The sequence below is a fragment of the Nothobranchius furzeri genome, chromosome 6 (assembly GCF_043380555.1).
Source record: "Nothobranchius furzeri strain GRZ-AD chromosome 6, NfurGRZ-RIMD1, whole genome shotgun sequence".
NCBI lineage: Eukaryota > Metazoa > Chordata > Actinopteri > Cyprinodontiformes > Nothobranchiidae > Nothobranchius > Nothobranchius furzeri.
This window is the reverse complement of record NC_091746.1, coordinates 51,261,611-51,403,794: the sequence shown is the minus strand read 5'-3', so window position 1 is coordinate 51,403,794 and position 142,184 is coordinate 51,261,611. Positions and strand designations below refer to the sequence as shown.

The 142,184-nt window shown below is 41.4% G+C and overlaps 9 protein-coding genes and 1 long non-coding RNA gene across 15 annotated transcripts; 8 read left to right on the top strand and 2 right to left on the bottom strand.

The window, feature by feature from the left end:
- Positions 1-7,156: 7,156 nt before the first annotated feature.
- On the top strand, positions 7,157-9,252 carry aplnrb (apelin receptor b). Its single transcript, XM_015941228.3, has one exon. It carries the CDS (start codon positions 7,273-7,275, stop codon positions 8,341-8,343), a length of 1,071 nt encoding a protein of 356 aa, XP_015796714.3. The 5' UTR covers positions 7,157-7,272; the 3' UTR covers positions 8,344-9,252.
- Positions 9,253-17,231: 7,979 nt separating this feature from the next.
- On the top strand, positions 17,232-19,518 carry nfkbil1 (nuclear factor of kappa light polypeptide gene enhancer in B-cells inhibitor-like 1). Its single transcript, XM_015941215.3, has 4 exons — positions 17,232-17,584; positions 17,668-17,780; positions 18,550-18,661; positions 18,752-19,518. The coding sequence occupies exons 1-4, from the start codon at positions 17,311-17,313 to the stop codon at positions 19,330-19,332; spliced, it is 1,080 nt and encodes a 359-aa protein (XP_015796701.3). The 5' UTR covers positions 17,232-17,310; the 3' UTR covers positions 19,333-19,518.
- A 1,099-nt stretch (positions 19,519-20,617) lies between these two features.
- On the top strand, positions 20,618-42,603 carry atp6v0a2a (ATPase H+ transporting V0 subunit a2a). 2 transcript variants are annotated; one of them, XM_015941208.3, is made up of 20 exons: positions 20,618-21,239; positions 21,555-21,633; positions 21,747-21,844; positions 25,425-25,562; positions 26,084-26,160; positions 26,248-26,374; positions 26,464-26,546; positions 26,628-26,721; positions 26,789-27,001; positions 34,904-35,054; positions 35,150-35,289; positions 35,362-35,519; positions 35,618-35,708; positions 35,788-35,906; positions 39,202-39,412; positions 39,489-39,608; positions 39,686-39,802; positions 39,894-40,011; positions 40,095-40,266; positions 41,650-42,603. In XM_015941208.3, exons 1-20 carry the CDS (start codon positions 21,129-21,131, stop codon positions 41,750-41,752), a joined length of 2,520 nt encoding a protein of 839 aa, XP_015796694.3. In that variant the 5' UTR covers positions 20,618-21,128; the 3' UTR covers positions 41,753-42,603. The 2 variants fall into 2 exon arrangements, with proteins under 2 accessions (XP_015796694.3, XP_015796688.3); XM_015941202.3 differs by having other exon boundaries at positions 26,063-26,160.
- On the bottom strand, positions 27,966-29,055 carry LOC139070323 (uncharacterized). The gene is made up of 2 exons (XR_011520867.1): positions 28,481-29,055; positions 27,966-28,040 (listed from the first exon to the last, which is right to left on the bottom strand). It is a non-coding gene; the product is annotated as an uncharacterized lncRNA (long non-coding RNA).
- A 16,911-nt stretch (positions 42,604-59,514) lies between the features above and the next one.
- Positions 59,515-89,198, top strand: osbp2a (oxysterol binding protein 2a). Of its 2 annotated transcripts, XM_070552305.1 has the most exons (14): positions 59,515-59,896; positions 62,653-62,861; positions 66,749-66,999; positions 67,142-67,310; positions 72,263-72,383; positions 73,874-73,937; positions 74,064-74,201; positions 74,290-74,535; positions 74,620-74,740; positions 74,828-74,931; positions 78,361-78,456; positions 78,549-78,733; positions 78,823-79,043; positions 79,132-89,198. In XM_070552305.1, the coding sequence occupies exons 1-14, from the start codon at positions 59,739-59,741 to the stop codon at positions 79,272-79,274; spliced, it is 2,226 nt and encodes a 741-aa protein (XP_070408406.1). In that variant the 5' UTR covers positions 59,515-59,738; the 3' UTR covers positions 79,275-89,198. The 2 variants fall into 2 exon arrangements, with proteins under 2 accessions (XP_070408406.1, XP_070408405.1); XM_070552304.1 differs by lacking the exon at positions 59,515-59,896 and having other exon boundaries at positions 62,208-62,861.
- Positions 79,157-97,458, top strand: slc35e4 (solute carrier family 35 member E4). Of its 2 annotated transcripts, XM_054744282.2 has the most exons (4): positions 79,157-79,280; positions 89,428-89,567; positions 90,479-91,089; positions 95,053-97,458. In XM_054744282.2, the coding sequence occupies exons 2-4, from the start codon at positions 89,476-89,478 to the stop codon at positions 95,568-95,570; spliced, it is 1,221 nt and encodes a 406-aa protein (XP_054600257.1). In that variant the 5' UTR covers positions 79,157-79,280; positions 89,428-89,475; the 3' UTR covers positions 95,571-97,458. The 2 variants fall into 2 exon arrangements, with proteins under 2 accessions (XP_054600257.1, XP_015796668.1); XM_015941182.3 differs by lacking the exons at positions 79,157-79,280; positions 89,428-89,567 and adding an exon at positions 89,628-89,821.
- A 1,827-nt stretch (positions 97,459-99,285) lies between these two features.
- smtna (smoothelin a) lies at positions 99,286-103,758 on the top strand. Its single transcript, XM_054744278.2, has 9 exons — positions 99,286-99,406; positions 99,780-99,859; positions 100,004-100,079; positions 100,151-100,267; positions 100,333-100,384; positions 101,322-101,436; positions 101,528-101,679; positions 101,762-101,901; positions 103,554-103,758. The coding sequence occupies exons 1-9, from the start codon at positions 99,397-99,399 to the stop codon at positions 103,730-103,732; spliced, it is 921 nt and encodes a 306-aa protein (XP_054600253.2). The 5' UTR covers positions 99,286-99,396; the 3' UTR covers positions 103,733-103,758.
- LOC107372949 (inositol polyphosphate 5-phosphatase K) lies at positions 103,749-118,603 on the top strand. 2 transcript variants are annotated; one of them, XM_015941144.3, is made up of 13 exons: positions 103,749-103,887; positions 104,477-105,043; positions 109,782-109,889; positions 110,130-110,238; positions 110,322-110,438; positions 110,748-110,923; positions 111,696-111,807; positions 111,947-112,056; positions 112,129-112,339; positions 112,421-112,558; positions 112,629-112,694; positions 112,792-112,896; positions 117,891-118,603. In XM_015941144.3, exons 2-13 carry the CDS (start codon positions 104,490-104,492, stop codon positions 118,377-118,379), a joined length of 2,295 nt encoding a protein of 764 aa, XP_015796630.3. In that variant the 5' UTR covers positions 103,749-103,887; positions 104,477-104,489; the 3' UTR covers positions 118,380-118,603. The 2 variants fall into 2 exon arrangements, with proteins under 2 accessions (XP_015796630.3, XP_054600252.2); XM_054744277.2 differs by lacking the exon at positions 103,749-103,887 and having other exon boundaries at positions 104,239-105,043.
- Positions 118,604-119,852: 1,249 nt separating this feature from the next.
- On the top strand, positions 119,853-126,784 carry mat2aa (methionine adenosyltransferase 2Aa). The gene is made up of 9 exons (XM_015941119.3): positions 119,853-120,277; positions 121,385-121,462; positions 121,970-122,092; positions 123,683-123,795; positions 123,868-124,011; positions 124,153-124,371; positions 124,459-124,641; positions 124,763-124,896; positions 125,152-126,784. Exons 1-9 carry the CDS (start codon positions 120,184-120,186, stop codon positions 125,252-125,254), a joined length of 1,191 nt encoding a protein of 396 aa, XP_015796605.1. The 5' UTR covers positions 119,853-120,183; the 3' UTR covers positions 125,255-126,784.
- A 261-nt stretch (positions 126,785-127,045) lies between these two features.
- On the bottom strand, positions 127,046-131,540 carry LOC107372931 (prosaposin). Of its 2 annotated transcripts, none has more exons than XM_015941136.3 (10): positions 131,387-131,540; positions 131,241-131,296; positions 130,751-130,825; positions 129,455-129,577; positions 129,265-129,363; positions 129,082-129,162; positions 128,830-129,013; positions 127,535-127,593; positions 127,392-127,457; positions 127,046-127,300 (listed from the first exon to the last, which is right to left on the bottom strand). In XM_015941136.3, the coding sequence occupies exons 1-9, from the start codon at positions 131,442-131,444 to the stop codon at positions 127,401-127,403; spliced, it is 792 nt and encodes a 263-aa protein (XP_015796622.3). In that variant the 5' UTR covers positions 131,445-131,540; the 3' UTR covers positions 127,046-127,300; positions 127,392-127,400. The 2 variants fall into 2 exon arrangements, with proteins under 2 accessions (XP_015796622.3, XP_015796614.3); XM_015941128.3 differs by having other exon boundaries at positions 131,241-131,314; positions 131,387-131,471.
- Between the last annotated feature and the right edge of the window lie 10,644 nt (positions 131,541-142,184).

The window sequence follows — 142,184 nt, the reverse complement described above, 5'->3', positions numbered from 1 at the left end:
CAAAATGAAAACTTGGAGTGGCCTGGTCAAATTCCTGACCTGAATCCTATTGAGATTTATAATTTGAATTGCTTTTATTTTTGATTCATTCAATATATTTACCTTCAACTGAACCATGTTCAGCGCTTTGGGCTTCCTGACAGGGTTGCGGAAGGCGCTTTATAAATAAAGCTTTGATTGATTGATTGATTGATTGATTGAGATGCTATGGCATAACCTTAAAAAGGTGGTTCATGCTAGTAAACCCTCAAATAAAGCTGAATTACAACAATTCTGCAAAGATGAGTGGGCCAAAATTCCTCCACAGCCCTGTAAAAGACTCGTAGCAAATTATCGCAAATGCTTGATTGCAGTAATTGCTGCCAAGGGAGGCCCAACCAGTTATTAGGTTCAGGGGGCAGTTACTTTTTCACACAGGGCAATGTAGGTTTGGATTTTGTTCTCTCCCTAAATAATAAAAACCATCATTTTAAAACTGCATTTTGTGTTTACCGTATTTTCCGGACTATAAGCCGCTATATTTTCCCACGCTTTGAACCATGCGGCTTATAATGAGGTGTGGCTTTAGTCAACTGGAAAGGATGGATGCTGGAAGAAGGAATGGTTAAAGGAGTGCTACGGAAAGCGCCCAGGACGATGTTTTTCACAGTAAAACGGCGCTGCTTGTTTTCCCAGCTTCACCCCGGAATGATGACAGCAACACAGAGGCCGACACGGACATCGCCACAGAAAAGTATGTGACGAAGCTCTTCTGAGGCTGTTCAACTCTGACACTGAAGAAGATGACTTCAGTGCTGGGACGTAATTTTGGGGGGGGACGGGTGGGACATGTCCCCCCCACTTTTTCAAAAGGCAGTTTTGGTCCCCTGCACTTTTTTCCGTCCAAAAACAATGTTACGCTCCATTAAATGGATTTGGTTGAGCACTAGGACCGAAACGGAAACCGGTTTACTATTAGACCCGCCCAAAAGCTAATCTATTGGCTCTGGTGATACTTGCTAACGTATTATTGGCTGTTGCTGCTGTCACTCAAGTTGGAAACAGTCCGAACGTGCTCACGTTGTTTTGCTAGTTTGGAGCCGCTAGGGAACACCGGTACTGAGTCACATCGTCAACTAGACGCTGTGTAATATCAGCTCAGCTCAGCTTCCATTACATAACATTTGAACAACTGTTCATTTGTGAGTCTTTGGTAGTTAGGCACAGCCAGGAGGCAGCATGTCAAGAAAACGAAAAGTGGATAAGAGACTTCTTTCAAAGTCAAAACGTAAGTTGGAACATGTGACACCCCTGCATTAAGCTCAGACTCACCTCCTCCTTCACAAACATACTCAAAACTAACTTTTACAAACTCATCTCCTCCACATAACTGACTCCCCAGACACAATTTATTCGTATTATTATAATTATTGTTTTATTATTATTACTATTATCATCATAATTATTATTACTAGTAGTAGTAGAAGTGTAACTTCAAAACTTTTATCATTTAACTTTATTGTAAACTTATCTATTGCAATGTATATGTTCACATTAAAAAGCTCTGAAAAATGAACAGTATCATCGTCAACAGATTTTTTTAAGCTTAATGTCAAAGATGTACACTTTTCATTAGATTTATCTTATTTTTTCCATTTATTTTTTGTGTGTTGAAATGCAACAACTGTTTAAACACTTTTAAGGGAAAAACATATTTAATATGTTTTTATACACTCAAATGTTAGGGTGATGATCATGTGTAAAACATTAGTTCAGCATGTCCTCTAACACAGCAAATGAACAAACGGCCAGATCTCAGGAGGGACCGTTTATGTATAAATAATTTTTATACTTTTGACTAGGCCTGGGAAAGTAACAAATTTTGCTGGACGATATTTTGTCCAACAAATTGTTGATGATAAACGATATTGTCAACATTATCTAGACCAAAATAACCACTAATATAATGTTAATATATCATAATAATGCAAGTACACCCTTTAAAATGCAACAAATAAACCTTCATTTAACATTGAAATGTCCAGAACCAGAACTTCTAATTGAATAAAAATAACAAACAAAAATTGAATAAAAAAGGAATCTCACTCCCTGTTAGAAAATGTTGCACCAAAAACAATAAAAAAGACCCAAAACAATAAATACAATGGCCTATCCATTGTCAACAGCCAAAACTGCACTTCAATAATGATAATAAATAAAAATAATAATAGAGTTGTACATTTTTAAACTTTGATATATATATATATATATATATATATATATATATATATATATATATATATATATATATATATATATATATATATATATATATATATATATGAGGATGGAAAAATTATTGAGATGGGCACGTGACGTGTCAAGGGGTCTTTACATAACACCCCCCACCCCAAATCCGCACAAGCCTGCTGTGTCCCCCCCACTTCTGAAATCAAAATTTCGTCCCTGCTTCAGTGGTTTCAGTGTGCAGGAGGATGATTAATAAACTAATCAATAACTTTTCTGTTTCGTTTGATACTGATCAGTTCAGTTACGTTCAGTTAAACTACGTTTTCAATTCAGTAGATATCTGCGGCTTTTAGCCCAGTGCAGCTTATATTTAGGTGTGCTCTATAGTCCGGAAATTACGGTACTTGTGTTATATTTGACTAACGGTTAAATGTGTTTGATGATCAAAAACATTTTGTGTGACAAACATGCAAAAGAATAAGAAATCAGGAAGGGGGCAAATAGTTTTTCACACCACTGTATAATCAGGTGAGCAGTTTCTTATGTATTTTCTAAGAAACATAAAATCATTTTTGATTTCTCGTTTGTTGAACCGGCGCATCTGAAAATGTTGTTCATGCTTTTATTACAGTTCACAAATGTCCAGGATTTTAAAGGTGTGGAACAGTCATTTAATAAACACATTTGCAGTGGTTTCTAGCTTCAGTCGGCAGGTTTTGGAGTTTTATTTCCTGATATTTGGACATCTTGCCTCGGGTTGAATAACAACAGCAGGACTCTACCACTGACTTGCAACGCTGATGTTTTATCTCCACAAATTACACAAGCCTGGAGGAGTTCGGTCATGTGGTGGTGTGGCTAATGCTAACTGTAGCCCAGTGTTTTACCAAGTTATGGTGAATTCCTACACTCTTCTGTCATTTAATGCACAATGCCTAAGTCATCAATCAATCAATCAATCAAAGCTTTATTTATAAAGCATGTGAAGTTAATCACATGATCAAAGGCCTGCACTGGCTTCCTCCCTGCAGACATGTGGAGGAAAGCCAAGTGACAGAGCTGTTGCAGACACCGACAACTGTGTGCTGGAGCCTTGTAGGGTCATCATACACCATACAGAAGCTGGAATTGGCCAGGTGACCCGTTAAGGGTTTAAGGATGGCGAGCTAACGACTGGCCAGGGGCCAGAAGACTTCTCCTTCATCTTCCTACTGGTCTAGTAGGAAGTTGTCTCAGACAACGTTCTGTCCACCCCCAACTCCTTAATCAATTCTTGGATTCACACACCTCCCTTTTCAGTACTCTTTGACAAAGCACTTGGATAATTTTCATGGACAATCGGATCACATCCTGGACAATTAATTCGGTGTGAATCCATTGGGTCTTCAAGTCCTGCAAAGGAGTGTTGACTATTCAGGGGATCAGACCGAAGTCAGAGTGTTCCTCTAGAACTTTCAATAGAACTAGAAATTTCAAAGCGCACTTTAACTTATTTATCAGTGCTGAAGCAGTGGAACCTGTTAATTTGTGTTTGTTTATTTTATTTATAATATTCAATATATTGTCTTTACAAACTATTTCAATGTGTTGTGTATTCTTTTATTATTGACAACCATCTCCAGCAGTTGTTCCTGGGTTCTGATAAAGTCAGTATACAATAGCCATACTTCATTTAACTTAATTCATTAGCGCTTCCAAAGTGTTACATAACGATTAGCTTCTACTAGCCATGACATTCTCTGCTGTTTCCTGGATGCCAAACCAACAACAGCCTTCCCCGTCGTGAGTCAAGACGGGTGAGTCCATGAATGTTAAGTGACAGTGTGACGTAGATCTGTCAGGATTTTATAATCCAAGAGTTTTATCATCTATTTTTTATCAGAAGCTAATGCTGGAGATTATTTTCTAGTGCTGCCACGATTGGTCAATTCATCAGAACGACACTGACAAACAAAATAGTCAAATATAAATTTAATATTCAATGTTTATTCTATGAGCATTTTTTCCATTTTTTTTATTCCTGTTTTGTTTTTCTTTTTTTTCTTCATCATGGCAAGTCGGCAACGTAGCTCAGTGGTTTTGAAGTGTTTCATAAAGAAAAAAGAGAACCACGTGAGTGCAAAATCTGCAAGGTGAAACTCCTTTCACGGGAGCACATCAATGATGCATGAGCACCTTAAATGGAAGCACGTCCTGGCGGAGATGAAGAGTCGCCTCTGTAAACAAATTACCTCTCGCTAGCTGCTAGCATCAACAGAGAGTTACTTGTATTCATAGCTGTAGCAACAACAGTGGTGATGGCGACTGCCTTTAGAACACGTATGTATGTCATGTATTTGCTCTAATGTTACAAACACTAATGATTTATTTTATCTCGCTATGTTACAGTGTTTAAAAAAGCTTTAAATGAACCTTTGTGATATATACTGGACAATTCATTTCCGTAGGCTCCAATAACACATTTTTGAGGGGAAATGGGAGGTGGCCACCACCGCCATTTTGACCGTGTCACAGATTCTGTCAAGCCCAGACATTTTCACAAAAGGGAATAGGAGTGGAGCTGAGGGTGGGGCTGTAAGGCTGGGATCAACAGACAACACCCGATCGAACTAGCTACAAGCTAACCTGAAGCTAACCCCAAGCTAACGCGGAGGTGGGAGCTAAGCTAATGGAGGTAGCAACCTAGCTACAACCGGAGTTAACTGTGCACAACACCAGAGCTTCTGACTCAGAGATATGCCGGGCTGACCGCTGGGTAAAACCGGGTGGAAAACAGAGGTCTCCCGAGAACTCCACAAGCCGGCAGCCGCACAGCAGACAAGCGCCACTGCGATCTGAGATGCGCAGGGCTGCCGCTGGGGAGAACCGGGTGGAAAGGTTTCCATCCCAGAGCTCCACAAGCCGGCAGCCCGCGCAGCAGACAGGAGCCGCGGCGATCAGAGATGCGCCGAGCTGCGGGGAGGGGAGAACCGGGTGGAAAACAGAGGTCTCCCGAGAGCTCCACAAGCCGATAGTCGGAACCCAGCTCCACCAACATGTTATATTTCAACCCATTTTCTAAAGTGCAGCATTATGTTAAATGCACTGGGTTTTACCCTATTACATTTAAATTTCATGGCTAAACTCTACATGTTAAGATCTAAGCTCAGCTCAGCAGTGACCTAAAATACATAAATATAATTTTACTTACCGAAAAAAATTAAGTGGAGACTCCTTGGACGCTCTATTAGTGCAATTAATGCCACAGCAAGTCATTTTGTCCACAATTGCACAAAAAATATTCAAAAAAGAACGCACAAACGCTACAACTAATGGTCTAAGTTGAGAGACTGAAAATGACGGAACAGTTTTCAGGCGAGGCCAAGGTTCAGACTGAGGCCTTTCCACAGAGTGGACACGTGGGTCTGATGCTCATTAATTATACAGAATTTTAGGCTTTAATACACTTAAACAGAAGAGTGACAACCCCCCACCCCCACCCCACCCCCCACCCCCAAGTTGTCATGAGTGTAAACCAGATAATTTAAACCAAAAACATGTTTCGCTACCAGGCTGTAAACATGTTTATTTCTGCTGTGAAATTGGTCATTTTTAACATGGAAGTCAATGAGGTTTTGCTCGCTTCTGACACCAGCCCCCAGCGGATGAGAGTGGAACTGCAATTTATTTCACTTCCGCATTGGCCTCAATTTCTGTCCCGCATTGTGGGGGCTTGAAATGAACACATTTGTTACAAAGCTAAAAATGACTAATGAAGCTGGACACATTTGTGAGCACGTAATTTTTGTGTACAATTTATTGTTACAGAGGTAATTAAAAGTTGTCTGATAAGCTATCATCTTGTGTTTATTATTAGATGGCACAATACCGATCACACTTCAGACTAGAAGCTAATGATGGGTTTATTAGAGCATCCTGCTGCAATAAGCTATACTTGTATGTATGAATCAGAATCAGAATCAGAAAAGGTTTATTGCCATTGTTAGTGAACAAACGATTCACAAACTAGGAACTTGCTTCGGTACTAACGTGCTACATATGACATGAATAATATAATTAAAAAATAGAATAGAGTAGAATAAAGTAGAATAAAATATAATAAACTAGCATAAAACTTTGCTATAAAAAATGGCCGATAACGTAACGTTGTGTCGAGTACAGAAGACCAGCATGGTTGTGTGTTTATAAGCTGTTCACAAGTCTAACGGCAGATGGAAAGAAGCTGTTCTTATGGCGAGAGGTTCTGGTCCGGATGGACCGTAACCTCCTGCCCGAGGGAAGCGGCTCAAAAAGTCCTATTAATTGACTAATTGTCAACAAAACTGGTGATTAGTCGACTATTAAAATAGTTGTTTGTGGCAGCCCTTCTATTTTCATGTTCAGTCTGCATTAACTGTTTTTTTTTTTTATTATTTTTGCGGTATTTATTGTTTGATTAAAAAAATATTTCAAATTGTTCTATCCATCTTCTTAAATTAATGTGAGAGTTTTATTTATATTTAAAATAACTTCTTTATTTTGTTTATTGTTATAGTTTGTGCAAGAGGCTTATGTATTTTACTTTATTTTAGTGGAGTTTGGGTTAGGGTCACATTTGTATGCATGAGTTGTAATAGAAATATAACTTCCGTAAAATTGTGTTTCCACTTGTCTCAACATGTATGGAGAAAACAAAAAAGGGCAACAGTTTTCTGTTATTTTAGCTCCAAAAGCAGGACAAATATCCTGAATTTGTGTGTGTGTGTGTGTGTGTGTGTGTGTGTGTGTGTGTGTGTGTGTGTGTGTGTGTGTGTGTGTGTGTGTGTGTGTGTGTGTGTGTGTGTGTGTGTGTGTGTGTGTGTGTGTGTGTGTGTGGCACTGACAGGGGGAGGGCAGTGGGAGGAGAGGAGAGTTGTCGTGGGAGGGTGTAAGTCTGGTATATAAGTGTGTGCAGATTTCACACAAAGCAGACTCGTGAGTGTGTGCTCTCTGCTCCAGTGGAACTGTCGGCCTCTAACAAACACACTCGTTCCTCTTCAGACTTAGGTGAAGAGAAGACGAAGAATGGAATCCACCGAGAGTTTTTATGAGTACTACGACTCTGAGGAGACGGAGAACTCCACCATGTGTGACTACTCAGAATGGATGCCATCGTACTATATCATCCCGGTGCTCTACATGCTCATATTCATCCTGGGCCTCTCTGGAAATGGGGTGGTCATCTTCACCGTGTGGAGGACTCAAGGCAAGCGACGAGCTGCTGACGTCTACATTGGTAACCTTGCCCTGGCCGACCTCACCTTCGTGGTCACCTTGCCTCTGTGGGCCGTCTACACAGCCATGGGCTACCACTGGCCTTTCGGAGTGGCCCTGTGTAAAATCAGCAGCTACGTGGTGCTTCTCAACATGTACGCCAGTGTCTTCTGCCTCACCTGCATGAGCTTTGACCGGTACCTGGCCATCGTCCACTCTCTGTCCAGCTCCCAGTTGCGAACCCGTGGCAACATTCAAGCCTCACTGACGACCATCTGGCTGCTCTCTGGTCTGCTAGCTGCTCCGACTCTCATTTTCCGCTCTACCAAATTTGACTCAGAAACCAACCGTACGTCCTGTGCCATGGACTTCAGCTTGGTGGTGTCGACCAAGCCAGAGGAGAACCTGTGGATCGCCGGTCTCAGCATCTCCTCCTCAGCTCTTGGGTTTCTGCTTCCCTTCTTGGCAATGATGGTCTGCTACTGCTTCATTGGCTGCACCATCAACCACCACTTCAACACCCTACGTAAAGAAGACCAGCGCAAAAGGAGGCTGCTGAAGATCATCACCACCCTCGTGGTGGTGTTTGCTGTCTGCTGGTTTCCTTTCCACATAGTAAAGAGTGCCGACGCCCTGTCCTACCTGGATCTGTTCCCCACCACCTGTGACTTCCTGCGCTTCCTGCTGCTGGCTCATCCCTACGCCACCTGCTTGGCCTACATCAACAGCTGCCTCAACCCCTTCCTCTATGCCTTCTTTGACCTGCGCTTCAGATCCCAGTGTCTGTACCTCCTCAATGTGAAGAAGATCCTGCACACCAGCCCCCCCAGCTCCCTGTCCTCGCAGAAGACGGAGGCTCAGTCTTTGGCTACGAAGGTGTGACTATGCAGCTGGGGGCCCAGAGGCACGCTGGGGAGGAGGTGGGTGAAAGATACAGAGCAGGATAGGTAGAATGAAACTTTGAAGAACTGGGATGCCTTCTTAGCAGATCAGTTTCAGGGGTCACCTCTGACACCGCCTACCCCTACTCCGTCAACAGCTCTGATCCTGATCTGAATAGGACTGATGGTTTTGAGGGGTTGAACCACTCCAAAACTCCTGCCTCATTCTGAGTGACACAGGGGTGAAACTAAACAAGACAACGTGCAGAAAACTGTGTTTTTATTTGTTTTTTTGTGTAAAAAAACTGATCATTGAATGTCTCCTGGTCCTCCGGAGGACTTAATGACGAGCACTGAACACAGGGCTCCTCAGACCACCAAAATGGTGTGAGTTCCTTGTGTGTTTGCCTTTTCTGTTTTTGTTTTCATGAGCGAACTCTCAAGGTGTCATTTCTACCACAGACCTCACTGCTCTGCCGATCAGACCACAATATCTGCACCACAGCTGGCAGCATTACGTCCCTGTGTGTGCGTGTGTGTGTAGGAAGGGTTTACCAGTTGGCGGGAGGTGTTGGAGTAAGATAAGACTCTAAACTACAAGTGTGTGTGTGTAGGGGGGTGGGGGGATAAAGGTGGTGTCAGACAGGCAGACAGACAGATGGCAGCTGACAAATGTTTTCAGGATGTGAAAGGTCCAAATAAAAGTTTGCTATTTCAACTGTATATGTGTGAAGGATTGAGGTGTGTGTGTGTGTGTGTGTGTGTGTGTGTGTGTGTGTGTGTGTGTGTGCGCGCGTGTGTGTCTGAATTTATTCCTGACAAGAACATAAACTCATTTTGTAAATAGAAACATGTTATTTTGATTTCATGTAAATGACTTTTTTATTAAAAAGGTGCTTTGACCCAAAAATCCTCTCTGGTGTCACTCTGTTCCCTCCGACAGCTTGTTACGACTTACTGGAATGTATTTTCTCCTGTCCGGTGAATATGCTTCTTCCTGTTGGGGCATTGCTGAGAGGAGGCCGTCTCCCTCCTATTGTGCTTGGCAGGGCTGAAATCAAAGCACATGTCAGCAGGAAATGCACGTTGGACTTCTGTTTCCCTCCTTTCCAAACAATTCACTCCCACAAACAATCAGCAGGGACACAAGTTTCTAAAACGGATCACACTCGGGTTTTTTGGCTTTCTTCCAAAAATGTGAAAATCCTAAAGGGTTTATTATCACAATTAATACTCCAATGTTGTCATTCAGTTGATGTTTTAACCCCAAAACTTCATATGTGTTTAACATTTAGAAGTTTTTTTAGCCCTAAAGTTAAATAATCCAACCAAATTTGACTGTAATAGGCTTTTTTACAGGATGTTATCAGTAACAGCAGGAGGACAGAGGGACAGGACTAATCCTTTGCTTGGTGATTTGTAGTGGGCGTCAACTTATTGTCCCTTTGTAATACCCCTAATGGACTGTGGCTTTGTCTAAATCATTTAAATGAGCACTTCTGAGCAACGTCTGTGTAAATACAACCCTTAGGAATTCTGCAGCGAGGTAAACCTCAAACGGGCCCATCATATCAGACAAATGAAAACATCTTTGTTGTCTGAAAAGAAAATTTCAGCAGCTGCAGCTCTTCTGACTGATCCTACCTTAAATAGGTTTGTTCTACATTATAAATATGGATAGCATTAACGTTTACTACAAAAAGCCCGACAATGAAAGTAGGCTGGCAAGTAAAATGATTTTCTTTTGTCATGCATTTCCCATTTTTCTCATTTTTACAGGATGACTTGTCACCCTCCACCTGTCACCGTCACAAACCGAGCCTGCTGTGAAAAACAATCTGGACAGATTATTTTCAAGGCTTTTCATGTTTTATGAAGCTGATACGACAGCGTTACCCAGATTTCACGGCAGAAACTGCACAAAGTGCAGCAGGAGAAAGGTGATTCATGCCCTTTGATGGAGCGCCGAGTGTTTATCCAAGCAGACTATTTGGACATGATCACACAAATGGTTTTATTTCTCCTGTAATTACTGGCTGTAGAAAATTAGGCATGCTCACTGTGAGAACAGGTGGGCCACATGGAAGCCATGGAAGAGATTAAAACTCAGTTTCATTCTGTAAAAAAAAAAAGTGAAACAAATACAAAATTAGACAAGCACTAACTGTCATTGTACTTCTGTGTCAGCCAAAAAATAAAAGTCCACCATGTTTATGGTGTGAAAAACAGGATTTAGTCCTGGAAACATCTGCACGAAAGCTGCAGCTAATGAGACGGCAGCAATGTGGTCTTCTGACTGAGGGGCAAAAAAGGCTCCATTAAATAAACCACAAGCTCTTACCACTAATTATGTCTGTAATTATCCAGTAGACACCTCATTTAAATCATAAAACACATTTGATTTATTCTAGCAGCATAAAACAAATTTTATTGGAGCTGAATATTTATACCAAATCAACAATTCTTCAGAAGGAATACAATTACAAATGAGAAGGAACCTAATTATTACGATTACTCATAGAATGTACATTTGCAGAGCAGGCATGTCCAAAGGGCGACCCGGGGGCCATTTACGGCCATCGGTGTGATTTCTTGCAGGCCCCACTTTCATTTCTAGAATGATGAATTTTGTCTCTAAAGTAGGCTGTTTCTGTTGGTCGACACTTTTGAAAGAACGGATAAAGCTCGAAACGCGCAGATTCTTCCTGATATAAGAGGTGAGTCTCCTTATTGTTTTGGTATTTTTGGTAGTTTTGGTAGTTTTGGTTGTTTTGGCGTTGACATCATCCTAGCATGCAACATTCTGTGACTCTTAAAAAACAGTAAAAACGCTGAAAAACGCTCGCAGTGAAGGGCTTTTCTGATCAGGACAAAGCTGGCAGTGAATGAGTTAAAGAACTCTCCCGTAACACCAACCTGCTCCACAAAACTTTCTAGTGAAGTTTTTGGTCAGCAGAGGACTGCAGAGTGGTGTCAAGTATGAAACAGGTCACGTTTCTAACTCAGTAATCACTGAGATCACTGTTAAAGCTCTAGTTTAAAGTTTAAAATATATCCCTATTGTTACATTAACATTTGAACTAAAATGTCTATTTTTTACCTATTTGAAGAGATTTTTTTAGACCATGTAATTTTAGCATTTTTACGTTAAAAATGCACATTTTTGTGGCCCAAAAGGACTTTTGACTTGAAGATTTTGCTTTTGTCTTAAAAGGTTTGGACACCCTTCCTTATAGACATGCAGAACTAATAATCCCACAAAATGCACAGCTCTGCTTTGTAAAATATTTTGGAAATAGATCTTTGACTAACATCAGTTTTCCCAGAACTCATGATCCTCCTACCACAATAATCATGAAAAATGAAGTTGATGACCGCAGTAATGTTTATAAAGAACATTGAACAGTTATAGCATGCTTGAGATTGGAGGTGTTTAAAGACAGCATAAATCCACTTTGTTAGTTAAAGTTAAAGCCCCATTAGTCGTCATCACACGCTGATAAAATTACATCTCTGCTTTTGACCATCCCTGCTGAGAGCAGTGCACTGCAGCTGTGGCTGCGCTCTGGGACTATTTGGTGGTTTGACCCACCAATCCAAGCACTTAAAGCTGAGTGTCAAGCAGGGAGGCATTGGGTCCCATTTTTAGGTCTTTTTTAGGACTGTGGATTTGAACTCGCTATCTCCCAGTCTCAGGGTAGACACATCACTAGGTCACTGAGAAGGTGTACTTGGCTACACTATGACTAGCTGTTAGCCTATCAATCTAGTCAGGACTGATCCTTGTTTCTTCAAACAGGTTGTTCAGAAAGTTGCAGGCAAATAATGTTACAAATTAAATGCTTCCTCTAATCCTTCAAATGTTAATTCACATCTTTTGGGGGGTTTGTGATAAAGTTATAAACAATTCATTTTTCACCTGGTTGTGGGTAGCTCCGTGAATGACCTCAGTCTGAAAACACAGAGATTGGTTCTGATAGGTTCAGAATCCCTGTCAAAGTTTAAAATAATATTTACAAGCCTTCACATGAGCTACATTTTCTAAATTACAGTTTTTTCAGCATGGCAGAAATCTTCAAATCTATCTATGTTGATAACATTTCCACAGAAACTCATTTCAAAGGCCTAAAGAGTCTCCAGATTGTGGCTCAGCAAAGTGTATGGTTCTGAATTTGCTTTGAGAATGTACTTTTATTACATGTTTGTTAATAAAAGCCCAATACGGGGTGTCCAAACCAAAGTTAAAAGTCCTAGAGGGCCACAAAAATGTGTTATTTTTTTATGCAAAAATTATTTTACGGTACTTTAATTTACATTCACTGATCACTTTATTGGGTGCACCTGTCCAACTGCTCGTTAACGCAAATTACAAATCAGCCAATCACATGGTGGCAACTTTATGCATTTAGGCATGTTGACATGGTCAAGACGATCCGCTCAATTTGAAACCGAGCTTCAGAATGGTGATTTAAGTGACTTGGAACATGGCATGGTTGTTGGTGCCAGACAGACTGGTCTGACTATTTCAAACGCTGCTGATCTTCTGGGATTGTCACGCACAACCATCTCTAGGGTTTACAGAAAATGGTCTGAAAATGGGAAAACATCCAGTGAGCGGCAGTCCAGAGGTTAGAGGAGAATGGCCAGACTGGTTTGAGCTGAAAGAAAGGCAACAGCTCAAATAACCACTCGTTACAACCAATATGCGGAAAAGCATCTCTGAACGCACAGCACGTCGACCCTTGAGGCAGAGGGGCTACAGCAGCAGAAGATCACACTGGGTGCCACTCCTGTCAGCTAAGAACAGGAAACTGAGGCTATAGTTTGCACAGGCTCACCAAAATTGGACAATATAGGTTGGAAATATGTTGCCTGGTCCGACGAGTCTCAATTTCTGCTGCAGCATTCTTGTTAATATAAATAAGCTCGTGAAAATGCCCATACCACTTTTTAGCTTCAGTCTAAATGAATGGCCTGTATTTTTTATATAGCATGTTCTAGAGTGCTGGAACCCCCCAAGGCACTTTACAACACAATCAGTCATTCACCCATTGACACACACATTCACACCCTGATGGTGATGAGCTACTATCAAGGATGCAAAACGTTTTCATTATCCTAAACATTCACCATCTTATAAGAGCGTGCAACAATGAGCCCCAGTGGTTGTGTTGTTTCAGATCAAGCTTGCAGCCAGGCCCACTTTATGTTAGAAACACATGTCCTACTGTCAGAAATCTCAACCCAATAAACCAGGTCATGCAGAAAATAGACAAAGGAAGCATGCACATTTTTCTTCTCCAACATAAACAATAGAGGCTGAGGCGCTCAGCCAGCAGACCGGACCTTAAAGCCTGGCTCGACCCTGACAGGGAAGGATGAGATGCTGACCCCTGAAGAGTCTTGGAGGACCCTCAGCTTCCTGCCACACGGGAGAACACCTCCCTGCACCAACCCCGGAGGACGACTGGTCTCATGGACTGGAAGGGAGCCAGGAAGGGAAGGAGGAGGGTGGTCAAGATAGTGGTTCCTGGCTGGAGTATCCTGTCTTTCAGAGGCATTGGCCTGCTTTTACGGCCTTGTGCATGAGTCCTGCCATACAGGTGTAAACAGTAAAAAATAGATATTTTAGTATAAAATCAATACTTTGTAACAAGCACCTGAAATGACTAATCAGAGGGCATGCCTCTCCTCATGCCTCTCCCTGTAGATGGCTGACCCTTTCAAAAGCGTTTATACAGCAGAATCATCGTTAGTGGAAACACGTCGTTTCCGACAGAGCGGAAGAGCCCAAGCTTTGGGTGTCTCCGGAGCTTAGGCTGGAGAAGATCATCCTCTTCAATGGACACAGAGACTCCCTTCATTCTCTCCTCTATCCTCTCTTTTGTGCATCTTTCCCTCCCTCGAGCCTAAATGGGGGCCCTGTCATCTGAAACAAGTCTGAACTAGTGTAGAGGTTCAGCTGCGTCAAATCCAGCTTCACAGGTAATGTGCATCAGCACGACGAAAAAATGTACACCAGAGCAACACCCAGAGACGCTGTTTATCTGGTTTTCATTTATTAAATTAATAAATGATGTTTAACTGAATCACTTTCAACGTGGGATGAGTTCTTCTGTATTTAAGGACCACGTATTTAGGGTAGCATCACCGTACAGATGTCTGAACTGCTTGTGTTTCAGGGGTGTAAATCTGTTTGCACAAACACACTTGTGTTTGCACAGTTGCATTGTAGAGACTTGACTTCTCTTGAGGACGTAGAGTCTATTTTCTTTCTGTCAATCATCAAACTGCAAATGAAAATAAAGTAAGACAAGAGCTTTTGGTGGACGTGGTTGAAGTTCTGTTAAAACATGCTTTAGGTCATATGCTTTAAAAAAACACCTTTGCATTATCAACTTACAAAAGAATCCCATTGCATCCCTCGGGTCTCAAATTTAGCACAGTCACATGCAAAAGATTAGATCAATCTATAAATATTCAAAGAAATACAATGGGACCTGCTGTGCAAACGGTTTGACATTTACATACCAGGGTTTATATGTTCTGTGACTGCGGGTTATAAAGGTATTCTGCTTTTTTTTTACAATAAAGAATTTCAAAGACCAAGTTCACTGAGAAACCATTTATACTTGTTATTTTTTTAAATATGATCGATCACTTTGAGTTTCACACGTGAACACAGTCTTTTACTTTTTTCTCCTGCATTAGCCGCCAGTAGCAAATAGACAGGGAACTGCTCTGGTTAGAAAAGCCGGTCAATTCTATGTTTCATTGAAAATCTTGGCTTGCGACGGGGAAGGCTGTTGTTGATTTAACCTCCAGGAGAGAGCAGAGCACATGTCAGCTAGTAGAAGCTAACTGTTAGCATTAGCAACTCCACAACATGGCAGAACTCCTTCAAGCGTGTTATTTGTGGAGATAAAGCAATAACATTTCAGAGCAAATGGAGTCAGTGGTAGAGTTGTGTTGCTGTTATCCAATAGAGAAGAGTTGTCTGAATATCAGGAAATAAGAAAATACTCTAAACCTCCAAAACTTGCTGTCTGCTGCTCACATCTACTATGACTATATTCTAGTTCCTGAAACAGGAGCACAAAAGTGTCCCTTTTCACCACAGAAATAGACTCCCAAAGCATTCAATACTACTAGAGACCATTTTAGATGTATTCCAAAATAATAAAGAAAAAAGAAAAAAGTGACCTCTGTTTTTAAGTTTTGCTTATGTGACTTTTCTTATTGATCCAAAATTAGGCTAATTCTATGAAGTTGCTTCTTATGCACCTGAATTTGATGGGGCCTTCAGCCTCTGTCTCTGTTCTTCGTTTATTATGTTATGATGTGGAAATATCATGTGATGTTTTGTAACACAAGTCCCCAGAACAAAAAGACCAGCACAGCAAATCAAAAGTTTTCATTAAAGAGCAAGTCACCCCCAAATAAACTTTTTTTTGCTGATAAACAAAAAAAAAAAGTATAATTATTGGCTAAGAGGTACCCTAGAACGTTAGCTGGTACCATATGATGTCACAATGTCATTGTGAGCCTGTGTGTATTTGTTAGTGGCTACACACGCACACAGGCTCACGACAGCATTGTGACATCATAATGTACCAGTTTACATCATCGCATACCTCTTAGCCAATAGCGGTGGCAGATTTAAATTCAAATACAGTGCAGAGTTTTTACCTGACAATGGCACAACACTGCCAGTTTTAGCAGAATATTTAAATTTTGACTAAGATGCGCTGAAGTGCCAAAATAGTGACTACACGTGTCTGCAGCACGATTAGACACGCATTTACTATATAGTTTATCAGAAAAAAAAGTTGAATTTGGGGGTGACTTGCTCTTCAAGGCAGACCTGCTCAAATTCTTCTATTGTTCCAAATCGTGTGCAAAATCTTGTATTATGAACAAAATAAACCTAGAATATCTTTATTTTTATAAACATATCAGTAATTATTTTATCTAATTTCTCAAAGCTCCTGGTAGATGCTTTTAAAGAATCTGTGGCTGCTTATGGTTGAAGCAGGATATTAAAAGTCGGAAAGTGTATAAATTATTTAAAACTCCATCACTTGTACCAACTTTCTTGTTATTTAAGGTCTAATCCAAAATGTTATCTAAAGTCTAGTTTTCAGATCCTCCTTGGGATTTTAAATGTGTGTTCTGGTGTCATTGAGAGAATAAGAAAAAAAAAGATCTCCCTGTTATTTTAAATAAAGGTCCTTTGTTCAGTTGTCAAGGATACAGTAAGACCCCATCGGTCACTACAGCAGCTGTTACAGTTGTTTCAGTAGATTTAGTCATAACATCATCAGAATGAGGTCATGGACATTAAATAAAGCATAAACAGTGAACGGAATCATGCAACTTATTTCTATCAAAGTGTCTTTGTACTAAATGAAGGGAAGAGTTTTGGGGGTTGTTTTTCAGCAACTTTTGTTATGTTTCATACATGCAGAGATACACAGGTGACCCTTTTAAACTATGTTTCCTGAACAGGTGCTATGAAAATGTTCTTTTTTTTAAACGGAAATATGTTTTTTTAGGTTTAATGTGGAATTTGTGTCCTAAAATATAATATAATATGGGGCATCTAAAAAGCAAATACGATTAACCACTCAAAAAACTTTTTTAAAGCAGAAATACAAATCTGAAGAAAACACCTGCATCTAATTGAAATGGGAGGCTACAGTAGATTTTTGCTGCAATCGTTAGAATAGGAGTTTGTGACCATGTTAACTTTTAGGCCGAACAATAAATTATTATTTTTTTGCTTGACAATAAACTAAAAACTACAGGCAACAGCTACATCTTGTGGTTTTGTCGGAACCGTTCTGTCTCCGGAACGTTTGTGTAGGAACCTTTCCGAAACCGAGAGTCGGAGCTATTAAACAGACGGAGCAACGGCCGAGGCCCGACGTAAATTTCTAGATACATATTCTGTTTGTTTGGACACAACATGACTTCCCACCGACATGCCCGGGTGTGGAGGTACGTGGAGGAAGGGAGCTGTTTGAAACTGAAGTCGTATCTGCGGAAGCACCCGGACCTGGACGTGAACTTCTCCCGGGGAAAGAGGCAGAGGAGCCCGCTGCAGTTAGCCTGCTCACTAGAAGACGACGCTATCCTGCGGCTGCTGCTCAAACACGGAGCCGATGTTCTCCAGAGGGATCGGAGAGGAGACACGGCGCTTCATGTCGCTGCCAACAGGGCCCTGAAACACGGGAAAACAGGTGAGAGAGACAAAAGGGGGTTCGATTTATAAAGGTCACGGTGTGTTTCATGTTGGTTTTAACTTCTTTGTTTTTATTCCTAGTTTATGATGACTTGGTCATACCTCTCAAAAAGTCATGTCCCGAAGCTTTAAACGCTCAGAACCGAGCAGGAGTCACACCTCAAGACCTGCTGAAATGGATGAAACATTCGGAGGTAAACAACGACTTAATAAAACTAATTATATCCAGTCCAAAACTCATTTTCATGGGGAAAAGACGTATTTAAACCTAAAACACTCAACAAAATATGTTTCCTTTATGCATCTTCTGTTTGTATCCCATTTATTTATAGGAACGCAGTTATTAAAATTCATGAAGAGGCAGCTGTAAAATAGGACCCCAACAGGAAAAATTCCCCCACAACAAGATAACACTTAATACTGAGAATAAAATATATACAGTGAATATAAGGATTAAAGCAAGAGAAATATAGTTTAAAAAATGTGTTTTTTTTTTTTTTTTTTTTTACAGAAAAGAAACCTGGACATTGTCTAAAGAGCAAGTCACCCCCAAATCAACTTTTTTTCTGATAAACTAGATAAATGCATGTCTACTTGCTCTTTAAATCACCCGTGGTTCTGGAAACCCGAACGACTCTTTTGGAACTTCCACAATGGCTTTTCATAACTTCGGCTAGAAACAGTAAAACTCTGACTGTTGTTTTGAAATATAAATGTAATGAAATATACAGGTTTATGCAGTTTTTTTGTTTTGTTTTTCTTTTCATAATGGTATTAAACTTTCACAACAGGCAAATACAAAATTACCTGCAATAGTTATAATCTATCATTTTCCGCAATTATCAACATCCCACTGTAAAATAAAATGGATGGAAACTTGTCCATATAAAGTTTCAGTTCTCTTGAGTAGATTTTGGTTTTCCTGCACCTTGATGTTTCCATGTGTTCTGGTATCTTTCTCAGATTTCAGACAACACGGGCCGCAGACTGGAGGCTGACACTGAGAAGGAGTGGCTGGAGAAGCTGTTTGGGGAATGCGAGGATGAATTTTCTGAAACCTTCGGGGTATATGATGGTAAAATCAGAATCGTTATTGCAATAGTAAAGTTTGACTGATGCTTTCTATTTTTATTCCTAATGTTGTTGCATTTTTTCCCCCACACAGCTGATGATTATCTACCTGTTGATGAAGAAGACGGAGACTTTGGGGACTGGGCCGATCGCATCAGAAGGGAATATTTTGACAAAAAACACTCTGAAGCTCAAAGACTGGCAAGTTCATCTTCTAAGGGGAAAAAAGAGAAAAAGAAGGAACAAGCAGAGGAAAGCCACAAGAAGCTGCATGAAAGGCTGCAGCGGGAGCATGAGGAGTATTTGGCTCGAGCTGCACGTAAAGAGGAAGAGACTCGGCTGGGAAAGAAGCTTCGATATGACGAAAAGTGTGCTGCTACATTTAATGGTTCCTCCACATCAGACAGCACAAAGCTGCGCTACAGCGACATCCCCTGGCCGTCTCCAAGAGGCACGGTCCATGAGATGGTGGATGTGATGCTGCATGGCGTGAACCGGAAAGATGTGGCGGCGTTACGTAAAGCGATCCGGAAACAGCAAACGCTGTGGCATCCGGATAAATTCGCTCAGCGATGCGAAGCTCGATTAGAGGAGAATGAAAAACGGAAGATTCTGGATACAGTAACAGCTCTGTCACAGGAACTCAACAGACTGGCTCAGAGTTTCAGGACTTAAAAATCACTCAATGTTCTTCATTGGGCATGTGGACATATGTTTATCATATTTATTGACAGCCTAGATTTCTGTTTTCATTTGAATTTTAGACAGCTGTAGTTTCCTTTACAAGGAGGCTCGTGCTAAATAAATTAAGAAAAGCTGCTTCAAATGCATAAATGCAATAAATTATCAATTGGAACAATTCTTGAGATCTGATATCTGCATCATATTTTTGTTTTTGTCCTTCCCTCCCCTTTTTTGTTACCCTTAAAAATAGTCACCTATAGGTAGTGTGTGTAAAGATTTATTTAAGGAAATAAATTTCACTTTACTGGAATTGATTTACAAATTTGGATCTAACTGTAGTGAGTTATTTTTATCAAGCACCCACTGGAAACTTGGCGCTTTTTCTTTGTGAATTTATAAAGCAGACAAGACATGAAATGTCTTCAAAAATAAATTAAACTTGGTTTGAAGAGAAAGAAGTCCAGCTGCCATGTTTTAATCCATCTGGGATTACTACAGATTAACCTTTACTAGTATTCGGTCTGGTTGACCTTTTCTTGGAGTTAATATTATGTGGTCAATAATTTATAGCTGTTCATCTGATTGCCTTATTTATTAAAGTATTTTCTAAATCTTGAAAGAAATTGCTATCATCAGAAAATATTTTTGCTACATGTAGTGCATGTTTATCTTATTACTATTCAAGAATTGCAACCATTTAAAAAAACAAGTTCTACTGGAATATAAATTAAAACATTATAAACTGGAGAAAAAACCCAACTGTCTGCCAGTTTTCACCAATGGAACGGTTCAACACGGGTTGCCAAGTCTTTAGCCAAATTCCCCTTTTGAAAACTCATTGGTTCATAATTTTAAACAAAACAAAGAAATATTAAAACGACTTGTCAGCACCCCAGAATTTTTCCTGTTGAAAACGGGCTTGACTAAATTTTTGATCTGTTACAAATTTAGTACAAGTGGAATTTTTGCTAATCGTTTTTTATTGTCTACTTTATTCATTTGAGTTTGATTTGTTTTACCACCTCTACGTTTTGTTCGGATTCATCACAGGCTCAAATGAAAACACTGGATCACTTAAATACTGATAAAGGGTGAGTTCATGTCAAATAAAGCAAATTTCTGAAAAGGTTTGTTCTTAATAATTTATAGTCAGATTGAATGTATATTTATCTACAAGCTAACGCCTCTGCGCTCTTAAATCAAGAAAAGTGTTTGTTTTTTCTAAGGATGGGGCATTATCTGGCAACCAGGGGACACAATCTGTGTCAATTGCGACTAAAGGCCGTAGTAGCCTAAATCTGACTGGGGCTTTATTTTTAACACGCGACCCAGACGTAGCTTAACGTAACGGGTTGATCATTCGTTTTTCTGTTAGCTTGTTGCTCGTTTCTTGCCGGTTATGCTAGCATTAGATGTAGCGCTAATGACAGGTGTATCAAGGTAAAAATAAATAAAGAGAGAAGAAACGGGACGGCGCCTTTCTCATTGGTCGTAAAATAAGATGCTTTAGAGACGCTTCTGTCTTTGTTAGGAATTAGCTTTTTCCTCGCAGACACTCGGGTGGCTTCGAGGGGGAGCGAACCGGACCGTAAACATGAAGATAATTCTGAGAACCGTCATTATTTATAGACAGTAATTAACCCACGGGGCAAGTTTATTGGGGATTTCTCTTTTGTCGTTTTCGTTGGGGTTTGTCATGTGTTTTAGTTTGTAGTAGACAGCACAGAGACCGCGACATCAGGAGGCGATAGAGATTATCAGCGGAGGAGAGCTGGGTGCAGATAAAGATGGTGTTCCGGAGTGAGGAGATGTGCTTGGTGCAGCTGTTCCTGCAGTCCGGCTCGGAGTATGACTGCATCAGTGAGCTCGGGGAGCTGGGGCTGGTCGAGTTCCGAGATGTAAGTAGAGATACACACACACAATGATGCAGGCAGATATTAAAATAAATAACTATCACCATTTAAAAAGTATTCAATTATCTATCTATCTATCTATCTATCTATCTATCTATCTATCTATCTATCTATCTATCTATCTATCAATCAATCACACTTCTGCTTGTAGGACAAAAGTAGTGCAATAAAGACCTTTTATCCCATCATGAGTATAAGAGTAACTTTCAGATATGAGAACTTCTCAGAGAGGTTGTTCATTCTGGCTGCATGTGTGTATTTACTGCAGCCACCTGACTTGTGATGCTCCTCTGGTTTCAGCTCAACCCCAGTGTCAGCTCATTCCAGCGGCGCTTCGCCAGCGAAATCAAGAGATGCGACGAGATGGAGAGGATTCTGGGTAAAGAGCAGCATCTCGCCCACCTGGGATGAGGGTGCCGCCTTAGCATCTCACACATGTCACAGTTATCTGTTTAGTAAGCAGTGTTTTTGATTCCTGTTTCTTGTGGACAGGCTACCTTCTCAGAGAGATCCAAAAGGCTAAAATAGCCATTCCAGGAGAGGATGATGGTCCACTCGCTCCTCCACCCAGACAAGTGCTGGAGATCATGGTAAATGCTCAGAAAAACACATTTCATTTGCTTGTTTTGCTGTATTTAAAGAGCAAATTGCAGGTTAAATTTTTTCTATTTCATATAAAATGCTGTCCAAAAATACTATTTTAAAAGCTTATTGTGGATATTTGGTTTTAAAATGCATAACAGCAGAGTTTTTCTAGTAGAACGTGGCCTTTCTCAGCAAAGCTTTTTTCTAAATGTGAACTCTGACGTAACCAGAAGCTCGCTGCCTCAGCTCAGTGTGGAGAGTGGCTAGTTTTAGGGTAGAGAGGTCATGTGATCCAGTCAATGTGTGTGTTTACTAGTGTTGGACTGTGTTCATGTTGATAAACTATAGTGTGTGAAGGCTGTACCAACTCCAGCCTGTCTGGACATCGAGTCCACGGGTTTCCAGGCAAGAGAAACAACGCCTCTATCTCCGTGTCTGAGGGCGTTTTGTGCAGCTGAAAAGACGGACTTCTGTAGCCCACATCTGTCGGTACCGGGTCAGGGAGGTCTGCGCTGGGCTCCAGAGACCTGTGGCAGGGTTTAAAAAATTTAATGCGGATTTCTGGAACTCCGATCACCGTCAGAACTAGGCCACAACCGACCACCAGAAGAGACATGCAGCTCAGCTGGTTTCCGGGTCAGAACTGGATCAGAACCGCCGTCTGGACTACCAGGAGAGGATGCGCGGCTTATAAAAATACCAGCTCGACTGTCTCACTCGTGTTTGGGTCCAATTCAGCTCACAGAAGCCCGCATGAGCTCCAGAACCAGATCACAGGCATCTCTCTCTCTCTCAGCTCAGCGGACCAGCCGAGCAAGCTTTCTGGGTCGGAACCAGATCAGAACCACCGTGGACCTTTGGGGAAGGATCGTGTGCAGCTTTTAAAAATATCAGCTCAACTGGCTTGCTGATGTCTGGGTGGGATCCAGCTCACAGAAGCCCACATGAGCTCCAGAACCCGATGACGGGCGTCTCTCTCCCTAAGCTAAACTACGATACATGAACGGATATTGGCGAGTATGAGACTGCTGACAGGCGCTCATTAGTATTAATATTATATTAACTGACTGATACTATTTTAATTGTCTGGTACACGATAGTAATCTGTACAATATTGTGATGTTCGCACACGAGTTTAAGCTAACATGGTTAACTCACCAGACACCTGCTTCTCCTCCTTAATCTCTCTACTTTGGCCGATGGTTTCTCCCTCTGGTTTGTTTCTGCTCTCTGGGGCGAGCAGCAAACTCATAACTTTATAGTTTTGGTCCATCATGAGTATAACTGTAAACATTTAAAGTTTCCTCCGTGTCAGAGCCGGCATTATTTAAGCTAACAGGACTCCCTCAGATGAATGACGTCACTTGGTTTGGCCAAAAAAAAAACTTTCTCACAAAAATGACTCTAAAAGCCTAAATAATTTATGTTTGTGTAAAAAAAATTGTTTTAACCGAGTTTCTATTATGTTTCTCTAAACATTGGCTCATGGGAGTCTCTAACCTGGAATCTGCTCTTTAACGCCTGTCCTATTCTTTCCTAACAAACAGCTATTCTTGTTTTAAGATTACAAAATATCAACAAACTGAGGATTTACTTTATTTATTTTCCTTCTGCTGAAATTCAACCAAACGTTTATATTGTTGGTCAATTTTACAATGTTTGTTTTTAATTCCCCAGCATCAAACAGGGTCAATGTCTGAACTATTCACTGTTTCAGCACAGCAGCAGAGAATAAACCCACTCTGAAACATAAATATTGGAAGAAAAACACCAGAATCACTATTATAGATAAACAATTTTCATTGGAAGAGCTTTCGAACACTGGTTTGGATTTAAATCTAAAAATTTCCAGATTTTGACTTAAAGTTCTCTCAAGTTGTGAAATACCTTTTGAGTGTAAACAAACCACCTATATTAGAGGACGACCGATCTAGGTTTTCCTTTACCAGTACCGATATCTAGACGTTTTCCTCCTCATTTTCATGCTGAAATGTTACTGATAACATCAGTTGATGCATAAACTTTCTGAAGCTGAATCAGTTCTTGAACTCTAAATGTAACCAACTTTTAAACCTTAACTTTGTGCGCTGCTCAGTGTTTAAGTCAGACACCTAAATAAAGTTAATTTAGAGTATTTATTATGCAGATGGTCTAAGTGAACGTAAAATATATATTTAGATAAAATTCTGCAACAGCACTGAGCTGCCCAAGCATGTACCTGACTTTAAAGAGCAAGTCACCCCCCTACATGAAACTTACTCCACTCCCACTTCATGTTTGAAAAATGCAACAAATGCTGTTGCCTGGCAGACCAAGAGGGAAGAGCCGCTAACAATCACACACACACACACAGGCTCACAACAGCATTGTGACATCATAATGTACCAGCTAACGTCATTGTGTACCTCTTAGCCAATAGCGATGGCAGATTTAAATTCAAATGTAGTTCAGAGTTTTTACCTGACAACAGCACAACACTGACAGTTTTAGGCAGAATATTAAAATTTTAACAAAGATTCACTAAGGTGCCACATTATTGACTACACGTGTCTACAGCCCGATTAGACACTCATCTAGATAGTTTATCGACAAAAAAAGGTTGATTTTGGGGTGAGAGCAAGTCACCCCCTTTCAGATTCTTACTCAACTCCCACTTCCTGTTTGAAAGATGCAACAAATGCTGTTGCCAAGCAGACCGAGAGGGTGGAGCTGCTAAAAAATGCACACACACACACACACACACACAGACTCACAACAACATTTTGACATCATAATGTACCAGCTAACGTTCTAGGGTACCTCTTAGCCAATAGCGATGGCAGATTTAAATTCAATTGCAGTGCAGAGTTTTTACTTGACATCGGTGCAACACTGACCGTTTTAGGCAGAAAAGTAAAATTTGAACTAAAATGCTACACGTTTCTGCAGCACAATTGGGGGTGACTTGCTCTTTGAATCAGCTTTACTAAGGACAAATTTTGGCCAATGTATAAACAAAGGTAAACATCGGTATACCCCAATTGATAAACCGTTTAATGAAAAAGCTTTTAAATACTGGTTTGGGTTTAAATCTGAAGTTTTTCAGATTTTGACTTGAAATTTCCTCTAATTGTGAATTACCTTTACAATGTAAACAGACACCTTCTTTTGTAGGCAGCGCACAGATGAGACTGTAGAGAATGTAATATTCTGAGTTATTACTAGGATCATTTGATTACAAATTTCAAACCTTGATTATTTTTCTTATTTATATTATTAGCAGGGAATCCCCAACGTGTGCATGGCTGAACAGCTTGGGAGTATTTTATTTATTTTTCTGAAGTCCAAACGTGATTAAAACCTAACATTAAATAAATATCAGCCTGTTCCATCTGGCTGATGGTAATCAACAATCCAAATATAATTTATTCTGTTATAAAGGAGCCAAGTTCCTTTTTTCAGGATTTTGCTTATTCCCTTCAAATCGTTGCTTTATTGTCTTCACATTTAGAGTCTGAACTGTTACTTCAGACCACCGGTTTACTCCAGTTGTTGTGTTGTAGCTCCATAATTCAGAATGAAGCTGGTGTTGTCTCTGGTGTCCAGGAGCAGCTTCAGAGGCTGGAGATGGAGCTCTGTGAAGTGGCCAAGAACAAGGAGAAGCTCCAGCGGAACCTCCGGGAGCTGACCGAATACACTCACATGCTGAAGATCACACGCACCTTCATACACAGCCGCTCCAGAGTGAGTATCGTTCCATTTTACCTGCTCGTCTCATTCCATCAGATATAATTTTCGCTAGGGATGCGCAATATATCGGCATCAATATCGGTCCGATAAATAAAACTGGACCAATATTAACAACTGATACTTTTTCCATCTTGTCTACATTTGTTTATCTATTTCAGAGGGTGAGGGGGGTGGTGTGTGTTTGTTTAGCCATGTGACAATTATTGTAATCATATCAGAAGCCTAAATGTGTGTGTTGTGTGTACATAACAATGTAAATTCAGCTTTAAAAGTTTTCATTCCATACAAAATCTGCTGATTTTAGAAGCATTAATGTCTGTATCGGCCATAACAGTGATATTAATATCAGATATTGGTATCGGCCCAAAAATTTTATATCTGTGCATCACTGATCCCCACACCTTCAGGTTGATTTTCTTTTGTTTGTTACGTACTTGGACTGGGACTAGCACAGTCCTAATGTAAAAGGTTAACATGTTCCTTTTTCTAACTAGCATGAGGCTCTTGGTCCTCAGTATGAAGAGTTCCCCACCGTGGAGACTGGCTCGGTGACGGGATGCACCGGGATGCAGAGACTCGGAGCGAAGCTGGGGTGAGCTGCAGTATCAGTCACAAGATTGGAAGTCATCTTCTGGTCAGAAAACTCACCCTAATCAAGTTTCTCCTCTCCTGGGTGCAGCTTTATTTCTGGGCTCATCCAGCGGGTGAAGGTGGAGGCCTTTGAGCGGATGCTGTGGCGAGTGTGTAAAGGTTACACCATCCTCAGCTACACAGAAGTGGACGAAAGCCTGGCCGACCTCGACACCGTGAGCTGAATTGTTCAAAGGCTGTTTTGTGACTTTTTATTGCTGCTTTGAGTTCTTTAGTGACGTGTTCCTGAACTGCGTGATTTCAGGGGGAAATAGGCAAAAGTGTTGTGTTTCTCATCTCTTTCTGGGGAGATCAGATCAGACAGAAAGTTCAGAAAATCTGCGACTGGTGAGAGCGATTCTGTTTCTTGACTTTAACCTGTTATTTTCTCGCACACTTTCCTTTGTTACCGGCTTTTGTCTTTTCCAGTTACCACTGCCACTTGTATCCGCACCCTGAGAATGACGATGAGCGAGCAGATGTGTTGGACAGTTTAAGAATACGGATCCAAGACCTCAACAATGTAGGACAGGATGCCTCTGAAGCCCACAGCATGCTCTCATGATCTCAGTAACTCTTGTCTTCTGCAGGTGCTTCATCGCACCGAGGACTACCTGAGGCAAGTCCTGCAGAAAGCTGCTGAGTCAGCATACTCCTGGGTTGTGCAGGTGAAGAAGATGAAGGCTATCTATCACATCCTCAATCTGTGCAGCTTCGATGTGACCAACAAGTGTCTGATCGCAGAGGTGTGGTGTCCCGTCAGTGACTTAACAAACCTAAGAGGGGCGCTGGAGGAAGGTTCGGTGAGTACGATGTGACAAGGGTTAAATCTGTTTGTTTTTTATTTTAACAACCTGATGAACTTTAAGGTGGGGATACAAGATTATTGTTCATAGTAACTCAAATACTGAAGTTATTTGAAGTGGGCACGCCCTTGTGCGGGAGAAAAAAGCCCGTTGGTTTTGATGTTTCACCACCGGCTCAGTAATGGCATGTTGAAGAATGAGTTCAGATCTGAAGTTATTTAGTAAAACAAGAAGTCACACAGTAGCAAAAGGATTGAGTTGGCTGTTGATCAGTAACTCCCTCATTTGGTGAAGTTGTCTTCAGTGGCGGCTGGTGAAAAATATTTTTGGTGGGGCGGTGCTATTTTTTTTTAAAACAGACTTGTGCTTTCTGAGCTTTGTGAACAACTTCACTATTTCCTGAATTAAGCACAGCTCTTTTATTTCCTGTCTTACATCATTGGACAAACTGATTAATCCAGGTGTCTGACTTTTGGCACGCTGCCTTGCAGACCAAGGTTGAAAAATACTGCATTAAATTGCACATAAAATAACACGACCATAAATGGTAAATAGGCAATGCAAGAGGCAAGTAACAAAAACATTTTGTTTAATTTCAACATTTGAGTGAACACCAAAAATTATGAGCAGGTCACTGTTACAGTAATGGTAGTAAACACCACTTAGACAAAATGCCAGAAATTTACACTGTTAAATATTTCTGGAGTGTTGTGCCAAGGTCAACTTTATACAAAGATCAAGTGGATGCATTTGTGTGTGTGTGTGTGATACCTCAATTGTACAGAAATTTTGCCCTTCTGTCCTTCTGAGTGGCAAAGCTCTCGATGAGCTTTTTATTGAAGTCAGGAATGTTTGTGACAAGCTTTTTTTTCCATGGAGAGCATGGCAAGAGCATTCAGCCCATCCTGTGTCATGGTGTTCCTCAAGGAAAGTCTTAATCCTCTTTAAAGTAGAAAAGCACCTTTCTGATTCGGCTGTGGTCATGGGTGTGGTGACAAGAATCTTCTTTTGCATGGCTCAGGATGGTGTGAAAAACCTGTCATATGATAAATAAAAAACAACAGATAAGTACATAGGAAACACTTTCATAGGAAATAATGTCATCAGTATCCTCTTACAAATGTCATATTTCCCAGTTTTTGGGACAATAAAACATTTCTGATTCTCAATCAGATGTTTTTACATTTGAGGTAAAAACATCTAATTGAGAATCAGAAATGTTTAATTGTCCCAAAAGCTGGGAAATTTGTTTGCTGCAGCAGAAGTGTAACAAGTAAAATGGAATCAGATTGATGTATGTACAAAATTACATGAAATACACATTTACGTGATTAAATATGTATAATAGGTATGTGTGTTGAAATTAGTTTTTACAGTTATTGCACATTAAACATGTTATTAAACAAATGTCCCGGTTTGTGGGACAACCAAGGATTTCTGATTGTCTTGTTCACAGAAATGTAATGTACAGCTTACCTCTGCACCCAGCTGCTGTTGTTCCCTGCATGGCAACGTTAGCTCTGCTGCCTAGCATGGCTAGCTTCACCATGTTGTTGTCCATGTGTGCCCGGGATGACTCGTGTTTCTTCACCTTCTCAGAAAAATGTTTCATGTCTGTAACTCCTGACTCATCCATGCCTTATCTGTCCCAGCCGTTTTGAATAACAAATACGGAAAGCAAAATAACGCATTAGCGTGATTGCATCCAGCTAGCCAAGCCTTCCTGGTGTACCAATTTTGGGAGAAGCGTCGTGTGTACAGTTTACCTCTCTCCTTCTCCTGCTGGCTTATCTTTACGTCGGGCTGATCTGGTCCAAGCTCTTTGACATTAAGTTTTTCCACCATAGTTCTCCTCTCGAACGGATACTGGAGAGGAGATCGAACTGAATTCAGTGGCTGCTGAGATCCGGTATCCATGCTGGTTGTAGTCACTGGCGGCGTCCATGTTACATCTGCGTCACGACCAAAAACGACTCTGCCGAGTTCTACCGAACACCAACGAATCCTTTGGCGGTAGCTCCATCGCCCATCATGCTTCTGAAACATTCTGAAACAACGTCGACGCTGATTGGATACATTCCCATTCCTACCCTTTGATATTCTTGTCAGCAATTGGACAGCTGGTCTCGTCCTGTTTGGGCGATTGAAAAACAGCACACAGCCTCCACCGCTCGGCAGAGACCAATATAGATATATATATATATATATATATATGATTTATTTTTGTTACGAAACACACAATTAACTTAGAATATGTGATTATTGTTAATTTTATTATTATTTTTTTAAAATAAAAATTAAAAACACGGAAAAACTGGGAGGGTGGCGCCCTATCGCCCTCTACTGGCCAGCCGCCACTGGTTGTCTTACTGTTTCTGACAGTCATCTGGTGTCCTTGTTGGGCTGCTTCAAGTAGCAGCAAGGCTGTCTGACTGAAAGTTAAAAGGTAGATAAAAGGGGTGTAACGGTACGCTAAACTCTTATTCGGTTCGGTGTTTTGAAGGGCTCAGTTCGATGAATTTTGGTTTATTATTATTATATTTATTTATTTATTTAATATCTGAAGCAGTTCCTATAGTGAGCAGAACCAGGAATCATCACAGGCTGCTAATCTAGCATGATGTATTTAATTATTTCACAGGTTATTTGCGCCACAGACGCCATACATAGATGCCCCGTGGACTGGCGCTGTCCATTGGAGATGCCGTCGTGGCCGACCACCATTTTACATTGATTAGCCCCCAGTGTATTCATTTCTACTGAGGAAGGTGCTTACCCAACTAAACACATTTTATCAAGCTTTTTCCCAAAATTAAACACAAGGTACGGCATGATAATGAAAGTATAAATAGAATTAAATAAAAATAAATATTAAAAATAAAATCCCATCAGGTAGACTAGAAAAGTCACTACTAATCCCATGTGATCTGTTTTCAATTGTACCCTGGTTGTTGTAACCGTAGGCTGCACGGAAACGGACATAGTTGCTCACTCTATGGACTTTGGAGAGTGAGGAGACCCATCCAACATGGCGGCAACGCTGTTACACTCTCCAGCGCCCAATGGGGCGTCTACGTATTCATGTCTATGATTTGCGCAGCTCACTCTCATAGAGACGAGTGTTGTGTTTGACGTGTTTTTATTTCTTACAAACTCACCTCACACCGACCAGAGTTTCTTCTTTAAAACTCGTATTGAATTACGAGCTTCCTCCACGCCGTATTTTTCGTTGTAAGATGAAAAATTTACATCAGTTGTCACAGCGGAAACTTCAGCAGACATGTTTGTTTACATGTTTGCCGCTGCGTGCCTGCACACTGTGAGAGAAGGGAGGGAGAGGCGACACGATGCTCCGTTCAGAGTCTCTACAGACTCCAAAGTAGCAGCAACAGTCAACTGGTTTGATCCGCTCTGAAAGATGTTGATCAAAATCTGAAGATCACATTTTTTTAATGGAGACCGGGCGCGTGCAGCCATCATGCATCTTTCAATACAGCGTCCATGCGAAAACTCGCCGAGGAACTTTTATCCGCTGCACTCAAGTCACGCAAATGTGTGAAAAATTCATTATTTTACAGAAAAAATTAACAGAAATGGTACGCAGGTGGACGAACCGAACTGCCCGAACCGAAATGGTTCAAGTAACCCCCGTGAATCGTTACACCCCTTGTAGAAAATCGTGCCATACCACTTTATTTGTAGCGTGCTTTTAACACGGCATTACAACCGACCAAAGAGCTGCACATAATTAAACAGAACAGGCAGAAATAGACAGGTATGTCATAAAAACAGTTAAAGAACAACACGATGGAGCCACAAGATACTAATCCACAGTTTAAAAATTGAACAACCACAGTGGAAAGGATGATGACTTCATGTTTAATGGTTTAGGAGTTGAAGGCCAGGGAGATGTGGTGTGTTTTAAAGCATGATTTAAAAACTGCAATAGAGGGCTTGTCCAACCTGGAGAGGTGGTGATTTCCAAAGTTTTGGGGCACAGAGAGCAAAATCCTTTTCCCCGCAGGTCTTCAAACGTGCCTTAGAGAGGATGAGGAGGAGCTGATCGGCAGACCTAAGAACACAAGGAGGGTGGTAGAAATTGTGGAGTTTGCTCAGATAGGGAGGGATCTGACTGTTCAGCGACTTGAATGCAAGAAGCAGTCACCCGAACACAACCTGCCACAACAAAATAAAAGCTATGTTATACTAATGGAAGGCCTGTGGTGTTCATTCTTTAACAGTACCAGTTTATTAAAATTTTTGGGGTATTTGAGATTTTCTGGTTTTTCTTATTCATGCAACAGGAAAAAAGTCTTTAGATTAATAATCTAATTAGTCATTAGAATAGTCAACTGTTTAACAAATTAATCACCAGAAACGAATAATCGTTTACTCCGAGAACTACGTACAAGCAGGAGTTGGAGTAGCCTAGCCAGGGTGTAATAAAGGCGTGAATCACCGATTCTAGAAGACGGACACTTGGGATGGGCTTTAATTTAGACATTCTCCTAAGGTGGTAGAAGCGGGACTTTACTGTGCTATTGACCTGAGCATCCATCCTCAGAACCAGGTCCGTTTCTAATCCAAGGCTGGTAACTGTAGAGGTTACATTAGGAGAAGGAGAGTGGAGGTCAGGTGGCTGGGTTGCTCTGTTATTGTCTGGGATAAAAACAATGACCTCTGCTTTAGAACCATTCAGCTAGAGGACGTTTTCTGCCAGAAAAATCAGAACAGGATTATATTCAGTCAGAACTGCATGTCAGGTGGTTGATTGCTTCTAAACATTCCCCTGTTTGAGGTTTCTGAGTCATCAGTATGATCTGCCCTTGAAACGGTAACATGTCACCAACAATGTGGTTACAGAGTAACAAGAGTTTGTTCTTCAGAGTTTCAGAAATATGGACTTGATTGGGTGGCTGTGGTTTAGGGGAGGGACTGGATGGAGCTGGCTCAACCTGGTTCAATCCCAGCCATCGACATGCAGTCCGGTCCATAAATATTGGGACATCGACACAATGCTAACATTTTTGGCTCTATACACCACCACAATGGATATCAAATAAAACGAACAAGATGTGCTTTAACTGCAGACTGTCAGCTTTTACTTGAGGGTATTTACATCCAAATCAGGTGAACGGTGTAGGAATTACAACAGTTTGCATATGTGCCTCCCACTTGTTAAGGGACCAAAAGTAATGGGACAACTGGCTTCTCAGCTGTTCCATGGCCAGGTGTGTGTTATTCCCTCATTATCCCAATTACAATGAGCAGATAAAAGGTCCAGAGTTCATTTCAAGTGTGCTATATGCATTTGGAATCTGTTGCTGTCAACTGTCAAGATGAGATCCAAAGAGCTGTCACTATCAGTGAAGCAAGCCATCATTAGGCTGAAAAAACAAAAGAAACCTATCGGAGAGACAGCAAAAACATTAGGCATGACCAAAACAAGAGTTTGGAACATTCTCAAAAAGAAGGAACGCACCGGTGAGCTCAGCAACACCAAAAGACCTGAAAGACCATGGAAAACAACTGTGGTGGATGACCGAAGAATCCTTTCCCTGGTGAAGAAAACACCCTTCAGAACAGCTGGCTAGATCAAGAACACTCTCCAGGAGGTGTATCTGTGTCGAAGCCAACAATCAAGAGAATAATCCACCAGTGTGAATACAGAGGGTTCACCACAAGATGTAAACCATTGGTGAGCCCCAAAAACAGGAAGGCCAGATTAGAGTTTGCCAAACAACATCTAAAAAAGCCTTCACAGTTCTGGAACAACATCCTACGGACAGATGAGACCAAGATCAACTTGTACCAGAGTGATGGGAAGAGAAGAGTATGGAGACGGAAAGGAACTGCTCATGATCCTGAGCATACCACCTCATCAGTGAAGCATGGTGCTGGAAGTGTCATGGCGTGGGCATGTATGGCTGCCAGTGGAACTGGTTCTGTTGTATTTATTGATGATGTGACTGCTAACAAAAGCAGCACGATGAATTCTGAAGTGTTTTGGGCAATATTATCTGCTCATATTCAGCCAAATGCCTCAGAACTCATTGGACGGTGCTTCGCAGTGCAGATGGACAATGACCCAAAGCATACTGCAAAAGCAACCAAAGAGTTGTTGAAGGGAAAGAAGTGGACTGTTTTGCAATGGCCAAGTCAGTCACCTGACCTGAATCCGATTGAGCATGCATTTCACTTGCTGAAGACAAAACTGAAGGGAAAATGCCCCAAGAACAAGCAGGGACTGAAGACTGTTGCAGTAGAGGCCTGGCAGAGCATCACCAGGGATGAAACCCAACGTCTGGTGATGTCTGTGTGTTCCAAACTTCAGGCTGTAATTGACTGCAAAGGATTTGCAACCAAGTATTGAAATGTATAAGTTTGATTTATGGTTCTTATTCTGTCCCATTACTTTTGGTCCCTTAACAAGTGGGAGGCACATATGCAAACTGTTGTAATTCCTACACTGTCCACCTGATTTGGATGTACATACCCTCAAATAAAAGCTGACAGTCTGCAGTTAAAGCACATCTTGTTTGTTTCATTTGATATCCATTGTGGTGGTGTATAGAGCCAAAAATGTTAGCATTGTGTCGATGTCCCAATATTTATGGATCTGATTGTATAATCCCAGCTTCCCCACCGTAGAAAAGGTGTAGTTTTTTCTTAAAGGGGGTTTATTATATCCAGCTCCCCTTTTGCATCCTTTTTGTGTTGGGATCTTGTGTAAAGAGCTTCACAAACATGTTTTATAGACCAGAGAACATATGTCCCCTTTAACGAAGCCTTCTAGATGAAACAAACAGTGTTGCCAACTCAGCGACTTTGTCGCTGTTCCTAACGACTTTTTGACCCCCTCAACAACACTTTTTCCAAAAAGCGCCTAGCGACAAACCTAGAGACATTTCTCAGGACACTTTGCTACTTTCTGTAGAAGTTTCTGGTAGATATTCCCTACAGATTAGCAACAAAGAAACCATTTGCACTCTGAACCGTTCTTCCGGGAGTAAGGAAGGAGAACGATAATCTGCACATGTGCACGAGAACTGACTAATCATAAACTGTTTTCAGCTGGGCGAAGACAAAGGCACAGCTGCAGAGCTGGAGACCCCCGACTTACGTCTGCTGCTGCTGCAGGCTCACACTTCTACTAGAGACGGCGCAGGCGTCAACCTGCCATCTCTGGTTCTGCAGCCGTCAGACACTTTGGTTTTTCCTGCAGTTGGCAAATAAAGTCAACGGGAGTTTCAACTACCGTCCCGTTTACACGCGCAGCTCTGTAACACATCTGAATTTCCTTTAGTGACACAGGGATGGTTATACCATGAGACACCCGCTCCCTTTTGCTCGGTGCACCGTTATTATCACGATGGAGAGAATACACAACAGAGAAGTTGAGAAACTATGAGGTGTAAAAAAAACCCCAGCTTTTTAGGAAAATGTCACATTAACACATAAAATAGTTTTTTATTTTATTTTCCTCCCTTTTAGTCCTAAAAAGACCAACATGTTTTTAAAATCTTCAATGAGAGAGAGGGAGAGAGAGAGAGAGTCATTTATTTTTGTCAAGGTAGTGAAAAGTAAAAAGTCTTTTGGTCTTGTGTGCTGAAGCCCTTGTTGTGTTGGACAAAACCTCGGTGGTTGTGAGGTTTTTTATTGGGTAAGAGTCTGGAAGAGGGGTTACTGATGATGGTGACTTCCTTGGACCACTAATGTGGGAATATGAACTTGCAATATGTTGTCTCCATGTAAATAAATGGGCTTCTCTACAAGATTTATTTATCTGATTTAGTATGTTTGTTAACGGTACTTCAGTATCTTAGCTGGAGTTACTGCCTGCTCATTTTCTCATATTTCATCTCTCTCACCGTTTTTCATATTGTTCTTTTCAATCAGAGAAAAGGAGACGCTACTGTTCCTTCCTTTGTGAACCGTATCCCCAGCAGCGATACACCACCAACACTTTTAAGAACTAACAAGTTCACAAGTGGGTTTCAGAGCATCGTGGAGGCTTACGGGGTGGGGGACTATCGCGAGGTGAGCCCAGGTGAGTACCGCGTTTTCTGAGGGACAGTGAAGTATCCCTCGTTTGTGTTTCAGAATATCAGAATAAACACGTTTGTTTTGTTTTGTTACTTTCAGCTCCCTACACCATCATCACTTTCCCCTTCCTGTTTGCTGTCATGTTTGGAGACCTCGGCCACGGGACGGTAATGAGCCTCTTTGCCCTGTGGATGGTGCTGATGGAGAAGAAGCAGAAGAAGAAGCGCTCCGGTAACGAGGTGGGTGCGTTGCCGTCTGTAAGGTAGAATCAGATTATTGTGAGTCTGAACTGACATTGGTGTTTATCTCAGATTTGGGCGACGTTTTTTAGCGGGCGTTACATCATACTGATGATGGGGCTGTTTTCTATCTACACTGGACTCATTTATAATGACTGTTTCTCCAAGTCTTTAAACATATTTGGCTCTGGATGGAGTATTAAGCCAATGTTTGCAAATCAGCACTGGACGTGAGTATCAGCGCCGACGTCAACATTCCCTGCAGCATCTTAGTAGATCCATCCAGTTCTGTAATGTTTGTGGGTTTTTTTTTTTTTTTACCCTGCAGGAACAAAACAGTCCAAAGCAACTCTTTACTTACGTTGGACCCTAACGTGAGCGGAGTCTTCAGCGGTCCGTACCCGTTTGGCATCGATCCTGTAAGTAAAGCAGCTCCTACACAACAGCCGTTACGGTCTCGGATCCTTTTTAATAAAATGCTTTTAAACATTTCATCAGATTTGGAACATGGCTGTGAATCGACTGTCCTTCCTCAACTCATACAAGATGAAGATGTCCGTTATCATCGGTGTGATCCACATGAGCTTTGGAGTGGTGCTAAGTGTCTTCAACCATTTGTGAGTGTCCTTTGAAGAGCTGTCAGTTGTGTTTTTACGCAAATGTTTCAACTTTTATTTTTTTGCAATTGCAAAAAATAGAAAATTGAATAAAAATAGAAATGTAAAATTCCAAAAGACATAATTTATGTCTCTAAAGAAAGCAGCTAACTGTCTACAGACTAAAAAAAAGAAAAGTTGCTTCAATAACATCTGAGCAAATCAAAAATATTCCTCTTAAAGACAGAAAATTCCACTGAAGAAAAATCCCATCTGGAAAACTCCCAAGATGATTTAAATATGTAAGGAAACCCGTAAATACTCTAGAGTGCATGTCGGTGTATGAATGTTAAAGTCTCTGGGTTTGTCCTGTGTGCATCAGACGTGACTGCTCCTCCAATGTGTGCACAAAGTTTTTGAGTTCCTGGTTTAAAAACCTTCATTAGGTTAATCAGATGCTAAACGGGCCGTAGCCGGGATCTGCTGAATGACCCAATGACCTTGATTAAAAATTCTTGTTTTTGTTCTTCAAAGCATTAATTTAAACCCAAGAAGTCAAAACAAACACAGAAAATGTATAAACAAAACAAAATGTGTCGTGTTTTCTGCTCTTTGGTTTGAAATTCTGTAATTTAGTTGGACATTCAAGTTTAGATAAGGGTAACGTTTTCTAAACATAACGTTATCGTATATATATATATCAGTAACAGGGATGTGTATTTTTGAAATTCTGGCGATACGATACATATCACAATACAGGGGAAGCGATACGATGTATTGTGATACATTCAGTCAGACGTCACAAGCAATTTTTTTTACTAAATTTATTGTAAGAATGTTCAATAAACAGTCCAAACTGATACGTAACATGTTTAACATGAGGTATCTGAACCATGATGGAGGGATTTACATTTCAATGGTGGAAACAAAACCCGTTGCACACTGCTGCCAACTAGCGGGTGGCACAAAACGAAAAGAAAATACACAAATGTTTGCATGTAAATTCTTTCAAGAATTAGATACACGGCTTTTGAATATCGATGTAATAATCGCAGGAAAAATATCACGATATATTGCCATATCGATATTTCCGATACACGGCTTTTGAATATCGATATAATATTGCTGGAAAAAATATCGTGATATATTGCCATATCGATATTTTCTTACATCCCTAATCAGTAATGTTCATTTTATTATCTTTTTCTCCACTCAGCTTAACGATGTTATGCTGCATTTACTGTGTGTGTCGTTGTTCTGAGAAAACGTCCTACTTTGGCAAAACGTCCTACCCGTAGGAGAATTTTACGGTGTTTTACATGACACAAACCCTATCCCTCACCCTAACCCTAACCAAAGAAAAAAAGTACTAATACTTACTACGTATATATTTTCCTGCAAATATGACAGCGGAGTAGCATTCCCCTTTTGTGTTGTGCGCATGCGCACACATGCTCAGTAACAACGGGTAGGACGGTTTACCGGGTAGGAGAAATTCTCAGAACACCGTTGCTTGTTCACATACATGAGAGACACGAGCGTTCCTTTTACTGATGTTTAATGCGGTCTTGAATCTTCTTAATCTTTACACCACATGAACACCGTAGAACACTTTGGCCTGCTAGTAGACAAACCGGTAGACTTAAAAACACTTAACCTTCTTCTCAAATGTTCTTAATTGGCCCAAATTGTTCGTGCACATCAATAAAATCTCCGAAGCTACGAGAGACAGGAAGTGACGTCACAGCGTTCTTAAACACACCTTATCAAAATAAACCAATTCAAAATTACTCAAATATCAAAAATTATTAATTCTGTGCACCTGTAAATGCTACGAAATGTATTGAAAACATGAAAAATAATACTTTAAATAAACATGTTAAATAAACTTCCTAGGGCAGGGGTGTCAAACATGCGGCCCGCGGGCCGGATCCGGCCCGCAAACGGGTTAAATCCGGCCCGCGAGATGGTTGTGTAAACTTTATTTTCATACTTTACAATGTAGAGTGAAAATAAACGTATCATTGTGAGCAAGTTTTCTCTGTAATGATTATAAATAAAACAAAGCTGCGCTCAAGGCTCACACAAGAACTTGAATCACATCCTGAAGTTGGCTTCCACACAGGATGTGACTTCTGATATTGATGTGCTGGTGAAAGCTAAAAGATGTAAAGTAAAATGAGTCAAATATACTTTAAGTGCCGCATGAAACTGATCTAGCCATGTGATCTGTAAGCTCTTTGAATCACTAAGGAATGTTTTTTTTTTATTGATTTTTTTATTTCTTTCAAATTTTCAAGTACACTTCAGGTGCTGTACTTGTACTATTTTGGATACACTGTCCTCAGGCTCCAGCCTTGTTTTATATTGATTGTATTAAAACAAAGAAAACAATCTGAAGTTGTTTTTAATTTACTGGTCCGGCCCACTTGGGACTAGATATCCCTCGATGTGGGTCCTGAGCTAAAATGAGTTTGACACCCCTGTTCTAGGGCATTAACAAAATCACAGTGCCATCTTGTGGTGAAACTTTGAACAAAAAAGTAGCTTAAACTGCATTTACACTGTGACTTGAAATTAAGAGATCATAGCTCCTTTTGCTTTGCTTTTAAGTCTGTTATGCCACATTTCAACTAGGAAATATCCAAATTACCGAACTCTTTCAAACCTGGGTCAGCCTGATGCATGACTTACAATGAGACGAAACCTCAAGAAATAAAACCGCCATCAATCCAGGATTACACTAAAAAAGGAAAGTTTAAGTTTTTGGTTTTAATCTCATGTCTGACTTGGGTTACCTGCCTATGCTGCAGCATATTGTCAGACTGGGTAACGTAGCTCATCCAATAGTAACTTGCTGGAAAGTTCATTTGAGTGCTTGCTGTTTGTATCAATCTGATGTCAAGAACCACAAATGCTGCAGAGACCAGAGGGAAATCTGAGTTGAGTCACTACAGGAAAAACAAATATATTATAGAAGAAGAGAAGTAGAGCCAAGTGCTTTGGATCCTTGTATTCTGTTGTAAACTAAGCACAACTACCACAGAAAATCATGGAAAAGGAAGCTTTCAGTTAAATAAATGGATGACTTCTATGAGATCTGAGAATTTTGATAATGAATACATTTCTGTATGGTAGCAGCTGCTCCTGTATGCACCACACTAAGTAACAATCTGTTTCCTTCTGCCTGGGCCAATTTCACTTCTAGTACCTTCATTATTTATTTATTGCTCTTAAAATTTGTCACCATATTGATCTTTTGAGCCTCACGAGATCCGATCGATATTTCTCTACATTGCTATCTTTCTCCTTTCAGGCACTTCCAGCAAAAGTTTAGTGTCTACCTGGTATTTCTTCCTGAGCTGCTATTCCTGCTCTGTCTCTTTGGCTACCTGGTCTTTATGATTGTCTACAAGTGGCTTGTGTTCAGTGCACGTGAGTCCAGCCAGGCTCCCAGCATCCTCATCCACTTCATCAACATGTTTGTCATGCAAGGAAATGATATAACGCCTCTGTACCCTGGACAGGTTTGTACTGACACCTTCTAATCATCATGGTTGTTGTAAAAACACAAGTTCAGCCTGGTTCCTTTGGCTTCCACAGACTGGGCTGCAGATATTCCTGCTTGTTGTCGCCATGGTGTCCGTCCCCATGCTGCTGCTGGGAAAACCGCTGTACCTGCATTGGCTGTATCGTGGAGGCAAAGCCCTGCGTCGACGCAGAGTGAGTGCTGAATGGAAGGGGTTGCATTTTTTACTTTGTTTCTCAGTATCAAATTGCGTTTTTGTCTCTTGTCCCAGGGTTATGAGAGGGTGAGGCGTGTAAGTGAGGATGATGGCTCCATCACATCCACCTGTGACGACGATGAAGAGGAGGGAGTTGATGGACTGACCATCAGAGAAGCTCCTCCCAAACAGGTCAGGGAACAGAGACGAGCTGAAATGTGTTGATGCTGTTTTACACATCAGTGTCCTTATATCTTCTTTTCCCTTTGGTCTGTGTTTTTAGTTTGACTTTGCTGATGTGCTCCTGCACCAGGCCATCCACACCATTGAGTTCTGTCTGGGCTGCATTTCCAACACTGCGTCCTACCTTCGTCTCTGGGCTCTCAGCTTGGCTCACGCTCGTAAGGGCTGCTACCGCTGTGCCCTTTTTACTTTCTCTGACGTCTAAAGTAACTCATGTCTGTATCGCTTCTTGCTTTTTTAGAGTTGTCCGAGGTGCTGTGGGCCATGGTGATGCGTCTGGGTCTCAGGATCACCACAAAGGTTGGGGTGGTGTTTTTGGTTCCTGTGTTCGGTCTGTTTGCCACACTCACCGTATCAATCCTTCTGGTTATGGAAGGCCTGTCAGCATTCCTCCATGCTCTCCGACTTCACTGGTGAGGCTTTATGCTGTTTCATTTCAGCCTGACACATGTGGATGCTTACAGATGATCCTTTTCAAAACAGCGTAGAACAGATACTGTAATGTGGCACTAATCTGAAATAGAAAATTTTGTATCATCATGTGAAACTGAAAACTAATTGATGGGAACAGAAGCCTTATTTAGGAAGAAGAAACATTTTTTCAAAGATGTGCAACATAATTCCCAAAATTAAACATGAAGCCAACTAAATGTGACACAAAAAAGAAGAAACAATCTTTTCTATAGCACCTCTCAAAATAAAAATCATGAGGCGCTTCACAAAAACAAAAAATTTAAAATATAAAAAAATAATTTAGAAAATTATTAAAAATATGTTTAAAATAAGGAAAAATAGACAATTGTGATTCAAAAAAACATAGAGAGAGAGTTCATAGGAAAGAGGATCAGTGGATCCTGAGGAAAGTGGAATAGGTGGGGAGAGCAGAATAAGGAGAGAGTGGTGAAGAAGGTCATACAAAAGCCAGCTTGAACTGGTGTTTTCAGCTGCTTTTTAAAGGAGACCACTGAGTCCACTGATCTTCAGGCTCAAGGGGAGAGAGAGTTCCAGAATCTGGGGACCACAGCAGCAAATGATCTGTCACCATTGGTCATTTAGAAGTAACAATGGCACCAATCAAACCTGGGCTACCTGCAAGCAACTAAAAATATTCAGGGACAATCACAGTAAAATGTAAAAATGTTGCATAAGTAAAATACCAATAAATGAGAGGGTGTCAGAGCTGAGATGAAGCAAAGCTAAATTTAGATACAAAACAGACACTGAGGAGCTCAACAACTGAACAAAGGGAGGCACAGAGACACTAAACCATTTCAAGGACATGCAGGATGGCTTGAAATCAGTGCAGGACAATACAACATGACGCAATGAGTACGAACAGAAAAACCACTAAAACGGAGACATGAGGCAACAGCAAATAAAATGAATAATGGTATTTTAATAGAACAGTTTCAGAATGGTTGAATATATTGGCGCATGAACTGTTTATTAGAGCAAAAGACACTCTGATTCGCCTTGAAAAATGTGAGCAATACTGCAGAAAAATCGTTCATAGCAACATCATAAACATGGGTTTACCACTACTTACACTGTTGTAGTATTGAAACAATTCCACCACTAACAATATTTCATTTCCCTAATTAATTGTTGGCTGGCATAACAGTGTGTGTTTGGTTTCTGTTGGTCTAGTCAAATTTTAGTATTAAATTATTGCTAATTTTGTTAATAATTTAATGATAAAAATCCTCAAAAAATAGTTTTAAATGCATAAAATAAATTGGGGGCTTGTCCGGGATGCCCCTTCTATATTTGTCCTAACTTTTACTGTTTGATCTCAGGGTGGAATTCCAGAACAAATTCTACCACGGAACTGGTGTGAAATTTCTGCCCTTCGATTTCTCCCACCTGCCTTCTGTTTTTGAGCAGGACGGTTTGCTTTGAACCCTCAAAGGTGGTGGATGCTGGGAGACAGACATTACAAACAGGAAAGAGTGGGAACGATTCACTCTGTGACAACAACAACAACAAACCCTCAAGACTCTGAACTGAAACTCATTCTTGTAGCAGTGTTATTTCACCTTGGTGGTTTTTAATGTTCTCGGACGAGCTGACTGCCTTACTGCTGTACCCAGCAAATCCCTGAAGGTTCAGAGATTCAATGATGTTTCTTCTGTTTTATTTTCTTTTATTTTTAATGAGATTTAGTTCAGCTCTTCATGTCACAACAGTTGGGTGAATGCATTTTTCTTTTTCATTTACATTGTGCTGCATTAACAGGTTTTGTAAGCTTTACAACATGGTATTTAAACAGTTTTACAGTGCAGTGTGAATCATGTTAAAAGCATAAAAAGCATCCTGATGTAGTGCCATGCAGATTTATTTATGATAATATTATAGGGATGCCTTTGTTTGTTTTTAACTCCTATGTGATGAAAGAAAAGCTGCAAACATCAAAGTTTCAAGACAAAATATATCTAAACCCTTTTTGAGGCATTTTTTCATGACGCACTTTGCAGAAATGATTGTACTATATAGTTTTCTCAAATTACTGTGATGATGCCAAATTATTATCATATACACTGTTTGCTTAATTTATTATTTTACACATTCCCTGAAAGTTATTGACATAAAAAATTTACATTTTCTAGAAAAGAGAAAAAAAAATTCTTGGACTATACAGCTTATTGCATTTGTTTTTCATTATTCATGGTATTTATCTAAATCAATGTCTGTAAAGTAATATTTTACAGTTCTGTGTCAAATAAATGTTTGAGAAAGTCAAGCAAAAGTAAGCTCATTGGGGTGTTTATTTTTTCAGTAATGCTGGAGCTTGTTTTAAGTTTTACTGCAGTTTTCCACTTTGGTCTTGTTTTTCGAGAATTTTCTCATTTATTTTAAAAGATAAGATTGGGGAAAATAGTAAATTGTTTTAACCTTATCTTGGGTGTCAAATTATTACAACTCATATTAGAAAAAGGTGTGTTTTTAAAATGAACAGTCAACAGAAGTCGACCACTAGACTAATAATATTTTTGTCAGCTCTGTCTCATTCACATGGAGGGGGCGGGGCTTTAAATGTCTACTGCATCAGCCATTATAGAGGGGACGTTTTGGTTTAGTGTTCCAACTTGTTTATATTTCTGGCTTCAGTTATCCTACATGTTGATTTATTACTCAAGAGTTTGGTTTAATAAGTGTTGCAAATAATCCAAATAGAAAAAATGTTTCTTTCACTGTGTTTAACACATCTGCTCACACACTTAGGGGGATCCGGATCCTAACATTTAGAGAAGATGTCGGTGTTTAAAGGATATCTGCTTATCAAATGATGGGCTTAGTCCATCGCTGAAGCCTGAACACATTTGAATGCACCTTTGTTTTTGAACACAGCACTACAAACCTGCTTTTGAGCCAGAGTCTAAACTGAATAAAGTGGTAAAGACTAAGAGAGCTATTTCCTCATGAAATTAATATGTCATGAGGTATGTTACCGTGGCTACTTGAAGAAGGGAAACTACAATCTCGGACTCACAGCAAGAAAAAGTCAATAAGTTTGAGTGAAATCATTAACTCTAAAATGTAAACTAACCAGAGAAATTGTGAATACTGACTAGACCTGACTAAATCTTCTTAAATCTGACGTCCAGTATAATAATGCTAAAATGTCTGCTCAAGTTTGTGTAAGTCAGGGAATTTAGGAAAACTGCAAGAAGAAGCTTTTTTTTCTTTTTTAAAGTTACATTTTCATTTACAGAAATGCTCATATTCTGCTCTTATTTCACAAGTAGAGTCCCTCAGGGATCCTTTTGGAGTCCACTGCTTTTCAGTCTGTGTCATCTTTGAAGTCAATTTTATAAGAGACAGTTGGTGTCTGTTGTGTGTAACAGACTTATGCCATAGAAAGCCCAGATGAGCCATTTGAGATGAAGATCTCAGAACTCATTACCTCAAAGACCCAAAATATATCACATCATATCTTCCTAAGATCTATTTATCTTTAACTCTTTATAGGGCCAACTTCTATTTTCAGACACTTCCACTCTCATTGTGATGTCGGTGTGCCTTTTCACGAACTCTGAGAATTATGGGATTTCACACAGCCAATTCGAGTTCAAGCTAGTCACGGTTTGCGCCATGGCACCGTTCCACCAATCAGCATGGGGCAATGACGCACCATATATTGTGTCTGCAGAACCAGTAAACTGCTCAATTTCATCTTGTGTTTACAGTCAGATCTCTTAAAGTAACAATGCTAGGTCTATGAAACATCTTTTTAGGTAAAATCTATTGTTTTTTTTTTTCATATAACCTTCATAATCATGGTAACAGTAATAATAATTATAATATTGTATATATTTAGCAGTTTTAAACTAAGATTTATATGGAAAATTGAGGACAGTAAGGTGCCAGTAAATCTAAACATCAGGGATGATGATGAAGAGGAGGAAGATGACATTGAGGCAGATCTTTAATTATAACAGTCTAAATATTCTAATAATCTATGAGATCAGAAATGATATTAATTTTTCAATAACTTTTCAAAAATATTCTATATGATTAAAAAATAATGTTGACCAAAAATATAAATGCAACACTTTTGTTTTTGCTCCCATTTATCATGAGGTGAACTCAGACCCATGACTCTCAAATATTGTTCTGAATTTTGTCTATGTGTGTGTTAGTGAGCACTTTTCCTTTACCAAGATAATCCATCCCACCTCACAGGTGTGGCATATCAAGGGGCTGGTTAGACATCAAATAATGTACAGGTGTGCCATGGACTGCCCACTATGAAATGTTCACAGTTTTGCTTTATGGGGGGTGGTGGGGCAGAAAACCAGTCAGTATCTGGTGTAGCCACCATTTGCCTCATGCAGGGCAACACATATCCGTCGCATAGAGTTGATCAGGTTGTTGATTGTGGCCTATGACTGTTGGTCCACTCCTCTTCAATAGCTGTGTGAAGTTGCTGAATATTGGCAGGAACTAGAACATACTGTCGTATAGGCCAATCCAGAACATCCCAAACATGCTCAATGGGTGACATGTCTGGGATGTTTTCCAGGAATTGTGTACAGACCCTTGCAATGTGGGGCCGTGCATTATCATGCTGCAACATGAGGTGATGGTCGTGGATGAATGGCACAACAATGGGCTTCAGGATCTTGTCATGGTACCTCTGTGCATTCAAAATGCCATCAATAAAACGTACCTGTGTTCGTCGTCCATAACATACGCATGCTCACACAAGTACCCCACCACCACCATGGGCCACTCGTTCCACAATATTGACATCAGCAAACCACTCACCCACATGATGCCACACACGCAGTCTGCCATTTGCCCTAAACGGTGTAAACTGGGACTCATCTGTGAACAGAACACCTCTCCAACGTGCCAAACTCCATTGAATGTGAGTGTTTGCATACTCATGTCTGTTACAATGTCAGACCACAGTCAGGTCCAGACCCTGATGAGGGCAACAAACATGCAGACGAGCTTCCCTGAGACAGTTTATGCAGAAATTCTCTGGTTATGCAAACCGATTGTTGCTGCAGCTGTCCGGGTGGCTGGTCTCAGGTGATCCTGGAGATGAACATGCTGGATGTGAAGGTCCTGGGTTGGTGTCTTCACACGTGGTCTGTGGTTGTAAGGCTGGTTGGATGTACTGCCAAAATCTCTGAAACGCCTTTGAAGATGGCTTATGGTAGTGAAATTAACATTAATTTCATGGGCAACAGCTCTGGTAGACATTCCTGCAGTCAACATGCCAAATGCACGCTCCCTCAAAGGTTGCTGTTTCATCAAACTGCACGTGTCAGGGTGGCCTTTTATTGTGGGCAGTCTAAGGCACACCCGTACATTATTCATGCTGTCTAATCAGCCCCTTCATACGCCACACCTGTGAAGTGGCATGCATTAGCTTGGTAAAGGAAAAGTGCTCACTAACACACACGTAGACTGATTTCAGAACAATATTTGAGAGTCATGGGCGTTTTGTGCATGTAGAAAAAGTTTCAGATGTTTGAGTTCAGCTCATGAAAAATGGGGGCAAAAACAGAAGTGTTGCATTTATATTTTTGTTCAGTGTAACTTGTTCTTGTTTTTTATTTTGGAATTTCTCTTACCAGAACAGGGCCAACGTCCATATTTGATCACTTCATTTTCACTGATTTTCTACATGATAATAAATATTTTTCTAAATTGTAACAGAAATGCACTATTGTTTTACACCATAATAATTTTAAACAACCTTAATGAGTGCCTTATAACAGGTTAACCTTGATTTAAAACCTTGAGTTAAAGCAAATGTGCTGGTACGGGCTGTAAATGGTCTGCAGTTCAGAAGTCTAGACTATGTCATGGCTGCTTTAGATCCTGTTAGTGGAATATTATATACAATGAAATAAAGCCTGATAATTAACATACATGTCATAAGCTGACCTACTCACTCTGAGAATAACAACCCAAATTTTTCACCTGATTCCCAATTATTAACTGTTCTCCCCAGTAATTGTTACCTTTCACTTGTCATCTGAGAAGATTTCTAGACTGATAAAATCAGTTTACGTGGAGAAAGCTTCTTAGCCAGATTTCTTCAAAAAATGGTTTCTTTTGTTCACAGAATGACTGAAAACGTTCACCGATAATTATCATTTGGGTCAGTGTTTTACTTCTGAGTAATCACTTGGCCCCAATGGATGCATCAAGTTAAGAAACAGGAACAAGAAACCTGTTTGAGTTGCACATTCAAATTAAACTCTAGTTGACATTGTCACTGGCCTCACACATGTAAAGTATCAACAGTGTTTTTTGTAGATGTGTTTTTCTTCCAGTTGTTTGATCAAAATAGACCATGAAGACAGGTCAGGAGGTTGCTGAGACATTCAACTGCATTCAGACCTGTGTGTGTGTGTGTGTGTGTGTGTGTGTGTGTGTGTGTGTGTGCGTGCGTGCGTGCGTGCGTGCGTGCGTGCGTGCATGCGTGTGTGTGTGTGTGTGTGTGTGTGTGTGTTGCATAGACAAAAATGGAGCTCAATAAGCAAAGCAGGGTTTCAAAAAAGACAAAGTGAGGGAGGCTGGGTGGCTCTGCAGGTTTAGTGCAGCACTGTGATTGGTCAGTGGAGTATGTCTACTGAGGTACATCAGCAACACCTGAACAAGAACTTCAGAGCTTCTTCTAGTCTGCTGCCAAAGGTGAGTACTAATGTAATCTGGGTTAATGGATTTTTGCACAGATTGGACAAATGTAACAGCATGCTTATAAAATCAGTTTCCTTTTGCCTTCCTTTTAAAACTGCAATTAAACTACGGTACATTAAACATTTAATAATCAGAAGAAGTTGGAATTCAAAACAACAAATGTGATGTTGCTATTTGACATTATTTAAAAGAGTGTGTGTAAGCACAAATGCATAAGCATGCCTGACTGATCATACGTCTGTGTGTGAAAATTGATATTGTACTTGCTTTACCATCACTATAAATAATGAACTATTTTATTCTACAGATGTGACATATTTCATTAAAATGAGCCTGGTTAACGATTCTTATCTGACTGCAGGTTCAAGCAGTGAAACAGTAGAAACACGATGAGGAACATCTGGGTCTTTGTCTTTGTGCTGCTCATCCTTCCTCCTGTTTGTGGGCAGCAATCAGGCCTCAGATTTGTACAATTGACATATTATAGCATGATTGGAACTTGGGAAGAAGCCCAATCATTCTGCAGGAGCAGAAACACGGATTTGGTCACGATTAGAAGTGATTTAGAAAATCAAATAGATTTTGGTTTTGATTATTGGATTGGATTGTACCGAGACAATGTAACCGTACCATGGAAGTGGTCCAGAGGAAATGAGACAGCAACCTTTTTTAACTGGGCTCGTTATGGTAAGAATAACTTTCAGCAGCTTATTTTTAACAGTTTATTATTTGTTGTACCCATTCAGACATTTGTTCTTTCAATTTTACAATTTGGTCATAGCCTAGAAATCTAGACGGACAGTAGCCAAAGCAAATGATTTTGCTCCACATGTCGGTCTAGCCACACTCCATATAGTCTCAGTAGGCCAGACCAGTTTTGTGTTTCGCCAATCACGACGCTCTATTGGTTTGTTAGGCCAATCACAGCGCTCTATTGTTTGGTGGGCCAATCACGATGCTCTATCGATTTGTTAGGCCAATCACAGCGCTCTTTCTTTGGTGGGCAGGATGATGCGACGGAGTAGAACAACCAAGATGGCGGCGGCTCGTTTGGCATTGTTTTGGCATCAACATTGGACGATTTAGAATTGGGCTCTTCTCTGAGTCAAGAACAGTTAGAGGTACTTCAGTCTCTATTTAAAAGACAGGATGTATTTGCATCTTCTTTGACAGTGTACAGCGGACTATCCCATTGTGTGACATCCGTAGCATTGAATATGTCACTCTGTTTGTTGTTCAGTAGCATGCAGAGACGGTTAGAAAGACAACCGTAGATCCTGCCCAACTGAGTTCTGTCTATAGGTCATGACCAGACTTTAAATTCACATGTATAAGTTGGCTTGCCAGACTAAGTTGGTGATTTTTTAAAGCAAATAAACATTTGTGAAAGTAGAGCTTTTTACACGACTCCTTTCACATGATTAGTGTAAGGCTGGTTGACCATTTAGCAAAACATTAATTGCTCGATGAGAAATATGTGTTAACTAATTTAATGATTACAAATAGTCTAGCTAGTCTGTTAGACACATCTTCTATAGTGAAAAATAAGTGTTTGAAAAAGTCAATGATACATGTATTTACTGTATTTATTGAATATTTTATTGCAGTGCTGTCACATTCTGGTCCTCAAAAGTCACTATCATGTATGGTTTAGATGCTTTTTTCATTCAGCACAGCTGATTTGATTCAATGGGTAATTAACAGGCTTCTGCGGAACTTAAGGGCAAACTTAAAGAGCAAGTCACCCCCTACCAGAGTGTTACTCAACTCCCACTTCCAGTTTGAAAAATGCTACAAATACTGTTGCCTAGCAGACAGAGAGGGCGGAGCCGCTAACATACACACACACACATAGGCTCACAATGACAATGTGACATCATATGGTACCAGCTAAAGTTCTAGGGTACCTCTTAGCCAATAGAGATGGCAGATTTAAATTCAACTGCAGTGCAGAGTTTTTACCTGACAGCGGAGCAACACTGACAGTTTTAGGCGGAAAATGATCATTTTAACTAAAATGCACTAAAGGGCTAAACTATTGACTACACGTGCCTGCAGCACGATTAGACACGCATTTATATAGTTTATCAGAAAAAAAATAGTTGATTTGGGGGTGACTTGCTCTTTAACTCATTCACTGCCAGCCGTTTCCTGGTCAGTAAAGGCCTTCGCTGCCAGCGTTTCTCGCCGTTTTTACTGTTATTTTAAGAGTCGCAGAACGTTGTGCGCTAGGACTATGTCAAGGCCAAAACAACCAAAACAAAGAGGAGACTCACCTCTTACATCAGGAAGAATCTGCGCTTTTTCAGGATTATCCGTTCTTTCATAATCCATTGTCGAATTGTGATCGGCAGACGCTTTTCCGGATCGCGCCTCAGTTTTTTTATAGGAACGGCCCAAAACGATCTCCTAACACATGGATTTTCTGCTTCCTGATCATGTGAGGTGTGACGTATACGGAGGAGGATCGGCTTCAGAACTGAGATGTTTGTTCTCTCGGCACGGGGGCTCGTTCCGATGCCCAAACAGTAAGAAAAATGCAAATGACGACTTTAGTCGTCATTGGCAGTGAACGGTTGGATTTAAAATGGCGACTTTAGTCATCAATGGCAGTGAATGAGTTAAAGGTAGAACCCTGAAAAACAATTTTTATTATTTTAATGATTTAAATCAGTCATTCTTGAGTTCAATTAGCAAGGTGACAATGACAGTTTTATACAGAATAAGCTTTTTTTCTGTGAAATATTGGGATTTAATCTGATTATCCATAATCTTCTTTCTGTTTCAGAACCTCAAGATGATGAACACTGTGGCCTTAGGTGGATCCAAACTAGATTTTGGCTGAATGATTCATGTGGGAAGAAACATTATTTTTTGTGTTCTGATGAGAGCCTGGTTCTGGTGAAAGAGAATAAGACATGGGAGGAGGCTTTAGAATACTGCAGGTCGCTGGAGGTTGTAAACTCATTGAATCCAACCTACGACCTGGTCACCCTGACCTCTGCAGATGATCACAACTACGCAAGAGATAGAGCACAACAGGCTACCACTGATGAGGTTGGCTATGGTTCTATCCTGTCTTTGAGTTGCTAAACTTCTCTGACTTCTGATTTTACTTGCATCTCTCTGCTAAATTTTGTTAGGTGTGGACGGGCCTACGTTACCTGGGTGATGATTGGTTCTGGGTGAGTGGAGAAGCGGTATCATACCAGAACATTCCCAAGTGCCCAGCTGTGAGTTGTGGCGTTCTGGAGAAGAAAAACCAATTATTGTTTGGGATACGAGACTGCAACCAGAGAAGAAACTTCTTCTGTTCCAAGAACTAATAGTGGCATTTAAATGTATTTATTGCACACTGTTGAAAGGTGATACGGGTTTTGCTAGCTTGCGTGTGTGCTCACCGGAAAAATAGTTTGTGAATCATCAAGTTATCATTAAATGTACATATATAACTCATTAGCTAGTTTTATAGAAACCCAGATTAAGTTTGATGGTAAGGAGATGGGAGTTATCCAGGTAATCTGAGCTGAATTACCATTAACTGTTATAGTTTTAAGCAAAATACCACTAGATGGATTTTAATGGGATCCTAGAATAAAAAATACATTTACCTTGTTGATTATAAGCAGCTTGAGGTGTCTAATGTAGCATGTGTAACGTCACGAAATGGCCTGAGTTTCAGATTCCACGTGTCAAATGCACAGGGAGGTCAACTTTCCCTGGCTTTGCCACGTTTTGCTGTATTTTCCCTTGACAGGAGTCTGGAGTCTGCACTCAGCACTTTAATCAGATGACTTCATTAGCTGAGCGCAGCTTCATCAGAAAATAAAGATGAACAGTGGCATTCTTTTCCCAAGGTTCTTTACAGGAGAACTCCTTTTAATATGAACTCTTTATTCCCAGAAGGAAAGGAGATTTCATAATTTAAAGTAATCATTTTAATTCAAAATAATCATTGAGGAAAGAAGATTTTATGATTAAAAATAATTACATATTGCCATGTATAATTAAGCAATGAAATGTCCATGAATCTGTATTGAATGATGATTTAGTATGTTTACTAGATGAGGTCATCACCATCTGCTCACACACCAGACAAGAAGTAAGGTTAAAATTAAGAACGCATGACACATAAATAACCTTGTCCATGACTCAGAGACTCTGCATCTCAGAGCATGCGTTTCTGCGATTCTTGGTAACTTTCATAATAGATAACACCAGGATATATAAACCAGCCACTCGGCTTTCTCGTCGGTCGGAGAGGAAGCTGGAGACTGGCCATCTCTTAGCAGATCTTCAACCCAGAAAGGATTTTGACATGCTGTCAAAACCTTAAAGCTTTTTGCACCTGCGAAGCTGAGGACAACAAGATAGTTTTTCCTGCAGTACAAAGCTGACGCAAAACTCCTTCAGAGTTGTTTTTGAGGCACGTGGTTTTCAGTCAACCTGGAGTAATCCTGGACTGACCTGGTCGTACTAGAAGTTGGTCTACGGACTTCTGTACTCGGGGTCTCAGACCCCTCCTGACATCTCGGATCTGCAAGGGCATCTCCACTTGGGTACGTAGAACACAGTGAGATAGCGTCTGTATGCAGTTCTATAAGAAACAACTTAGCTTATATGCAAACCAAATTCTCTTTTATCTAAAACGCACCTCTCTGAAGATACGGAGATTCTGATTCACCATCTCATATTCACACAATAGGTTCAGACACCATTTTAGCTCCATCCACTCACAGTAGATAACAGTTAAACCATCTGTCAAGTCTTAATTGTTTGTCAAATAAATTCTTATCTTATTTGCAAATCTGACTGGTTCTTGAATCATAAACTAAGTGTTTACAGTCCCTGAATGCAAGGGCGGAAATCCCATTTCAATTTTGGGAGGGACAATAAACAGTAAAACTTCAGAGAGTAATTTTTGGGGGGACATGAAAAAAAATGCTCTCTTCATACAACACTCAGGGTCTCCCTTACATAGGTGTAGCTGTGGTGGGCCGCTACAGCTGAAATCCCACCGCCACGCCTACAAGATCCCAAGTTTTTTTTATTTATTAATTTTTTGTGCTGTTTCCCGAAGAAGCAGCGGGAACTACTATGTTGTCGCTTGTGATCACAGCCGGCAGGCAGCAAGGAGGAGCAGGCAGGGCAAGGTGATGTTACAGCATAAGTTACTGAGTCTGTGAAGGTTCTCAGTCATCCAGGTCATTGTAGCCTCATGAGCTTTGAAAGAAAAGCGTCTGGACTTCTTTGAGTTGCTTGAAGACGTTTCACCTCTCATCCGAGAGGCTTCTTCAGTTCTAAGGTCAAATGGTGGAGAGTCCCAGATTTAAACCCCGTGGGAGTGTCGTCCCCCCCCCCCCCCCCCCCCCCGAAGAGGGAACAAAAGACCCCCTGATGATCTTCTACATAAACACATTAAGGGTGGGTGTGGGTCCTATTCAGCCAGAGTTTCGGGTGAGCTCATTGTGAAACCTGGCCCTACCCTATCATGTGAATTCCTGAGGTCAGATGGCCCAGGATATGCGTGGGCGTTGAGGCATCTGGGAAGGGATCTCAAAACTGGATTATAGATGGCAGACAGTTGGTGTCGTAAACCACCGACTCTGTTCAAAGATGGTTGCTCACAGTGGACATAAATGGCTTCCTTTACTCCTCTTTCAAACCATCTGTCCTCTCTGTCCAAAATGTGAACGTTGGCATCCTTGAAAGAGTGACCTTTGTCCTTTAGATGCAAATGAACTGCTGAGTCCTGTCCCGTGGAGGTGGCTCTTCTATGTTGTGCTATGCGCTTGCGAAGTGGCTGTTTGGTTTCTCCGATGTAGAGGTCTGGGCATTCCTCGCCGCACTGTACAGCATACACCACATTGTTCAGTTTGTGTTTAGGAGTTTTGTCTTTTGGGTGAACCAGTTTCTGTCTGAGTGTGTTGCTGGGTCTGAAGTACACTGGTATGTTGTGTTTGGAGAAAACCCTCCTGAGTTTCTCTGATACACCGGCTACATAGGGGATGACAAGGTTGTTGCGTCTGTCTTTCTTTTCCTCCCTCACTGGTGTCTGGTCTTCTTTTCTGTGCATCATTGCTGACTTTATAAACGCCCAATTAGGATAGCAACATGTTTTAAGTGATTCCTTTATATGTGTGTGTTCCTTCTTTTTCCCTTCTGACTTAGAGGGAACATGTTCATGCTGGACAGCTGATTTTATCATAGGGGACTTTGGCCATAATGTTTTATTATTGATTGTGTAATAAAGTGTGTCTTTTCATAAGTCGTTGCCTACTGGTGGTGTTTTCGGGTTCTGACTGGAGGGCAAGATATTCTGCCCATGCGCCCATTGAAACTTACATTACACTGGTGTCAGAAGTGGGATCTAGCAATCCAGAATGTCAGAACCTGAAAATAATACACCTCCTTCGTTGAGATAAGCTGTAAATTAGCCCGAGAGCGCAGCGGCTCGGCCGATTTTTATGCCGGAGACCTTTTCCGGTGTTGGCCGTGAATGGGCAAACTGGGCTGAACAATTTGAAATGGCAGCCGATGTAAACAATTGGGATGAGCCCCTTAAGTTGAAGTTTATGTGTCTTCTTTTGTCTGACAAGGCTCGAGAGGTTTATAATGGCTTGTCGGGAAGTGTTAAAGCTAATTATGCCATGTTGAAAGAGCAAATGGGGAGGTGTTTGGATCCGTGTGACAGCGCTGATTGGAATAGAGCTGTTTTCTCCGCTCGACGCAGATGGCATAGTGAGAGTGTTCGTGAATTTGGGATGGCAGTACGCCAGTCAGCTGTTAAGACTTATCCAACAGCGGATCCCAACACACAAGACCTGTTGGCTAAAGATCAGTTTATAGCTCGTGGGGAATGGGGACATGAGAGTAAGTTTACGGAGTGCTAAGCCTGTGTCACTTGAAGCAGCCATCAACCTGGCGGTGGAGCTTGAGCTCATTAGGGGTTTGGAGACCAGCTCAGTATCTAACGCAAGAGTGAGAGAAAACTGAGAAAGATGTTGATAATTAAAGCATTACTTTGCTAATGGGGGTGGTTGAGAGCTTGAGACAGGAGATGAAATCCCTCCAGAATGTGGTGCACACACTGTCTGCACCTGCTGCATCTGGTCCCCACCATGATGCTCAGAACACAAACTTACAGCCTAGTCAAGAATATTCCCGGAAAAAAGGAAATGGGAGGTTGGGAGGCTGCTGGGAGTGCGGTTGTAACCGGCATACACGTCGGGACTGTCCTTATGTTCAAGGAAACTAGAGGGGGCGCGTACAGTGGGTCAAATGCCCGCCCCCCTCTCCGTTGTTGAGACCCCTATAAGAAGAGGAAATTCTGGGTATTTGAAAGCCAGGATAGGTGGGTGTGAATGCCAGGTTTTAATAGATACAGGAGCTTCCCGCTCTGTGATTTTGCGAAAGCTGTGGTTATCCTTCACTCGAGGGGTGTGTGAATTAACTCCATATGAGGGTAATGTTACAGCTGCGAATGGGAGAGGAATGTGTATTTTGGGATGTTGGCAAACAACGTGTCAGCTGGGCCCCCTGGCTTTCGTGGTGGAATTTTTGGTATCAGGCATCCCCTCGGATGAAGTATTGTTGGGATTTGATTTTCTGTCCAAACATGGCATGGTGGTTGATCTGGGCACCAAAACGTGTAAGATCATGGGCAGAGTGTTCCCACTGCTTGACTTGGAACCTTTTTTAAGTCCACAGGTTGTAGTGGTGCAAACAGATACCGTAGTCCCGCCACGGAGCGAAGCTATAATATCGGGACAAATTAAGGACAGCTGGGGAGATTATGCCCAGGGGTTGCTGGAGCCGTCTGATCACCTTTCTAAGCGCTGTGACTTGCTTGTGGCGAGAGTTATTTGCAAGGTTGACCAGGGCCAACTCCCAGTGTGAGTGATAAATGTGAGTGACGACCCACTAATGTTGAAAGGCGGTATGAGTGTGGGCACGCTTTTCACTGATGTTGAGGTGGAAGACAAGCGGACAGATCGTGTGAAGGAGGATCAAGGCTTTCAGCTTTGGACAGTGGAATCGTTGATGACCCAGTTTAGAGTCAGTGAGAGAGGATTTGCCCCTGCAGAAGTCGCAGCAGTCCGACAGTTGCTCCTACAAAATCTGTCTCTATTCAGTCGAGGGGATACAGATTTGGGAAGAACACAGATTATCTCGCATGAAATCGACACCGGAGAGGCTGCACCCATAAAAATGCACTCCCGAAGGATTCCACTTCATCTACAACAGGAAGTGACAGATAATTTGAAAGACATGTTGGCAAATGACATTATTCGCCCCTCATGTAGTCCGTGGGCTGCCCCTGTGGTTCTGGTTAAAAAGAAAGGGGGCGGATATAGATTTTGTGTGGACTACAGGAAACTGAATGATGTCACTAGAAAAGATGCTTATCCTCTTCCCCGAATTGATGATGCTTTGGATGGCTTGGTGCATGCCCAATGGTTTTCAACCTTGGACTTGGCTAGTGGTTATTGGCAGGTGGAAGTAGACCCTAGGGACCGGCATAAGACTGCTTATATCACTCGCCAGGGACTATTTGAATTTAATGTGCTAAGTTTTGGGTTGTGTAATGCCCCTGGTACATTTCAGCGCCTGATGGACCTGATTTGGGCTGATTTGCATTGGACTGTTTGTTTAGTTTACCTGGATGACATTATCGTGTTCGGGCGTGATTTTCAGGAGCATCTAGCGCATCTGGGCACGGTCTTGGAGAAGTTGAGGCAGTCTAATCTAAAAGTAAAGCCTTCTAAATGTGACCTTTTTTCTACGCAGGTCCATTATCTAGGTCATGTGATTTCCGCAGAAGGCGTTATGCCAGATCCAGCTAAAATAGAGGCAGTAAGAGAGTGGCCCATCCCAACTAATCAGATGGAGGTCCAGAGTTTTTTGGGCCTGGTGTCTTATTATAGACGGTTCGTGAAAGGTTTTGCGGACATTGCTCGTCCATTGCATCGATTACAAGAAAGAGGAAAACACTTTCGGTGGGGTGAAGATTGTCAGGAGGCCTTCGAGAAACTTAAAGCCTGTTTGATAACTGCTCCTGTACTGACCTACCCCGACCCCAAGAAATCTTTTATCTTAGATACAGACGCTAGTGAGGTGGGGATTGGGGCTGTGCTATCACAGGTAGAAGGGGAAACAGAGCAGGTTGTAGCATATGCTAGTAGCGCTCTAACAATGCAGGAACGCAAATATGCCATGACAAAGAAAGAGCTCTTGAGTCTGGTCACTTTTACTAAGCACTTTAAACATTATTTATTGGGCAAAGAATTTGTGTTAAGGACAGACCACAACTCTCTACGATGGCTGCATAACTTCCAGGGTTTGGAGGGACAACTGGCTAGATGGGTAGAACAGCTGGCCAATTTCCAATACAAAATCATTCATCGGCCAGGTAGACTGCATAGTAACGCGGATGCCCTTTCCAGACTGCCAAGTTGGAAACCAGAAAACTTACCAGCCGGAGAGGGAGCGCAGCCCTTGGAAGTTGAGTTGAGGATGTGCTCCCTACAAGAGGGAGGATCAGGGTCCAGCCGGACTTTGGAGATGGATGAACTCAGCCAGGCGCAGCTAGATGATCCAGTGCTGAAGCGAATCAGGGATGCCAAACAGGGTGTAGAGCATGTAGGCCCTGATGACCCAGAACTAAAACAGTTTGCACCTGTGTGGGACCAACTCGAAATTCGGGGTTCCCAGTTGGTGTGTGTAGCACCAGCAAATTCTGATGCTGCGCAGGTGGTCCAGGTTGTTTTGCCCCGGGCTCTGGTGCCAGGGGTCCTGAAGCAGTTACATAATGCCCCCACTGGAGGCCATCTGGGGGTTCAAAAACTGCAAGGCAAGATAAAAGACCATTTCTATTGGCCCGAATGGTTTAAGGACGTAAGGGCTTGGGTTCGTGAGTGTGCAGACTGTGGCTCGGTTAAAATGTATGGAGGAACACCGCGTGCACCTTTGGAGCAGTCACTGACCTCTAGGCCATTTGAGCGCATTGCTGTGGATATTTTGGGTCCGCTTCCTGAAACCAGACTGAGAAACAAATACATCATGGTAGTGGGTGACTACTTCTCTAAATGGACAGAAGCCTTCCCACTCCCTAATCAAGCGGCTAAAACAATCGCAAGGGTGCTGACCGAGGAATGGGTGTGTCGGTTTGGGGTACCGCGGAGCCTCCATTCTGACCAGGGGAGGAATTTCGAGTCAAAACTATTTCGAGAGCTATGTGGACTTTTGCAGATTCACAAAACGAGGACAACCCCTATCATCCTCAGTCAGACGGATTAGTGGAGAGGTTTAATCGAACGTTGCTGACTATGTTGACCTTCTTTGTGGAGGACAATCAGCTTAACTGGGATGCCTTGCTGCCATATGTAATGTTGGCTTATAGAAGTAGCGTTCATGCTAGCACATCTGTCACACCTTATAAGGTTCTGTTCGGGCGGGAGATCGTACTGCCTGTTGATGTTATGTTGGACCTGGACAAGGGAGAACTCTTTGCCTCAGTAGACGAGTATGTGACGAGTTTGCAGGAAACTTTGACTACGGTGGTAGAGGCGGTGAAACGCCATCAGTACAGAGCTGCGGCGCAACAAAAGAGGGCCTATGATTGTAGGGCCATCTGCCAGTTCTACTCGGAAGGTGAATTGGTGTGGGTCCGAAATAAGCGGGGGGGGGGGGGGGGGGGGGGGGGTTGTTTCCCAAGCTGCAGAGATGATATAAAGGACTGTTTAGGGTTCTTGAGCGGGTGACAGATGTGCTATACAGGCTGGTACCCGTTGAGGAGGGCCCTGAGAGTGTGGTCCACTTTAACCGACTTAAGCCATGCACTTCTCTTTCAACAGTTGCAGCACCGCTGGTTGTGGGGTCCCAAGAGAGAGCAGGACAGAGGCTGCGTCAGCGGGATGCCACCTGGGAAGATACCAGCAGGGTTCATCGATGGTCTGCAGAGACAAGCAGATCTGGTGACGCAAGTGACCCGGCCCCATCACATGGAGGAGCTGCTCGAGGGGGTGCTGTTGCTGGAGGACCGGAAGGATGTCTCCTTCGGGAGGTCAATGGACATGGAGCTGCGGAACAACGGGTGGTTCATCAGCCGGATGCCACCAACCGGCAACCAGATTCCACCTGGGAGGACTCCAGCAGCAGTGCTCAACGGTTTTCAGAGACGAGAGGCTCCAGTGATTCAAGCAACCCTACCCCATTATATGGAGTGGCCGCTCGAGGGGGTGCGGTTGGAAGAGGATCGGGAGGCCGTATCCCTGGCACGGTCGAGGGACCTGGAGTTGTGGAGCAACGCGTGGTTCGTCAGAGGAGGCCCCCTGCTTGGTATAAGGATTATCATGTGGAAGTCTAGGACTTGAGGTCGAGTCCTTCAGGACAAAGAGGGGGAGAGTGTGATGGACAGAAGACGGAAGCTGCCGGGCTCTGAGGGTGTGGTGATTGGACACCGGCTGGTCCTCGTTACGGATAACGAGGCCGGGGAGGATAAAAGGGTGACAGGTCTACCGAGATGTGTGGTGGTCGACCTGTCATTGTGGCATTGGACTTTGGGGGGTGGGGTCGTTCGCAGTCGTTTAGGGCTGCCGGCGACGATGACAGTTGAATAGGCGTACAATGTTCCAGCGCTAGGAGGGAAGGCTTGTCACCTTCTTTAGGTAGCGAGGGCTGGGAATAGTGGATGCCAAGACCATGCCGATATCTGCTGCCACAGACTCTGGCAGTGGAACTTACATTGTGGATTTACCCGCCATCCTCGCTAGCTGCACCCCGGGGCGTTGGACGGCGTTGGAGGCTCAGACCCATCGTCTGGGACAGCTAAGTACCGCTGCTTGTTTTATTCATACTGGACAGCTGGTTTTATCATAGGGGACTTTGGCCATAATGTTTTATTATTGATTGTGTAATAAAGTGTGTCTTTTCATAAGTCGTTGGCTACTGGTGGTGTTTTCGGGTTCTGACTGGAGGGCAAGATATTCTGCCCATGCGCCCATTGAAACTTACATTACATAACTGTTAACTGATAAGAAAACGTGTAAATATGTGAAAGGAAATGACAAAACTCTGTAATTTCAGCTCATACGTGGAAACTTGGGACGGTTAAGAAAAAGCATGGTCTTATTTAGCCCGTTCTGATGTACTAAGGCTCAAAACTGTACAAATAAGTATCGAAACAAACATTAATTTGTTCATTCGTTCATTTAGTTGTTGTAAGCTTTTCGCGTGCATTTTGTCCAGATAGGTTGTGACATTCAATACATTAGACAAAAAGTAATAAAGTGGAATTTATTTAAATCTTTTGCACCATTTTAAAAGGTAAACACGCACAGACCCGCGCGCTCACACTCAGCTTCATCCATATGCTAAAATCCTGTGATGAGGACGTCATCGTGACCCCCCCCCCCCCCCCCCCCCCACACACACACACACACACACACCCACCCCCCACGTAAACAGGGGCTTATCTTTAAAAAATAAGCTGCATTTGTGCATCTTCTGGCTGTGACGTTGCACAGCAGACCTTTATATTGAAACAGCACCGTGTGCATTTTAATAGGCTTCTCTCAGACACACACAAGCTGCAAGCTAACGGAGCTGCGGAGGGGAGTACAGTACAGTGAGTGCAGTGGTCTGCCTCATCCAGCTAACGTTACAGCTGTTCCCAACTCCGCCACATCCCGCTGGAGGGGCATTAACATTTAAAACGGGACAAATGAACGAGCTGGTGAAGAGTTTACCGTCTCCGACTCTTCCCGGGCTACACCTCCCGTGTCTGGACGCCCATAAAGGCTGGCTCTTTAAATGGACCAACTACCTGAAGGGCTACCAGCGGCGGTGGTTCGTCCTCAGCAACGGCCTGCTGTCCTACTACAGGATAACCACCGCGACCCGACACACAACTCACGAGTTACAGCCATGTTTATTCGGTTAAAATAAAGTTTAGAGTAAAGTAAACACCATTTCTCTTTTCCTAGCAGGGTTGTGCTGCAGCGGGAATGAGGATATTTATTTAGAATGACGTGGGATGAAACTTTAAGTCTTTTCAGATCGGTGAGTCCCAAACATGGGGGGTTCTAGAATCATAACTGTGGGGGCCGATGCCCCAACAGTTTTGTCAACGGAAGAAGCATCAAATCATACAGAAACGCGTAAATAAATCAATGGACTTCTGAGTTAGATTTATGTTGTTCAGACATTAAAGCAAGACCATAAATGACAAGTATTGACATTTTCCCCACATTTGACTTGACAAAAATTAAAGATGGGAAGTTTAAGAAATAAAAAAATGATAAATAGAAATATGATTAGTAAAATGATGCAGGTGCTGTCTAGATGAAAAAAGAAATGCATCGCAAACCCAGTGGTTAATAACTATGTGTTTGCAAATTTAATGACAATAAAGAGTCTAGCTAGTCTGTTAAAGACATCTTCCATAGTGAAAAATAAGTGTTTGAAATAGTCAATGATACATGTATTTACTGTATTTATTGAATATTCCATTGCCGTGCTGTCACATTTTTTCAACTTTAAGGGCAAACTTAAAGGTGGAACCATGTAACCCAATTTTTGAATTATTATTTCTGATTAAAATCAGTCACTCTTGGGTTTTTCATGCAGGCTGAACATCAAAATTGTCTTCTACATGTATCACCTGCATTAGCTTCTGATTGAAAATAGATGGTGAAACTCTAGGATTAAAAAAGCCTGACAAAGCTATGTCACACTGTCATTTAACATTCATGGGCTCACCCATCTTGGCTCCCGACAAGGAAAGCAGTTGTTGTTTTTTTCCTCCAGTAAACAGCAGAAAACGTCTCGACTAGTAGAAGTTAACTGTTAGCATTAGCAACTACAACACACAGCAGAACTTCTCGATGCTTGCGTTATTTGTAGAGACAAAACATCAACGTTGCAGAGCAAACAGTGGTAAAGTCACGTTGCTGTTAGCCAAATCAAGGTGAAATGTTCAAATATCAGGAAACAAGACTCCAAATGCTTCCTGAAACTGGTGCACCAGTGCTTTGTTTCCCCAGAGCACGACTTACAAGGTATTCATTTGTACTAGAGACCATTGCAATGCATTGATGAATTGAGTGAACCAAACCTTTAAGAGGTAATTCTACAGAATCAGGTATGTTGGAACAGGGAAACAAACATGCAAGATAGCATGAAGAAGATTGGGGTTGAAGACTACTGTGCTACTGCTAAGGTAAATTTTGGTGATCTGTGTTTGAATGGGGGAAAATCTAGTTTTTTTTCCAGAGTTTAATTGAAAGTTCTATTGTTTTTATTTTATCAAATTCTGTAAAATTGAAACAACAGATAGCATGGTAGGATATCATTGCTTACCGTTGGATTGAGGTTTTAAAAGTTGAATATCAGAAATTTTAATAAAAAGCTATATATTTCTTTTAAAATAACACCTACACGGGGTGTTTAGATGTGTGCAGAATGAAGTACAGTACTTCCTTTAAAAACTATATTTTAAAGAAAAAAAATAATCAAATATTTATTTTGACAGGCCCAACACTCGGTTTTTGTTTACATCTACCAGTCAATAGAGGGCACCATTGTGGATTGCCAAATAGTCAACTCGACACAGCGAGGGTAGCGCTGGAAAATGGCAGACCTCGGCAAGACAAGCAGCTGCTTCTGAGCCCAGAAGATGTTGTTGTCCATCTCAGAAGACGAGCGACCATAAAAGATCTAAAATCAGAGTGAGTTTAGGTGAAGCCTACAAGAAATGGAAAATAGGGCTGGACGATAATTCAACAGTGCATTATATCCATCGATAGACATGTGGTGCGATAGAAAAAAAATGGGTCGATAAAACGTTGATAAAAAAAGTTTCCTTTTTTCTTTATAACCTATCAGGTAGCAGCATACTAGACTCACTACACAATCCTAAACAATCAAAACCACAGGTTCAGGCATGCTACGCCACCAGGCCCTCCAGAACATGAGGCTGCAAGATGTCGCAACAAGAAGAGGTGGCGAAAAATTAAAAATACAAAAAATAAAATGGGCTGCATGTTAAATATATTTTCTACAATTTAAATCATATTTTTCTATAATTATCGATAGATAAATATAAAAAATAAATGTATCGATATACATTTTTTAGGGTGCAATAAAATATTTCACGCATCGGCAGCGAACCTGGTATCCCGACAGCTGGGAAACTTGGTCTGGTGTTGCAACTACAACCCCCACAGTCTGGATGTTGCTTTGGTGTTTGTGTAACATATTCCACATTTACTTCCCTGTCAGGGTAAGCTTCGCTTATCTACATTTATTTCCACCCAGTTGTGTAAATCATTTCAGTAAGATTGTGTATCAATGTTTAGTCAGAATGCATCGTGAAATCTTCTCCAGCACATCCCAAAAAGAGTCTCAATAACCTAAAAGTCTGAACTCTGCAGTAGTTGCTGTATGCATAAACATTGTTTCTCATGTTTATTCATTTCATATTGAAGAAATAAAATTTTTTTTGAGTTCATATAACAGCAAAGACAAATGCAGATGCAGCACATGATCCTGGAACTGACCCGTAAGCCTTCTGGGCTTTTGTTCTGCTGACACACACCACTGTTAATATAATTCAGTTTGTTGTTTTCTCTCCCCCTCAGGACTCAGGCAGAAATGGCACACACCTGCCGGGGCACTATTCCTTTGGCGACAGCTCACATTGAGGTAGGTGACACTTGTCACTTTGTATTAACCAGCGGAGGCCGAACCTACCATCTGAAGGCCACCTCTGAGGGCGAGTGTCAGAGATGGGTGTCAGCCCTGCAACAGGCCAAAGCCAACTCCACCCTCCTGATGCACCACTCAGGTGAGGTCACGGTTTTCTACTCACTGGTACCTGGTACAGTGTGTTTATTGTTTAGATTTTTAATTGGACTCATTTCACAGCCTTGTTTGTCTTTGCTGCTACATTTGAACTGATCTCATTTGTATTAAAAAAACAGACTGACCTAGAAAATGTGCTTCAAAAGAACATGTTTCATCTGAGAAAGCCTGTAGTCTCACTAAATTTAGCTGTAACTCGATGCACGCAAGCAAGCAAGACCAACTTCACTAAACGCATTTTGTATTTCTGCCATTCTCAGTCTGATGCAAAGAGCAGACCACCAGAGGGCAGTGTGATTCAGCATGTCCTCATGGGCACAGTGTTGATTTAAAGGCCAAAGGAAAATAGCTGCAGTCGACCATGTCATGAAAAATCTCTTATTCCATCATTGTCTCTAAATCATTTGCAACTAATGATATCATTCATAAAATGAATCCATGAACACATGATTTTAAAAAAAATTACAAAATATGTACAATTCACCACCTTCCTAGCACTCTGCCTCCTATCTCCTTCCCTGTCTCCTTAAGTACGAGAGCTGAATGAAATGACCTTCCTCCCTGACTCCTCCCCTTGTTCTGGTAGCAGGAGTGGTTGGAACACAGAAGAGAGAGGGAGAGAGACATGACAGTCGGTTGTGAGAGGGTTTCATTGGAAAGATTTCCCACCAGCTTCTAATGGAGAATAGGTAGATCTGAGTGCAGCTTTTAAACTGAGTGTCACCTTGTAAGTAAGCATTTTATTTTACACACAACACTTAAGATCTGTGCTTTTTCTTTGGATGCCGTCCTGCTTTAGTTGTCTGTATTCGTCCCAAAGTGTGTCTTGCTGCAGAGTTGAATAAGTTTTACTATTCTGCGCTGAATGATGATATAGATTTGCATTTAAAGTAAACAATATGACATTTTCTTTGAACTCAGGACTGATTTAAATCCAAAAAAAATGTTCAGAGCTTCCATGCAAATCGTTGCTATTGTTGGTACGCTTTAATGCTGCAAAGGGGCTTGAACGTGCCGGATGCAAATCAGTGTTGTTTGTCTTTCTGTTCACCTTGAACAATTCAAGCTGTATTTCCCAGCAGACTTTACCTTTGTGTTATGATTTACAGCACATAATGTAATCTGGATGGCTGCAGTTCTGAGTAGGGCTGAACGATTTTGGAAAAAAATCTAATTGCATTTTTTTTTCTTCAATATTGCAATTGCAATTTAATTCACAATTATATTCTCAAGGGGCTTTTCTCATTTTTCAACTAACGGAAGCAAAAAAAAATCTATATAACTTGTACTGAATATAAACAAGTTTATGTATCTACATATTTATCCACATATATCAACAAGTTTATTTGTCTACATAAACACTCACAAGTAAAAACAAAATTTTGTATTTTAAGGTGCAATGCTTTGCAGAAAGGAGCACATCCATTGAAGGACCATAGGTATTAGCATCAATTGTGAAAATTGATTTGCAGGAAGTGTGTCCCATTTATTGAAGTATTTTGATTTTAGAGTTTTTGACGTTTTGTCCGTGCAGAGTTTCCGTAGTTCAATTTCGTTCATAGCTGCTCTAGCCAGTGGAGTTAAATGGGCCATTCCCATCTGTACCGGGTCGGCCCCAGCCTGGCCCGGTTGTTTCCACACATCCTTGCTTAGGTATGCAAGGAATGCAGTCACAGACACTTTCAGCTTCTGGGTAATCAGCATGATAATGAATGATAATGAATTGAGCATGCCTTAAGCCCATGTGGGCTGATTCTACCCACCAATCAGAGGCTTGCTCTAATGGAAGGTGTGAATTTGCTGTCAGCAGTGGGTGTGTTGGCCCTGGTCGGCCTGAAGCAGACACCCTCGAGAAGAGGGCTGAGAATGAGCCTTGGTTGGCCCGGAAAAATACCAGGCCACCCAGATATGTAAACAACCTACGCTACCCGGCCCGGGCCGACCCGGTACAGATGGGAATGGCCCAAAAGTCTCTTACAGTTCTCTAGCTTTACTAAAATGTCTGTCTGTACTTATTTGATTAATAACAGTTTTTACTTTTTATTAGACTCCAAATGTAATAATTTGGCACGTTCCTAATTTGTATTTTGTAAGAATGTAATCAGCGATATTAGCATTAGCATCCCTATGGGTTTTTCAATGTATATTAGCATTGCGCTAACCACTCACTGTCAGTCTTTGCCATTAGAAAATCTCAATTGCATATGCAATTAATCGTTCGGCCCTAGTTCTGAGTGTACGGTGTGTTTTTGTTGTTGTTATTATTTAAATTTGAGGTTATTTTCACATTTAAATTACTTTCTGGTGTTTAACTCAAACACGTGAAAAGCTTAGCTGAGTGTAAGCAGATGTGCAAATCCTTGTATATTTGGTGATGTGATTGCTGTTGCATGATGGGCTTTGTTCCAGGACGAATTAATTGGCTGAACTTTGATTAGAACAGAAGTAATTAAGTGGAGTTTTAAGAGCAATAAAGCACCTACCACAATTAAATCCATCACATGATAAGCTCCTGTGAGCTTTGCACTCTTTAATAGGTGTGAATAAAGATGCTGGTATATATTTGTTTATGTTCTGCTTAAATAATGAAATGCATGTCTACAGCAAGCTTTCAGCAGACTCCAAATACTGGGTTTGCGCTGCAGAAACTCACAGATCACCCCCTACCCAGATTTTTCACTCCCTCTCTTCCCACACTAATGACGCTCCCTTCATCACCTGTGGGTGTCTCTTTGTGAGTCAGCTATGAGTCACCGTTAGGTGTCAGACTGTCCGGTGTCCGGCGTATAAAACCAAAACAACCGGATTTTGCTCCTGGTACACCGTCATATTTTCCTTACACCTGCTTCGTTGTGCTGAGTTTTATGCTTTGGGATTTGTATGTAAACATGTCGAATGACAGATGGCAGCAGAATCTGAGATTGTTCCCACCTTGAGCATCAAAAATCTGCTAGATGTGGGTCATGAAACCATTAAGATAGCCCAAATGATTTTTCAACCTCCCGTTTTTAATCTTCGCCTCCAGAGACCCCACTAATACATTTTGCCCCGGTTGTTTTCGTTTTCTCTGTAATAGATTCTCGCGGTTTGTCTCCAGTATTTGACACTCATTTGAAAAACTACAATGACCTAGATTCAGATGACAAGCTTTGAAGTTCTCAGGTTTAATGCACTTTTTTTCAACTGAGAATATTTGACCTAGAAAAGTTTCATTACATAGGATTATTTATAAGAATATATATAAGAATATATATATATATATATGTATATTCTTATATATATATATATATAAGATGCAAGGTTTTTTGAGAGAGAGAGAGAGAGAGAGAGAGAGAGAGAGAGAGAGAGAGAGAGAGAGAGAGAGAGAGAGAGAGAGAGAGAGAGAGAGAGAGAGAGAGAGAGAGAGAGAGAGAGAGAGAGAGAGAGAGAGAGAGAGAGAGAGAGAGAGAGAGAGAGAGAGAGAGAGAGAGAGAGAGAGAGAGAGAGAGAGAGAGAGAGAGAGAGAGAGAGAGAGAGAGAGAGAGAGAGAGAGAGAGAGAGAGAGAGAGGGGGAAATGCATCATCCTTTTTTTCTCCCTCTTATTCTAAGAATAACCTTGCCTCTTGATTTCATAGGCCTGCGTTTCCCGGGCAACAGTGTTCATTCACAGCTTCCCAATTTTGTAAATGAAAGGTTGCTAAAGTCCAAGATAGATACGAAGTGGTATCTTACGCCATCCGCTCTCAGTTAACTCTCTCAACTCGCCCCAGCCTGAAAATAAAATAATCTAAAAGACTTCCTCATTAACCCACAAATCAGACAGCATAAGCCGTTGTGATGATGCATTTCTAAACTGTGCTCCAGTGATGTTTCTGTGTGTCTGTTTGAAGATGACTCGGGAGATGAAACCCCGGTGCCTCAGGAGGAGCGGGTCCTAACCCAAGGAGTGCTCAAGACTCTGGCCAGTAAACTGGGGGATCTGAGTACCTGTAACGAGCTGATAGGGAAGCACGGCGCCGCCCTCCAGCGCTCCCTCAGTGAACTCGAAGACGTGCGAGGATCCAATGACGGCACGGACAAAGTGAAAGCTGTTAACGAGCGAGCCACTCTCTTTCGTATCACCTCTAATGCTATGATCAATGTGAGTTCACACAGCTCAAACCTCAGCAAACTGTGTCTTATAAGAGTTAAACGGGTTTATATAGAATGTGTTGTTCGGTGGTTGGAATGCATCTCAATAGTGACGGCTGTCTCATCAGATGTGTGCTGTGTTCACACCTCAGGCTTGTCGTGACTTTTTGGACGTGGCAGATTCTCACAGCCGGAGGTGGCAGAAGGCTCTGCACTATGAGAGAGAGCAGCGTCACCATCTGGAGGAGACCATCGAACAGTTAGCCAAACAGCACAACAGCCTGGAGAGAGCCTGGAGGGAGAATCCCACCTCATATGCAGGTGAGATATCACAGTCTCTGTCAGGGCTGGACAATATAGAAAGAAAGCTCATCGGTAAAAAATAAAATATTGATCAATAACAATAAATATTGAAAACTATATGAAAAATGTCGAACATATATTTTAAGTGCAGCCCATGCCATCTTAGGCCATTACTTTAATGATAAAACAAGTTGGTTGCATTACCAGACTTGATTTTTATCTGTTCTCTGTTGCAAACCACCGTTGTTTGTTTTTGTCAGACTTGTAAGAATGAAAATATTGCCACACTGGTGAAGTACTGTAACATTTTTTCAGGACGATTTCTTCCACCTCTCCTTGCTGCAAAATCTTGCTTAAGTCACTCTGTTGAGGTTTGAGAGGGGAGGGTTTAGTGACGGAGCATGCTTGGGTCTGTGTTTGATTGGTTGGGTGTAAGTAATGACTCTAGTATGAAGCTACCCAATAGGCTGATATAGGACAGGGCAACATGGCCTAAAATCAGTATCACAATATATTGAGGATTTCACCTGGATAATGATAAATTGTCGATAACTGGTGTGCGCAGAAACAAAAGTTGTCCACTAGATGGGGCTGCAACATGTATTAGTTGAGTCACATTTTTATGACTCAAGGTGGTACAGCTTCTTAAAGGACATGAATGTTGCCAACCTACACACATCTTTTCATTTTTTAATTACATTTATTGACATGGAAAACAATATCATAAGAGTCAAAGATTTTGATAACAATACATTTTTGATTTATTGCCCAGCCTTAGGCTGTTATTGAGTTTTGATTTTATTGCTTCATTTTTTTTCCTATTGAACCACATGTCTATTGATCGATATATATTGTTATTGAATTATTGTCCAGCCCTAGTCTCTGTCACCTAGGTAACTCAAGTCCCACTAGAAAAGTTACTATCAGTAAGTTTATGGCCCAATTCTGGCAGCTAGTGGTGATGCAGTCCTATAACAACAACGCCACAGACCCCATGGATGGAGAAAAATATGAAAATGGTTTAAACACAGTTTTGTTACATTTTTATAGAGATAATAAACAATCCAGAGAACACATTTTCCCAAGCAGCATGAGTAGCTATGATGGCTCAAACATAAAATCAGCAACCCAAAAAAAGTAGTTAAAGGGATTCTTTTCTTTTTGAACTCCTGTTTAAAATAAGGTATGAAATAAATACTTAAAGTGACATTACTGGGGAAAAAAATGAATGCAAGTCAATGGGACTAAAAAGACTATTTTCAGATGGGCATAGACCGGAAGCTAGTTTCTGTTTATGCCGCTCCAGTCAAAAACCTCTGATTTTCTTTAAATTCCAGCTGTGAAAATCCAAAAACCTTTTTCATCCAAGTGGTGCTCGCTGCAGAACCACAAAGGCGGAGCTGCACCAGAAGGTGGAGCTGCACCAGAGTCAGCCCCGCCCATTCCAGAATCAGCCCTGCCCATTCCATCAGAGTCAGTCCAATTCCTTCCAGTTGTCAGACTTGATAGCATTCTGGAACCAAAGAGGGTGTTATAGCTAAAAAATGCAAGATTGAGGATGGAGTTGAGAAGTTAATTGAACAGTTTTTGTAAAGGTTCCCTATAATTGAAAATCTAACTTTTGGAACTTTTAATCATGTTATATTGTCATTTCCTCATAAGAAGCATGCCAAAGCAATTTTTAGCCTCATTCATGCATTTTCCTCCCATCTCAGCTTCAATTTGGTCTCCTCCCCCGAAGCGGGTCTGGTCTTGGTTCTCAAATCTGGATATTCTGTGAATTTTCTGACAAATTATTTCTGAAATGACTTCTACTGAGACACCGCCGAAAAACCATACAACCCATCTCAGAGACACACTAGGCAGCACAATTAGATGTAACGCCGCATGAGTTATAACAGATGTGGTGGTGTAGTGGTTATGGAGTCAGGTTTACATGCAGTTTTGCGCAGGTTCGCCTCCCATTACTGTAAGTTTTAGGTAGTGTACAACCTCTTTTCTAGCTACACTTGCCAGTACTATGTTTACAACAATTTACTGGTATACAGTTTAACATATAATGACTAATGTGTTTTTTTATTTATTTATTCGTTTATTTAGCCAGTGTGAGTCCATTTGTGAGCAGAGTTTCAACTAAAATGCTGTTTAGGAACGACCAAATTCAAAGAACTTTTACAGACATAAATATTTTGCTGAAAATAAACATTACAACTAAAATATAAACAAATTAAATGTTTCAGCTGGCTAAATAGATTGCTGACGACCCCACCGAGAATCGAACCAGCATCAGCTGAGGGGAAAGCAAAACTTAACTCAGACGATCTCGCCACTAGACTACCAAATCCCATTCAAAAGTCTGTAATGCTGTTATACACCATTTCTGTTAGACCGGCTGTGGGCAGATATTCGCTGAAAGAAACCTTTTCATTTCGAGATATATTCAGTCTTTGTCATGTAGCAAGTTATATTTATCTTGTTTAATTGGAGCATAGAACATAGCATTAACGACTGTAAACTAGTAACAGCCGTAATTCATGTGGGTCAGGTCAGTTTGCGATAAAGTTGAAAACAAAAACGGAAGTCAGTGGGCTAGGCTGAGTTTGCGTGAATGGGCGGGGCTGACTCTGGTGCAGCTCCACCTTATGGTGCAGCTCCGCCTTTGTGGTTCTGCAGCGAGCACCCTCTCTTTTCATCTGAGGTTTTAATACTTCTCTACACATGCCATTCAAAGAAAATTTGCCTCTGGCCAATACTTTAACCCTCTCAGGCCCAAAATAAGTTTTGATAAAAGGAAGAACAACTAAGTCCTTCAGGGGTACTTCTGAGTTAAAAAATGCTCATGAAATATGTATGTGGAGTAACCAGGTAGGTAGGTTTTAACGTTGCAAATCTGCAATGCCTGCCTCCAGACGGTTAAAGAAAACTAAAAAGTTCAAATGTGTTTATCTTCAAAATGTGTCAATAGCAGCTTGTCTAACTTTTTCGGCTTTATTCTATAGTACAAAACTATCTTAATATTTTTGCTTGTTTCTTTTGTATTTCATTTCATGTCTGCAGAGGTTTGCATTTTATTGCCCCTGTGCAACAACATTGTTGGTAAATAACAATAATAACAACACAGAAGAAACACAAAGGACCGATGAGATCACATCTCTGAAGCAGCGTGATCACAACATGGCACAGTTGTAAAGACAGAGGATTAAATGGAAAACAGGATTTCTTATGAAAAATAATAAGCCGCCTAACTGCTGCAAATTAGTTAAAGAAGAGAAAAGAAATAATGGTAACCCTTCCTTTTACAGTCCCCTAATTACTAAGTAATTACATGGTAATTACATAGTAAAAGTGTATTCTTGTGTAATTAAAGTGTATAATTGTAATAAAATGTAATTATTGTGTAAAGTTGTATTTACTACGAATGATTAATAAAAAATAAAAACTAGATTTGAACCTGAGTTACATGATAATAACTATTTAAGAACTCAGAAACAATAATACACTTGAACTTACTATGTAAGGAAGTGTTACCGAAATAATTTGAGGTACTGATATTCCTTCCTACATTTAAACAATTTATATCAACTGAAAAATTAAGATTTCCTAATATCTGCTGTTGCACCACATGTAAAAAACAAGTATTTTTATACACTGTAACTCTAAGTACGTTTGTTCTATGTTCAGGGTTTATCCTGCATTCAAATTTGCGTGGCGGCCGCCCCAGCCTGATTTTACTCTGGATGCTATTTTAACTGCAGTTGCAGCGTTGCGCCACCACACGGGCGCTGTATCAGCAGCGGTGCACCGAAAAGCACTAAAACCACTGCAGACAAAGATCAAAAATTGCTTTTCTCGCTAGTTGGTACATATTTATGGTTGGTGCTACTGACGTCCTGATTTTCCCCCAGGCACTTCTTCCCTATCAGAGCAGGGCTGTACAGTGCGATGACAAAACACTGTCTGTGCATGTCTGTCTATTTTTAAACGTAGCACTGGTGCAACATCTTTGAATGACTATTTTCCCCAGAACTTTATTGATCAAAAGTAAGTTACGTGTAAGAAAAATGCTTTTTACTGGTGCACAGTGTGGTCATCTGGATGCAGTGGAGGAAAATAAAGCAACCAGCAAAGGCACAAAGGCAGAACCGGTCCAAAGTTTGGGATCAAAAGTGCAGCTACACGCAGATTGGCTAATGCTAAAGCCAACGGGTAGCAGTCTCACGATCAAGTGGCGCACAAAAAAATATATGATGATATAATGAAAACTAAGAAAGACTAAACTCTACAAGCGGATGAAAAGTCCCCACCATCCTGTTTATTCTGCGTCCTGCAACGCTACGGATTAGAACCGCTGCAGATACGAGTCACATTCGCAGGATGTATGGCCAGCCGCTGTAGTATATAATTCACAAACGCATCTATCTTTGAACATAATTTGAACTGGATTATTGCCAACCCGTACATAATAGACATGCCACCATTACATTGTTAGCAGCAGAAATTAAATGTTATTACCATTTCCAACACAAATGCATGTTAATGAAATGCATTTTATTTTACTGGATATATTTGTGTTATTTTGACTATGATGAGTGTTATTAATACAAACCTAAAATGTTACTGAAATGTAGGTTTAAAATTTAAAAATATTTTTACTATAAATATCAGATGGGAAAAAGGGACTAAACACCAATCTAATGCATATTATTGAGCCTTTTATAACATTTTGCCTTTAAAAAGGTGAGGCAGTTGAATGCACAGAGTATGCATGTGCTGGCACATGGTCAGGATGGTGCCACCTCTGCCTCAATTTGAGCCAGGAAAAACACTGTATGTTTAACTTCATAATCCATTAATTTGTTCTTTTTTTAAGTAAAGAACAATGTTTTACTGAACTGTGTAAAGAACAATGTAATGGTTTTATTCCCTGTTTGGTTCATACAGTCAGCTGTTATGTCTGTGTGTGGCTGTAGGTGTGGAGCGTTCTCAGGAGGGGGATGCGAGTGATGAGAATGAAGAAGCAGAGTTCTTCGATGCCATGGAGGACTCCCCTTCGTTCATAACTGTGACTACTGGTGGTGAGACACAGCGCAAGTAAGAAACGTCAAATTCAAATGATTAAAAGTCATCTTAAAGGTGCAGTGTGTAAGAGTAAAGTAAGATTTTTACACTGAAATAATCTCAAAACAGTTTAATGTCTCAATCGTGTTGGAAGGAAGGTTGTACTGAAACATATTTCATTCTCAGTCAGCTGTGCGGGTTGTCATTTTTTGTCCTTTCAAAATAAAGGAAAGAGGGACCTAGCTACTTTTTGGGGTTGCTGTGTCAACTGCGAGCCATCGCTGCAGTGCCGGCATTTATAATTCGACTACGGCTGGCAAAAAGCTCCAGGGTTGTTTAAAGAATCAAAGCCAGTAACAAGAGTGACCCAAAAGTTATTTCTTGTACTCCTAAAATGCCATGAGATCTTTTTGTTTTACTCTAATATTTGGTAAAGAAGGCTAGAGGTTATCCATGCCTTTATCTTCTCCCGTCTAGATTACTGTAACACACTTTTCATGTGTTTTAACGCGTGAAAAGGCTCCTAACTGAAGCTAACAGAAGAGCACACATCACTCCTATTCTAATGTCTCTGCACTGGTTACTCATTAACTTTAGAGTTCATTTTTGAATCCTGACTATAACTTTCAGTGCTCCACATGGTCAAGCGCAACAGTTTTGATCCAACCCAAGCCCTCAGGTCCACCCACCAGAACCTTCTAGAAGTTCCAAAGACCAGATGTAAAGTTGAGGTGCTCGCTCCTTCCAGACTGTTGCACCCCGACTTTGGAATGATCTTCCTTCATCCTTATGTATTGTTGACAGTCTGAACACCTATTTTTAACACAAATTTGTAATTTTCCATCTATTTATGGCATTTTATGATTTTATGACTTTATTTTTTTCCGATGTTAATCTATTTCTGTTTTGAGATCATTTTGATTTCATGACTTTGTTTTATTTTGTTTTGATCTATGTGAAACACTTTGTGATTCTAAGTCTGTGATAAGTGCTATATAAATAAAATGTACTTACTACTTACTTACTAATGTTGAGCTAACAATGCTAACAATGTTTAAGAACCAAATAGATGGCTCTAAAAATATGTCAAGCTACTTTTTCAATTACTAACAACGGGATATTACAGTGAAATGTGTTTGTGAAGTGAATGATGAGTCAGCCGTGGCATTTTACTTCCTTAAATGAGTCGTTCAGAGCAAAAACAGCAAGCTACCGGCATCCAGACAGTAAAAACACTTCCTTTATGCCAGAAACATATAATCGTAATAAGTGTAGTAAGTGCTCCCTACTAAAACACTCAAGAATGCTAACACCAGATATGTATGACTCGTCTTTGCTTGCTATCTAGAATTTTCTGGTGCTGACCCATAACCGGCAACAGCCATGAAACTCACAAAACAGGAGTGAGAGAGATTGCAGTAACCAAATTTGACCACAGGATGTCATCTTACTTTATTCGTACACACTGCACCTTTAAGCTTATGTGACTATAGTTTAAATCATCTTCATATTCCTGTTTATAGGCGCTCTGGGGGTAACCAAAGTATGAGTGGAGGAGTGGCCAATGACTGGACTCACAATGAGAATGTAAATATTTTAATAAATAAGCTGCGTTTTACTCAGTTGTATCACAGACTCTTATGTCTATTAGATGTTTTTTTGTTTGACCTAGCTTTCATTAAAAAGCTTTGTGTCTGGTTTTGCTGTTTAAAGGACACCACAGGCACAAACCAGATGCAGCCACGAAGGACAAGGCGCAGCCGTATTCCTGACAAACCCAACTACTCCCTGAATCTGTGGAGCATCATGAAGAACTGTATTGGCAAAGATCTGTCCAGGATACCCATGCCTGTAAATTAGAAACAAAGTCCACCACATAAAAGTGGTGTGCTGTTAATAGAAGGGTATTCTAAATGTAAAGTTTCCTGTTTTCATTCAGATCAATTTCAACGAGCCGCTGTCGATGCTTCAACGTTTGACAGAGGATCTGGAGTACAGCGAGCTGCTGGACCGGGCAGCTTGCTGCGACTCCGCCCTGGACCAGATGTGCCTCGTAGCCGCCTTCTCCGTCTCCTCCTACTCCACCACAGTCCATCGGACCGCCAAGCCCTTCAACCCTCTGCTGGGGGAGACGTATGAGCTGGACCGGCTGGAGGAGTACGGCTATCGCTCCATTTCTGAGCAGGTGAGACAGAAAGATAGCTAATATTCCGAGATGAGTGTAATGTTTATAGCCTTGCTAATACCAGCTGCTGCTGCTCACCTTCAGGTCAGCCACCATCCACCAGCTGCTGCCCACCATGTGGCGTCGCAGCGAGGATGGACTCTATGGCAGCACATCACTATTGATAGCAAGTTTCGTGGGAAATATATTTCAGTCATGCCATTTGGTACAAATCAGTCAGCACCATTATTTTATGTATTACCACAGATTAGATATGATGGATGTTTATATTTTTGCCTCTTCTTCGTCACAGGTAACATTCACCTGCAGTTCCACTCAAATGGAAACCATTATGTTTGGAGCAAAGTGACATCAACAGTGCACAACATCATTGTAGGGAAACTTTGGATCGATCAGGTCGGTTTTTCCTGCACTTAATTCATAAATCATGCGTTCAGACAGAGAAATAAGCTCGAAAGAAACATGTAACAAGTATAATTAGGTTCACAATATTTAAATGTGAAACTTTCCACTATAAGAAAAAAAAAACAATGTTGATTACACAGAGTTGTCATAGTAGGGTGAATGTGGAGGATTCGATGGGCTAGGGTGTTCAAAGTGAGGCCCGTGAGCCATTTGAGGTCCTTGGAGTGAGTTTGTGGCCTGTAACTGAGGATCCAGTCCTCTCAGCTGTTGAGTCTTCATAAAAAATCAGTCCTTTCAGGACCTTGCTACAACGTGAGTTATGTGATGTCACTGATCAGTGTTCAAGGCGTCCCCGGACACTACTAATTTAATCCATTTGGCTGTGTGATGTAAAAAGTAGCGTTCCATGACCAGAAGAAGCACCGTTTTTTATTGTGCTCTGAGAGACAACAAAGCATCATGAATGAATAGTTGTGGAGGGATTCCCACCATATTTTACTGTGTTGGTAATTTAGAAACAGTGATTTTAAAGCAGTGTTAACCCTGCTTATTTCATTTTCCTTCCAATCTGCTTCACCAGCACCTCTTCCACTTTTATGAATGCTATTTTTTTGGCCACATCTGCCAAAGATAGTTTATACGAATCATCATGAGTTAACCACAGCAACTCTACTGGGCCATTTCTGAGTACATACCCCGGTTCAAGTACACCGCTGGTTGCTGAAATGGCAAATGGTCGTTTCAGGCCAGCCAGGTGAAATGGTGGCACACAAACGTCATGAAAGTCCAGTAAGATTACCTCGAAGTTCCTATAGTGGAAAGGGGCCTTTTGATTGCAATTCAAGAATAGTATATTTTTGTCGTGACAAAATACATCAACATTTATTTGAATCTTAATTTTAATTTTTAAAATCCATAGATAATCAAAATGATATGGAATAGAAGCATGGATTATCTAATAAATGCTGAGAAATTCAAACTGAGAACAAATATTTTATCATCAAAGTGAAATGGACCACTTATAAAACTTGATTAAACAGCAAGAATGACCAAAGACAAGGTGACCCATAACTCATTTTTGTTGATAGACACAATTTTATTATCATGACATGTAAAATGGAAAACCATTGACAGTTACAACCCAGGGAATTTATTGCTTTTCTTTATTTAGGCAAACAGACGAGACCATTTTTTGTCTCAAATCCTCAGATTTGCAGAATCTATAAAAACACAAACACTGTGTTCCGTTTGTTGCACTCATGCATTTTTTATGTATTAGGGGCAACGGTGGCACAGGAGTTAAGTGCTCGCCACATAATCGGGAGGTTGCAGGTTCGAGCCCCACTCAGACTGTCGCTGTCATTGTGTCCTTGGGCAAGACACTTAACCCACCTTGCCTGTTGGTGGTGTTCGGAGGGACCGGTGGTGCCTGTGTATGGCAGACTCATCTCCATTAGTGTGCCCCAGGGCAGCTGTGGCTACAGTGTAGCTCATCACCACCAGGGTGTGAATGGGTGAATGACCGATTGTGTTGTAAATCACCTTGGGGGGTTCTAGGACTCTAGAAGACGCTATATCAAATACAGGCCATTTACTGTATATTGTTGAATCTCTGTGGCCTGCATGAGTACTTGGCAATTTTGGCCCACGTGTTGAACATATGGGGCACTGCACTTAAATGAATAAAGAGGATGGTGTACAAACAAGGTAGGAGCATGAAGAAAAACCAACAGTAAATCAAAGCAAACACTAAAATCTGACAATGATCTGAGAAAAAATAAGAATAACTACTGGGGCAGACGACTGACATAAAAACCTGTTGAACCGATGAACAGACGTGTGAAAGCTGCACAATAGCTGGGGGGACATAAACAAATGGCACAGGGGGCTAATACATTCAGAATACAATGAAAAGTCAAATCACAAACTTCAAGAGGTCCAACAAAAATTAACAAGATGACAGAATACAAGCATAATACAAAATGTTTTACATACAAGGAACTAAAGATCTCTCACAGGGCAAAAAAACAAAGAAAACAGAATAGAACTGAATAGAGCTCCGGGAGTTGACGTTACTTCTCCCGGCATGCAACAGTTCAAATCGAAACGGTGCCATCTTGGCAGGCAGAAGCCCGCAGCTGGACTATTTGTTATTGTCAGAAAACTCAATCAAATGGGAAATATGGTAGATTCCTGTTATGCCTCAGGATGCAGAACTGACGAGGACGAGATAAGGGATGAGCCGTCTACAGGATTCCCCAAGATCCGGAACGCTGCAAACGTTGGATCATTGCAATAAAACACGATAGTGACCGGGCTAAAATGAAACTGTGGGATCCCGAGAGTAAATGTTTTCACTTATGCAGCGACACTTCATATCGGGTACTTAAACCAACGTTTCCTCAACTGTGTATGGTGTTTATTTTAAATGCTTTTATTGCGATTCTTAGTGGGCTTCCTAAACTTATTTTGGCGTGGCGTTTTCTCTCTTATTACTCATAGCAACAAGTAAACATCACATAAAACGTTGCCTCGTGATTTCTGCGTGCTGCAGTTTACGTGTCATGATCACAGCAATTAACCGGCTAAGCTGTATTTAATTTTTAAGCAATGGTTGATCAATTGTCAGATCACACATAAAAAGCACTTTGGATTGCTATTATCTGTCTCACCGAGACAGATCTCGGACAGATCCTGAGACGCTCCTGCCTGACATATTTATTTATTCACAGAAAAATATCAGACTAGTGATTTCTCTTGGTGTTCAGTTTATACATTCAAACAGCACAGCACTCTATTTAAACTACTTCTATGTTATTTGTCCATCCATCCATTTTCATCCGCTTATCCGGAGTCAGGTCATGGGGGCAGTAGCCTAAGTCGAGAGGCCCAGACTTCCCTCTCCCCAGCCACTTGGGCTAGCTCCTCCGGGGAAATCCCAAGACGTTCCCTGGCCAGGTCCGCTCCGACAGCTTCTGGCATTTTTAAAAAGTATCCCAGGGGCACGGTAAGGGTCGGAGATGTTTAGTCTATTTAATTTCTGACTATATAAAACAGTTTCTTCAGTTTTAAAGTGTGAAGTAAACTCCGACGGAGTAAAATCCAAGCCGATCCCATTCATTTTGTTTACCTTTGTTACCTGCCAACGTGGCGTCTACTCTCTGAGAGTCACGTGACATCCGGAGCTCTATAGAACCTAATTATGAAATAAACTAAATTCCTAATACCGTATAAAAAAAATAGTTTTTGAAAAATCCTTCTGTTGATTTTAGATGGATTTATGTTAAAAAGGGAGTGTAGTTTTACTCTGTCACGTTATTTCCTTACTATACCATACCATACTTTATTTACATACCACTTTAAAATCTACTCAAGCCCATCCAAAGTGTTGACTGACCTCCTGTCTCACGCTGTTAACAGTCTGGAGACATCGACATTGTGAATACAACTACAAAGGACACCTGCCACCTGAAATTCTCACCATACAGTTACTTCTCCAGAGACGTCCCACGCAAAGTATGTTGTCTCTATTCAGTAGCAACTACATCTGCTAGTTGGCTCTGAATAAATTCAACACTTGTTCATTTTTCATTTTTTATTTTCACCAGGTGACGGGAGTGGTGGAAGACCGAGAGGGCGCAGCACATTACATCCTGTCAGGAACCTGGGATAACAAAATGGAAAGTGCAAAAATAGTGGAAAGCAGCCAGGGATGTGGAGGCACTGAAGGCAAACAGAAGACTGTCTATCAGACTCTTCAGCCCAAACTGCTGTGGAAGAAATACCCTCTCCCGTATGGTTACTAAATCTAACTCCTCACCACATCCTTCTGATTCACTTCAACAGCGTGTCCATTTTTGTAATCTCTGTCTTCTGTCTCAGAGAAAATGCAGAGAACATGCACTTTTTCTCTTCCCTGGCGTTGACCTTGAATGAACCAGAGGAGGGTGTTGCACCCACTGACAGTCGCCTGCGGCCGGACCAGCGACTGATGGAGGCGGGTCTGTGGGACGAGGCAAACATCGAGAAGCAGCGATTAGAGGAGCATCAAAGACTCGAGAGAAAAAGAAGGGAGGCGCAAGCTAATCAGGCTCTGGATGAGGGTGAGTAGTTATAGAGAGGTTTTCTTTAAGAATAATTATGTTTCTTTATAACTATGGTTAGATTTAGGATTGTATTATTCTTTATCAGGTCAGGACATTGAGGGTTACCAGCCAGTGTGGTTTGAGAAGAGAACAGATGATTGTACAGGAGAGAGCACCTACGTCTACAGAGGAGGCTACTGGGAAGCCAAAGACAGACAAGACTGGAGCCTGTGTCCCGAGATCTTCTAGAAACCTGTTAGTTGCTCATATTTCTCTTTAGATATGCATGACACCAAGACTCAAGCACAAAAACACCCAATTTCTGATTTTTTAGCCTGACAAGCCATCCAATATACTCTGTATGTTAATATACATGGTATAGTATAGTCTGGCCACACCCATAGACAGAACTGTCATGGGGCGGAATCTTTGGTTGTTTCTGCTTGCAAATGTACAGCGCTAGGACAAATCAGAGCCATGAACAATGTAAAATTATCATTATCATATTTATGAAAATCTGCCAATGGAGCAGTCCACCATACACCATCAAAGAACAAGAGCAAAATTATAATTTTTCTAAATAAAAAACTTATATTCCTCTATCTGCTCATGTCAAAGAATAGCTCAAGTCTAAATCGTTTTAACCAAGTGCTGTTCCTTAGACGACACCATCTTTGTAGTTTTTCTCCATCGCGACTCTGGTTCTAAGCCTGCCTAATATCACTCAACAAACACAGAGCAATGTGATTGGCTAGACACAAAACTGTTCGGACCAATGGTAGATGTGCTGAGGCTACAATAGGAAGTCTAAGTCACTCCCTCCTACTTCTGCATCATGGGTCCCCGGAAGAACGAAAAAGTGAATGCAAGTCAATGGGGCTAAAAATGCTATTTTCTAATTCCGCTTGTTACGTGGCATGGATTTTACATATGATCTTCGTGAATTGTAAAGACACATTTTGATACAAAGACTCACTTATTTTTGAATAGGGGGAAATGCTATTTTAGGTTTTGTGTAAAAATAAGTCAGGGACTACAAATGCGCTTCAAGAAAGTGACATCATCGAACCAGACATGGAGAAAAACAGGGAAAAGGGCTGTAAGTTTAGCAAACTTAAAATCCTTCCTTCACGAGGAACAAACCACCATAAATCTGGCCATTTGGTAAGTAGCAGCTGTGCTAGGTTCATCACGGCATGGTTTCCCTCCAACGTCCGTGCGAACCTGCCTTACTCTGCCAAGGCCACTCTAACCCACGCATCTAGCTTACCACCTGTGATGCGATGTTGTGGCTGCGTCTGGCTTGTCTTCTAGCCCGTCGGTTGCTTCCGCTCTCCGCTATCCTGTCAACCATGGCTCTACGATACGCACCCTCGCAGCTCCTCTGGCTCAACCACAGTTCACCTCTACCGACGGACCTCACCACTGCAATCTCACAGCTTGGACTTCTCCGACCTCGCCCCTACATCCATAGAGGCTCCTGTCGCAAGTTTGTTTACAACCTATCAGCTGATAACTGCATCTCCACACGCTGGTCTGACTGTAGCTCCCGCTCCTCCATTCATCTGCTCCAAATCTTCCACCTACGTCATCCGAGCTCCAGTCGCATGACTCATGATAACATCCTGCTATTCCCAACTTCCGCTCCACGATTTTCACAACAAAAACACATAAAATCTGTTCTACTCAACACCAGGTCTCTTAATAATGAAAGCCAAATTAAACAGGAATTTATAACAGACAATATGCTTGACTTTCTCTGTCTCACTGAAACCTGGCAGAAACCCATGGACTATTTTGCACTAAACCAGATCACCCCCACAGGATACACCTACTTGGATAAGCCTCGCTCTGAAGGCTGGGGAGGGGGTATCGCCGTCATCTATCGCGAGGACCTTACCCTGCGCCCCATCTCCATACCCTCTGCTTCATTCTTCGAACATCTGGTCTTCAGACTTCCTGGATCTCAATCACTACTGGTTGCCATATTTTACCGTCCTCCCAAAATGAACCAAAACTTTCTTTCAGATTTCAGTCATTTTCTTACTCAGCTCTCCTCCATCACACCTTCTGTTCTAGGGGATTTCAACATTCATGTTGACTCCTAAATCTAAGTTCACAGCCGACCTCCTGGACATTCTAAACTGCTTCAACTTGACTCAACACATAAACTCCCCCACACACAGACATGGTCACACTCTGGACCTAGTTTGCAATACGCCCTCCCTGACCATCCAAAACCTGCCGACTTTTGAAACTTTCCAATCCAGCTTCCGTGCTCATCATAGCACTGAAACTGCCTTACTGAAAGTAACCAACGACCTCTTGATTGCTTCTGACTCTGGTTCCCTCACCATTCTCCTCCTCCTTGACCTCAGCTCAGCTTTCGATACCATCAATCATGCCATCCTTCTTAACCGTCTTCAATCATACAGGCTCAGCACTCAACTGGTTCTGTCACGTTTTGAGCCAGGAGGAGGTTAGGACCAAAGATGCAGAAAACTCCAGAACGACAAAAGCAGGTAGAAAAAGCGTAAAATCCTTTAAGGAATAAATGTCCATGAAACCAAAAAGTCCAAAAATATCCAAAGCACAAAAACCTAGAGACCTAGTAGCAAAAACCTAGAGGCCAAGACAAACCTAATACCTAAAGACCTAGAAGCATAAATCCTAGAGATCTAGAGGGGGGAACGAGACAGCGCTGACACAACAACAATGGACCGACAACACACTGAGATGCAGACAGGGTTATATATACAGGGGCTGGGTGATAAAGGGAATTGGACACAGGTGAGACTAATAACAGAGGAGAGGAGCAGAACTGAGCATGGGAGGAAACCAGACCTAACTAGGGAAGGAAGCAAAAATGAACCAAAGGGAGACACTGACTAAATGATCCAAACATGACGGAAACCTAATGATAAGCGGGGTGACTAAGGGACATGTGAGGGAAACCTAGAGAGAACCTGGAGGGGGCTGGGGACCACAGGAACACAGAAACCTAAGGGGAACACCTAAGGAGAAAACCTGGAGTGGGCTGGGGAACACAAGGAGGCACATGAGGAACACAAGGAGATGCATAAGGGGAGCCTAGAGAGGGATGGGGAACACAAGGGGACACATGACACAAGGGGACACATGAGGGGGATGCAGAACATGACAGGTTCACTTCTTACCTCTCCGACCGCCACCACTATGTCTCTGTCAACTACTGCACCTCACACACTGCCCTTGTCACCCACGGTGTTACCCAGGGCTCTGTGCTGGGGCCACTCCTCTTCATCCTTTACATGCTCCCCCTTGGTCATGTCATACGCCAACATGGTCTCCACTTTCATTGCTACACTGACGACACACAACTCTACATCTCCAGCAAATCAATCAACCCAGCCATTCTTCCCACAATCTCAGGATGCCTCTCTGACATAAAACATTGGATGGATACCAACTTCGTCAAATTGAACTGCTCCAAAACAGAACTCCTCATCACTGGTCCCAAATCTCTCCTACCCTCAGTTCAAAATATTTTTGTACAAACTGACAGTCTCACAGTGACTCCCTCCTCTACAGTCCGTAATCTCGGTGCCACCTTCGACTCCTCCCTTTCCTTCAAGTCCCACATCAACAACATCCACAGGGTATCGTTCTTCCACCTCGGCAACATTGCCCATCTCCATCCATCCCTCCCTGACTCCACTGCCCAAACACTCATCTTTGCCTTCATAACTTCTAGACTGGACTATTGTGACAGCATTCTTTACAGACTTCCTTCCTCCGCCCTACAAAAACTTCAATACATCCAAAACTCAGCAGCACTTTTACTCACCTACACTCGCTCCAGGGACCACATAACTCCAGTACTCAAACAACTTCACTGGCTCCCAGTTTCATACCGGATCCATTACAAATTGCTCCTCATCACTTACAAATGCCTCAATAACCTTGCACCATCATTCAGATTTTTTTTCAGATTTCAGATTTTATTGGCCAAGTAAAATTACATTTACAAGGAATTTGGCTTCGGTAGATGTTCGCTCTCTAAAACATACAACCACAATAAATGAGAATAAAAATATCTGACGGACCATATCTGACGGAACTTCTCCATCGCCATTCTCCTTCCCAGCACCTCCGTTCTGCTGACTCCAACCTCCTTTCCCCTTTTAAAACAAAACAATGCTCCACGGGGGATCGAGCCTTTGCAGCCGCTGCCCCCACACTCTGGAACTCTCTCCCACTAAACATCAGGAATGCCGTCTCTCTTTCTACTTTCAAGTCACTGCTTAAAACCCACCTCTTTAAATTGGCCTTCCCTTAGGATCAACCTAGCATCCCCCAGTCTGTTTAATATGTTTAATTTTGTTTTATTATGTGTTTATTGCATTTTTTGTGAAGCGTCTTTGAGTGACCTAAAAAGTGCTATATAAGTTTGATTTATTATTATTATTATTATTATTATTATTATTATTATTATTTTTAATTGTGGTACAACATATGTGTGATCCAGGGTCTAAGGCAAAGCGGATTAGAAAATAGCTCTTTTAGCCCTGTTGACTTGCATTCATTTTTTCATTCTTCTGGGGATCAATGAGCCGACCGTATAGGGAGGAGACCTGGGCTCCCTATGGAGCGTAGCTAGAGCAAATTGCAGAGCCAAATCCTTTTGCTACCGCTACGGTCTTTCCAGATTTCTAAGCTATGATCTACTCGCTTAGATACAGCTGTGTTTCTGGGATGCATGGCTTTAGTGAAAGCTGCTTTCTGGAGTTTTACCCTTTCAGAAATTATGTATGATTTGTCAGAAATCCATAAAAGTGATTATCTTATCATGTACTGTGATATAATATAAGCAATACATCTTTTTTTTTTTGCTAAGCACGCCCCCTGCTCCGCAGAGCTCCGTGCAATAGGAAACTGAGCGCCGACAAGAACTAACCAATAGCTTAATGGGCTCGACACACGGGAGGCGACAAACGACCGCGATCAGCGAAATTTGTCGCCGTTGCTTTTATTACCTGACACACGGGAGGCGATCCGTGGCAGCGGCCAGCGGCAAAGCCGTCTACGCGTTCTGTTCCATGGCGAAATCGAAACTTCCGTTGTTTTGTTTGGCTGTGTCAGGTTGGAGGGAATTAAGGTTATTTAAGTGGTTCAGAGTTAATAAAGTGGTAGATATGATGTTTCACAAGGTGCTGCTAGAGTTATGTGAAATCTAACTTCTGATTTTATTATATAAAACATAATAATAATCATCAACTTCTCCTCCATGTTTGTACGGAGCATCCTGTCCGCTCATTGGTCTGTGAATGAAACCGTTGATTGGTCCTCGTCCGAGCGACAGCGATGAAAAGTTGAAAATGTTTCAACTTTCTGGGATTGCGTCGCTGGGCCGCCTGTGCACGACACGTGCACGAGCGCAAAATTTCACATGCACGTTTTTCGCGTTTTGCTTGGTAGGAGGGAGACCCGCGATTATCGCTTTGTCGCGCATGTCTCATTGAAAATGAATGGAGGAGAGGCGATGTCGCCTCCCGTGTGTCGAGCCCATTAGACTACCGCTTAGATGCTTCACATTTAAGGAATACCTCGGCTGATGCAGAGTTGATGAATTTTTCACGGACAAGAAAGTCTCTAAAATATGAATATATGAAAACACAACATGACATGAGAATAATACTCGTAAAACAATGTGTTTTAGCTCTGTTTGTCGGCTACAGAAGCACATTTATAAACAGAAATGTGAAGTCGCCATCTTAAAAAAACTGAGGAACAGCGGTTTTGTGTGATACGCTTGTCAGCCACTAGATGGTGCCATCGGATAAGAGAAATACTACAGAAAGAAGCTTTAATGCTGTACAGAACAAAATTATGTAAGTTATGTCAGGTTCTGTGTGTTTGATTGAAACACGGTTGAACAAGAACTATTTTTGCACTGAAGCACACTTGGCTGGGACTGTGAGCTAACTTGGGGGCATGAAGTGCTCTGGAGATCTGCCACAAGCACTGAATGTTTTCTCCACTTAAACGTTGGAAGAAGCACAAGGTTGTTAATTTTCTGTTATTCAAACAGCTCTGACAGAAACACCAAACTTTGAACAAATTTACGTCTTCTTCTGCGCTTTAAAGTTTACTTTACCTGCTGCTTCTTTGGTGATTTTCCGTTTCACCGTGCACCAAGAACATTCTTCCTATCTTTTAGAATTGATGCCTGAAACAAAGTAGGTGCCGGTCATAGGTGGATATTTAAAAACACTTCTTCTGTGCTAAAACTAGATTTCTACTTCTGATGAAGGTGATGGTATTCATTCCCAATGGTGACTTATTATTTCCCTTCATCAGTCTGCACTTATGTGTCTGCTACTTCAAATCAAACAAGTATTTATTGTTTATTTCCAAAACAAAATACTTTTTATGGCACCTCTGGTTCACCATGGGTCCCTGAAACGTCCACAGTTAAGTGAAAATGCTGTGTAATTATATTGCCCATCAGATGAACTGTTTTGCTAGAAAAACTAAGTAACACCTCATGAGAATGTGCCCAAAGTACTTAGAGAATTTCCTGAATACTGAAACTGAGTTACTTTAATGTTGGTTTTTTTTTTCAGTCAATAACTTAAAATCTGGGTCTAAGTAGGTGTTTCTCTTCAGTGTTGCCCACTCAGGACAAGGGACTGAATCAAGAACAGATTCCATCTAATTCTTTACTTTCTGAGAAACAAGTTTAAGGTGCAGTAAGAATAAAGTAAGATGACATCCTGTGGTCAAATCCTGTGGTTATCACAATCTCATGAGTTTCATGGCTGTTGCCAGTTATGGGTCAGCACCAGAAGATTCTAGATAACAAGCAAAGACGAGTCATACACAGTAAGTTGATAAGTAGAAAATTACATTGTCATAGCTGGTGCTAGCACTCCCTGATGTTTTACAGTAGAGAGCACTCACTACGTTCATTACTGTAATATGCCTCTGGCATAGAGGGTGTTGTTTTTACCTCTTGGCTGTTAGCTTGCGGTTATAGCTCTGAACAACTCATTAAAGCAAGTAAAACGCCACGTTTGATTCATTCACTTCACACACATTTCACTGTAATATCCAGTTGTTTGAAATTTTAAAAGTAGCTTGCGATACTTTTATAGCTGACTATTTGCTTTTAATTTACCGTTAGCAGTGATAGCTCAACGTTAGCCTCTAGCCTTCTTGGCCCAACAGAGTAAAAAAAATAAAGATGACGTGGCTTTTTAGGGTACAAGAAAACACTTTTGGGTCACTGTTGTTACTTGCTTCAGTTCTTTAAACAATTCTGTGACCTTTTGAGTGCCGTAGTCGAGTTGCAAATGCCAGCGCTGCAGCGTTAGCTCGCAGAAGACATGACAACCCCACACTCACTGATGGTAAACAGTGGCTATGTCTGTCCTTCTTTTATTTTGAAAGGAGAAAATCTGGCAACCTCCTCAGCCGACTAAGAATGAAAAATGTTTCAGGATAATCATCGTTCCAACATGATTGAGACATTAGCCTGTTTTGGAATTTTTTCACTGTAAAAATCTTACTTTATTTGTACACACTGCACCTTTAAATCATTTGGACATTTTCTAAATTTCATAATATTTAATTACATTATAAGTGGGTTGACTAATTAGTTTCCAGTCTGCCTCATCTTCATCTTCTTCTTCCGCCTCTTTGGGCTTTTTCCTTTAGGGGTGGCCAAAACAAATCATCTGTCTCTGTTTAGTCCTATAATTACCATACCATACCATACCACCTTTATTTATATAGCACTTTAAAAACACAGCCATACGGCTGACCAAAGTGCTGAACAGTCGCACAATAACAGAGATAGAAAACATAAAACAGTACTATGAAATACAACCAACAGTAAAAAAGACAAGCCGATAAAAAATTACCAATAAAAACCTTACAATGGATGATAAAATAAGAGTAGTAAAAACCAAACTAACAGCTAACTATTAAAAGCAAGGGTAAAATAGTGTGTATTTAGTCTAGACTTAAAATCTGCCAAGGTGGATGTCAGTACAACTGTGACTGGAAGTTCGTTCCACAGTTTAGGACCCGCGACAGAGAAAGCTCTTCGTCCGCATGATTTGTAACACGCTTTCGGGACCTCGAGGAGCAACAGGCTGGAGGACCTGAGTGTACGACCAGGAGTATAAATTGAAAGAAGAACAGATAAGTACACAGGGGCAAGACCATGGAGGGATTTGAAAACAAAAAGTAGCATTTTATATTGGACTCTGAAAGTGATGGGCAACCATTGAAGGGATAATTAATTTAAAATCAATCTTGTTTATTTATGTATTTATGTAAGTGCCCAGAGATTTTTGTTCCATTGTTGTTATGAAAACTAACAAAATTAGAAAAACTCTCCAAGAATAATGAAAGTCACTTTTCAAAAATGTAAATACAGCTGTTGACTTAAAGGCTTTTGAAAGCGCCTAATTTGTTCAGATTGTATCTGAAGTAATCATATAAACATATTAAGAATCGACCATAAGACATATTAACCCTCCCACATTGAGCAGGGTTGATGGTTTATCCCTTGGGTCCATGTGGCAAGGGTGAGGAGTGAGCACCACCTCACCCTTGCCCCGTGGACCTCAAGAGATAAACCATCATTCCTGCTCAATGGTCAACTTTCCTCGCGGGTTCACCTATAAAGACAGTGGGAGGGTTAAAGAATAAATCTGCTAAACATGCAGGATTTTATTGGTGCTTATTGGGAATTTTAGCCTTAATTACAGTATGTCATACTTGTGAATCTTTTGTACAGAAGATGGACACATGAAAAACATTTGTGTTTTTATAAACATGTATCCTCAATCAAAAGTTTAGGACACTGACACCATAATAAACCTTTGCTGCTTCATTAACACATTATATTCCAGCAATAATACAAGCTGAAAAGCAACAAACATACTTTGGAGAACTTATTATTATAGTATAGTAGCACATCAGAGCAGGAATGTGGTATACACGTCAGTCAAGTGTCAGAAAGAGGCATTAAGAAATTAGCTACCAGCACGTTAGCAGTAAATACCATCTCTAACTGGTCTGCTCCTGTTTATTTATACCCCATCTGTGTTTTAAAGGGCATGGTGCACATGTATGACACTACCTGGTTGTTTTATGCTTTGTATATAGCAACAATACAATAGAAGTAGAAGCACATTGATGAAAATCACAAGTATAAATATTGTTTACTTGAATAATCATATTTCAATCGTCACCATTTATTCTAGGTGTATGGAGTTGAGACCAAACACTAACGAGGTTTTGCATAAAAACCCATCATGAATGTAAAATAATGGGATACATCATATAATAGTGATTATGAACATACAATGCTGTTTAAATAAAGCACAAAACCATGTTTATCTTATGATTCATGCTAAAAGTTTTCCATATAGCAACATATACAGCAGCTATGCATGGTTTTAGAGTGCTCGTGCACTACTGTAGTGAGAAGCCTTTTCACATAGCGTTGTGGATTATAGATTAGATTTAATGTGGATTCACCTTTTGTGCCCAATTACCTCAAGGGATTTGACATATTTCAGATGAAATAAAAATATTAAAATGATACTGTGCTATTTGTTAATGTTAAATCCTTGTTTCTGTCATTTACCTCTCTGTAGACGACGGTTAATAAATGAGAGATCTAGAAAAAGAGAAAACAACACATTCATGGGAAAACACAAAAACTCCATGCAGAAAGTCTGTAGTCACTCATGATTTGAACCTATGACCTTCTCACTGCGAGGCAAAAGTGCTGCACGGTGGTGGTTTTGGTAACATCATTACCTTGCAAGCAACCTTTTGGCGAGGTGTTTGTATGTTCTCCCTGTGCATGTATGGGTTTTCTCCACAGGCTTTCCTCCCACAGGCTAAAAAAAACATGAATGTCAGGTGGGCAAAATTGTCAGCAGAATAAACATAAATTAGCCCTAAATTCGACTTTCAATGTCAAAACACATAAGTTCACAATGTGTCAAGTTAAAAAAATAACTAATTTTGATCAAAATCTTCACCTTTGCTCTTGGAAACCTGCATCTTTCATGATGCAAGTTAAGATAATTTTATTTAGTTTTTCATTGACATTTGATCATTTGTAAATGAACATTTTCCCCTGGATCATTAAAAATATCTTGATTATCATGTCTGGTTGTTGCTCATTACTTTATATTAACCATGAATACATTTTATCAGGAAATTAATCTCCTAAGAGCATCGCATTGCATCGATAGATATGGATGGATGGATGGATGGATGGATGGATGGATGGATAGATAGATAGATAGATAGATAGATAGATAGATAGATAGATTAGATTTATGCACCGGTGAAATGGTTGAATTAATTTAAATTTTAATCATGCCTATCACAGCACCAACGTGACTGTTAAAAGGCGGCATGGCCCTTTAAAAAACGTGAGATGACACCGAAATGCGTGCGACACCGGGAGAACACCGGGACAGTGACGCAACCACGAAGGCTCAGGGGTGCTGACAGTCCCCCGGTAACAAGGTAAAACACGTATTCATTTCGCTTCAGTTTCATGACATGTTTATTTACGTGAGAGTGGGCGACAGCATCCTACAGAACAGGTGGGACGGTTTCCGTGGGTTTGTTATGATGAACCAGCCGTTCGCTTAGCCGGTTGCTAGGTACAGGTCAGCTGGTGAAGTAAGTTGCTATTTAAAGCTGACGGAAGGGTAGAAATACAACCCCCAGTGTCCTGTCGCGCTGGTCCGAGGCAATATATTTGAGCGTCTTATTATGTAAGTTAGTCTGCATGTTATAAAAAATGTCCAATCACTTCAAGTTTCGAATTCGCAGCGATGTTTACAAACCTGCTGTTTTTGGTGCATCACATTGTTTCGTCAATCGGGTCCGCACCATTTATGCTTTGACGTTCGTAGCAGCGCACGAGTAGGCGGTCCAGCGTATCCGCGCACTGACCGGAGCGACTATAACAACCCAGCCATCATGTAACAGCATGCAACAACCTAAGAGATGGCATGTATCTCAGTGGCGCTGGTAACAACACACACAACAGGCTCTGACGGGTTTTTGTTAGAAAGGTGACATTTTCAGGAACTCCTCGTGCTCCGTTAAGCCTAAAAGGAGCGGACCCACAGATATGAACTAATCGAGTCTCCGCATTAAAGAAGGGACGTACTGTTCTGTTCTCCGGCCCGCCCCAAACTTGTGCCACTCCTTCGTCTTCCCGCTGGAGCAGATGTCAAACCAGAGTAATGTTACACAACCGGGCTGTCATGCAAAACAGAAACACGTGTTTGTAGGCGGTGCTCCTAGATGCATGTTTACCACCAGAAAACAGACCGGTAGCCGCATTTGGAAAGCAGCTGTTCCTTTGACAACACTGGAGCATTCGGAGATGAGAGGGTCGGGCTCAACATGTGTTTGCCTTACAGAGAGGACAATGCTACGAACATGATCAGGGTCGATGGCATCTCAAAATGCGAGGGGACTCGGCATCAGACAGACAGGAGGAGACCACCTGCAGAGATGCTCCATCTGCTTTCAGCCATCATTGTTTGGCTGGTGACTGGCACCACCATCTCCAGCCTCAACAAGTGGATATTTGCAGTTTACAACTTCAGGTATCCCCTGCTGCTGTCAGCTCTCCACATGCTCACAGCCATAGTGGTGGACTATGGACTGATCAAACTTCGGGTGATCCACCACAGAGGAGCTGCTGAGCAGGACCTGACCGCCAGTGCCAAATGTAAGGTGTTCCTGTTGAGTCTGACTTTTTGTGCCAGTATCGCCTTTGGAAACATGGGTCTGAACTATGTCCAGCTGTCGTTCGCACAAATGATCTACACCACCACACCGCTCTTTACCCTTGCCATTTCGGCCCTGATCCTGGGCAAGCAGCATCACATCCTCAAATACACAGCCATGATGCCCATCTGCCTGGGAGCATCCTTCAGCATAATGGGAGAGGTCCAGTTCGACCAGACTGGCTGTTTTTTTGTGTTTGCAGCAACCCTGCTGCGGGGCGTCAAATCCATTCAGCAAAGTGAGTGCCACCGTTTTCTGTTCTCCTCATAATGAAGTATTTATACGGTTATTTTCCAGTGGAACTTTTTTTAAATGTGGTGATTCACTAGAGACTCGCCCTCCCATTAGTACCACAGCATATTTCCTGGTTGCCTAGGTAACACAACATAAACAACTGGCAATGAGCGGTGACTGGATGATCTGGTGTTTCTGTTTATGTTGGATTTTGATGGAAGGATTAAAGTTATTCAATGAGACTTCTAAACATTTGAGTCGTCATGGTTACGGCTATTCAGTTTTCACTCCTTTTTTTCTCCTGTGTTCCAGGTGGGGGAAATGGCCTGAACTGCAATAGCCTAAATTCCTAAATGAAAATGTATGAAAAACTTAACTGAATGTGCTCTAGTGTCTAGTCTGTGCTGCAACTGCATCCATTCAGTCAGTTTAAACTCAAGTTTATTAGAGCTTGTTGTCCTTAAATTGAAACCATACGGACCAACCGTTCTCTAATTACACTCAGAAGGTTCTAGGCTCGGAGTGAATCATGTACATGAATCACTTTAATGCTGCTTTCTCGCACCACAGAAGTAGTTTAATGTGCTCTAATGCCATTACTCTATAACAAAGTTGTCAGGAAAAGAAAATGGAAAAACTATTTAAATGTGACTCAGAAGCTGTAAACGCCCTTTATTCTTATTTTTGCAGAAAGACAAACAACTACAGCAACAGGTTAAGGCTATATGGTCACTACTTTTAACACCTTAGTGACGAAACACAGAAAACTACAGCATCTTGTCTGTTTGCTTCATCCTTTAAGGGTAAACAAGTGTTTATAAGAACATATAAGCACATTTGGATCAGGCTGTGAAAAACAAGGTTTATCAAATCAGGGCCACAACTTTGTCCTGAGATGTCATCTCAAGTTTCAAGTGGCTATTTTCATCCTCCTGCTTGTTGATGTTGTGTTTTTTTGTTTATGTTTTTTACACCTGACCCACTTTGGATTGAATAGATATTTTTGTTTAAAGGTAAAGATGAGTCTTTCCATGAATAAACATGTGAATGTTTACAAAATATCTCAAGTGCCATTGTGCTAGTTCCTGCTAACGGTGATGTCTTTTTGACACCCAGCACTCTGGTGTGTGTTACCTCATACAGAAACGATCAGGTGTGTTATACAAACTTTCAAAATAAGCTGAAAGTTTTGCTTAACTTCCTGTCATAACCCTGCCATCAAACCACCTGATGTCACCCATTTGAATGGCACCTGATTAGTTTGTTCCTATTCGTTTGAATATGAGACCTGCTGCTGGAGAGTGTTTGGAATTGGAAATATAGCATCAGAACAGTTTTTTTCCTCATTTGTTAATGTGTAAATAAGTAATAAGAATTTTACAGTGAAATAATCAAAAACGGTCTAATGACGCAATCATATCAGAAGGAAGGTTACAATCTCCTACATTCTCCTATGAAGTGCACTTAGAGGAAGTGTGCGGTACACAGGTATGCAAATAATTGCCGAATTGGGACAGGGAGCATTGCGTCATCGACCACAATGCATGCCGGGATGTTGGTTGCCGTGCTACTTTTTAAAAAAACATTTATTAACAACTTTCAAATAGTTATTTGAAATAACTTACATTCATTGCTGCTTAGTCTAAAGCTCAGATCACACTGTGCGTTTTGCCTTTTTAGCCAAATCCCTCGTCGGCAGCATAATGGTGTAAAAGATGGTGAACGTGAGAGTGATTTGCAAACCTGTGGTCATCCAGTCTGACCGGCTCTGCTGTCTTCTCAGCCGTCTCACGACCAAAGACGGCCTCTGACAGTCTACAAGCATGCTTGAAAACTTACGACTCCTGTCTGTAATCAACAAACGAAATACACCTTTGGGACGCCGCAGCAGCAAGACTCCGCCTCTCTGAGCTTCGGTTTCAATTTATGTTTAAAATGCGGATTATAAACTACACACCAGTTTTTATTTTTGTCATTAGCCCAAGTTAAACCGGAGTTATACTAAAAATACTTAAACTACCTTTTTAGACCATCAACTAAATTGTGAAAACCTTGATTCTGAGATCTGTGAGAGCTTAGAGGAGATGTGCTCACGAACATAAAAATAAAACACAAAAACACGAGATCCCTTTGCTGTTGGTGAAAATGTCTCATATTAAGCCGATAAGGATGGTTCAGTAGCGTTTTGCTGCTGAGGGACAGAGGAAGCTCCGCCCAGTGACAGCAGGTGTGATGAGTGTGAGGAGTAAACAGTGAGACAGATATTGGAGCGATCTGTGACAGATCGTTACTTCTCTGTAGTTTAGTTGATTTTTTTATGTATAAAGGAGAAAGGTAAAGCAGACAGCTCGGCTGTTTGGCTGAAAGACGGTAAAAGGAGACCCGTAGCCGGAGTCTGATGGTTTTAAAAAAGATCCTTCCTCTTTGAGGAAGATGAGCTGGGTCATGAGCTGACACCGAGAAGAAGTGTTAACGGCAGCACTTTATTTTATCTTTTCAGCTTTGTTTTGGTTAGGTCTCCTTAGTGACGTATGCTGAGGTGCGCTCATGACGCAGCGTGTCCTGTTGAAGCGCGACGTTGTGCAGTCGGACTCCCAGAAATCTTGCGCCGTCCAGTGTGCCACCTTTCTGTAGTTCTCACAGTGCAAGCCTGTGCGAAGGCCGCAAATCGCACAGTGGGATACGGGCTTAAAACATTCAGGGCATCAATTAATCATCCTAAAATGAACTACTTTCATTTGAAAATACATATTTTCAGAAAAGGCACTTCTTCCAAGCCCACATTAATTGATTGATTGATTGATTGAAAATGCTGATTGATCCAGCCTTGGAAGAAGTGCAGGTCAAGGGTGCAAAAGGGGCGTGGTCAACTTCCACACTTGAGAATCGGGACACCGCTACACACTCGCACCCCTGGCCAGGATCGCGCATGTGTGAAAGTGCTAATGTTGGGATTGGGCCGTAATCACTTTTTACAATCTGTCCCACCTCCATACTTCCTGGTTCCAAAGCCAGTCATATGTGAGCTTGTACGATTGTCAAGTCTGCACTGACATTTGTTATTTAACCCCGGCTGACAAAAATATTAGCATTGTGGTCAGAATGTTAGCCAGTTACAGGAGTGACTCAGAAGTTGTTTCTTGTATTCCTAAGAAGCCATGACATCTTTTTGTTCTAGATGTTTAAAGGCTAACATTGAGCTAACAATGAGCTAACAATGCTAACAGTGAATTAGAAACAAATAGCCAGCTCTAAAATATCTAAAGCTATTTTTTCAAAAACAAAAACTTGTGAAATGTTTTATCTACTTATGGTAAATGGCCTGTATTTGTCTAGCACCCTCTTTGGGTTCTACAACCCCCCAAGGCGCTTCACAACACAGTCATTCACCCATTCACACGCTGGCAATGATGAGCTTCGATGTAGCTACAGCTGCTCTGGGGCTCACTGACGTGTGTATGATTCGTCTTCCCTCGCCATCTAGAATCTTCTGGTACTGAGCTGTAGCTGGCAACTGATGTTCAGAGCGGACTTGTTTGATACAGGGACTGCAGTACTCAAATTTGACCACATGATGTCACTATAAGTTGGTTGAGATTCTAATAAAAACACTTCATTATCTCTGTTAGTCTAGTATGACCAGTGTTGATTATAGTTTGACAAACTGGTTCTGAAATTTGCTCAAACTAGCATCACTTTTCTCCCAATCTCTATACAGGATGCTGAGCTATGGTTTACAGACCAAAACACTTCCATTTAGCCAACATATAGTAAATATAAGAAAGAGTTTTGGTAATTAAATGCACAGGTGGTGATTGCATAACTGAGATGCTCAGACATGTAAAATTTAAAAGTCTATGCAGCTACGACTGCATATCAGCAGATTTCACTACAGAACATTTTGTTTTGTTTGTGTTTCATTATTTTTCCTAATTCCTCGGTGTTTGTGTTGCTTTGTTCCTGTCAGGCATTTTGCTCCAGGAGGAGAAGATCAACTCCGTGTTCCTGCTCTACCTGATGTCCATCCCCAGCTTCTGCATCTTGATGGTTGCCGCTCTGGCTTTAGAAAACTGGGCCCTGCTAGAGTCGCCGCTGCATTACGACCATCACCTGTGGGTCTTCATCCTGCTCAGCTGCCTGGGCTCGGTCATGTACAACCTGGCCAGCTGCTGCGTCCTCACGCTTACCTCGGCCGTCACTCTGCACATCCTCGGGAACCTGAACGTGGTGGGGAACCTGCTGCTGTCTCAGCTGCTGTTTGGCAGCGAGCTGTCCGCCCTCAGCTGCGCCGGGGCAGTGCTGACGCTGTCGGGGATGCTCATTTATCAGAACTCTGAGTTCATCGTCAGCTTCCTGGACGCTCGCAGGGCTAAAGCCGAAGCTTCTAAACTTTTGCAGTTTCACAGCCTGACTGGAGAGGATTTGGTTGAACAAACTCCTCGTCAGCTGAGAGTAGACAGGAAGCAGGAGGACAAAATAGACTAAAATAAAACAGGACTAAACCAATAAACACGCCTGATACACTGTACTTTCTGTTGTTTACTCTCTGTGTGAGTAAATAAAGAGAAACGGGAGTGTGACCTTACTGTAAATGTTCATTAGCATGGAGCTGATTCATTAGCACAGGATCAAACCTATAAAACACTCCTATCTAGCTGTTAGCGATTTATGCATGCACACACACACACACTGAACTGTTCTTTACCTGTTGAGGTATTTTCTTACACACACACACACACACACACACACACACACACACACACACACACACACACACACACACACACACCCTACTCCACTGTGAAAAAAGGCTCTAAGCCAGGTTCAGGATTGTGGAAGATGTCTTCTGCAGTGACTTTAAAGTGATAGTTCACACCTGTCAGAATTTATAACCATTGTTGTAGAACTCTGAATAATCTCAGGACTGAGAAGTAGAGCTCACGTTTGACTGGATAGATGAGCTAACCAAACAGAGCCTAGATCTGAGCGATCCTCTGAGGCAGGTCGGGGGCTTAGAGAAGCACTTTGTCCAGAGTTTGAATTGTTTGTATTAAGAAGGTTTATTTATGAAACTGTTACTTGATGTTCTCCTGGCCACGCTAGGGTAAGGGACCGGGCTTTATGGCAGCTGTTTTTCTTTTGTTGTTGATGTTTGAAGCATCAAAATTTTGCCTGATGTTGGACTAAAATTTAGCTTTTCTAACTCTGAGGTTCTTCTGACTTAAGCAAACTTTCCAGGCAAAGAGATGCTCCTTCTCCTACTGAAGCACACTTCTCTGAGCTGAACACTTTCCTGTGATTTCACTCTGGAGACATAGATTTTGTTCTCACACCAACCTGAACAACCCATCTCAGCAGAGTTAGTCCAATTACTTCTGCCTTTTAGAACAGAACGCTCTTTTCCTCGCAGCCTAGCTTCATAATTAGCATCACTAGTCCTCTAAGGAGTGTCACTCAACTTTGGCTATTTTTGGAAGAGATAAAGAAGGGTGTTGATCTCTCCTTTGTAGCCTGAAATGTTTTTGTGCCACTAAGAATTATTTTTAGGCTGGAAAATGTTTTTGGTTTTGTGCAAAATAGAAATGTATGCATTAGTGTATTTATTTTATTATGACCGAAGGAATTGTTGGCTTTTAGTGCTGTTTTTGCCCTCGAGCCACCTGGAGCTAGGTACCTGTTATTTTTATCAGCGCCATTCTCTCGTACTGCTAAGATGAAACACAACATCTGATCCTGAAAGAAAATTATGTTTGACACATTTTTGTGTTGCTAGCCTCAGTTCCCATGTGATCACTTAAAAAAACATTGTTCTCTTCCCCTGACTCCTATGTATTTATTTTATTGTATTATTTTTTTAATTTTGCCAAAAGAAAATATACATCTATATTTCAAATGTGCTGTTTTTATATAGTGAATATATCCCAAGTTTTTATTTTCAAAATTTTAAAATCTTTTGAAGATAAAAGTGCATCACAACCAGATTAAAATTTGCAATCACGGCACATTTTCCCTGGTTTGACATACTTGGACATGTATAAGCAAGCAGCTCTCCCACGGTAAAGCTTCATTTAAAAGATTATTTCAGCAAAGAATCAGATCAGGTTAAATATCAGGAAAAAAAAGACCTATTTGCACATGTTGATTGGATTTGGCAGGTTTGGCTGCTGCTCTGTCATTTTCTATGTACATTATTTTGTTAGGGAGATTTAACTGGCGGTGCAGACGCTGCCTTCACAAGCCCACCGTTCTTTTGTGCATTCTGAGTTTGATATTTTGCCATGCTTGTTTGAATCTAAATTGTTATTTTAATATATATTTAAGTACTTTGTTGTCATGTGTGGCTGGTCTAAACTACACTGGTTTAAGAATGAAACATTTGCCTCATTGCCTTATTTGGACTTCCTGTAGATGAGAAAGGAGTGAACAAATAAAAAAGATGACTCAGATTATCTTCACACAACCTGCAAAATTACAGTAAGATGATATATATATATATATATATATATATATATATATATATATATATATATATATATATATATATATATATGTATATATATATATATGTATAAATATATATGTATATATATATGTATGTATAAATATATATGCATATATATACATATATATAAGTATGTATATACATATATGTATGTATATATACATGCATACATATATATATATATATATATATATATGTATATATATATATATATATATATATATATATATATATATATATATACATACATATATATATACATATATGTATGTATATATATTATATATACATACATATATATATGTATGTATATATACATGCATATATGTATATACATACATATATATATATATATATGTATGTATATACATATATGTGTATGTATGTATATATACATATATATATGTATATACATATATATATATATGTATATACGTAAATATATATATGTATATACATATATATATATATATATATACATATACATAGATCCTTAAATAAACACTTGCATATCTCTTTTCAGAGTCAGAGGACTCCAAAGCTCTTTACACAGTGTATCATTTATCCATTCACACACATATTCACACACTGGCAGCCACGCTGACAGAGGCGAGGCCCACAACAATGCAATTTACAATATATACGAATGTTTGCTAAACATCCTGTATATTGTTATCTAAATGATCAGATTATAGTAGAACGATAAAGCCTCTCAAAATCTATTCTGACCCAAACCAGCACGTCAACTCATAAGCACAGCAAATCCCACTGCTGAGTTCTTGTGATTTTAAGGAGTAGATGATGCAACAGAGTGAAAAACATGCACATTTTGTAAAGTTTAGACATTTAGTTTAATACAGAACAACATTTGAAAAATGACAAAAGAAAGAATTTTAAGTATTCTGGAGGGAAAGTGACAATATTTTCCAAAACATTTGAAATTTCTCTCTCGAAATAAATCTCATTTGAATAAAATCACGAGTGCAAAAAATGTGAATAAAGTTGGCTGAGTCACATTTAGCTGCTATAATCTCAAAATCATGATGCACGTTTTTGGCTCACTCTTATAGATTTATGGGACACCTTAACATCATGTAATCTGTTTTAACACACAAGCCTTTCCTGCTAAATGTAATTCAAATTGAATGACAGAAGCCCAAGTTGTTTAAAGCAGTTAATAGTTTCCACCACTAAATGGAGCCATTGCTACATTTTCTGCATGATTTCTAAACCTTTTTTATTATGAGTCATAACTTTTTTACATTAAATAATCCCAACTGGACTAAAAATCTGTTTTATTAATGTTTCCTTCCAGATGTTTATGTTTGAATTAGACTCTGGCTTTGTACTCCGCTCTTCCTTTTAAAGATTCCTCCTTCTTCTGTAAACAGAGTTTCTGTTCAGCCTTTTGCCTGAATAAGGCAGTGCTCCTCTCTTTAACCCTTTGTTCCCCACTCTGCTGATTATTTGGCTGCCCTCTGTAGGCAAAATGTTAGAAAGAAAGTTTTTCAGATTGATTTCCTGAGACATCTTGACATGACACCACCCAGGACCCAGTGAGGACACTTCTGGAGGTGATAGGGATGGATGGATGGATGGATGGATGGATGGATGAATGGATGGTGACCTGATGTGTTTGGTCTTCCTCCTCCCTTCACTTCATCCCTTTTTGGGTGGTCCATATAAGCAGTCTCCACTCTCTCTCTCTCCAAACATGCATCCTTATGAAGCGGTGTGATGTCAGAGCTTGAAAAGCTGTGAAACAGAAGAACTGATTTCCAAACCTTTAAAAAAGACATATGAGTTTGAATGCTAGCAGGTGAGTCACATCATACTTTAAATTCAAAATTGATCATGTCATCACTTTGTTTTTCTCGCTTTTTTTCACACCAGGCAAATTATATCTGCTCAGAGTCTCAGCTCATAGTTGTACTTGGTTATCAGATTCCTTTAGAACTAGGCCACTTCCATTATTTTACTATATTTGTAAGTGTTTATCCGTCTTTTCTAAAGCCGGCCAGCTGCTCAAATACTTTCACGCATTCTTCAGTTGGATAAACGTTTAAATATGCACAAAATCACAGCTGTAAATATTTCAGAAACTTACCAAGTTAGAAATAAAATGACATTTTCTGTTGTTTTTTATTTTATTTTTAAAACTATCAGTGGATTTAACCAGATTTACTCTTCAGACATGAAGTCAAAACCTGGCGGTGAACTGACCGGAGAGAAACTGGCTTCTATTGAGGATGAAGAAGTTCTGAACAAGATGGTGAGGCACATAAAAGGGACTCAGAAGGATGTTTTGCCACTCCCTTATATTTCTCAAATTAAGCTTTTCTCCTCATCCCTTGAAGCAGAATTCAACAATTTTGACGACCAAAAATTCTCCTTACTAAATTTGTTTCCTCTTCAGTTGGACGGTGCATCTGATTTTGAAGAGAGGCGGATGATTCGAGCAGCATTAAGAAACCTGCTCAAGAAGAAAAGAGGTAAAATCACAGCTAGAGACTGTTTTATAGGATTATTACTCAGTTTCATCTGAATTCTCCTCATCTGTCAGATAAGAGGGAGGAGGAGCGAGGAATGAGACAACAGGACCTGAAACAGCAGGTTCTGAGTAAGGGTGGGCCACCAACAGCGGGGAAAGCATCTCTGAACCTACAGACATCAACTAACAGTATGTCGGATTCTTGTTTCCTGGTTGTTTAATTTCCGTAAACTTAATTATTGTCATGTTCTCAGAGCCAGCAGGTCAGCCATCCTCCTCCACTCTTGTCCACAGGATAACAGGACGGTGAGTTGATGTTTTGTTCATTTTAAAAGCCTATGCAACTCTTTCATATTTTAAAATCCTTTTCTTGAGCCAGTATGTGCTAAAACGACCCTTTACAGGGTTAATGAAATGTCATTCAGACCCTTGCCGTCTCATGGCCAGAATACCGCATTTGCAACTTGGTGTGGCCTGTAGACACTGAGGAAGGCTGGGGAGATGTTTCAGCTGTTAAATTAAGGTGTTAAAAAGACAAACGCACATCGAGGAGATAGGTTTCATTTTCAGTTTGACCACAGATAATAATAACCTGCACTAGGGGGTGCTAAAAGCAAGCAAAACTGCCAAGTGTACCTTTAAAGGTGACATAATTAGCTAAATTCACATTTTCATTCCTTTTGTGCTGTCATGTGGGTCTCTACTACCTCCATAAATGCTCCAAAAGTAAAATAAAATCCATCCAAGCATTTTAAGATGTTTGCTTTTAGGAATTATAATGCTGTTTCAAACAGTCCCCGTTTGTGATGTCACAATCAGGAAAAATCAGCACCTGTTCACCTGGAAGAGAACAGGTACTACAGGCTACTAGAGGAGCAGCAGCTCTACTCCAAGCCCCTCCCAGAAATCAAATCTTCTCAGTTTATAGCGGCCTGAGCGAGGGATGTGTGGGCGTGGCCAACTCCAGCTTGTTTTCTTAAAGCGATGGAGCCCTGAAATGGCTCATTTTGGAAAGTACTGAAAATGTCAAGAATAAAACTGCTGAAATTTGAGAGGGACATGCTGCAAAGATCTTCATGAACATGTTTTGTATCAACCACAGAACTATTTCAACTTAAGAAAAGCGTCATAATATGACCAATTTATGGAAGTTTATCAAGTTATTTGTGATAAATGTTATTTGGGCTTGTTTTTTTAGATGACGACATCACTGATGCATGTTTATGTCTCCTCTCCTCTGCAGAGCCGCTCCTGCTGCATCATTTCCCCAGAAAAGTTCCTCTGCTGAAGCACCTAATGTTAAAAACGTCAAACAAATGCTTCTGGACTGGTGCAGGGCCAAAACAGAGCCATATGAGGTCAAAATCTCCCAGCTGGCTTTGTCTGTGTTTTATCGTCCTGCTGATTTACTCACAGCTCTGTCTCTGATGCCTGAACTTCTTTAAACAGGGGGTGGACATCCAGAACTTCTCCTCCAGTTGGAAAGACGGCATTGCGTTCTGTGCCTTGGTGCATCGATTCTTCCCTGATGCATTTGAATACTCCACCCTGAACCCAAACAAGCCCAGGGACAACTTCCAGCTGGCTTTCGGCGCTGCTGAGTGAGCTCTCACTAGAACCGTGACACATTCTCTGAGCCCTTTTTATTGTCTCAAGTTGTTTTTATTGACATCCTGTCTGCAGGAGGCTGGCAGGCTGCCCTCCTTTGTTGGATGCTGATGACTTGGTCCGAATGAAGGAACCTGACTGGAAGTGTGTGTACACATACATCCAGGAGTTTTACCGCTGCCTGGTGGAGAAAGGCCTCGTCAAAACCAAAAAGCGTTAGTAGTTTTTGGAAATCAGAGACCAGCTGGGATTAAAATCTTTAAATACTGCGTCGATGTGATGTCCAAAATTTGCCTTTTAAGTTTTGTCAGCTAAATCTTTAGATCTACCGCTAGTATAAATTCACTGTAATTATCGGCTGAGGATAACTCAGTGGACATCTGGTGCTCGGGACCGCTTCAGTCCTCTGAGATTACAGATCTGTATTAATCCCACACTGAATCTGAGCATGACCTTCATGATGATGCTGTTCAGAGCTGAAATGTCATTTTATTAAACTTGTTCTGTAACAAAAGGCTCAGCTGGCTCATCATATAGTAACAGCGTTTCACAAACCCAATTTTACCTTTAGTGTTCAGAGAGAATTAAAAGGATAGTTAGCAGCCAGATGGCGTTCATCAAATACATCGATTAGTTGATCACTGATGAGCAGAACAGTGTTTAATTGGGTTGTTATTAAGGGAAGACATTAGAAATGATCTTCCATTAACATCTGCTGCTACTCATCAGTCTCAGATGTGTTTAAGATCATAACATTTAGTGTCTATCATTCTGATTATTATTCTGTAAAAGGTTCAAAAGTTCATCCAACCAATATTGTGTATTAGATCCTTTCACCGTGGTGCGTACTGAGGTTTTATGTTATTAATTTGACTTTAAACATAATTATTAGTATTATATAAAATGACTGTAATCATGACAATTTAAAGGCCCAATTGAGAGTGAAAGTCAGATGATTTATTACCATATCCACACAAAGGTCATTGCTGAATGCTAAATTTACCTAACCAAGTTATGGCAACTGGATCCACTAAACCTAGTTTTTTATTTTATTTAAAGTGCACATTTACTTTTAACATAACAATATAATTTACATGTTTTGGTTAAGAAACTGAATGGTAATAGTTGACATAACTAGGCTAAGTAAATTCATCATTCCATTTTTACAGTGTACCTGTTTAACTCATAATTACACTATGGTTTGATTCTCACGACAAATAGAATAATGACTTTATACTTTGAAAGCCAAAATTATATTTTTAATTATGACTTTTAAAGTCAAAAGTTTGTAAAACAGAACATTCATCTTTGTACCCTGACTTTAATAAATACGGCACAGCAAAAGTTTTTCATTTTCAAGAAATTAGCTTCCATTGAATCTCTAATTAATTAATTAATTAATTAATTAATTAATTAATTAATTAATATTAATTTAGGGTAACAGATTTATTATTGTTGTTGTTGTTGTCAGTTCAATTTAATGTACTGAAGTCGCCCTATAAAAAGATGAAATGATTAGTGTTGCCAAAGTGAAATGTAATTGGCTATTGATCTGATGATCAATTCCTCTTGTCAGTGACGCAATCCTGCCGAACAAATGCGTCACTCGATGCGCTTTTATTTCTGTCCGGTTGTACTCTGGCAGCTGACTTTGATTTCTCTTCCATTGCTGCCGTACACCCCCAGCCCCGGATGGTTTCATCCGTGAAGGGAGGAGGGGAGGCGGAGAGGAGTTGGGTCGGTGGTGTACCGGAGGTGCGGGCGGGACGCTGCCTGCTGCTCCAAGCAACTGCGCTGCGCACACACACAGCGCCACAATGAGCGGCGTCACTGGCAGTCATGCTATAACACAAACATCAACATGCAGGTGCGCGTGACGCGTGTTGGCAGTGGGTCCTGACGGAGCGGAGGACGGAGCGGGACCGCACCTTGACGAGACGTCCATGTTACCGAGGGGTCCGTCCTGCTGCAGGCTGTCTCCGGTCCAATCCATCGATCTCGCCTGTTGGGGGTAGTCTAGTGGCTTTTGACTTGTGTGGCATTTGACGTGTGTGTGTGTGTGTGTGTGTGTGTGTGTGTGTGTGTGTGTGTGTGTGTGTGTGTGTGTGTGTGTGTGTGTGTGTTTATGAAGGGGAAAAAAGATGAGTAATTATCTTTTGTGAGTTGATATCACCGGTGCTGTTCACCAAGACCCACAAAAGGTAAGACATTTAATTAGATGCTGCTTTCTTGTGCTTTTAAAAATATACATTTATTTGATTTTTTTTATGTGTCTTAGATTTGCTAACTCCTAGACTGAATAGAGACCCACTTTCTATTCAAGTAAACACCGTAATCCATTCTGCAGCTTGTGTTTAGCTGGGTTTCTCTGACAGAAAGGCACTTTTCCACTCTGTAAATTATTAAAAGAGAGGTGTTTGATTTCTGTGTGGGGCAGCCAGGAAGCAAAATGGAGGCCACTGTCGAGTGTCCTCCTTTAATGCAATCCACCTTCTCTCTTTGTGACCTGCAGAGATGGTTTGATGTGCAGCTGTGTCCCATCCATGGCTGAAAGGCTCCTCCAATGGGATCTTGGTTTAGTGACAGGGTCAGGGGGTTATTAATGTTGCACGGCTACTTTTATGTAATCCAGGGCATAAACCTAAAGCTATCTCCTGATTATATCAATAAGTGACACCTGGGAGGAGGGTCTATGTGTTATGTGATGCTACAAAGCAGACAATTGAGGAATGGGTGCTTTATGCTGGCTGCATCACTTTTTAGCAGTACTAATAAAAATGTGTGTTCCAGTTCATGCAGGTGGATGGATCACCTGCCAGGGAAAGGAATTCTCCCAGACCCTTGTGGTCCTGATGCAAAGCCCAGACCCAGTGCATTCAGTGGAGCGAGCCCAGCTTTGCAGGAGCCACCTCTCCTCGGCTCATCTGTGACACTCCGGACTCCAAGCCCCACACAGGCTCCTATTAAAGCAACAGCTCCGATGCAATCAGAGCAGACAACACCAGCGAGCATAAGCCGGCCCAGACCGACTGCTCTTGGGACTAAAGCTGCTTCAAAACAGACTAAAGCCTCACTGGAATCTTCCAAGGAAATAGACTTGATTCCTGTTTGCATCCCGGGTCCTCAGAGTGCCAACGTCATCCCGCATTCCTCCTCAGAGCCTTCGTTTCCTAACAGCAATCCCCCAGGTCCTCAACTTTACCTGAACCCCGCTCCCAGCATTCTTCGTTCCAGTCCTAACCTGACCCCGAGTCTCAGCCCCAAACCCAGCTCCGGACTTCAGCCACAGGACGCTCCGTCACCCAGGAGCTCGATGCAGATTCAGTCTGAGAGGCCAGGAGGAGAGCACGACTTCAGGTGAGACAAGTAACTGCCTCCTGTTTTATTATTTAGGCTGAGTCATTTCCACAGAGAGTTTGTTTCTCCTGAATGTTGGAGCAGCAGGGTGCAGACCTGATGCATGTCCAAACATGTCACATAAATCACAGAAACTAATTTCTCTAAAAGGTTTCGGAAATTTGATGAAAACGTTCCCAGAGGTGCTTTTTTGTGTTCCTCTTTCATAAACAAAGTATTCTTGTAAAAACTCAATTTATAGTTTAGGAGGCAAGTTTATATGAGCCATAAATAGCACATAGAAGCACATCCCATCACACTTTTGTTATATTAAGTGTATTATTATACAGTTTTATCAATTTATTTTGTCATGAATAGAGTCGTTCATCGTTGTGAGGTTCGGTGGAAATTTAAAGTGACTATGTATTTTCCCTGGAGACAGGGGGTAGTGCATCCCTAAATCATTGCAAGCATGCTGTATTTTGTGTTTGAGTAACACCTTTCCAACGGATGCCCAGTAGGGTCAAAAATCCCTGGTAGTGTAACCTCCAGCTAAATGACAAGCACATCAGACTCCCCTTTCATCACTGGCAACAAGCAAAAAGGTAAATGTGTAAAACAACAATTTTTATGAATGGTGAAAGTTTTGTAACCGCTTGTAACAAATCAGTAAATGTGTTTAGTCCTCACAGGCTCCCGTAGAAGAAAACATGTCATCTAATATGGTTTCGTCAGGCAAATCTTAAACAAAAGGAGACACTGAACAGGATAGTAAAGTGGTCTGGTCGCCTGCTTGGAAAACAAGTGAAAAGTGTGGCACAACTGTACAGTGGCCAGGTAGACAGAATTGCCAACGCTATTGTTAGGGACACGGGCCACCCACTGCATGCCCAGTTTGCCCTCCTGCCATCAGGACGGAGATTTATTGTGCCTAAGTGCAGGACCAAGAGGTATAAAAGGAGCTTTATTCCTGAGGCAGTAACACTTCTCAATAAGAAATGAGTCTAGCGTGGCTACTTTACTTGATTTTATCTCTATTTATTCGTGGATTGTTTTTATACTTTTTGTATTTTTATGGGTGTGTGTATATTTTGTGAGTGTGTGTGTAACTGGGCGCTAATTCTCATGTCACATGGCAAATCAAATTTACCTTTGGGTACTAATAAAGTTACCTTGACCTTGAATATGGCGTCGCCCAGAGACAGAACCACTCCCATGCATTTTAGACCAGATTTTAATGGTTATATGTTACAAAGCCGCCAGTATTTTTCAACAACTGGGCATCATTTCATTCATTTTCAGCAACATTTTGATAGATGTTTCCAGAGATTAATTGTAAAAACTACATATTGTGTCTTTAAGACGGATGTTTTCATTCAAAATAATACAAATTTAAAAAATGTTTTTGATTTTTTTTAAGATGAAACAGTGCTAAATGGCTAATAGTTCTAAATCTATTTCTTATAGGGGACAAAGAATGCAGTTTATGAGCAATCTGAAACACTGCTTTGAATCTCTAAGAAGCAAAAGAAATTTTCTTTTGGCTTTCATCTGTCCCAGGAGCCCTGATACAGGCTATTCTAAACCCTCTACCCTCCCACTTGGCCAGGACATGAATATGCTAATGAGCTGCTTGCTGATTGGTTGGTTTAAACCAGAAGGCCTAAGACACTGGAGACAGTGGATTGGAGGAGGAAGGGCTCCACATTATGATGTTTTAATAAAAGGTTTCTTAGAAAAGAAGTTTTTGTCTGGCATTTTTAAACTTTCTAATTTGTGTAAAAAGTAGGTCACACATGGCTTTGACTTTCTGGCATGCTACTTTTGACCACCCAAGCTGTCTTTATTCACAAACAACAGGAAAATGATGGTTTAGATTCTTTGTCCCCTTTAAAGTTAAGCCTGATTCATGCGTCTGCGTCAGTCCGGAGACACGCAACGCCATTATCCGTCCTTGCGGGCCTGCTGGAGAGCCCCGCAAGGACGTACGGAGTCGAGCTCTCTTTTCTAAACATCCATCCGTCGAGACCATCGATGTATAAATATTGGACAATGGGTTTACATAGGCTCCAATAACACGTTTTTGTGCCAAAATGAGAGGTTCCCACCACCACCATTTTGACTGTGTCACAGGTTCCGTCAAGCCCAGACAATTCCACAAAAGGGAAGAGAGGTGGAGCTGAGGGTGTGGCTGTAAGGCTGGGATCAACTGACGACACCCGGTCAAGCTAACCTGCAGCTAACCCAAAGTTAGGGCGGAGGTGAGAGCTAAGCTAACGGAGGTAGCAACCTAGCTACAACCGGAGTTAACTGTGCATAACACCAGAGCTTCTGAGTCAGAGATACGCCGGGCTGACCGCTGGGTAAAACCGGGTGGAACACAGAGGTCTCCCGAAAGCTGCTGAAAGCCGGCAGCCCACGCAGCAGACAGAAGCCGCGATCAGACAGAGATGCGCCAAGCTGCGGGGAGGGGAGAAACGGGTGGAAAACATCGGTTTCCCGAGAGCTCCACAAGCCGATAGTCGGAACCCAGCTCCACCAACATGTTATATTTCAACCCATTTTCTAAAGTGCAGCATTATGTTAAATGCACTGGGTTTTACCCTGTTACATTTAAATGTCATGGTTAAACAGTACATGTTAAAATCTAAGCTCAGCTCGGCAGTGACCTAAAATACATAAATATAATTTTACTTACCGAAAAAAATGAAGTGGAGACTCTTGGACTCTCTATTAGTGCAATTAATGCCACAGCAAGTCATTTTGTCCAACAATTGCACAAATAATATCCAAAAAAGAATACACAAACACAGAGACTCAAAATCCCGGAACAGTTTCCAGGCCAGACTGAGGCTCTACTGAGGCCCTTCCACGGAGCTAGCTCTGTGGTCACGTGGGTCTGATGCTCATTAATTATACAGAATTTTAGGCTTTTAATACATTTAAACAGAAGAGTGAGAAAAAAATTCACCTCAGAGTTGTCATGAGTGTAAACTAGATAATTTAAACCAAAAACCTGTTTTGGTACCAGGCTGTAAACATGTTTATTTCTGCTGTGAAATTGATATTTTTAACATGGGAGTCAATGAGGATTTGCTCGCTTCTGACACCAGCCCCCAGCGGATGAGGGTGGAACTGCAATTTTTGGTACTTCCGGGTTGGCCTCAATTTTTGAGCCGCATTGTGAGGGCTTGGTCGAGACGGAGAACGCAAGCTTGTGATTGGTCAGGACACCGCTGTCGTCTACACCGCCGCCATTGCGCCCTCAAAAACATAAAGAGAGCAGAGAATAACCAGCGGCAGACACGGAGAAGCTTGAAGAATACCTCACGAAAAAACTCTAAAAATATGAACATTTAATTCCCCCGTGACTGGAGGAGTGAAAAGATGCGCAGCAGGCGTTTTATTTGTGGACAAAATGACAGGAAACCTGGGTTTAGAGGTGGCGAGGTGGAGGAGAATGAGAGACAAATTTGTCCTTGTTAAAAAGTCTCTTATATACAAAAAACCACAATATAAACACACAGTCTTGGACCGGATACATGACAGGATACCATAGAACAGCGTTACGCCCTCTGTTGTCCTGGCGGGGAATTGCTTTGCAACACTCCCCCGGAGACAGAGAAGTATGAGAGCAAAATGTCTCCGTGCGTGCGTGTCTCTCCCTGTTGGAGCTGTTGGAGAAGCATGAATCAGGCTTAACACAGAACAGCTTTCTGCTCCTCCACCCTAATGGTTGGAAGTGGAATTACAACCATCGTAAACAACCCTGCTGCAACCTCCTGTAGCTAGCGCTAACAATGAGCTAACACTAATATGAGCCAACTAAAACTAAAATAAACCACAAAGTAGAAATATCCACACTGTTGGACAAAAAATATTATTACTTACAAGTCCAGTAACAGCAAAGCCAGGTCACCATCAGTCTGTGATTTTGTAGCCTCCTTTAGCGCCCTCAAACTAGTGTAGGTGTCAATGTTTACTCTGGATTTAGCCCTTGCTTCACCTCCAAAGACATTACTCTCTTATTTTTACTTCCATGATGCCAACAAAAAAAGCAAACTTCTTTTTTTGTTCTTCCTGTGCTTTTTTTTTTTTTTTTTTTTTGACGATCGGCTAACTGAAACAGCTAACTGCTAACATAATAGCTAACAGCCATTAAGCAGGTAAAGAGCACCCCCAGGACACCTACCATCTCCACAAAACTATCAAGTGCGGGTTTTGGTCAGTACAGGGCTGCAGAGTGGTGTTAAATATGAAACTGGTTAAGTTTCTAACTCAACAATCACTGAGATTAATTATAAACACTAATGCAAACAGTAAAGTTAAATTAAACTAATTGTTCTTTTTTAAATGAGTGGGATAACCTTTAAATGACATTTGAAAGTTAAGTGTGATTTTAGTCAGCTATTAGTTCCTTTTTAAAAAGGATATTTGGCTCAATTTATTTTTGATTCTGCTAAAATCCCCCACAAACCTAAATAGTTTCTGCATTTTAACATAGACATTTAGGTTTATCACTCACAGCCTGCACACACACACACGTGCGCGCACACACACACACACACACACACACACACACACAACTTAGTCATCAGGTCCACTCAGGTGCTTAATTGTGTTTTTTCCTGTAAACAGAATCCCTGATGGGAGCTTTGTGTCCCTGCGGATTACAGACTGGATTATGACCCTTTTTCTAACCTACACCACAGAACCTAAGTCTAATGCAGCCTTTCCTCCATTTTTGCCCTTTTGTCAGAGTGAGCATCGTCACATGGAACGTGGGATCAGCTGTCCCACCAGATGACATCACGTCTCTGTTTGGACCAAATGTTTTGGACGGGAGCATCGACATGTTCGTCATCGGGTAAGCAAGTGTTCCTGCTCGTCTCAGCAGAGCCAAAGAGACAGCCGTGCGTGCCCACTCTGTCATCTGTCAGCACACACACACACACACACACACACACACACACACACACACACACACACACACACACACACACACACACACACACACACACCAGCTGTCGCTGTTCTTTTTAAAATGTTTTTTTTAAAGTTTGTTTATGAGTTGTAAGTAACGTCTCTGCTCTCTGTTACAATCAAGACTCCAGGAGGTCAACTCCATGATAAACAAGAGACTGAAGGATGCTCTTTTTTCAGACCAGTGGAGCGAGCTGTGCATGGACACGCTCAGTCCGTATGGATATGTTTTAGTAAGCGCATCCATTGTTTTTTTTTAATGCATTTATAAAACACAAATTTTCTGATACATTATTTTTTCATCCTATTTATTTAGGTGGCATCTCAGCGCATGCAAGGAGTCCTGCTCATGGTTTTCTCTAAGTTCAGCCATCTCCCATTCCTCAGAGACGTGCAGACTCAGAGAACACGAACGGGACTGGGAGGTTACTGGGTACGTACCACACTCAGTAGGGTTTACAGAGGTAATGTGCCCACCTCCCTGCAGGCAGGTACAAGACTACGTAGCTGTATGTGTGTGTGTCGGTGTGTGACCTTCCAGTGTGTGTTGATGTCAGCATCACCCCCTGGCTGCTGCTGGTGCAGTCTCCTTCTCTTTGAGGTCAGTGCAGCAGCAGGCTGTCTGGTTCTGCTGCTTTAATAACATTAAAAAGAGGAACACAGATTTAGTCAATGCACTCAGGTTGTTCTTTATTTACTCTATACGAAAGATTAATTTATCACCTTACTTTTCGTCCTTTAGGGGAATAAAGGCGGCGTTAGCGTGAGAATGACGATGTTTGGCCACCCCGTGTGCTTTCTGAACTGTCACCTTCCGGCTCATATGAGGAACTTGGAGCAGCGGATGGAGGATTTTGAAAGCATCCTTCAGCAGCAGCAGTTTGAAGGAGGAACGGCCACTGGTGTGCTGGACCATGAGTGGGTGATTTCACTCCTACAGACGAATCTACTTGAATAATGTCTTCATCCTAGAAATAATTCTGTCAATAATAATTCAATTATAAAGACATTTGGTCTGAAACAATCTGAGCTCTAATTGCTAAAAGAAATTGAAATAAATTTCATAAAATTAAACTAAAAGGCATCTTTATTTTATCTTTAGCAGACTAATATTTTTGTGAACTCAGTTTATTTGCTTTCCAGTTGAATCATTAAAGTGTTTTGGCAGAAATGCACCACTTTAGATTTTGCAGGCTGATACTGATTTCCCACACAGTTCCAACCTGCCGATACCAATTTTGGCTGATTTCAGGTCATCTCAAGTTAATGTAGTTAACAGAATTCTTCTTTTTTCCCATTTCTGATCAACTTGAAAATCATGCTTTTGGAAGTAAAAATTCCCATTTAGATCTGTTAATGCTTGTGTAAACTTGCACTCAGCCACAGAAGGTTTATGGACCAGGATTAATGCCAGATTTGTTGTGTTCATATGCTGAAATAAATCTTGTTTTTAAGTTTTGGTATTCGCCTATTCTGATCACCAACAGCCAATTTTAGCTGCGTTTTTTAAGTTTTGATCCAAACACACTTGATCTACTGAGCTAAAAATATGAAATGTGTGTTAATTTCATTTACAACAATTCCAATTAATCAATATCTGAGAACCAAAATGCTCTCATAACTAATATATCAAACAGTACCTGAAGACTTTTTCTGACAGCAGCCTTTTCCATTTCTGTTGTCTTTTCAGCGTAATTTTTTGGTTTGGGGATTTAAATTTCCGTATCGAGGACTATGACATCCACGTGGTGAAATGTGCCATTGACAGTAATAAGTTGCCTCTTCTGTGGGAGCGAGATCAGGTGAGGCACTTTTGTTTGTTTTAAACAGAGAAATGGATTTTTCTAGGAGGCATTTGTTGCTCGTCAACCACAGCCGACAGAGGGCGCTGTAGTTCAACCTAAACTCCCTTTTAAGAGCCTTTGTCTGATTACTGCACAGCTCAACTTGGCCAAAAACACAGAGTCCATCCTGGAGGGCTTCATGGAGGGGCCCCTCAACTTTCCTCCCACCTATAAGTTCGATGTGGGGACTCACACCTACGACACCAGGTTGGCCTCCACCAAAAACTCTCTGATGATGGTTATTTTTAGCTCTGGCTCACTCTGTTTCTCATCTGTCAGTTCAAAGAAGAGGAAACCTGCATGGACAGACCGCATTCTCTGGCGCCTTCGCCGCACTGGTTCCCCAGTTCCTACCCACAATGCATCACTGCAGCGAGGTCTGACCTCCTGGCTGGGTGGGGCGACTAAAGTGATACAACATAGGTACCAAAGTCACATGGGCTTCACCATCAGCGACCACAAGCCGGTTTCTGCCCTGTTTTCTCTGCAGGTGAAACAATTTCACTTCGCTACTTTTAGGTAAATTTCCTCCACCTTATTATTGATCTGCATCCTGTCATCGGTTGTCTAGTTCCCATTCAGGCTGGACATTCCTCTGGTGGAGCTGCAGGTGAACAAGGAGTGGTGCAAAGCCTCGGACGCCACAGTCAGATTCACAGTTACTTCAGCATATCAGCGCAGCTCATGGGACTGGGTCGCAATTTACAAGGTGACAGTAGCTCTGTGATCTAATTCTGACATGTTTGTTCCTCCCAGCGCTGACATTGAATGTTTTCCAGGTTGGATTCAGACATCACAAAGATTATCAGGCTTATGTTTGGGCCAAAGGAGAACATGCTACTCAGGTGTGTCCAGCAATCAGATTCACACACGATTAAAAAAGAAGAACACTTGAGCTGAATTTACAGTTGAATCTCACTGATTTGTTTATATTTTTACCAGGTGACATTCTCAGAGGAGGATTTACCGAGAGATGATTGTGAATTCATCCTGGGTTACTACAGTCATATTATGAACAGTATCGTTGGGTTATCTTCACTAATTCAGGTAACACAATCATAAGGGTAATGTCACAGTTTTAGACATTATTTTAATCACATGTTATCATCTAAAATCATAAACATCCATCCATTTTTGGCCACGTATCTGGGGTTGGTTCACGGGGGCAGCAGCCTAAGCAGGGAAGCCCAGACTTCCCTCTCCCCAGCCACTTGGGCCAGCGCCACCAGGAAAATCCCGATACATCCCCATCCTAATTAGATACCCATGCCACCTCAGTTGGCTTCTCTTGTTGTGGAGGAGCAGCAGGTTTACGCTGAGCCCCTTCCGTATTACCGAGCTTCTCACTCTTATCTCTAAGGGAGAGCCCAGCCACCCTGCAGCGAAAACTCATTTTAGCCGCTTGTATCTTCAATCTCGTTCTTTCGGTCCCTACCTAAAGCTCGTGACCATGGGTGAGGGTAGGAACATAGATGGACCAGTAAATCGAGAGCTTTGCCTTCTGGTTCAGCTCTCTCTTCACCACGACAGACCGGTACAACGCCCGCATCACTGCAGATGCAACACCAAAAAACTCCTGAGTGGAGCTGTCGTTGTGTCCTTGGGCAAGGCACTTAACCCACCTTGCCTGCTGGTGGTGGTCGGAGGGACCGGTGGCGCCTGTGTATGGCAGACTCTTCCCTGTCAGTGTGCCCCAGAGCGGTTGTGGCTACAGTGTAGCTCCTCACCACCAGGGTGTGAATGTGTGTGTGAATGGGTGAATACCTGATTGTGTTGAACAGCGCCTTGGGGGGTTCTAGTATTCTAGAAAGTGCTATACCAAATACAGGCCATTTATCAAGGCTCCGGCGGTGGATGAGATTTGCCCAGAATTCCTTAAGGCTCTGGATGTTGTAGAGTTGTGTTGGCTGATGCAGCTCTGCATTATCGCATGGACATTGGGGGCAATTCCACTGGATTGGCAGACCGGGGTGATGGTATTTGTGTTTCAACTCCAGGGGCCCACAGTCCTGAGCTTCCCTGGTAATCATAAACCTGGTAAATTTAAATGTATCCCTGTTAAACATTCAGTTTATACAAACTCTTTGAATTTATCTCTGTGTAATTCAAATCAAACACCCATATTTCTAAGGAGAGGTTCAGTGAGAAATGTATACTTGTTCTTTTTAAATGTGCACATGCATGCTGAGCGTGAAAATAGTCCTCTCCTGCACTGAAGGAAAAGACGTAGAAACGCTGGGTTCAGAAAAAGTCTGTCTCTTCTACGTCACACTAAATTAACAATCATGGACTCGCCCACCTTGGTTTGCGACGGGGAAAGGCTGTTGTTGATTTAGCGTACAGAAGAGAGTTGATAACACCCTGGCTAGTAGAAGCTAACTGTTAGCTTTAGCAACTCCACAACATGGCAGAACACCTTCAGTAACACAAGGCACAGTGCTACAGTGTTAGCAAGGCGAGATGTTTGCATTTCATGAATATTAATGAGCAAGACTCCAAGTCCCCCCCCCCCCCAACTTCTACTTTTTGAAACAAGTGTATGACTCCTTCAAGTCCCTAATTTGCCACTTTACGTAATTTTATCATCACGTCTAATTTAATTTTCTATAATAATAACACTATGGTTTTAAACCATTTCAATCAAAAGTGATTTTTTTTGTAGTTTCAGATCATAAATATAACCATTTACAGCTTATTAAATAGATTTAGATGACTCATCTGAGCTCAGCCCAGTGTTTACTTATGTTCTCAAGTATGTTATGTGTGCATGTGGGCATGTGTGTGTGTGTGTGTGTGTGTGTGTGTGTGTGTGTGTGTGTGTGTGTGTGTGTGTGTGTGTGTGTGTGTCACTGGGAAGGGAGGGTTTAATTGTCAATGACATTTGTGGGATATGTGGGGTCTTTTTAGTCTGTAAAGCACTTTGAGTTATATTTTGTATGGAAAGCGCTTTATGAATAAAGTTTGATTTGATTTCAAATCATATTATTATGACATTTAAATATCTGAAAGATACTTTAAAATGTGTGTTTATTTTAGAAATTTTCCAATATGATTAGAGACAAACTAGTATCCTAAAACACTGATGGTGTTTGACCGAAAAAGTAAGCAAAAACTCACAGAAAAGCAAGTTGTAGAGATTAAAGGACTGCTTAATATTTAGTAAAGGGTGTAACACTGTTGTGTACAAGGCAGACCTCCCAGGGAAGGAAGTTCAACGCAGAGATTTATCAATACATTACTGTGTGGCCAACCGAGTGCTAGGACTCTGTTGTTCCACTGTTGATTTATATGTTTCCATCATCCATTTTGGAAAGATAACAGACCTTCGCCCTCTATGGGTGCACAAACAAGTTACTGTGTCCTTTCACTGGCCTGACTGAGAAGTTCCAAGTCATCCACTAGAGGTCGCCAGAGTCTCAACTGCATTTCAGTCAGAACTAGAAGAAGAAGAAAAAAATATAATTTCTATAGCGCCTCAAGATAAAAATCACGAGGCGCTTCACAAAAACAAAAAATGTAAAAATATAAAAAAAGCATTTAGAAAATGTTTAAAAATATATTTAAAATGTGCAAAAATAGACAATTGTGATTAAAAATGTTAAGAAAGAGAGATAATTGGAAATAGGGAAATTAGTGGATCCTGAGGAAGGTGGAATAGGTGGGGAGAGCAGAATAAAGAGAGAGGGGTTGAAGAAGGTCATACAAAAGCCAGCTTGAACAAGTGAGTCTTCAGCTGCTTTTTAAAGCCACTGAGTCCACTGATCTCAGGCTCAGGGGGACAGAGTTCCAGAGTCTGGGGGCCACAGCAGTAAATGATCTGTCACCTTTGATCTTTAGCCTGGTGCATTGCACAACCAGTAGGCTTTGATCACTGGACCTCAGGGACCTGCTGGGGGTGTAGGGACTAAGAAGATCAAAGGCAGTGGCAGAAACGCAAAACAGGACCTGGGTTCTGTCGCCATCCAGCACCCTGCTATGACTAGGCTCAGAGGAGAGAGAGATATATTCATTCATATAATTCGAGGAGAAGAGGAATGCCAAAGTAGGATGATCGCTATGAGACAAGACAGTGCCCGGACTAGGATCTATTCTTCTGACAGATTATGTGAACAGAATTGTAGAATTTAGAACCTTGAAGGATCCTTTTTCTGATTCAGTCAGTGTTTGATGTTCTCCAAGTCTTGCTACCTTGCACAGCCAGGGGTTGTTAGAGGCTCCAGCACGCCCATGTTTTGTGGAGTTACTATCGCTAATCGTTGGCTTATACTAATGCTCCTCTCTCCTAGCTGCTAAACCAATACATCCTTCTGCAGTTGCAAGCCAAGGTGGGCGAAGTTATGAATACTAATGTTCCCTGTGACATAGAAGAGGCTGGCTTTTGCTGACCCAACTGTTTTCCAATGTATTTATTTTCTGCGGTTAATGCTGGCGATAAAGACTATTATCACGTTGTGCATGCATGTGAAACTCAAAGGTGATTGTATTTCAGAAAGCACCAGTACTACACGTTTTTTTGGTGGAGACCTTTATAGCTCAGTTCCATTTCGGGGGTTAGGGATGGGTCAGGGTGGATCATCGTTGGCAGGTATAGGTCTGCAGTTTCAGGAGAGAGTTTCAATCACAGTTTGGACTCTCACTTGGCAGGCGGGGTTAAACGTAAATGCCTACCGTCCTTACGATCCGTCTAGCTCAGGGGTGTCAAAATCATTTTAGCTCAGGGGCCACATCGAGGGAAATCTAGTCCCAAGTGGGCCGGACCGGTAAATTAAAAACAACTTCAGATTGTTTCCTTTGTTTTAATACAATCAATATAAAACAAGGCTGGAGCCTGAGGACAGTGTATCCAAAATAGTACAAGTACAACACCTGAAGTGTACTTGAAAATTTGAAAAAAAAAATAAAAAAATAAATAAACATTCCTTAGTGATTCAAAGAGCTTACAGATCGCATGGCTAGATCAGTTTCATGCAGCACTTAAAGTATATTTGACTCATTTTACTTTACATCTTTTAGCTTTCACCAGCACATCAATATCAGAAGTCACATCCTGTGTGGAAGCCAACTTCAGGATGTGATTCAAGTTCTTGTGTGAGCCTTGAGCGCAGCTTTGTTTTATTTATACTTATTACAGAGGAAACTTGCTCACAAAGATACTTTTATTTTCACTCTACATTGTAAAGTATGAAAATAAAGTTTACACAACCATCTCGCGGGCCGGATTTAACCCGTTTGCGGGCCGGATCCGACCCGCGGGCCATATGTTTGACACCCCTGGTCTAGCTCATCCTGAATGTGGCTATTGCCAACGATGGTGAGCAATGTGTGGAGCTCTGAAACTGACCAAACCTTGCTGCTACTTCCTGGCATTTTCTCACATTTGTGTACAACTAATGATAATACCAACAACAGAACCCCAGGGATTGTTTTGCTTGTTGAAAGTAGTGACGTATTTCTGTCCCCCAGTCAGTGTTGTTTTGATGTCGCCGCTTCGCCCTAACCGTACTGCTCCATTGTCCTATGGACCAACAACAGAAGGGGCCCATGAGTGGTGCGTTCCAGGTTGGTTGTATGGACCGGTTTTACAATCGGGACTGACAAAACAGCGGCCCGTCTCGCATCGTTCTGCACCCTGCGGTGGAACCGAGCCATCCTAACAAAGAGCTGCCCTGCAAGAGGGGAGATACTGATTTTGCCATGACTAGGTGTTAAATACAATATCTACAAAGACGTTCAGCAGAACAAAGAGCAACCTACTGCTGAAAATTACATAACATTTGTCAGAGCAGCCCAGATGAGAAAAAAAACAGCCAACAAGCAATGTCCTAAGAAATTTGCTAGTCTAATCTTGATAGGAACAGCTGATGGTAAAACTTGAAGTCCTCTGGGATTGAGGTGTCCCATGGGTGAAAGGGAGCCAAATACCTGGTGTTGATGGAGTCCTGCAGAGAAAACAGAGGAAACTCTCATTTTGAACCAGCAGAGTTGAGCAGCAGGAGATTTCCACACCAGTCTACACCATCTAACCTTCTTTCCTTCAACAGATCAAGATGCCAGCTCACAGCCCCAGTGTGTGTCGCTCTGACAGCTCTGATGTCAGCTCAGAAGATGACAGCACTTTAGTCCTGCTGGCTTCAAACTCCCGCAGTCCCAGCCCTAAAACAGGCAAACGCCAGCACCGACACCGCCGTAGCCGCAGCCCGGCTGTTCCTGCACTGTCCCCCAACCCACTACCTGCCCTGCAAGGCCTCAGCCTCTGTCCTCGCCCTAAAGAGTGCCATACACAAAACCGATCGCCCTGCTCGGCTGCTAAGAAGGAGCGCCTGGTCTCCCCTGACACTGTGCTGTCTCCCATCATCACCCCTCTCAATCCTCGTAGTCCAGTATCCCCAGGTTGTGGCGTGACAGCACCAGAGGCCCTGATTGTAGCCATCCTAGGTGAGCACAGTCCTGCTCAGGTTAGCCCCACGAGGGTGAAAAACATCAGGAAGCTGGAGGAAACGGACACGAGAAAGAACATAGAGTTAGAATGAAATTGAGGAGGACGTCTATAATGTCTGACGTCACTTGTCTCTGAGCTCATAGAAGCAACACATGATGTAGTTTGCAAACATTCTGCATTTTAGCTGTGCATTTTCCTGTTTGTGAATCAAATATTTCATGCACTTTATATAATACTTCGAGCTAAATTTGTGATCTGACTCTTGGGATCTTTTATCATAATGCAAACAAGCTTAACATGAAACCAGAGTCTGAGCGACTTGGTGATGGATGTGACCAGCTATCATTTACAGCAATATGGATCCATGTCAACGTTTATATCAGAATAAGAACCCTGGACCAGAGGTATTGATGGGGTTAGAGTTCACGCCCGACAAAGGAACGTGTTTGTATGTGTGGCTATTTGTAAGTGTTAGTTTGTTCATTTAAATGTGTGAAACTTGCCTTTTTAGACCTCATGATTTTAACTCCGTACGACCCAGTCTGCATTGATGTGAAGATGGACATCATTGTTCTCCACTCATCAGGGAGAGTTTTGTTTGATTGTGCAAAAGTATGAATACAATTTTAAACAAATAAGTCATCAACAAACTAACATATTTGTAACCTTTCATTGAAATAAACACATGTGTGCAAATTGACTCAAGCCCTGTCATGCTTCTTCGACAGCAGAAACCGGTGAGGTAATTGTGACTTTATGCTCTTGATGAAGGTGTTTCAACTGACCAAAAATCCATAAATATACTCATTAAATCAATGAAAAATCAGCCAAATGGAGTGTTGAGTCTGCAGGAGAACTATAAAGGTTATTTATGTTTTTATACATGATAAATGGTTTCAGAAATGAGGAAGAAAATGCTGTAGATTAACTGTGCAGCAAATAATCAATGGTATTTTAATATTGCCACACAACTCCAATGCAAAGAATACAAACATTGATCTCTTTGAGCTGTTTGGAGAGGAGATTTTGTGAATTTTTGCTGCAGGGGGTGGACAGAAACACACAACTTATGGTTTGCATTCGAAATAATTACGCTTTAGATTAAAGGCAGAAACTGAGGGCAGATGGAAAAGGGATTAGATAAACCAAAAATGGAGAAATCAGCCTCCAAGCAATATGTTTTATCTGATGCCAGCTGCATTACTTATTTCAAGGGTTTTCAATTGGTTTAGCACAAATCTGTTTGGGGCCAACTTGATAAAGTTGATAAGAAAGAAAGCCAGGATAACAGGGGGAAATGAGCAGTGTTTAGTTTATATTCTTTTATTTCTGAAATTCGTATTTTTCCTTGAGTGTTAGTTATTTCATATCTAGTACTGCAGATTTCGTGATTACACCTTTTCAGAATTATAGAACGTTTTATTTTGAAATGTGTACATTTCTTTGCTATAATTAAATATGTAAAATAATTAATAGTTCTGCAGTGACCTGTAGATCTACGTGGAATACTTAATTTAGAAAAATAGTAGAATTTTTCATAACAGAAAACTACTAACTGAGCTATTTGTACAATGTAACCAGTTTCATGAGGTCGTTGTTTTGTTTGAGGCTCTTTTAGCCACGTGCCTTTTCTCGTCAGGATGTTTAGTGTTTTACAGGAGGAGCTCCTCGATCAGGACCACATGGTCTGAGCTCTACAACAGCTGGTGGAAGGAAAGGACTGAAGGGGTCTGCGGAAGTAACGCCTTGACTCTTTGGCTTCGTCTCTGCTGGTTGCAGGTGACTGTATCTGCTTCCAGGCGTAAACCCGAGTGGTAAAATAAGATAAATCGACTCTCGGCTTCCGTAAGCTACCAAAACAACATTTTGCTAGCTTGTTAGCTGCTGATTACAAAATGAACGGTCAGCTGAACGGGTTTCATCACGAATTGCTCCACGAAGAAGATTGCTTCCTCTTTACCTCTGAGTCAGTCGGAGAAGGACACCCTGGTAAGTTTTATTGTCTTACTACCAAGTGTCACTCACCACTGTCCTGAGTAGTTAGCCTAGCGTCCTGTTGGCTTCTCCATCGCAGTTCGTGAGCAGCACCGGATTAATTAGCCGTAACTGCTAACTTTTAAAACCATATTTTGACTCACGAATTTCGGATAAAGAAAAACACGAACGTTCAAATACAGTAGATATATGTATATAGTTGTGTAAAGAGGAGAAAACAACGAAAGACCCTCAACGACAACACTATAGTCGATTAGTGAACCTCTTACACTGCGGCTATTCGTTAAATTTGCGCCATTTTCACAGTTTAAAAAGACTTTGTAGATCTTTAGTTTCCCACTGCGGCTAAGTGCTAAGGCTAACACTTTTGTGGACGTTTGGTGTCCGTCAATCATATTCGACTCCAGTCTCGTTCGTGTCTTTGAAAGCTGGAAGTAAAAGGAGAAGGTTGTGGTGCAGTCAGGATTTGGAATCGACTTTAATCCCACTCTGCAGCAGATTAGCACCCACTATATGCTGTAGTTTTGTCTCAGTGCAGATCTACAGAAAGATGTGGCCACATATTGGCTCTTTATTAAAAAAAAATCGGTATTTCATTATAGTTACCAAAGAAGTAAGATTGCAAACATCTGTTTTTCAATTCAAGTTTATTTATATAGCGCCAAATCACGACAAGAGTCGTCTCAAGGCACTAAACATAATAAACATTCCAATTCACAGTTCATTAAGCCAATCAGAAATAATGTTTCCTATATAAGGAACCCAGCAAATTGCATCAAGTGACTATACAGCAATCCTCATACTAAGCAAGCATGCAGCGACAGTGGAGAGGAAAACTCCCTTTTAACAGGAAGAAACCTCCAGAGAATCCTGGCTCAGTATAAGCAGCCATCCTCCACGACTCACTGGGGATCGAGAAGACAGAACACACACACACACACACACACACACACACACACACACACACACACACACACACACACACACACACACACACACACACACACACACACACACACACACACACACACACATTTTGTTTATATTTGGAGTTATTCGTCTTTTGTGTGTTGTATGAAAATGTCTAATCTTACTTCACAGATAAGATTTGTGACCAGATCAGTGATGCCGTGCTGGACGCACACCTCAAACAGGACCCTGATGCCAAAGTAGCATGTGGTCTGTATTTGCACAACAAAGGTCCTAAAGTCAAAGAACATGGCTCAAAAATCATTATGCCAATTGAGACGTGTAGAAAAAAGCAAAGAAAAGTTGCCCTGTGCCTTTTATTTCTGTTGTTTTTAGAATTATTACCCAGGGAAAAGCTCCATTTGAAATAATGGAGCCATTGTATCATAATCAGATCTGAAAGATCCCTTTGTGTGTTTTTTTATGGTTTCTGGTTCCATTAAGTAAACATTTGTTTATCTCTTAATGTACCAGGGATGCAGATGATGAAAGCCTGAAAAGCTTTTAGGTTTTGCTCAACTCGTCCTCTGAACCAGAATATAAATGACATTTTGTTTTGTGCTCAGGAGCCTTTTCTCAGTTACTGTTTAGGACCAAAAACTTTATTTTATGTAACCTTTACCTGCTAATCCTTCTTAACACGGTTAAGAGATTAAACAATGTCACACTCAGTTTTAGACTCGCCACTTTAACTGATTGCTGTTTCTTGGGTTTCAGAGACCGTAGCTAAGACGGGGATGATCCTGCTCGCGGGGGAGATCACCTCCAGAGCCAGCGTTGACTATCAGAAGGTTGTCAGGGATACGGTCAAGGACATCGGCTACGACGACTCCTCTAAAGGTATGAGCATCCAGGAGTTTAGTCCACGTTCCATCCTTTTGTCAAGAAATACGAGTTTGGTCTGTTAGGTGTGAATACATGATGGGGAAAATCAGCATTTTATTATGTGTCACACAGCGTCTGACTCCCGAGAGAGAAAATGGATTTATTTATTGATTGTTACTCACCAGCCAACAGGCTAACTCAATTCAGTGCTCCATCTGAAGCTCTGACAACACAGAAGACTGTTCATAACTGCTAAAGCCAAATGAGTATTAATTATAAAACCTTTCTAAGTGAACAATGCTAATGGTGCTTTCATTAAGGAAATGATTTTGATCTTACAACACGAACATCACCACATCAAGAACTGCTTGTTTCTACTTAACAAGAAAATAAATGTTGGTTTTAAAGCAGATTTATGGTTTACATATCCTCCCAGGTATGTATAAATACTGTTAACTAAGTTCTACACGAAGAAACGTATCATTTCCAATCACCATACGGTGACATGCCTGACAGACCAAGTCTATCAGACAGGCATACGCTGTCAGATCATTATACACGTTGTTTTTAACAACCTTGTGACACCCTTACTTGTCAATTTGATATATTTTATAGCATTATTTTCTAGAAGATTTTACAAATAGAAGGTGGTAAAATAAATATTTGATGTACATTTTGTGGATGGTAAGACTCTACAAACACTACTGTGAAGAAACTTCAAAACATATCAATGAATGTGTAGCTTCTCAGTTATCACTAAAAGTATAAATTCGCTGATTCGCGGTATTTTTCTATGCGAAATATCAAGAAATTCCTGTTTTTTTTTTTCATCAATTTCATCATAAAATGCACTTTTTGTAATAAAACTATAAATAAACCAAGTAAAAAATAAATCTACGTAAAGGGAGGGTTTTAAAAGTCTGAATACTGAATACATACCTGTTAAATAAATACTGTAAATATGGTGCCCCTACTTCGCGGAATTTCACCTATCGCGGCCAGGTCTGGAACGCATCTACCGCGATAAACGAGGGATCACTGTATTACATTAGTTTTATATGTCGATGTTATTACAGTGTATGCATGTCTGTCAGACCCTGTCAGATGATCATACATTTCTTAATCTGTATGAGATTTTGATGGGCCAGTTTACCCATCAGATCAGCATACACTTTGTTTTTAACAACAGTATGACTTTTTTGTCTGTATGCTGACCCGACGGCTCCTCAGAACGTAGCGGAGGTTTAGAAGAATGTACATAATCTGCATGTATGCTGCTCTGATATGTATTTTGTTCTGTCAGAACACGGACTTTCAGCCTGTTCAGTTCTACATCTCAGACCGTACGCATCTTTCCTGGTTTCCATGAAGACATTCCTGGAAGGTTCTGTGAAACATTGTAGTGTTTGTCTGCTGCTCAGGTTTTTTACAGTCTTGTGAATTCCCGCCGTCCTTCAGGAGAAGTGCAAGATGTTAGATGTTATGAAATAACTAATTCACAATTTTACAGACTCTTGATCACACGTGATAAAAAAAATTTAATTGCATTTCAAACGGGGGTAAATAATGTTGGTGTCATGAACGGTTCAAAATGTCTCCTTCCAGGTTTCGACTACAAGACCTGCAACGTGCTGGTGGCTCTGGAGCAGCAGTCTCCCGACATCGCTCAGGGGGTTTACCTGGACCGTAAGGAGGAGGACGTCGGAGCGGGAGACCAGGTCTGTGGAAACTCAAACCAGAGGTGAACTTTGACCTCAGTTCTCCTCTAACTGGTGACTACTTCCCAACAGGGTCTCATGTTTGGATACGCTACTGATGAGACGGATGAGTGCATGCCCCTCACAATGGTTTTGGCTCACAAGCTGAACGCCAAGATGGCCGAGCTGCGTCGAGATGGGACACTGCCGTGGGTCCGACCCGATTCTAAAACTCAGGTTAGACGTTGAAAGTGTTTTTTCTTCGAAAAATCCAGTATTTATTGTTTTAATTGTCTTTAATAAATGACATTGATCTTGCTATGTGTGTGTTTCGTGATTGCACTGGTCGATTCTCTCTTTCTCTCTCTCTCTGGTCAGGTGACTGTTCAGTACAGGCAGGACAGAGGTGCCGTGGTGCCGCTGCGAGTCCACACCGTCGTGATTTCTGTGCAGCACGACGAGGGTGTGAGTCTGGAGGAGATGCGCCGGAGTCTGAAGGAGCAGGTGGTGAAAGCTGTGGTTCCTGCCGGGTACCTGGATGATGACACCATTTATCACCTGCAGCCCAGTGGGCGATTTGTCATCGGAGGTCCACAGGTGAGGGGGTGACGGCTGGCGTCTCATGTGTGCATAGTTTGGGTCAATGTACCAACATTTTCACTGGAACTGAATCCTTTCCTAAAGAGTGATGCCGGTTTGACTGGGCGGAAGATCATTGTGGACACCTACGGGGGCTGGGGAGCCCATGGAGGCGGGGCTTTTTCTGGAAAAGATTACACAAAAGTGGACCGCTCTGCCGCCTACGCCGCTCGGTGGGTCGCCAAGTCTCTTGTAAAAGCTGGACTCTGCAGACGTGTCCTGGTCCAGGTGAGAACATGGCTCACGTGTCCCCTAATGAACAGCTAATCTTTTAACACCGGTTAAACTGTTGAGAAACTGCTCTATACTGCTGACCTGCTAAAAATGAAAGTTTCACTGCCTTTTCTAGGTCTCCTATGCCATTGGAGTGTCCCACCCTCTCTCTGTTTCCATCTTCCACTATGGGACGTCTCAAAAGAGTGAAAAAGAGCTGCTGGACATCGTGGGGAAGAACTTTGACCTCCGTCCAGGAGTCATCGTGAGGTAAACTGAAACTCCGAGTGCTAGCACCAGCTCTAAGCCAAACAGCTTTTATTGTTGTAATAACCAACACAACTAACTCCTGGAAGTTTTTCTCTACATTTTTAAAAACTTTGCCTTTTCATTAAGTTTTCTATTGATGAGGTCATCAAATTTTATATTTATTCATATTTTCTCTTTATTTATTAAAAGCAAGCATAAAAAAGACCTCTATCGTCCACTCTGTAGATATTTAATGGATTTCTCTTTGTGTCTAAGGGATCTGGACCTGAAGAAGCCCATCTACCAGCGCACTGCGACCTACGGTCACTTTGGTCGGGACGTCTTCTCTTGGGAGGTCCCCAAGAAGCTGAAATTTTGAGCCCTGCTTTCTGCTCTGGTTTCCCCGCAGACACACCTGAGTGGTTTTCCTTTCCTCTTCCTCCCCTTTCTCTCCTCAGATGTAGCGACATTACTGTCTCCTCAGCCACGCACACACACACGCACACATACATATGAAGTTCCTCCAAAAAGCAAAGCAAAAATTAGTAACTTACTGTGTCCTGCGGATTTGTACGGATAAAATCTCTATTTAAATTTTATTTATGAGGCCTTTTGCACACATAACTTGTTCCTTAACTTTAAAATGTGTTTTCCGTTGCCGTCTTTTCTCTCGTTAATGTCCTCTTCTAGTCATGCCGGTGAAAACAGCACTCCTCTGTGGTAGACATGTGGAAGACACGCGATGGGACTAATTTACCGATCTGATCTTGGTGCGGTCCCTTCAGGACGGGTTGTATTTTCTGACGTTTTACAGAGAAGTCAGAAGCTGCTAATGACTGGTTTTGTTTGGACTGCACCATGAATCCTGTGTTTTTTATACTATGCATGTTGGATGCTTAAATGTCACATGGAAGATGCAGGTGAATGTGTCCATGTTCTGCTGACCAAGAGTCTGGGTTTAGTGGACTGGAGCTGCCTTTATCACATTGTTACATCAGTTATTGATTATTTAAGTCGGTGTTTGATTGTCCAGGGACCTATTCGTTTGACCAGTAAAGAGTAAAGTTTCTGCATGTCGGGGCTTTTTGCATTATTATTATTGCTACTGCTGGATTATAGAATGGGAACGTGTGTCGGAGGATGAAGAGCAGGGTCACATATATGAAGAAGAAGCACAGTCGGTGTAGTGAATGTATCTTAAAGTTACTAAACTCGCTGTCAAATGATTTTTGTGCTTTAGACCAGATTTGTTGAAGGTGTTCCTCAGGTTTTGCCACCATCTTGTCTTTTTAAAACTAAATTTGTAGGTAAGTATGATAAAGTGTCCAGATGTGTTACCCAGAGGCTTTGGAGGGATTTAAAGACGGCACAATCTCTAAATGACCCCCAGTTCATTTCCACATGGAATACAAGAAAATGCCAAAAATATTTACATTCAAATCACCTGATAGCATTATTCTCTGCCACGCCACTAGGTGGCGCTGCTCTCGCATAAAACATTGTAAAACTGGCTGGTTTAGAGTGTTGGTTTGATTTCCTTCCCCTCAAGCTACATGGAGCTTTAGACTCCTCGCACCCGCGTCTGTAGAATTATTTACATTTAACCGTTTTCTCCTGTTTTAGTACGTTTGCTTCTGCCCCTCCACGCTGCTGCAGACCACTGAGTGGTTGGTGTTGTACAGAGAAACCAGCCTGTTTACATGGTCTCAAGTGGGGAAATATTCAAAGTGAGTTAGCAAAATGTATAAATATAAATGTGCCTTTTCCTATTCAGCTCAAATGACCCACACACACATAGAAACGTAGTATTTTTTCCTGTAACTGCCCCCTGCTGTGATCACAGATGTCTGATCTCATTTTCTAGGTGTTTCTGTTAAACTGATGAATAAACTGCTCCTTCGTGCTCGTGTGCCATGCTTTTATCTTTGTAACATCCACCTCTGTAGATCCTTCTACTGGTGACCCAGTGGGAACACGGGAAAGCAGAAGTGTGAAAGAACGGAAGTGATTTGAACAAAAACCACGTTCATTCTGTATCACTTTCCCTTCTATGTGTTGTTTCAACCTCGTCAAAAACATTTGGTTGCCGTGCCGATCCCCACCAAGGTTACGTTCACATCTCCTTAGACTAAACTGTTAAATTTCAGCTGTTGTATCGGGAGACGATAAAGACAGATAAGAAAAAGCTGGTTTTATTTGACATGATAGTGAGAGATTACGCTGAAGCCAAGAGACGCAGAATAACAAGCTGATTTGTACAAATGTGGGGTTTGCAGAATTCCTGTGGAACATGAAGAATTTAACCTCTTGATCCAGATAATCCTCCTCCTGGGTGCAGATGTGAAGCATAAATCAGAAAAGGCATTAAAATATTGAATCAGGACGAAATGAAAATGCTGTCAGAGACTTGGCTTGTGTTCAAAACCTGTAAAAGGCAACATGCAAATGTTTTAGAGCACACTTGGTTTCATGTTAATGCAGGTTTTATACTAAAACATCAGTTGGGTTTAACTTACTGTGACGTTTTAGATGGCGTCATAGGTCAGAGGCTTCCAGGCAAATTTCTGACAGTAGGAAACCGTCTGGACAGGGAGAAGCACATCAGATGGTTTTAACTCATCCACAGGAAAACAAACTTGTCTGACGACAGATTACTTACTCCACATTTAACAGCCGTTTTTATGTCTCTGCATTGGTATGTGGGCACTGTGCACGGGTCTGCAAGTAAACAACACACCATTAAAGCTGGGTTTTATTTAGAACAAGAGTTCAGAGATGAAACATGAAATTAACTGCTCCTTCCTGTTCTCACATTTATGCTCATCCATGTATTCTAATCAGGTTATAAACGTTTTATTTAGTTATTTCTTTAAAGAAGAGGGAAATCGCAAAAGAAACAAAGGGCAAAGATTTCATAGATGGGAGGAAAGATTTTCAGGCTTCAAATGTTAAATTAAGTTAAATTATTATGGACTAAACCAGTGTCCAAAATCCAGGTTTGTGTGTGTGTGTGTTTGACTACTGTAGAGCTCTCATCACAGGCTTCCATAGCCGTTTAACATGTCTGCCAACCAACACTCCCAGGAGAAAGCATATTGCTCCTGTTCTGTAACCACTGCACTGGCTTCTCGTGAGTTTTAGAAAACAGTTCAAAACCTTGATGTTCCCATTTTGGTGTTCATGGCGCTGCTCCTTCCTATATCTCACATATCATTCCACATGTAAGTCAGAGTAACTAGATCAGGTCAGCTGTTCCGTACCTAGGTGATTGCTCTTTTGCTGTGGCAGCCCCAAAACTGTGGAACAGATCGCCCCCTGACCTTTAGAGACAACCACAGCTCAAATACTGTTTAAAATTAAGCCTGGAGCATACTGTCAGGATTTCAAGCTTCTTACTTTGGCCATATCAAGCTCATTTATCTCTTTTATATTTTTACTCTACTTTTATTTGTTTCTTTTCTTATTTATTTTTATTGTAACTTTGGAGAACAGATTTTAGTGTCTTACTGTAAAGCACCTTATAGTCACCTTTTTTTAGCTGTGTTAAGTGCCTTAATACATTTTGATTGATTGTTTTTAAATTAAATTGCATTTTATAAATTTTAATTATTTTTTAAAAAATAAAAATGGGTTCTAAAATAGTTTCTGGACTGCAGCCTTTAATAAAACAGCTGATGCAGTCATTTCACCTGTGATTTAATATAAATATGTGAGGTATAGTCTCCTGAATCTTATCATTTTTATGTTTTTTTTTTTTACTAAAGATATTTTTGCAGCATGAAACTAATGCATTTAAAATGCACAGAGAAATTAAGAAGATTTTTAGTTTTCGTTTGCTTCAGTGATTTTGACATTTTCAAACCACAGAATGGATCTGCGGCCTCAGGCGACATTTTAGAGTTCAAATCCAGCTGAACTAGGTTTTATCACACAAATCAGGAAATGCAGACTGACCAACAGCAGGAGCCTCCTGGCCTTTACACAGATGTATGAGGGCGCAGATGGCCTCAGGCGTAGCGTAGCCAATGATTGCGTCCAGCACCGTCTTGCCGTACTTGCTGATGATGGCCTCACACTGACCCCGATGCGCCGAAGGCACAATGTGACAAACTTCTTCGAACAGTTTGATCACAGCTCCCTGAAGAGGACAGGCATTAATCTCAATTGTCTTCTTGCCCCACAAAGAGACACCGTTGGTGTCCTCACCTCAGTCCTCTCTCTAGGCAGCAGATCCTCCAGAGTCTTGAAGAGGAAAACGCAGAAGGAGCACTGTGTTGAAGGCTTCGCCTGGTTGACAAGCATCAACAGCAAGAAAGATGAGTAAAAGCCGATTGTGCTCTGACTTATTTTTCATATCTCGTTTTAAATTTTAACATTTTTGCTTTTTACCGCAGCCTGAAGAGTTTGCTGAACTAAGTAGCTCAGCATCTTCTCCTGTGAGTCAGAGGAGCCACAGAGGCCGACCAGTTTACAGATCTCTGCTGGTTTCTACAGAGCAGGGACAATAACAACAAAACCATACAGGTGTTTTATTTGGGTTATTATTCCAACCTCTTGTCTGAATCAGGCCCAGACTTACTGCCATCCCCGTGAGGAAGGTGATGGCTACTGGGAGCATCTTGTCCACCTCTAGTTTGCAGATTTTGGCAGGTGCTTCAGGCAGTTGTGCACACAGACTGTCAATTCCTGCTGTGATCTTTTTCTGGAAGAAAGTGGGGATGGGGAAGCATTTATTACATTTAATTCCAAAACTTCCCTTCTTGCTGAATTTTTTGCTACAGAGAGAAATTTTCACCTTAAAGCCAGACAGACAGGTTAGATGTGTTCATTCATAAAAGCTTTTTGCATTATTTAGTTTATTATGAGCTGGTTAAGTGTGTAAACTATACCTGTAGCTAGATTTGAATTACAAACTATCTTAATGTTAAATCAAACACACTTTTAGCTCATTCATGCTTTTGTTTAATCACCAGTTATTCCTTGTTTTGTTGGTTTATTTAGTTCATTTAGTTTGTTTCATGCGTCAAAGGAGGATGTTCAGAGCTTTTTTCTGTCAAGTAAAGCAGAAAAAATTCTAAAAACTGATTTATTTTGGAGGCTGCGCAGTGGTTAGAGCTGTTGCCTCGCTGCAGTGAGAAGGTCCTGGGTTCGCTTCCCGGCCTGGGATCTTTCTGCATGGAGTTTGCGTGTTCTCTCCGGGTACTCCGGCTTCCTCCCACAGTCCAAAAACATGACTGTTAGGTTGATTGGTCTGTCTAAATTGTCCTTAGGTGTGTGTGTGTGTGTGTGTGTGTGTGTGCATGATTGTTTGTCCTGTGTGTTTCTGTGTTGCCCTGCGATGGACTGGCCCTCTGTCCAGGGTGTTCAGAAAATGGATGGGTGGATTTATTTTGGCTGTTTTGTTCTAATTAAGTTGACAGGAGTTTGTTCTTGAGCCGAGGCTCAAACTAGAACAAGATCAGAAAACAAGAAGCGGGTCTTCAACATCGGGTGGGACAGAAAGTCACAAGTTTCATTTCATAGTTCGTTAGAAAAGGGAAGTGAGTTTTCACACACACACACACACACACACACACACACACACACACACACACACACACACACACACACACACACACACACACACACACACACACACACACACTTGTGTGTGTGTCCTGTTTGCGTTTCAGATACACTTGAAACACATCTGAGACATTTTGTTTGATTAAATGTGAAAAATGTGCTGCAGCTGATAACAGCTTTAGTCTAATCATTCCAGTCAACCACAGGAAGAACATTGTTTGTTTAATTCTTGCCTGAAGAACCTGGAACTGGTCGGACCTGATAAAGTCATCAGAGGGTAAACATGAACTCTCAAGTGTGCGAGACTCACCTGTAGGTCTGCGTTAGAGAGCATGTTGACTAGAAGTTCAAACATTTTGGTGCAGTCCTGGCAGACGTCCCCAGTCTAAAAATAAACCATCACAGTAAAGTATCACATCCTGAAAATATGACGTTCAGTATTTTTAGTGCAAAAGAAAGTTTGATCGGGCGGGATCTGATTTCTAATCATGTTAGTTTTACTTGATTAAAAAATCATTAGAAAAAAATTGGTTTAAATATGAATAAAAGGTTATTTGTTTGATTTTCCACATTTTATTTATCTATTTAGATAGTTATGTTTGTTGAATGTCACATAGTCCCAGAGAGTCAGCGCCCTGACACTGAGGGAATCGTTTTATGTGTCCTCACCGTTACCATAATCAAATATTAATTGAAAATCTTGTTAAATATGCCTATTGTTGTTCATATTATATAAGACAGTAGCATAAATACCTTAATGTACATTAATGTACTCGTAGGAAATTAAAATCCTTGCTTACTTCCAGGTTGTCTGGAGAAATCTCCAAACTGTTTATTTCATTGTTTCCATCCCAACCTGCAAAACAAACACTTTCTGCTAAAATCAGCTAATCATCTCTTTACATCCATTATTATTTATGAATAAACACCTATTTTATTGACCTACCGTGGCCTTGGAGACCAACAGAGAGAAGCAATGTGAACGTAAGGGTGGCGGCAGTCATCTTCAGGCGTTCTCCTCTCGTCTGTGAGAAAAGTGTGGATGCACTTTATATCTGCAGTGGCCCACCTGCTAGCTGTGACCCCCACCTACCAGAAGCATAAAAAAAATCTGGCATGCTTCTTCAGTATGCAGAAGTAAAGATAAAATTTCAGTTCCTCACACTGATGAGACACATTTATATAAGCAAACATGTTTACAGATGTTTATTTCCTCTTAAAGTGTTTTTATTATGTTTTTGTTTAAATGAGCTCACTCTGCAGGAAGCTGAATCTTGTCTATTATTCTATTTAGAGAAGTGGTGCAAAGATTTCTGACTTTTATTTGCATATTTGATGGACAACAGATGGAGCTTCCGCTTCAACTGAACACTTAGCTTTTCAGCTACTGAATCTGAACTAAATTAGATCAGATTTTAACTTAAAAAGCCTCAAGTTTTAAATGATCTAATCAGGGCGTACAGCGATGATGGAGCACATCGAGGGGTTTAGTTTTTACGTGGATGAATGCAGATAACATCATAGTGCAGTTGGTTGCAGTTGGAGCAGTATGGCAGGCAAAAGAACGGTTTGATATGATTGGTGGGTGGGATAATTCAGCAGGAAGACAAGCACAGAGGGTTTAAATACATGAGGGTAACCAGGAATCAGGTGGGTAGGATAACAAGGGACAGGTGAGTCCAATAAACACTTAATGAGGGGAGACAGGACAACGTAGCAGAGGGAGAAGGAGCAGACCCCGACACGTTGTTTAGGTGAGTGACTGAATGATAAATCTTTGGATACATAAAGCTCACGTGTAGCACCTTTTTTCAGGTAAAATGTTCTGAACTCCTGCTAAATGTATAAAAATCTCTTTAATCGCTTCAGTGAACTGAGTGCTTTTGTTTAGACATGCGTCTCTAATGCAGCTCACCTGGTTGGTTGCAGAGTACAACAACTTTTTGTTCAGCTTTTTTTTTCTTGAAGCTTTTTAGAAAATGTAATTCTCATTTCCTCATTTTCAAATTTAACCAGGTCACTTATTTTTACCCCTACACACACACACACACACACAAGCATGCATAAACACACAGTCATACACACACACAGTCACACACACACACACACACACACACACACACACAAGCATGCATAAACACACAGTCATACACGAACACACAGTCACACACACACACATACAAGCACGTACAAACACACAGTCACAAATACACTTACACACAGGCATGCAAACATGCACCAACACACATGCAGACACACACACACACACACACACACACACACGCGCATGTGTGCACGCGCACACACATGCACAAACAGACACACACACAGAGAGACATGCAAACATGCACAAACACAGACACACATACACACACACACACACACACAAGCATGCATAAACACAGAGTCATACACGAACACACACACACACACACACACACACACACACACACACACACACACACACACACACACACACACACACACACACACACACACACACACACACACACACACACACACACACACACACACACACACACACACACACACACACACACACACACACACACACACACAACTGCTATTAGCCAGAAGATTGTAATGCTTGTAGCACCACCTGCAGCTTTATTTTGGTAGATGTTGTACTTTTCATCCCTCAGTACCACCAGTGGTGTTCAACATGTGCCCCAATTACTGACCTGCTGCAGGTTCTCAAGGGCCACAAAATTCATTTTTTTTAAATAAAAGGAAAAATACTAATGAACATTTTTACTCACTCGAAGATATATAGAAGTACTTTTTGGTCATGGTGTTTTATTAGGAAGGTGTAACGGCAGCATAACACATCAAACACTCAGCAAAAAACTTCCTGTTTGTCACATATTAGTTAAAAGCCTACCCTTCCCCCATGAACACTGCAGTCAGTTCCTCCCACTTTAGTCGGCGAGTAGTCTCAGCTAAGATGCCGTGGTATCTAAAGTTTCATCCTTACTGATGATAGTTCCACATAAACAATGTCCATAAATACCCAAAGCCAGTGCAAAAAGACAAATTGCTGGTTTCCATCTTTAAGCTTAACTGCAGTCAATCCTAAAAGCCAGATTCTACGGGTTTTCTCTGTGTGAGATGGCTGAGTCATCATTTAGTATGAGTGAACTACAGGATCCAAGAGGAGAGGGACACCACTCAAATCAGTAATACAACAAAGTACTTTAACCCAGAGGTCCTGAACCCACATGAATAAACGAGACCAGAGTCTCAAAGAAAACAGTATCATTTTATGCACTTTCACATATAGGTCGGCAACTGGCTTTCAAAGTGTGTTCCGGGCCAATTATCTTTTTTTTTGTTTGGTCATGAACAATTGTTGTTTTAACGTTGAAACAATCACTATAATTTATAAACCAGCCATATTCCAACGTTGAAGATCAGTTGATACACTGACATAAATATAACTGTTGGGCATTCAATGTTGTTTTATCGTTGTTTCATTACTGAGATTACAACCGTCATAATTTCAACCATATTTGAACTATATTTCAACGTTGAAGGTCGGTCGTGTGCCTGCTGGGTATGTTATGATTTCTGGCATTGAACACGCTGTCCAAATGTTTCCTGCTGTCTGCAACGTGTCCTCTGAGAAAAATCATTTTTGGTGAAATTTATGACAAAACCGTTGAAAAACTGCAGACGCTGGAATCGGTGCACCGTTTAAAAGTGACTGTGATTTGGGAGCACTAATGGCATGAGATGATGAAAGCAAATCCAGAGGTAAAGCAGTTTCTGCAGGGATTTGAACCCCCACCAGCACCGTTCTCACCTCGTGAAGCGCTGTTCGGAGGGAGGACATGCCCCGTGCGTCTCAGATATTCGGCTCAGAGTGATGAAAAGATCAAATACGTCGACTTTACAAGTCTGTACCCTTACGTAAACGTGACACAAAGTTACCCCGTCGGTCATCCGCATATGTGAAAAATTTCAGAGATCCAAAAAGCTATTATGGTTTCATTAAAGCTGTGGTTTCCCCACCCAGAAAACTGTCTTTTCCTGTAAACATCTTTGGTGTGTTCTTGCTGTGTTGAAATTCTAATTCCATCTTTTTGTTCTTTTTAAAACACAGGTTTTATTTACCTGCAGCGTTTCGTTTGCGGCTGCAAACTTTGTCAGGCTGACGCTGATCTTTTTCCTGTTCTACCTTTTAAAACATCAAAGGGTAAACTGGTTTTTACCCTCTGCCGCACTTGTGCTGATTTGAATAACCAGACTGACTCTTACAGGCACAACTCATCTCAGCGAGCATTAACAGGTGTTTGGGTGAGTGTCTAATTCAATGTGGCTCTGGATGCAGGCTACCAGGTGATAAAAATGATAGAGGTGTGGGATTTTGAGAAAAGCAGCATGCTGTGTTTGCCAGCTATATTAACACATTTCTGAAACGCAAGTAACAAGCCTCTGGTTTTCCTGACTGACGATGAATCAAAAAGAAAATACGTCCAGGACTATGAACTTCATCAGGGCATACGTTTAGATTTGGCAAAAATTGAGCGCAATCCTGCTAAACGTTCCATTTCAAAATTATCTCTCACTTCATTGTGGAGAAAATTAGGAAAACGAGATGAACTTGTACAGACCACCTTCGTTAAGACTCCTAACCAATTTTTTGACTTTCTGTTTTCAGGTAAATACGAAGGTAAATTCTTCCAATTTATCGCCTCTGAAGTCGTTCTGGTGCAGCACAGCTTGAGTGAGAGATGTGTGTCAACTCCTGGATGGAGCAACAATGTTTTTCTTGCTGCCTTTACAACAGCGCACGCACGTCTCAAATTCGTCTTCGTCTTCGTCTTCCTCCGCTTATCCGGGTCCGGGTCGCGGGGGCAGCATCCCAACTAGGGAGCTCCAGGCCGTCCTCTCCCCAGCCTTGTCCACCAGCTCCTCCGGCAGGACCCCAAGGCGTTCCCGAACCAGATTGGAGATGTAACCTCTCCAACGTGTCCTGGGTCGACCCGGGGGCCTTCTGCCGGCAGGACATGCCCGAAACACCTCCCCGGGGAGGCGTCCAGGAGGCATCCTGACCAGATGCCCAAACCACCTCAACTGGCTCCTTTCGATCCGGAGGAGCAGCGGTTCTACTCCGAGTCCCTCCCGAATGTCCGAGCTCCTCACCCTATCTCTAAGGCTGAGCCCGGCCACCCTACGGAGGAAACTCATTTCGGCCGCTTGTATCCGCGATCTCGTTCTTTCGGTCATTACCCAAAGCTCATGACCATAGGTGAGGATTGGGACGTAGATCGACCGGTAAATCGAGAGCCTGGCTTTCTGGCTCAGCTCCCTCTTCCCCACGACAGATCGGCTCAGCGTCCGCATCACTGCAGACGCCGAACCAATCCGCCTGTCGATCTCCCGATCCCTCCTAACCTCACTCGTGAACAAGACCCCGAGATACTTAAACTCCTCCACTTGAGGTAGGACCTCTCCCCCGACCCGGAGGTGGCAAGCCACCCTTTTCCGGTCGAGAACCATGGTCTCAGATTTGGAGGTGCTGATCCTCATCCCAGCCGCTTCACATTCGGCCGCGAACCTACCCAGCAAGAGCTGAAGGTCAGAGCTGGATGAAGCTAGGAGGACCACATCATCCGCAAAAAGCAGAGACGAGATTCTCCTGCCACCAAACTCGACACACTCCACACCACGGCTGCGTCTAGAAATTCTGTCCATAAAGGTGATGAACAGAACCGGTGACAAAGGGCAGCCCTGGCGGAGTCCAACCCTCACTGGGAACAGGTCCGACTTACTACCGGCTATGCGGACCAAACTCACGCTCCTCTGGTAAAGGGACTGAATGGCCCTTAACAGAAAGCCACCCACCCCATACTCCTGGAGCGTCCCCCACAGGGTGCCCCTGGGGACACGGTCATAAGCCTTCTCCAAATCCACAAAGCACATGTGGATTGGTTGGGCAAACTCCCATGCCCCCTCCATCACCCTTGCAAGGGTATAGAGCTGGTCCACAGTTCCACGGCCAGGACGAAAACCACATTGCTCCTCCTCTCTCCTCACGTCTCAAATTATTAAAAGAATTGAATAAATTGGAAAAACACGTGTTCTATTTTGACAGATTCCTTAATTTATGCTGTAAAACCGGGTGAGTCTGTTCTACCCACAGGTTTGCTTCTGGGCAATTTGACAGACGAACTTGTAGGCGATTCTATCCAAGAGTTCGCAGCATCAGGACCCAAAAGCTACGCTTGCAAAACCCGGGACCGCCAGCAGGTGGTGTTAAAAGCTGAGGGTATCACTCAATCTTTTATCTCGCATATGTCAGACTCAAGGCCCGCGGGCCAGATGCGGCCCGCGAGATAAATATCAAAAATATATTAAACTGGCCCGCTGGCCGATTTTACCGCAAAGACTTCAACTCCCATGATGCTTTGCGGCGTCAGCGCGGAGCCGACGTGCCCCCTCCTTTGTGTTTTTTCCAGCGCCTGCTGCCGGTGTCTGCAGCTCCGCTGTCTCGGACAAACACTCCTCTCACTCAGCTATTTTCTGACGTTGAAGCCCAGAAACGGAGATTTTAACCACTCAGTAATGTGTTCACGACTGAAAGAGAGTTTTCCAACTAACGTCCAGACAGAGCTGATATAACTCCAGCGAACAGCAACACGCTCAAACCAGCACCACTCTGTGGTTGCAGTCGTTGTGTTTCCTCCCCGACACACAACAACGTGGTCAAGCTGCTCAGACATGTTCATCAGCACAAACCTATGTGAGCACCTGTTGTCATCTAATGTTGTCATTATTATGATGAAGATGAACAAAACAACAGGAGTCTCCTCCTCAGCTCAGATCAGCCCCATGATGCAGGTATCTGGCTGGAACAGGTGAGCATCACAGTAAACCAGTGGAGCAAACTGAGCTTTAAATATTTAGGTTTTATGCTCTTTTTCTGCTCCAAAACATGAAAGTTAACAGGTGAGATGTTGCATTTTCATTTAAGATAAAATGATATTTTTATTTTGTTGTTGGCCCGTGAGAAAAGATTTAACCTACAGTAAACAGGAAGTGGAAAGGCTGCAGATAGATGAATAGAATAGAAAATCCCTTTATTGTTCCTCAGTGGGGAAAGCTAGATGTCACAGCAGCGATGACGCTTATTACAGGAGAAAAAAAGGAGAATAAAAATGAGAAAAATGAATAAACAAGAAAACATAAATCCTGAATAGATGTTAAAAATGCTGACTATACCACAAGTAATGAATACCACTGATGCCTTTTATTTAAAACTGATTTGCTCGTGTGTAATTTGGTTATTCCACATTCAGTGTTAATGCAGAAATATGTTTGTTTCCAAATTTAAAGGTTCAAAATTGCATATATGTTGATAAAGAAAATGTGCAAATTTGCGTCACTTTTTCAAAAAATATTAAGTTTGGCCCTCGACTCTGTCCCAGAGTTTCATTTCGGCCCCGTGTGAGTTTGAGTTTGACACCCCTGTTTTATCTCCTCTAATCAGATTAATTTTGACAGCTTGGCTCAGCTCGTGGAGGGATACATCGGTGGAGAGAGGGGGGAGTTTCTGCAGGCACATCACGACACCATCAGGAGGAATAAAGAAGGGTTCACGCTCTCAAATGCTTCATTTGTGAAAAAGTTTGATTTTTGATGTACGCAGGTTATATCCTGACGACACAACCCTGCCATCTGATTATTAGATTAGTGAAAATGGAAACTCATTTTGATCCCAGACTGAAAGTCCCTTTTAGCGCTCTGATAGCAGACCCATCAGGCTGTGGGAAAACTTTTTTTGTAAAGTATTTTGGAAAATTGTCTGGAATGTATGACTGAAATGCTAAAGAATATCATCTGGTTTTTTTACTTATCAGAAAATGTATGATGATCTGAAACTTTGTAATAAAAATATTAGATTTTTTTCAAGGTCTCCCTTCTTCATTTGATGACTTTGAAATGTTTCCGCCTGAGCAATGTCATTTGATTACTTTAGATGACCTGATGGTCCAGAATGCCGATCATTTGGAAGTGGTAAAATTATTCATTCAGCACAGACATCATTGTAATTTGAGTGTTTTTTTACTCACACAAAATGTCTTTCATCAAGGGAAAAAAAATAAATAAATCAGTCTAAATACTAATTATTTTATTTTGTTTAAAAATCCACGAGATAAATAGAAAATAAATGTTTTAGCAAATCAAATCTACCCTACTCAAAAAAGATGTTATCTGGAGAGTTTCCAAGACACAACACAGGACCCTCATGGTTATTTAATAGTGGATTTGAAACCGGAAACACCAGAACGTCTAAGGCTGCGCAGCGGAGCACTTCTGGGTCAGGTGACGGTGATCTATTTGCCTAAAATAGAGCTATGTCGGCCAGGATGAAACGCAATGCCAGGATTCTAAAGGCTTTGACTCACATGAAACCACGGAAACATCAGGAGTTTCTAAAAGGCTGTTCGCATGATGTTCTGAACGCTCTATGTGAGATTGCTTTAAATGTGCTGAAAGGGAACATCCGGCTCTCCTCTCCAGTATAAGAAATTATCTAAAAACAAAACGCTCCTGTGGAAGTTGGCTGGTAACAAAACTAGCACTTTTAAAAAGAAAAAGCTATTAATCAGTCAAAAAGGTGGATTTCTGCCAATTCTCCTAGCAGCTGCAGCCTCTCTAATAGGAGAACTCATTGGGGGGGGGTTAATTAACAGATTATGGCTTCTCAAAAAATGTTCATGGTTACGCCTCAACAATTATGTCATCTCACAAAGCCCACGATAAGAGACGTGGCAGAAGAGAATCTTGACTCAGATATGAAATTAATTATGCAGAAGACGGGACTAACGCCGTATGAGAAAATACAATACGCTGCTACAGGGTTATCTGGCTCTGGTGAGAGACGGATTGAAAGAGGATTTACAGATTGTCCCTCCTACCAAGCAGAACACTGAATGCCGCTGCTGCAGTCATTAGAGATGCGCTGCAGAATCTGCCGGTACGCAGCAGGAGAAATGCAGAGTATCTGCTGAAGATGACACAATTCAATTGGGCTCCAACAGGTGAATGTATATATAAACGCGATGGGCAGAAAGGGTCTCACATCCTTGATTTGGTTAAAAACATCACCAGCCCGTTAAAAAAAACCAACAACCAAAGGGATGGATTCATTTCCTGAACACTCTGGTGGAGAAAAATGTACCGCTATCAGCTGTGACAAATCCACTAGCGCATCAGCAGATTACGCAACTCAGGAGCGAAGGGGGGCTACTTCTGGCTACGGGTGAAAAAAAGAAGCAACTGTCCAGTCAGGCCGGTATTTTAAAGAAGAGGAGACAAAAGCAAGCGATAACTTTATCTCCAAGTTGGAGCGATCTACCCGCTTTGAAGAAATGGATCAGCTTTTCCCCTTAAATGAATCACATGTTCAACTTTTTTGTTTGTAACGTTTATTTAAAACAAATTTCACAGTCCTTGACATTCTTTAAACATTTTGAGAGTACAATTCATCTGTGTAAAATGCAAATTATGACATTTTATACAATTTCTATATTTTTAACAAAATTATAAGCCATATAATCATCCATCGATACATTTTTATGATATTTAGACAGAATTAGAGATAAACTCGGCTTTCTTTATGACACAGGAATAATACGCAATGATGTCCACAGCAGTCGGATGTCAAACTCTGCAGTTGTTCATCCTGATATTGTATTTGCGAGCAGCGTTCTTTTAGAAAATTCAGGATGTTTTCTGGGTAATATTCAAACTCTGGTGAAAATCCGTAACAATCGAAAACTGTCCCGAGGCCATCTTGCTCCACAGCTTACGCTAACCAGTGTTCACCAGGTATATGAGAGGGGTGGGTGTTCACCACAAAATAGGCAGGTAGCTGTATGTTTTTAGGGATTGTAGACAGCTGATCAGAAGCAAACACGCCGCAAAAAAGATCTCCCAGCAGGCACAATAATATTCTGTGCAGTTTGCGGTTATCCATCAATTTATAATCAACCATCACCTCTCTTTAAGTTTACCTTGAGAATGGATTCGTAGCATGCATACACAATGAGTGTAGCCGCCTCTTTCAGCTGGGCGCTGAAGTGCATCTCCATTCCCAGATTGCCACTGGAAACAGGTGACAACGCCTCCAAGTCATCCGCAGAGTTCAGATTGAAGGCAAACAATGTATACCCTTGTTGACAATCTGATCAAAAGTCAACTGAAAGGCTTTTGAAGGTTTCTGTTTGCCATCTCTGGACAACGCAAGATATTTCACATTCATGTGGTGAAAATTAAACGGAGAAAGGTCTCTTCTGCCCGTATAGGCCTCATGGTCCACTAATCCCAGTACTATATATTTAGGGACGACTCTGAGAAAGAGGTTCTCCAGATTGCATATCCTCGAATTTTGTGGAATTGAGTAAGTTTCAACGATAACGCTTGAAAGGGGATACAAGGCTTTTGCTTTTAGTAAAGCAGATTCATAAACCAAACATACGGCTTGTGAAATATTAACGTTTTTTCACATAAAGCGAAGCACCCTGCAGTTTCAGCTTGTAGGTGTAGTCACGCGCCCCCATCAGGCAGAAAGCATCGATGGCTCTTGTCAGCTTAATTCTGAGATCAACCGAGTTTAAAGGGGCATTATGGAAGTTTGACAGCCACAACATGTAATAAATTTCTTCTTAATACATTCTCCTGCAATGCACGGGTCCTGTAAAATGAGCCCTGGCATTTTTACTGTGATTGCCTATTTTTCTGTAAAATCACAGAAAAAGAGAGCTGCTCGGGTCGAGCAGGCTGCTTCATGCGCGTTCACGCTCAGGCATAGCCCTTCAAACCGTTCTTAAATGGTACAGATAGATGATATCACTGGTGCGGTAGCTCGCCTAGTAAGATGTTGGACTTTCATGCAGGAGACCTGGGTTTGATTCTGGATGTGAACATAGTTTACTTTGAGTTTCTTTTTTACATTAATGGTATATTTTTTACAGTAAGATGCCCAAATTTTTATTTGAGACTCGCCGAGCGACATTGAATTCACAGATAAAAAAGATGTGGGTTCAACTTTCATTTTGGAACAATTTTTCAAGAGCATGCAGGAGGACTGACCCATCTGAAACCTTTGTCGGCTGTGCTGAAGAGAAAGGTACAGAACCAAATTATTTAATTAATTAGCTGCGCGTTCTCCTGTCCTCTGTCCTTCGGGCCACACACACACACACACACACACACACACACACACACACACACACACACACACACACACACACGCGCGCGCGCACACACACACACACACACACACACACACACACACACACACACACACACACACACACACACACACACACACGGAGCTGACTGTCTCAGCTGTTACTTTCGTTAAGGAGTGTGCACGTACAGCATGCGCGCCTCGTGCACGAGCCTACTATTGAAGCTGCTTTTATGCTTTTGGCTTGGGGGCAATCGCGAGCATAAAAATTCAAAACTCTGTAAAGTCCCTTTAAAAGAAGTCTTACACAGAAAAAATGTATCAGAATGCAGGGGCTCTATCAGGTCCACGTCTCTGGAGTTTTCTGTAAAAATCGCTCGCTGATTAAGGCCTGAATTGGGTCAGTTATTTATAACGATGGAAACATGTGCACCTGCCGTGTCTTTGAAAAATAAGCCGGCGCTGAACTGAGATGCCAAACTCGCTTCAGAATAGTTCAGCAGAATTTCAATGCGTGGCGCTG

Bases quoted from the DNA above. Each gene is read 5' to 3' on its own strand.
- LOC107372931 (XM_015941128.3), bottom strand. From the start codon at position 131,444: ATGACTGCCGCCACCCTTACGTTCACATTGCTTCTCTCTGTTGGTCTC. The intron at 130,826-131,240 runs GTAAGCAAGGAT...GTTTATTTTTAG, and splicing joins TTTCTCCAGACAACCTGGAA to ACTGGGGACGTCTGCCAGGA. The intron at 127,594-128,829 runs GTCAGTCTGCAT...GTTTACTTGCAG, and splicing joins CCAGGAGGCTCCTGCTGTTG to ACCCGTGCACAGTGCCCACA.
- LOC107372949 (XM_054744277.2), top strand. From the start codon at position 104,379: ATGTGTTATGTGATGCTACAAAGCAGACAATTGAGGAATGGGTGCTTT. The intron at 105,044-109,781 runs GTGAGACAAGTA...CCCTTTTGTCAG, and splicing joins GGAGGAGAGCACGACTTCAG to AGTGAGCATCGTCACATGGA. The intron at 112,057-112,128 runs GTTGGCCTCCAC...CTCATCTGTCAG, and splicing joins ACTCACACCTACGACACCAG to TTCAAAGAAGAGGAAACCTG.
- osbp2a (XM_070552305.1), top strand. From the start codon at position 59,739: ATGAACGAGCTGGTGAAGAGTTTACCGTCTCCGACTCTTCCCGGGCTA. The intron at 62,862-66,748 runs GTGAGGTCACGG...GTCTGTTTGAAG, and splicing joins CCTCCTGATGCACCACTCAG to ATGACTCGGGAGATGAAACC. The intron at 73,938-74,063 runs GTAAATATTTTA...TGCTGTTTAAAG, and splicing joins ACTGGACTCACAATGAGAAT to GACACCACAGGCACAAACCA.
- atp6v0a2a (XM_015941202.3), top strand. From the start codon at position 21,129: ATGGTGTTCCGGAGTGAGGAGATGTGCTTGGTGCAGCTGTTCCTGCAG. The intron at 39,609-39,685 runs GTGAGTGCTGAA...CTCTTGTCCCAG, and splicing joins AAGCCCTGCGTCGACGCAGA to GGTTATGAGAGGGTGAGGCG. The intron at 39,803-39,893 runs GTCAGGGAACAG...CTGTGTTTTTAG, and splicing joins GAGAAGCTCCTCCCAAACAG to TTTGACTTTGCTGATGTGCT.
- slc35e4 (XM_054744282.2), top strand. From the start codon at position 89,476: ATGACACCGAAATGCGTGCGACACCGGGAGAACACCGGGACAGTGACG. The intron at 89,568-90,478 runs GTAAAACACGTA...TTTGCCTTACAG, and splicing joins GACAGTCCCCCGGTAACAAG to AGAGGACAATGCTACGAACA. The intron at 91,090-95,052 runs GTGAGTGCCACC...TGTTCCTGTCAG, and splicing joins CGTCAAATCCATTCAGCAAA to GCATTTTGCTCCAGGAGGAG.
- smtna (XM_054744278.2), top strand. The intron at 100,385-101,321 runs GTGAGTTGATGT...TCTCCTCTGCAG, and splicing joins GTCCACAGGATAACAGGACG to AGCCGCTCCTGCTGCATCAT. The intron at 101,437-101,527 runs GTCAAAATCTCC...TTCTTTAAACAG, and splicing joins CCAAAACAGAGCCATATGAG to GGGGTGGACATCCAGAACTT.
- mat2aa (XM_015941119.3), top strand. From the start codon at position 120,184: ATGAACGGTCAGCTGAACGGGTTTCATCACGAATTGCTCCACGAAGAA. The intron at 124,642-124,762 runs GTGAGAACATGG...TGCCTTTTCTAG, and splicing joins GCAGACGTGTCCTGGTCCAG to GTCTCCTATGCCATTGGAGT. The intron at 124,897-125,151 runs GTAAACTGAAAC...TTTGTGTCTAAG, and splicing joins CGTCCAGGAGTCATCGTGAG to GGATCTGGACCTGAAGAAGC.
- aplnrb (XM_015941228.3), top strand. From the start codon at position 7,273: ATGGAATCCACCGAGAGTTTTTATGAGTACTACGACTCTGAGGAGACG.
- nfkbil1 (XM_015941215.3), top strand. From the start codon at position 17,311: ATGACTTCCCACCGACATGCCCGGGTGTGGAGGTACGTGGAGGAAGGG. The intron at 17,781-18,549 runs GTAAACAACGAC...TATCTTTCTCAG, and splicing joins AATGGATGAAACATTCGGAG to ATTTCAGACAACACGGGCCG. The intron at 18,662-18,751 runs GTAAAATCAGAA...TCCCCCACACAG, and splicing joins AACCTTCGGGGTATATGATG to CTGATGATTATCTACCTGTT.